This window comes from Astatotilapia calliptera, chromosome 17, assembly GCF_900246225.1.
Source record: "Astatotilapia calliptera chromosome 17, fAstCal1.2, whole genome shotgun sequence".
Taxonomy (NCBI): domain Eukaryota; kingdom Metazoa; phylum Chordata; class Actinopteri; order Cichliformes; family Cichlidae; genus Astatotilapia; species Astatotilapia calliptera.
This window is the reverse complement of record NC_039318.1, coordinates 17445670-17548295: the sequence shown is the minus strand read 5'-3', so window position 1 is coordinate 17548295 and position 102626 is coordinate 17445670. Positions and strand designations below refer to the sequence as shown.

The window sequence follows — 102626 nt, the reverse complement described above, 5'->3', positions numbered from 1 at the left end:
GAGATTGCTGGCAGGGTGGAGGTGCTAACTAGTAGTTATTAATTAAACCTTAACCCTCTGCTGTGATGTTGGTTTGGAGGCCAAGCTGAACATGTTCAGATATTCACTGGAAGCAAGTGGAGGACAGGGGGACAGCTTGGAGTCAGAGAGCCTGAGATGGTTTGCACATATGCAGACGAGGGAGAGAAGACATACTGGAGGAAGGATGATGAAGATAGAACTGCCGGGCAGAAGAAGGATGCTGGGATAGGAGGAGATGGAGGCAGATCATCCGCTGTAACAACGCCAGAAGAAGAAGAAGACTGGAAGTAGTTTGAACGCGAGTGCAAATAACTAAACTGAACACATCAAGTACAAGTATCAGGATTACTGTAAGGTGACAGTAATTTGAATGTTGTGTATTAAGCAAGACTGAATTTAAATGACAAACACAAACTCATGAAACTCCAGCATCTCCTTTTGATTCAGTAAAAAGACTAGATGTTACAATCCTTGATACTTTCAAAATGCCACAAAGGTCATAACCAACCAAATCCAGTGTGTGTGTGTGTTTGTCATGAGGCTATATTCTCCCTCTGTCTGCTGGCAAAGTGTTTACTTCTTCTTCTGCAGAACAAAGACGGTAGTGTGCGCGGTCAGCCCACCGCTGCTCTTTGCAGCTGCACACAGACACAGTGATGGTGAGGAAGATGGTGCTGATGGTGATAAAGGAGTACAGTACTGATCGGCTCACAAGGACCAGTAAACTAAAACTGCAAGCAGTGACAGCTGTAACCCAACAAGAGAAAGGGCATAATTTTTATGATTTAGTCTTTATAAACATTCACTTTTTTGTGGTGTTTTGGAGTCTATTCAGAGTTGAGGATGCTGAAAACACAAAATTTAGAATTTTTTTAAGACAGAATCAAACAGCAGATTAAGATGAATTTGAATCTTTACCAAACCTCTTTGAGTGAAAAGGATTGACTCTGAAACAACACTGCAAGAACAACAACCTTCATGTTGTGTGTGTGTGTGTGTGTGTGTGTGTGTGTGTGTGTGTGTGTGTGTGTGTGTGTGTGTGTGTGTGGTCCTCCGTTAACATTTTCATCCCGTTACAAAACTTCCCTTCAAACCGCCTTTGCGCTTGAAACGGTCATCCCGAGGAAGATGAGGAGGACAAGGAGGATGAAGGAGACAATGCCACATTTTCAGCATTTTTCATGCTTCACACAGACGCAATCTGTCAGCAGCAGCACAAAGATTTATTCTTCACTGAACCGTGTTAGAGAGACAGGAAGAAACTGTGATAATCTGCAGTCTGCCGTCTCTTAGTGGTAAGAGTCAGAAAGTGCAACAACATCGAAATTAAAAGAAAAAATATTTTATTATCATTCAAAAGGTTTAACGCAGACTGTATGTTTTTATAATGCTATTAAATTACAACAATCTAATTTATAGGCTAATATCCATCACAAGAAATTCATAAAACTGCAACCTGTAATCTATTTTAAGCAAATAAAATATGAGAAATTAACAAATATTCCCCCAAAATATTATGAATAAACAGAATCATTTAATTAATAACTAATGTTAAATATAAAATGAGGTTTAATTCCATATCAAACCATTATTTGTATAAAACATGTAAAAAGAGGTACAGTGAGCAGGTTCGAGCCCCAGTAAGTTTCCATCCCTTCACTGGGAGCGACACGCTTCATGTGCATCATTATTTATTCACTCAGACGGCTCAGTAAAACATATATATATATATATATATATATACTTATTTATTTAATCATGACATATATTATTTAAGTACAGTAATTACTACATAATTATTGCGTTTGGCCAATCAGCAATGTTCCGCTCCTCTTCGCTGACCAATCAGAGAGCAGACGCACTGACGGCTCGAGTCATTGGCGCTTTACCTACAGCTCACTGTCCAGAACCGGGACAGAACCAGCGGCGTGTGTTCATCTTAACTCGACTTTTCAAACGTACCGGATGGAGCTGGACCTGTGAGCACCTGCCTCGCGACAAAGCGGCGGTTGAAATCTCAGAGGCGTTACCGGCGGCTCCACGGAGCGGTCCCGTCATGGCCCACAGCGGCTCCGGGTCGCTGCTGTGCCGGCGGAACGCGCGGCTGGACTCGTTCCTGCAGCGGAAGCTGGAGCGGAGGGTGTACGAACGGATCCGGGCTTACGAGCCGTGCGTGGTGCTGTCCGAGTCCATCAACAAGGTGTACATGCACGTGGTGCTCAGCGACGAGTGCGTGTACCTCACCGAGTACTCGCCACGCACTCTCACGGCAGCCGTTAGCTTCAGGCGCGTGCGTTACATCGAGCTGGTGAGTTTGAACAGAAAAAGTGATTTAAAAAAGTATTTATTTTTGTTTCTACTGCATTAATCCCGCCCTAATTAACCGACACAAAATCCAAAAGCTGATTTTATTAAACGAAAAAACAAACAAAAAATCTGAACATGACCTGTTATAACCTGATTTTAATAAAGTAAGATACGATATTTTGAAAAAAAATTAGTATTTTGCCGATAGATATTTGTTATTATTGGAGAAAATAAGTGTAAATACTGTGAAGACCTAAGACGTCGGGTTTTTTCAATAAATGATAAAAAAATATATGTATTTTTAATATTGATATAAAATCAACAGAAAAACCTTCTACCATATTTATTGGATTTTCTATTAAATTGGCGTTTAAGGTAAGTTATTTTTAAGGTAAATAAAAGTAAACTTTTAAAAGAAACAGTACAGAGTTAAAGCACTCATTTCCAGTATTTTTATCTTAAATGATGACGTGACTGTTTTAATGTCTGTCATGGATATTGTTGTGCAGACCAAATATTTATCAATGAATCGAGAAAATAGGCATACTGTGAAGTGTTCATGTCTCGTTTGTTCAGTAAAGGCTCGAAAACTTTAATAGTTAAATCCTAACATTGCATTTGGAAGCTGTGTTGTAATGAGTCTACAGGATGTGTTCAGAAGGGATTTGTGTCAAAACTGCAACGTGTATCACATCAGGTGAAAGAGGACAAGACAAGGCCTACATTTTGAAGTGGCTGTAGAAGAAAATATCTGTATTTCTTTTACAAATATTCACCAGATCTCCAATGGTTGATTCTGCTCATCCAAGTGATTTCTTCAGTCGACTGAAGAAGTCACTTGGATGAGTGACGAAACGTTTCTCCCACTGAAAACGCTACATCCAGATGAACAGAATCAACCTTTGGAGATTAATTTACCTGGATGATTGAGAATGCATCAAGACGAAATAATCTCCAGACTGACATCACAGAGTGGATGTTGAGTCAAGGAAAATCTCAGTTATCTTTGAAACCTAAACTGTGAACAAACCAGAGAAGACAGCAAAACAAAGCCCAAAGGGTTGTGACCTGTTTGCACTTTGGTTGATATTCCTGCAGTGAAGTTCGGCTGAGAGCTAGGGCTGAAGAAGCATCACACACATTTAAATGGCTCTGGCCTTTCGTCTAGCTTTTTTCTGACCAGAGCCGTAAAGATGAGAATTTACAGTCAGACTTTAAATCTAAACTTGATATTGACGTTTAACTCTTCACGCTTAGGTTTAAAACCAAGCTCCAGATTTTTAAAGAACATTTAGAGATAAATATGGATGAAGTTTGCAGTTTATAATTAGGACCCCATAGATTTCTATTATTTTTGACTTGTGACATCTTTAAAGCTGAACCCAATGAGGTAATTAGTGGATCTTTAGAGCTAGTTCTATTAGCAGAATATGTTAAAGCTCAATTTTTTCTGTCTAATTTGACAGTAAACTGAATAAGTTTAGGTTTTTGGAGACTTAACTGACATAACCTTGAGTGACAGCCAAACCACGACTAAAGCACGTTAGATTACATGCATGTCACATGATGCGTTCACTGACTAACCGGCTTCTGCTGATTAATCCCTGTTAAACTCTTCAGATTACACACGAGTTAGTTCGATTTATAGGTTTCACTTCTCACTTTTACTGCTGATGGCGAGAACAAGAGCGTAACACCTGCTCTGGTTTGCATATTTCATGTCTGCTCATACTGAGCTGCACTGAGCCTCAGAGCACCTGAGTTGCAGGAAGCCTGGAAACCAATCACGGAGCAGGACTCAGGTATGATTAACAGCTGTCAGTAATGTTGGTATGTACTTATTGTTAGGGCTGCCCATGTGACCGTTTCAAGTACTTCATGTATATCAACCTGCCAAAGAGCAGCACAGACAAACCGTTAATGAGGAAGCTGTTATCCTCAGATTTTAATTAAACTTTAAAAGCTTAAAATAGTTCCAATGCCACATAATACAGAGCTGCAATACATGCAGCAAAAGTCACGCCGAGCCTCTAACTTCATCTCGTTATGTCAGAGGTTTAACTCGGCCCTAACAGAGTTAATCCCATCTGCATTAACTCTAAGATTACCACCTGATGACCTGTGCTGGCCTCTCCATGGCCTCAGCACCACCCTTTAGCCACTTTGTGGAGGATCTTCAGAGCACTGGGAGCTCATGGAAACTTACTGGGACTCGAACCTGCTCACTGTAACAAACAGAAATCAGGTCTTTTGTAACGCGATCTTTGGCAAACGCAAAATTAAAGCCGCTCAGAAGATGAGACGTGCTTTATTCAAGTTCCCGTGACAAAGCAGTCGCCAACATATTCAATGCAACATTGAAAAAGCAGTTAAATAAATTAGAGTCACTCAATAAGATAAAATCTGACAAAATACAATCCAGAAGTTTTTGATTTCTTTGTATTTTATAGATGTTTCTGCTGTTTTTTTAAGTGCTCTTTAGCAATACTTCTCCAGGCTTTCAAAGTAACTATGATCCAAGCATAAAAAAGGATCTTAACTCAGATGAACCAGTGTTGTCTCCACACATAACAGAATATTAGCAAAGAACCAGTTTACTATTTTATGACAACAGCAGTGTGTCATAAAAAACACAATCATTCTTTCTGTCATTAAGTTGCCAAAGATGACACAGTTTCACAGGCACAAAATAATATTTTTACAACAACAACATTATTCACAAAGATCTGTTAGCTGAAAACTTAGATTTAAAATCTATCTTTAGCAGATGATCAATATCCATGAAAAATATGAGAGGAGGACCTTCAGCTGATCAGCTGCTGATCACTGAAGCCTCATCAGAAAAGGTCTCAGTGGAAGAGCGGCTGTCAAGAAGCTGTTCTTAAGGAAGGGAAACAGAGAAAAGGTTGATTATTAAAATGACACAAGAACGACTGAAAATTGTTGAACCAGATCTGAGGGAGAGATGAGATGTTGTCAGGAGGGAAAAACACACAGTAGAGTGATATCAGTCATGGATCGGACCCCCCAGTGCCCGGACCTCAAGATTACTGAAGTAGTGTGGGATTATCCTACATCCTTTTATTACACACAGGATCAAAATCAGTCTACAGCAGATGATCAATATCCATGAAAGATGTGAGAATACCCACTATAAGTGCACAGTATATATGTTCAAAGGTTGTATATGGCACAAAATATAAACATTATCTTTATTTAATCTTGTTATTCTGTAAATATCCGATTTTATTTTAAGGGCTGAAACTCATGATAATGTATAGATTCATCTTTTTATTAATAGTTTGATTAATAGTTTCTACAAAACCAAAATTTGCTTGAAAAATAGTCAATCATTAGAATCGATGCGCTAATGTCAGTTTTCTGTCGACTCGTTTCTGCACCGCTTGGTTTTGTCTTATTTCTGATTCTGCTCCCTCATATTGTCACATTTTATAATCTTTACAGCATTGTCTTTTTTTACAGGTGAACGACATCCCAGATTTCCTCAGTGGGAAGCATCAGGAACGCTGCCAACACATACGGATCGTCTACGTCACCAAAAAACCTGCAGCGAAGCAACGCAATTGGTTAAAGAGAGCCAAGAAAGAGGGCCTTCCTCCTGCAGCCCCGTCCTCTCGCCGAAACAGCCACTGTCCTGAAATAACAAGCACATTACAAGGTAACTGAGACAGTTTATGTAATTTGATGATGCTACGCAATGATATCAGACTGAAGTTTATGCTTTTTGTAAGACGAGTCAGAGACATGTGGAATGGTCTCTTCAGAGATTTGATCCTTTGGAAAGACACCAGTGAGGTTTATGTGTCGTCTTGTTTCTTTATCTGTAACTCTAGCCATCCTGTGTTTCCATTTCCTCCACAGGATTTTCCACAGAGAGGTGAGTAAAACACAGACACACTTCAGAAGCATGTTTTATTTGAGGATACTCACACATAAAGGCTTTTAAGTCCTCCCTGCAAACACATTACGTAATGCCAGTGTTGAATTTGGTTATAATCATTTTAGAAGCTGCAGAGTGTGCAGGAGTGAGGCAGACAGTGAAAGTTTATGTGTGGGATACTTCAACACTGTAATGTGGTTGTCTGTTGTGAACTTGTTAACAGCTGAGCCACTTTACCTGAGTATGTAATGACCACCCCAGTGTCTCAGATAGCTCATGACTTATTTACTCCAGGGACTAGTTTACCTGCTGCTCATTAACATGCTCACAGAGTGACTCCAGTGTTGCTCCTCAATATCACACCTGCAGTGCTTCATCCACACACCAGGCAGCAGGTAACATCCACCTGGTACTGCTGGTCCATCATTTATCCTTTTTCAGCAGAATGTGCCCACTGATGATTGAAATGTAGAGATGTGTTTTCCAAACACGTTTTTATAAATTCCCACAGCAAGAGGACCTGCTGGTTCGCTGCTGGACAGTTTGCATTTTTACTTGGTTGCATGCGGGGCTCCGATCCTCCTTGAGTTCTTCTGTGAATGAGGCAGGAGATGGAGGGAGGAAGGAACAGATTTACTGTCATTGAACTGTTGCCTGGTAACGACGAAGCGCTGTAAAACAGACGCAAACAGCATAAAATGTAAAAGCTGTCTCACGCTAATGTTCCCTGCTGCTCAGCTGTGCTCACCCCCGGTAGGTCATTAAACGTACACACTTTTCTTTCACTGCCACTCCCAAACCTTAGACTGCTTGTAAAGTTGAACCTAAGGATGAGCTGACAGCGTGAAGTCTCAGGAGCACGACTATCATGACTGTGTGAATCTACCTGAGAGCTCTTTCTGTTTTTAAGCTGCAACATTTGTGCAGAAAAACAATAAAGAAGTTCTGAAAAGCAAAGCATATTTTAGAGGCTTATTTGGCTCTAGTGTGACGTTAATTTACTACATGAACCTTGTGTTGTGTTCAGGTAGACTTCAAACTAGCAACCGAGACCATTAGCTGATCAGGAAAGTGTTTTTAATTGTTTTGTGCAGCTGGAATACGACATGAAACTCACACAGTTGATGATGCAGACACTTCACAGAAACCTGATGTCTGCGCTGTTTCTTCTCTCCAGCAGCCAATGGAGGAAGGAGGAGCTCCCCCCAGTGTTAAAGCACACCCGCTCAGCCTCGTGCCCGAACCCAGAGACTCTCGGCCTCACGAGAGTCCCGCAGCCTCCCCCCTTTTACTCCCCCTTAGTCTTACCTGCCTCATCGCCATTGCTCTCAGAGAAAAGCCTGAAGACCCTCGAGAGTGGTCAGGTATAAACGTGCGGCTGTTCCGATGAAGATCTACTCAAATTCAATTTGAAGTAACTTAGACAAGGGTCACACGTCTCTGTAAATTTGGTCGAGCTCTGTTGTGTGTGCTGTTACAGTTACAAAGGAGGATCGGTTCGGTCCTGTCACGTCTGCTGAGACGAGGCTGCGTGGACAGCGAGGAGGAGTGGGAGGCGGAGCTCCACCTGTACGCCGTCTCAGAGAAGTCCAGACTTTACCTCCACCTGCAGAGCTTGTGGAACAGCTTCAGTATTGTGAGTGAAGACTGTCTATGAATAGTATTTAACACATTGACTGTTAGCTTTAGAAATGTTGTGGTTATTTATATGAAAGTGGAGCTTAAAGGTGCCCTGTGGATTTTTGGAGTAGATAAGTAAATGTCACAGTGTGCAGGTTATACAGAGCGTGTCCTGTGTAATGATATGGACTTTAAATGCAGTCACAGAAAACAGGGATTAACTTTTGTATGTAACAAAAGGCAAGCTGTTTGTTACATACACACAGACACAGAAAGGTAATGAGGGAAGTGGAGATAGCTGGGAGAACAAAACACAGCTCAGCTAAATCACAGAGGATGAGACAAAAGAAGCAAAACTGAAAGCAAACACAAGGAACAACTATCAAAATGAAGCAGGAAGTGAGGCACAACTGAAAGGGGGGCGAGAAAGATAAAAGGACAGAATGGGAGCACTAAAGGGAACTAATCACCCTAAAGTAGTCTGTAACTACACTGAGAACTAGTTTAGTTATAACGATAAAGAACTAATACCAAGAACCAGAAGATCAGAAAGGCTCATAAACACAAAGAAAATACAAAATAAGAAAAAACAGGAAGTATAAAATGAAAAAGTATAAAAGTATAAAACATGTGTCTGATGGTGTACTCGCTCAGATTTCTGAGGTGTGTGTGTGTGTGTGTGTTCAGAGGTCCACCCTTTTGTTAGATCCGCTCTACAGAAGGAGGAACTGCGTTTCATTGTCTGCTGCTGCCATCAGGTAATAAACTGTTCTGTGCAGACTGCAGACACACAACTTCCTGCTTGTCCAGTCAGAATAAAGGTCACAGGTCAGTTTGTTACTGTGGAAACAGAAATCATTCACTCATAGACTACACTGGACATAGCCACTGTGACGGCACCCACTGGTTTTGGACTCCACTCTACTGATTAGTGCTGTGGATACTCTCTGAGACTGAAGCCGAGGCGTCCTGGAGTAGCTGTAGATTACAGTATGGTAGCTCCCCACAAAGCTCCAGCTCAGTGACTGCAGTTAGCTGAGGTGAAGCCTATCAGACAGCTGGCAGCTACAGCCGCCTGCATCAGCCACGCATAATCATGCAGAAGTTCACATTCAGGAGAACTGCACCTCTTTTGCATCAGCTCCAGATGTTTCACTGCACATTTAATATTTGCAAACACGCACATTTGTTTAGTTTACATTTGAGTGGAGCTTAAATAATGAGACCATGAAATATTTTTAATGAACTGAAATATTATTTTATCTTGGCTGTGCTGAGCTGTAGCGCTCATATTCCAATATAAAGATTTATATAAAAACATTTCCAGAGATTTCGACCTGCTCTGAGAAACCTCATCTGAGCCCTGAAGGTTCATCACAGCGGACTGTGACGAGTTTAGGCTCATTTAAACTTGTTATTGCTAACAGGCTCAAACGTCGGTATTAATGTTGATGTTATATTTAAGCTGGGAGCGGACGGCTCACCTGTTTGGCCAGCTGAGCTCCGAGCTCCTGCAGGACGGGAGCAGCGTGGAGAGTATGTACCTGCTGCTGCAGGAGCTGAGGACCGCCGCGCACCGCAGCGTTACCCTGCGCCGGCTCTTCTGGAGGGTAAAGTTTATAAAACCTGCTCGGCACTGTGTGTTTGACGTACAGAACGTGCCTGTGAGTTGCAGTGAATGACTCATTTTCTGTTTTCCAGTCCAGTGAGGTGTGTACTTTCCTGCTCTGCACTCTGGAGGGATGTCTTCACGGCCGCCAGAGCCTCGGTGGACTCTACACAGCAGATCAGCTCCTGTAAGCCCCTTAGCAGGTGTTCATAGCTCCACAGAGGCGAGATTTCAGATTCATTAAGGTGTTTCTTTGACTGTATTCAGCGTGGCGATTACAGAGATGATGTGCATTATTTCACAGCTGTTTCCAGAAAGTGGGTTTTGTGAAAACTTCAGATTTTTGAAGCCTGAGATGAGGGAAACTGAGTTTTCTTTAAACAAGCTAACTTAAACTTAGTTTGCATTAACAGCATAACACACTGTGAACCTAACCTGCTCACTGGCAGGTTTCCTCTCTCTGCCTTCTCCTGTCGAGCCTGAAGCAGTTTCACCTCCTCATTCATAAAGTAGATAATAAAGAACATGTAAAGAGCTGAAGTTTACATTATAGTCCCATTAATGTTCGCACTTATCGGTACTGAGAACAGGTCCTGTTATTGTTGCGTGCGGTTATACCAACAACAGCAGTATTCACAGGATTCAGTTTGTTCAGGAACAAATCCAGAGTGAGTGGATGAAGACCGCAATATTACCTAAAACACTGAAAAAATCTGCGACTGTGATAATATTTATAGTAACAATATAATAACTAACTGCAGGTCATATCTTCCTTGCTATGTGTTGCTATGACGATGATGATGAGCATGTGACTGAAGCTCTGCTGTTTGTGTTTCAGACTGAGCTCTCTGATTGTTGACACGCTCGCCATCATGTTCAGAGAGACGGAGGTCGAAGCTGCCAGACTCAGCCTGCTCTCTGCCAAAAAGTAAACAGAACACAGTGTATGTTTGTTCCTTTCATTAAACAGTCCTCATTTCAGGTATGTTGAAATATCTGTTGGCAGCTCCTGTAAAGGCCTAAAAGGAGCTTAGATTGGAATAAAGAGATTTTCTATGTATCTACAAGTGAGGGATCCACATCTAAGGAAGTCAATACACTAACTGACACAGTGATGATACACAATGACACAGAGGACTACAGAACTACTCGAAGGGTTTAGGATCAAAATGAAATGAATACTGGACACATTAAGTTAAATGGGAAGAGAACACTGGCATATCACACGAGGCTGAAGTTCAGGGTTGAGTTCATAACATCCACTAAAGAAGTGGCGAGTAAACATCAGTTGTTTTTTTTAATCATATATCAGGAGTAAATCGTCCGAGTCATTGGAGGCAGTGCAGAAACCAAAGTACCTGAGGAAAAGTTAAAATGCCGAGATATGAGATTCCCCGTACTGCTGAAGTTTAGGATTTCTGCCTTTTTGAAGAGGATGTGGTTACAAAAGAAGACTGGTGTCTTTGTGAAATATTATAAAAGAAAAATTCTTGTAAAAACTGGTATAAATCTGAATCATACAGGCTTGAACGATAGATGGATAATGATGCCAGTGTGATGGCAAAAACTGAATTCAGTCTGAGCTCCAGAGGAGTCTTTACTTATTTTTTTTTCTGTATTAAAATGAGAGAAATGTACACAGATTCATGGCTTATAGACTGATGTGTCTCCAGTGTGTTTGTGAGGTTTATCTATTAACAATAGTAAATAAAAAGTGAGAAAATAATAAATGTGATTATTCTCAGGGAGATTTTCTATCATTTCTTTGGTTGCAGCTGGAGCTGCTTTCCTTTGTTGTAGTCTGGTGAAACCCAGAGAAGAGTTATAAAGCTCATTTCCAGATGTTAGCACACCTTCCCTTTTCTGCATTAACTGTTGTTTCCCTGCAGAGGTGCTCTGGCCTCCCGAATGCTGCTTGCCTTAATATGTGACCCTCAGCCACAAACTCACAGCGGAGGATTTCTGACGTACTCAGAGGTGAGCTGCTCTCTGCTCACATCAAGTGTCTTTCATGTGCCTTCGATGCATTAAACCTTGTGCCTCTTACAGCTTCAGGCCTTACTCCCTGAGTATCTGGACACCGCCGCCTCTCTGCTCTTTGAACTGCTGCTCGTAGGCCACGTGGTGAGTTTGATAAAGCGTACAACGGGGGCGCTTCTCAGCTGTGAGTAAAATGTGTTTATGCAACACCTCAGGCTCTCCTGGGAATTACAAAAACTAAACAACTGTAACACTGATGAAGCACTAATGAATTAATACACGTCAGGTATTAAGCAGAATATTATTAATCAGAAGATTAAAGAACGGCTACTGAAGCTGATGGTCAGTAATCAATAAATACACACAACACAGAACGCTATTGCAGGTACAATGTATTTAAACAAAACCAAGGAAAAATAACAAGGAAAGAAAAGGAAAAACTTAAATAATTACTCCTGGTGCAGTGGTGCCCGGTTTAAGGTGCACAAAGACAACTAAACAGTCTTGTACCTTAGATCAAGCAATACAGTTTCTAAAGTTCAATAATATTCCCCATAAATAACACACCACCAATTCAAAAACACTGGTCCACACTGATGAGAGAAAGTCCATGATTTTTATCTGGGTGTCCATGAGAAATGTCCAAGCGCTATTGTCCATAAACGGGGGAAATGATGTGTTAAGAATCCTGCTCCCTGCCCTTTGTTGGCTCGCCATCCTTTTTAAACCAGAAAAGGGTCACCTGGCCTGCATTAAATAAACAGGGCCAATAAGAAATCACAAGAATAATATGAAAGTGTCAGCCAGTTTAGCTTAATACATTAAGTTATTCTTATTCTTGTGTACACAGTAGACTTATCTAAAAAGTTCAACTGCTATATACAGATTGCATAGCTTTAAAACATTTGTTATTTGCTATGATATGGTCTAAGAAAGCTCTGAATATCCACATAACAAGAAACAAACACAGTTTTTGTTCAACTCTTCGTGTTTCAGACCAGCAGGTGTGTCTCTGCTGAAAACTTCCTGTCTGTCGGTTGGATCCTCAGAGTCCTGCAGCCTCATCCCCACCTGGTAAAGGTCTCATCAGATTTAACTGTGATTTCTGTCAGAATGATAAGAATTACTCAAACGCTGACCCTCTCCGTCCCCGCAGCTCTCCTTCATTGGTTACCAGGTCCAGCAGGTGGTGTTGGTTCTGACGGGCCTGCAAGTGTCGGTCCCCAGTCCCGTTCAGTCCGTCCTGCTGTTCCAGCGCCTCAACCTCCTGCTGGCCTGTCTGCAGTACAACAGCCAGCTGGCTCAGCACCTGCGCTCGCATTTCAGAGAGGAGTTCAGGTATGCTCAAGACAGCCACAACAGTCACTAAGTACATACGTGCTCACGTTAACTTCTTATTATAAAGAAGAAATGTGTAAATGCTCCAAAGTCTGACAGCTCAGATCTGTTTTGGTCCTGCAGATACTCTGTGATGCCGTCGGGCTCTGAAGTGAAGCTGCCACCTCACTATCCTATCAGCCGACCCACTCTGAGACTTGTCGAGCACATTCGAACTCTTATGCTGCTCAGGTGACTGAACACCAGCGTGCTCCTAGCCTTCACTTTACACAAAGGCATCCTCAGGGAAGGAAGCAGGATTTGGAGTCCTCGGGATGCTCGGCTTAAAGTTTCTGGATTATTATATATCACAGACATCTTACTGTTAGACAGAGAGATGGAGATATATGCTTGGCCTGTAAAGACTGTTCAAATGATGTGCACTCCTAATAACCTGAAGCGGTTCTCTGACAGTCCATCAAGTGGTGCGGCTTCGTAGCTTAGCAAAGTCGGACTGAAACATTAGACAGATTTTCGAGCGCCATGTACCACATAAAATTGTTTCGAGGTCAGTAAATACAACCAGAATTAATAAATAAGGCGCACAGGATTATAAGGGACACTGTCGATTTTCAGATTTTAAGTGTGCCGTATTTTCCAAAAAACACGGTAATAACGACGGCCCGCTAGCATGCTCTACCAAAAATAGTGCTTTGTTGTGCATCTGACAGACGAAAGCTAAACCAGTTCCACACCACTGAAGTTGCAGCATTTTTACAAACCAATTCTGGTTCATCCGTTTCATTCAACAATCCGCTTTCGCCCTCCTCATTTTCCGTTGCCGCCATGCTTTTCCCGCCATGTGCGTATGAAAACAAAGGCACTGCGCATGCGCGTTTACCCATATTCTATCGCGATATTTCATTTTCTTATCGTTGCCCAACATTATACCGGTGTTACCATGAACGGTATGATATGCATAGGATCTTTTCCTTCCATATGCATGACTGTAATAATTGCATCCAGCCATGATTTTGGCGTCTCTTGAGTTTAGTGTAGAGTTATATACTTTGCATAATATGGGGGGTTATTTATTGTTTTTAAATTTAGCATTGACTCTTTTATTTTATTTCAGCTTCTGTGATAGGTACTACTAATTTAGTTTATTCCATCATTGATATTTTAGCCAATTTAAGGGGTTTAAGGAACTCAATTTTTTTTGTTTCCGAGGTTTTTGTGCTTCCTCCTTTACAACTGTCTGTAATATTTTACATAAGTATTGAATATTTCTTTAGTTTGAGTTTCATTTCTTGATTTCTGATCTTAGGAACTGTGCTTTTCTGAGCTGAAAGGCCAATAACAGTTTTTATTAATATCTGAGACCCTCTTCTGCCTTGTATGGTAGTAGCTCATCTAATTGTTGTCTAGCTTCTTTTAGCTTTTTAAATGTATATTGTTGATGTTCTCTCTCTAGTCTTTTTACTTTGTCTTTAAATTGTCATTTGATCTTATATTCATTTTCATAACAACTGGGCTATGGTCAGAAACAATGATTGATTCAATTGTCATCTGTTTTATCCTATACATGTAGATTTTTGACATGAAAAGTCTATTGTTGGGAAATCAGTTTTACCCAGGTTCTTTTTCATTCTTCGAGCATCCAGAGATGCACTGGACTCAGTAGTTATTTCACAAAACCTTTATTCATCTTCATTTAAGCATGCATTCTTCTAGAAGGGAAGACTTGCCAGGCCGGTGTCCCTCTGCAAAATCTTTACTCCTTTGTTATTTACTGCCAGCTTTATAGAAGTGACCCCATCATAACACCCCCACGGTGTGCTGCAAACTCTTTGTCTGTGTGCACGAGCACGTGAGTGCCTGTGTGTGCGCGTACCCGTATGTCTATGTGAGTGCCCGTGAGTGAGTGTATGTGCGTACCTGTGTGTATGTGTGAGTGCACGTGAGTGTGCGTGTGGATGTGTGTGCGTAACAGTTAAAACACTATAAGATAAGATAAGATAAGATAAGATAAGCTTTATTAGTCCCACACGTGGGAAATTTGTTTTGTCACAGCAGGAAGTGGACAGTGTATGTGCGTATATCTCTATGTACGTGCCTTCCTGAGGGTCATAAAAGTCCATCTCCCTTCCAAATCAAAGTTATTTAGTTACAAACTTTGAGACTCCCACCCAGTCATGCCCTGAGGAATTTCCACTCAACATTAACCTCTCCTTATCTCACTTTCACAGTTCAAACTGGGGGAGGGTCTCCTAGAAATCTACTCCTAAGTTTATGACACACTCAGGCCTTTATTACATCGAGGGCAGTGTCAGTGTCTCTACAATAATTCTACATTCTAACACATTTCTAAACTCTAAAATAGGTACGCATATCTTCACTATCCTTGTGTATCTTCCATGTATTTGGGACACGAATGTAAAATTTCTGTTGTTAGGATGAAAATGACACCAGACATCCACCAGTTCCAGTTCAGTCATCATGCCTAGTAGGTCATTTTGGACTGAGGTTTTATTATTACCAGTAATATGTCTAGTTTAGTCTTCAGAGTACAAATTAAAATTTCCTCCCCTGAGTATAATTCCTCCTCCTTTATCTGCCACAAAAGGTGCAATCCCTTTTAAAAAGTGCAGTCTTCATTTTGGGCATACACATTTAAAAATCTTTTCTCTTGATTGGGTTAATGATTCTGCTTACATTATAATTTACAAAATGTAAATAAGTCATAATCTCTGTACAATAATATATGCTTCCCTTATTTAAACAATAAACATATTTAACTATCTAACAATGTGTTGACAGCTCCGTGCCCCTCTTTCTCTGCAGTGCATTTTGACTTCGAGCTCCTTCAGCAGCCTCTGTTAGTGTTGCAAAGGTCTTCTCTGTGGTATCCAATTTAATTTTCACTTCTGCCAGGTACAGACATTTCGCCTGCACTTTCTTTTTATTTTAGTTGTTTTATGATTTCGTGAACCTTAGCTCTTTTCTACATTGGGAGTGTAGTCTTGATTGAAGAAGATCCGTTTATCTTGGAAGAAGACCTGTCTCTGGCTCCATGCTTGCTCTATAATCTTATCTTTTATTGCTGCATTGAGGAACGTCACTATCATTCTTGAAGTAGCTGTTTCACAAACCTGACCGTATCCTTTCCTTCACTTCCTTTTGAGATCCATACATCTCAATCTGTTTTGGAGATCCTTGCACTTTGCTGAGAGATCCATATCGCGGTGAATCAAGTATTGCAAACCGCTTTCGTGTCACATGACTTTGAGCCATACTGACACTTTTCTTTTTATGTGTCTGGTTGGCTTGAGTTGCTAGCATTGGTGTTTAAGCTAGCTGGACTCTATGGTCTCTGTTTATCTTCTCTTCTTTTCCAGGTATCTTTAAGAGTTCTTTCTCTCACGGCTTTATGTATTTTGTTGTTTTCTTTATTTAACTGCCTATTACGTACAATAGCTACTTGTTTTCTCGTTGTCTGGCGGGCAACCATGGCTTCAACTGAGGTTAATTAGTCAAACAATTACATTAAGACAATAATACACTGTCTTAAATAGAATAAAATTACTGAAAATATCAGTGAAAGTATGTATGTAGTGTATATAATAATATTTCTTAGCATTGAAAGTACTGTGTATGGATGAAAGGTGTTTTTAGGGTCTTAAAGCAACAGTTTAGACTAATGATATGGGGGGAAAACACGTACTCACTATGAGCTTACATAATCAAGCAAGGTTCATAATAAGAAATATGGTTATAAAATTATTATGGCTTCATGCCTGCATTTAAACAACAACACACTTTGAGCTTTTTTGACACAGAATCCTAGTGTTAACAAATACCTGCGTACGTGTGGACATAGCCTGACTCATCTAAGTAAAGCAGTTGCAGAATGAAACCATGGTCAGTATATCACACCAGTGATTCGACATCATGTGACTCTCACAGTTTTGCTTTAACACTCGGGCTATGGTACAAGTGAAGCTGCAGAAAACTCAAGATCTTCCTCCAGGAGTCTTCCTGAGCATCTGAATGAGCTTTAGTGTGTCCTCCCCACAGTAATATCACTGAAAAACACACAGTTACAGAGCTAACTAATAAAGCACAAAGCAGAAGATTTTAGCAACCTGGTGTGTAAACATATTTTTAAGGGACCTCAAAATTCAAACCCTTGATTTTCAGGTGTACCTAATACAGGGAGTGCAGAACTATTAGGCAAATGAGTATTTTGTCCACATCATCCTCTTCATGCATGTTGTCTTACTCCAAGCTGTATAGGCTCGAAAGCCTACTACCAATTAAGCATATTAGGTGATGTGCATCTCTGTAATGAGAAGGGGTGTGGTCTAATGACATCAACACCCTATATCAGGTGTGCATAATTATTAGGCAACGTCCTTTCCTTTGGCAAAATGGGTCAAAAGAAGGACTTGACAGGCTCTGAAAAGTCAAAAATAGTGAGATATCTTGCAGAGGGATGCAGCAGTCTCAAAACTGCAAAGCTTCTGAAGCGTGATCATTGAACAATCAAGCGTTTCATTCAAAATAGTCAGCAGGGTCGCAAGAAGCGTGTGGAAAAACCAAGGCGCAAAATAACTGCCCATGAACTGAGAAAAGTCAAGCGTGCAGCTGCCAAGATGCCACTTGCCACCAGTTTGGCCATATTTCAGAGCTGCAACATCACTGGAGTGCCCAAAAGCACAAGGTGTGCAATACTCAGAGACATGGCCAAGGTAAGAAAGGCTGAAAGACGACCACCACTGAACAAGACACACAAGCTGAAACGTCAAGACTGGGCCAAGAAATATCTCAAGACTGGTTTTTCTAAGATTTTATGGACTGATGAAATGAGAGTGAGTCTTGATGGGCCAGATGGATGGGCCCGTGGCTGGATTGGTAAAGGGCAGAGAGCTCCAGTCCGACTCAGACGCCAGCAAGGTGGAGGTGGAGTACTGGTTTGGGCTGGTATCATCAAAGATGAGCTTGTGGGGCCTTTTCGGGTTGAGGATGGAGTCAAGCTCAACTCCCAGTCCTACTGCCAGTTTCTGGAAGACACCTTCTTCAAGCAGTGGTACAGGAAGAAGTCTGCATCCTTCAAGAAAAACATGATTTTCATGCAGGACAATGCTCCATCACACGTGTCCAAGTACTCCACAGCGTGGCTGGCAAGAAAGGGTATAAAAGAAGAAAAACTAATGACATGGCCACCTTGTTCACCTGATCTGAACCCCATTGAGAACCTGTGGTCCATCATCAAATGTGAGATTTACAAGGAGGGAAAACAGTACACCTCTCTGAACAGTGTCTGGGAGGCTGTGGTTGCTGCTGCACGCAATGTTGATGGTGAACAGATCAAAACACTGACAGAATCCATGGATGGCAGGCTTTTGAGTGTCCTTGCAAAGAAAGGTGGCTATATTGGTCACTGACTTGTTTTTGAATGTCAGAAATGTATATTTGTGAATGTGGAGATGTTATATTGGTTTCACTGGTAAAAATAAATAATTGAAATGGGTATATATTTGTTTTTTGTTAAGTTGCCTAATAATTATGCACAGTAATAGTCACCTGCACACACAGATATCCCCCTAAAATAGCTAAAACTAAAAACTACTTCCAAAAACATTCAGCTTTGATATTAATGAGTTTTTTGGGTTCATTGAGAACATGGTTGTTGTTCAATAATAAAATTATTCCTCAAAAATACAACTTGCCTAATAATTCTGCACTCCCTGTATAGTGGTTACAACCAGAAATTCTTCCTGGAAGTCAGGTTGAAGTGTGTGTGAGTATGTGAGAGAGAGAAAGAAACTGACCCTTCTTTTTACTGTTTAGTATGATAAACTTCGTAGCTCTAAAATGAGGAGAGAATGGCGGCTCAATCAGGTGTCCAGCACCCGGATACGCTAATCTGCTCAGCAGGTGTTCCTTTCCACCTTCACGCAACAACCTGGCCACCTGTGGGTCAGAGGTCAACTTTAATTTTATGCTGACATCATCATTTAACAAAGTTCATATTCTGAAATTTTTATTGTTTTTGGAGTGTGAATACATCTTTTAAACCAATGCTCTTAGAACAGGGGTCTCAAACTTAAATGAGCTGTGGTCCATTGCTGGCACTGTCATCTCATTGGAGGGCCACTTTGGTGTTCAAGTAGAAAACAAACTTAAAAAAAAAAAAAAAAAAACAAGAAACCACGCACAAATTCTGCTATAATTTTGTTTGTATTTAACAAAATAAAAATGCGGAAATAAGTGTACGCATTAGTTTTGGACTACTAGTGAAAATAGTTTTCTTTACAAATAACTCTCTCACTGAACTAACACAGCCAGTCCCTCAACATGTTTGGGCTCTCTGCTCATATTGCCTTTATATTAAATAATGTTTTGCTTTTTAAAGAACCTTTTTTAATATTGCTTTCAACAAAAAACAAATTCTCCCTAACAAAAAAAAAAAGTAACTTCAAAGGCCAAATTGCATTATATTTCTTCATGTCAATATACGGCCTGCAAGCAGGGATGACGTGGGCCATAAGTGGACACCAGGCCACGGGTTTGAGACCCGTGTCTTAGAGCATCACTAACCTCCTCCGCTGTCTCCACTGTAGGCCAGTTCTGATCGTCACAGCCATTAACCAGCAGCATCGGGCAGTTAATTCTCCCCACCTGTCAACAAAGCAGATTTAAAAATCCCACAGGAACTAAGAGGTCCAACTCAGGTTTGGAGAGGTCATTAGGTCTACTGGTAGTATAATGCAGTATAATACAGCACTCACTTCCACGTTGTTTGAGGGGTCAGCGATAAGATCCAGACCAAAACTTCTCCAGCTCATATAGTTGTTCTCATCGAAATGTGCCTTGTGAAAATGCCTATGATACATATTAGTAACAATAATTTGTATTATCATTAAATTTTCATGACAAACAGTCAACAGTACGTACTTGCTTAGTATTTTAAACCCGGCCTTCAGGGTGGTCCCAGGTGGGTGATAGTGATTGCTGCTGATGCAAACAATGCAGCGAGGCTGGAACACAATGATAAATCAAAACATTTGATGTTGCACATTGAATTAAAAGACCCAAAGACCAGCTTCCAACTTAGTTTTCAACAAAACATGGAATGTTTAAACCTCCTGGAATTGCCATTTTGACCATCTGCATTGAAGGTCTCTTTTATGTGCTTATTTTTGTCATACTGAAAAATGTAAATGTACATCTTTTTTTCTCAATTGCACAAAGTTGGCAGAACCCATATAGACACATTAATGGAAAATACTAAGCTGCACTTCAACCAAAAACCTTTCCACTCTTTTCCAACTGGGAACACAGCTGTGAACGGTCCCAGTGCAAGCTGGAGGTCATCAGGTGATGAAGCCAGAAGAACCACGTCACCTGCAAAAACCAGATGTGATCCTGACACCACTAAAAGGGAGTATGCCTGCCACTTGGTTCCACCTAGAATTTCTGTCCCATAAATTGAGACCAGAATTTGTGATAAAAGGCAGACCTGACTGACTTCAGGTCAAACTCTGAGTGAGTCCAACTTATTGTTGGAAAAAAAAAAACACCAAGCTCTCATTACAGTTGGGCAAGGACTGAACAGCCTGCAACAATCAGACAGAGATCCCAACCTCCTCAGGACATCCCAGGGCATATCCTCTCTAAGTCTACGAAACATGCAGACTGGTTGCGCAAACTCCCACAGACCCTCAAATGTCTTTAAGAGGATAAAGAGCTGGTCCACCCCAGGTTGACCTCTCCACGAGCTGTGAGCGAGTCGTCCCCCTCATTATCCGCCTCTGTTTTCTCTAAAGAAGGCGAGTAGGTGTGATTGAGATGACTGTTGAAATACTCCTTCGACTCCCGGACTGGGTCTCATGCATACTGTACACAGTGTGAGTACAGCATTGCTTCCCCTACTTGAGACACCTGATGGTTTTCTGGAACTGCTTCAAGACCAGTTGAAAGTTTTCCTCCATGGCTTCTAGGGCTGCACTCTGCTTGGCCTGCCAGCACTTGTCAGCTGCAGCAAGAGTTCTGGAAGATATCCAAGCTCGATAGCACTCTGTGGTGGTGCGTGGTCTGTGGTCCATGCGGATGGATGTAAAAATAAAGATGGCTCAAAACACGGATCTGTGGTCCTGTCGTGCCTTAACCCCACCACACTGGTGCCGAAACCCAGGATGCGGCATGACAGGCCCACAACAGAGCCAGGGAAGGGAGGAGCTGTCCCATATGATCGCTGGCACGGCGGCTATCCAGCGGGAGCAGGCGGTGGAGGTGTGTCACCAGCAGGAAGAGCTGTGGGAACAGACCGAGCGCCACCTGAAAAGATGCCCCTGGGCACCACCTTGCGCGGAGCGGTGGAGCAGTGGAGCAGCTGCTCCAGCCAGAGACGATGGAGGAGCTGCGCGGGGAGACGGAGGTCCCCGTGTTAGGGGGACCTGCACGACCTGGGGCCGAGAGCGAGACACGGGCTGATGCCGGTCCAGCCGGCAGTGAGCAGGTGCTCACGGCTGTGCCTGCACGGTCATGCCAGTTCGCCAGGTGGCCGACCGCCGGGCCAGCGTTGCCGCTATAAGTGTGGCCGGCCTCCGGACCAGCATTGCCATCACCGCAGGAGACTTGGGCGGCCTCAGCAAAAGACACTGCCCTGTCGTTGGGTTGAGGCCGGTGGGGCGGGGGAAGTAGGTAGGTTCAGCTGGATGGCTCCCTGGCCTCAGTTGAGCGATGGGGTGTGTGGTGGGGCGTGGTCTGTGGTGCCTTGTGGACGCACCTGCAGATCACGCCTGCGGTGTTAAATCACGGAGAAGCAGGATTGAGAGGGTTGTTGTGGTGGTGGGACAAATGTAAAAATAAACATGGCTCAAAACACGGATCTGTGGTCCCGTCATGCCTTAATTCCACCACATACTCGTTCTCCAGCTCAATGGATTCCTTCCTCTCTGGTGTAAATCTGGTTCTGAGGAAACCACTATGACTGGTGCCAATGATTTTATGGGCAAAACTCTGTACAAATATCTTGGCAGTGACAATAAATGGAACATGGTCCACTCAGACTCTCTCAGACTCTGTATCCCCAGCCTCCCTCTGGATGTTGTTTAAGTTCTATCAGAGGTAGAAATTCAAGATCTTGAAGACTAGGGCCTTAGCTACATGCTTGCAACACACATTCAATATACAGGGAGCGCAGAATTATTAGGCAAGTTGTATTTTTGAGGAATAATTTTATTATTGAACAACAACCATGTTCTCAATGAACCCAAAAAACTCATTAATATCAAAGCTGAATGTTTTTGGAAGTAGTTTTTAGTTTTAGTTATTTTAGGGGGATATCTGTGTGTGCAGGTGACTATTACTGTGCATAATTATTAGGCAACTCAACAAAAAACAAATATATACCCATTTCAATTATTTATTTTTACCAGTGAAACCAATATAACATCTCCACATTCACAAATATACATTTCTGACATTCAAAAACAAGTCAGCGACCAATATAGCCACCTTTCTTTGCAAGGACACTCAAAAGCCTGCCATCCATGGATTCTGTCAGTGTTTTGATCTGTTCACCATCAACATTGCGTGCAGCAGCAACCACAGCCTCCCAGACACTGTTCAGAGAGGTGTACTGTTTTCCCTCCTTGTAAATCTCACATTTGATGATGGACCACAGGTTCTCAATGGGGTTCAGATCAGGTGAACAAGGTGGCCATGTCATTAGTTTTTCTTCTTTTATACCCTTTCTTGCCAGCCACGCTGTGGAGTACTTGGACACGTGTGATGGAGCATTGTCCTGCATGAAAATCATGTTTTTCTTGAAGGATGCAGACTTCTTCCTGGACCACTGCTTGAAGAAGGTGTCTTCCAGAAACTGGCAGTAGGACTGGGAGTTGAGCTTGACTCCATCCTCAACCCGAAAAGGCCCCACAAGCTCATTTTTGATGATACCAGCCCAAACCAGTACTCCACCTCCACCTTGCTGGCGTCTGAGTCGGACTGGAGCTCTCTGCCCTTTACCAATCCAGCCACGGGCCCATCCATCTGGCCCATCAAGACTCACTCTCATTTCATCAGTCCATAAAACCTTAGAAAAACCAGTCTTGAGATATTTCTTGGCCCAGTCTTGACGTTTCAGCTTGTGTGTCTTGTTCAGTGGTGGTCGTCTTTCAGCCTTTCTTACCTTGGCCATGTCTCTGAGTATTGCACACCTTGTGCTTTTGGGCACTCCAGTGATGTTGCAGCTCTGAAATATGGCCAAACTGGTGGCAAGTGGCATCTTGGCAGCTGCACGCTTGACTTTTCTCAGTTCATGGGCAGTTATTTTGCGCCTTGGTTTTTCCACACGCTTCTTGCGACCCTGCTGACTATTTTGAACGAAACGCTTGATTGTTCGATGATCACGCTTCAGAAGCTTTGCAATTTTGAGACTGCTGCATCCCTCTGCAAGATATCTCACTATTTTTGACTTTTCAGAGCCTGTCAAGTCCTTCTTTTGACCCATTTTGCCAAAGGAAAGGACGTTGCCTAATAATTATGCACACCTGATATAGGGTGTTGATGTCATTAGACCACACCCCTTCTCATTACAGAGATGCACATCACTTAATATGCTTAATTGGTAGTAGGCTTTCGAGCCTATACAGCTTGGAGTAAGACAACATGCATGAAGAGGATGATGTGGACAAAATACTCATTTGCCTAATAATTCTGCACTCCCTGTATGTTTGGGCAGGCCAGGTCCATCAAGCATCGTCACTTTACACCTCATCTGCCCACATAAGTGCCAAATTCACCCAGTAGGACAATGGAGTGCCAAGATGGAGCACATTCCAGCACCTTATCCACCAGTCTAAGAAAAATTGTTATTAGGTGCAAACAGCAGTCAGGACCCACTAAACCGAGTAGAAAATAGTATACCCACACCTGCATGCTGCCTCTCACCAAGGGCAACTCCATAGTGAAAGAGTCGAGACCCTCTTCAGGATGCTAAAGACGGTCTCATTTCTGACTTTTCTGGTGGTTAAGAAGTTCAGGCTCCTTTCCTAACAGAGAAGCCACATCCTAAGTACCTACAGCCAGACTTTTCAAGTGGCGATCAGACCACCAGGGCCCTCACGCCTGACAGCCACCAAATCCACAGGACACCAAACTGTTACGAGAGACTGACAATCAGTTTCATCACTGTCAATCCACAATATCACTGCATCAAGAAGGAAGGAAATCTTACCCACCACGTTTACCTTAATAATGGTGCTGTAGGCTGTTAAGTTGAAGGCCACCGTGGAGCCCAGGGAAATACCAAGAATTCCAACTCTGTCTGGTATCACTTGAGGATGGTTCCTAATAATGTTAAATGCTGTCTAATAGGAGAGTGATACTGGAAATTAATGAGATATTAAAACAAGGTTTTAATATGTATAAATTTACATTGTTTTAAAAAGTGTTACATGTCTAAAACGATAACTCAATATGAAGAATATGAATGAAATTGGAGTTAATTGAAAAAGGATCCGTTATTTTTTGCCTCATTTTATTCTATTTACTTATCTTTTCTCCTTGTTACTATGTGAAGTGGTATATTGCAGATTGTAAATTTGTTGTTTGGTTTGCGTTAGAACCGGAGATAAATGTTAGTTTGTTCCTTGATTTTTGGTGCCCACTTGTAATATAAATTGGATTGCAGATAGGGGGCAGGGTTTAAAAAGAATATTTTCTTCTTCCTGCTCCTTTTCAGGCATAGTTGCAGTGCTATACGGAGAGAAAGTGTGGTTGGTTTGTCTGAAAGAACTCTGTGGAAACTGTTGAACCAAGTGTGAAATAAATGAAATGTGTTAGATATTACGGCATTGAAGAAAAATTAGATTGAAAGATTTTTTTTTTATTATTATTTTTAATGATTTCGCCCAGAGTTTAATTACTAATCATGTAAAACTGAAAGTGTAAGTAAAAAAAAAAAAAAAAAAAAAAAAAAAAAAAAAAAGGAAAAGTATTATTTGTCCAAAAAGACAAAACAAAAAACCCCATAAAACACATTAGTATGTAAATCGCACAAACCTCGAAGTACTTAAACTCTACATCTGCTGACAGGTGTTCAGACCTTAGGTAATCCAGCGAGAAAGAAACGTAACCACGAGATGCCAATAAGGCAGAGCGATACTCCAGCAGCCCTACACCGCCTCCCCACATGTCTAGCAGCGTAGGGAAGGGTCCAGGACCTGAGGGGAAAAAACAGAATCAAACACAGTATTTTAGTCAGTTTTTTCTACTCTTAGTTCTGTTTGTGTCACGGCTGGGGCAGCAGTCGTGTTGTGGAGTGAAAGGAGGACCCAAAATGCAGGCAGCCAACTGATGATATGAGTGAGGGTTTATTTACAGGTGACAGTGGCAGAAGAGACAACGAAGCATGAGAAAACAACTGAAGAAACCTAAACTGGGAGAACTAAATGACAAACCTGAGAGCATACAAAAGGGGTGTGGGGCAGAGAGCCGCAGAGACGGGAACGGAACACCATAGAACGCAGACGAGCCGACAATGAACACAGACCGACACCCACTAAATACACACACACACACACACACACACACACACACACACACACGGTAATTGGGTAATCACACACAGGAGGGAAGAACAGCTGAACCCAATACACATGAGGACCGGAGGAGACAAGCTGAACACAATGACAACAGACACAGACTTTCAGAACAAAACAGGAAATCTAGAACCCGAACCGGACACAAGGGGGGAGGATACAGAATAACTAGAACAGAGGAAAATAATCACTAAACACAAAACGCCCAGGACCATGACAGTTTGATGTCAGGAAAAGAGGATACTCCTCATGTAGTAATTTCGGGGTCAGAAGTGTCACCCATCCATCACACAAAATCCAGATTATTTAAAAAAAAAAAAAAAGAAGAAAAAAAGAAGTAGTAAATGTTTTATTTCCGGTGTACCTGGTGGTATAAACAGGGTCCCCTGCACTCCTTGCTTATTAATATCAATTCTCTTGACACCAGGAGCCATGTACCATCTCTCTGCGAGTGCTGATGCCAGAGGGGTCCGGTCCCTGAAGTCCTCGTGTCCACTGTGGACTGAGATGTTGACCAGCATTGGTGTGCACACATTTATCTTCCTTAACCTGACCAGTAATGATACGAGTTATTGAACAGAATAAACAAAGGGTAGTCCACACACACACACACACACACACACACACACACACACACACACACACACACACACACACACACACACAAGTCATGGTGTTAGTTAGTCATATGTCCTTCAATGCACAAAATTAAACAAATATCTATTACTCCTTTCTTTTCCCTGTACAGTGTTGCCAAGATGAGTATTGTAATTCCTTATTATGACATTACAGGCTGCTGTTTTTTTTTATGGAGACAGGATTTTTCTTAAACAAAGACTTTCACCGTTGGCTTTATGCAGCCTAATTATGTCTGTTGTTACCTCCCGAAAGGCGTACAAGTCAGTCCTTGTCATGCCGAAACTGGTATAATCGACATAAATATTGATGTGATAACTTAAGCTCCTTTACACGCCACGAGCTCGGCAAGATGACCACCGAATCCTTACCTGAGGCCTTCGCGGCTGCCTGGGACCGGCCGCATGCTCCACAGCAAGCCCATGGGCTCTTTTCCCGTATACGTGCCTCCAAAACTCAAATCCTCGGTAACTATAAGAAAATAAAAACCATTTTATTCCATTTGACTTGGTTTCATTTTTATTTCATATCTTTTTACATTACCAGTCCATCTGATTGTATCATAATTAACTCTTTCTAGTGTTTTCTTTTACTGTTTTTCATTTAGAGTTTTACTTACTTACTTTACTGATTAATACCACAGTAAAAAGTCTGTGAGCAGAGCTCACACTGACAATAATCAGTTACCATCTTAATTTCTTTCCCACCCTTTTTTAAATTAACAAAACAGGACAGCATATCTGTGCCAAGGACACAGAAGACTGACAAGAACAACACAACCTGGAAAACAATCACTGTAACAGGAGGATATCAACATATGGGATATAAGAATGAGTGTGCTGTGTGAGTGGGTTTAACTATATTCTGCCAGTGATCAAATGGGACAAACTAAAATCTCAGAATCGCTTCCAAACCATATCACAGAAATAGGATCCGGAAGATGGCCTTTACCAAAAATCAAAAATAGCCCCCATATCCTGAGAAAGACCCTGTTTATTAGGTGGCCATCGGTAAATTAATTTTCAGTGTTGTATATAATGTAAACGAAGTCAGTAGTTTGATCATCTGCCCATAGTCCTGCCCTTCCACCTCCTGGGATTCACGAATAGGACTTGATCAAGGTCACCCAGTGACACTTGTTAAGAGACTAGCAGGTGATACTCACCTTTAAGAGACACAGACACACACATACATCAATGTTGTGTGAAGGTACAATAAATGGATTTAAATATTCCCACAGCAATGAAAGCATCATAATTTCAGCAATTATTAATACAGCTACTACTACTACTACTACTACTAATAATAATAAACTTAGTATTTTAGTAGTACTCCCTAATTATGATACATGAGCATGATATTTTGAGTAATTGAAATCAAGCAATGTAACAAGTTAGTTTATTGATTATTAAGGTCCAGATGTGGTTCGGTTTTCAGTGGTTTTTATCTAAATCAAGGCAGACAGGGAAGGAATCTTCCAGGGTGAACAAGACTGTATTTGATGTTCTGTCACGGTGAATGTGCTGTGTGAAGGCAGGCAGGAAAGGACCCAAACGCATTACTCACAGACGCGGTAACTTGAACAAACAAACAAACCAAAAAAAACCCCCCACAGCTCTATTTGCTGGCAGGGGAAAAGCATACAAAACAAAACTATACTGGGAGATCGAAGTTCAGGAGGAAACACCAGGAGCGTAACACAGCAATGAGGGATGACACAACGCTGAACACTGGAGGATACTGTAGGAATGTTTAGCTGATTTAGAGTTTAGAAATGTGTTAAGATAGAATCTAGAATTATTGTAGAGACACTGACACTGCCCTCAATGTAATAAAGTCCTGACTGTGTCATGAACTTAGAAGTAGATTTCTAGGAGACCCTCCCCCACTTGAACTGTGAGACTAAGACAAAAAGGAGTTAATGTTGAGTGGAAATTCCTCAGGCCATGCCTGGGTGGGAGTCTCAAAGTTTGTAACTAAATATCTTTGGTTTGGGAGGGAGATGGACTTTTATGGCCCACAAGAAGGCACATACATAGAAATATACGCACATAGTGTTTTAACTGTCACGCACACACATCCACACGCACACTCACTCACGTGCACTCACACATACACACAAGTACGCGCATACACTCACTCACATGCACTCACATAGACATACGGGTACGCACACACACAGGCACTCACAGGCTTGTGCATACACACAGACACAGAGTTTGCAGCTTACCATGGGGTATGCAATTTATCATGGGGTCACTTCTACAAAACTGAGGGAAACGGACAAAGGGGTTGAGATCTGCAGAGGAGTTCCGGGGTCCTGTACATCTCCCTTCTAGAAGGTGTAATCAATAAGTGTAATCAATGAGTGTGGATTAATAAAAGTGTTGTAGATTGACTACTGAGTACTTTCTTTCTGGAGGCCTGAGGAATCTACGAACCGGGTAAAACTGTATTAAGGTAACAATACACACTATAAATACACAGACAAGAACATGAGGGAATGAGAAACAGGTGGGAACACAGCCGGGAGAAATAAGACCTAACGAGACAGAAGAAGCGAAACGAGTAGCATTGCCATAAGACATGGACCTTCAAAATAAAACAGAGAACAAGAAACAATTTACAAAGATGCAGACTAGACACTGAACCTTACCTGCACTAAACACGAGGGAACAATAACAAAACCTAAGAAGTAGGAATACAACCCGTAATGCTAAATCAAACCAAAACATAAGAACTCAAAATGCTGAGTCACAATGAGACAGAACTGTGACATGTTCTTTAAACAGCAGACAATTCAAAGAATCTAAGTCACCTATCTCCGGATTGATCATTAATGTAAACAGACAATGAGTTACACATAAATTCAGAAAGCACACTCCAAATTCAACAGTGCCTTTTTTGTATTAAAGAAAATCTAATAAAGCAGTTTTAGTGAAGTCATCAGCATCAACCAAGAAACACAAACTGCCAAAACCCCAAACTAAAACATCAGGTAAGCGTTTTAAAGCTTACTGAGGTAAAAAGAGTGAGAATCTCTTTAACCCTTGTATGGTGTTCGGGTCTGTGAGACCCGTGTTCAGTTTTTTTCAAAAGAAAAATTAAACAATTAATTATTTTTACACGTGTAAATGTGTTGTGTCTTTCCACTCACTCCACTTGATTATAACTGATTTATTTATAACATTTTATATAAAAGAAAAACGAGAAGCACATTAATTCATAAATGTGATCTAACAAAGGTAAAGGGAAAAAATTAACCATGTTTGCTGTTCATATGTCTTGTAATTGGGATGAAGTAAACATCTGTTGAGTAATTTAACATAAAATTGTTTGATAGTGTTAATTTGGAAAGCCAAAACTCTAGCGGGTCCACCAGACCCATGAACACTGGCTGAGTAACAAAAATACGAACACCACACAAGGGTTAAGCATGATGAGCAGGACAGGAAGTTGCTCACTAAGGGAGTCGAGTTCACATTCCAATAAAAACTGTCCAACACAAATATTTTTAGCTTGTTCACCCTCCAAAGACCAGCTCTGAGACAGCATCCTAAGTCAGTGGTGACCCACCTGATACGACGCCTCTGTGGTCGCTGACGTAGTGACCATATGCCTCCCAGTCGTCCTTGTCCTCAGAGTGGTGGAGGGAGTGGAGGGTTACCGGACATCCTGGAGGAAGATTCTCCACCAACACTTGAAATTTCTCATCAACCAAAGCCCGACTCGGGGTGATGGAGAGGATCGGAGGAACCGCCTGTGTCATGGCTGAGAGCAGTCTGTGGAGAGAAACCGTGACAGGTGAGTAACAGTGACAGGTCGGTCCGTCAGTGACGTTCAGGTCTAAGCTGAATTAAAAGCACAGATTTAGATGCAAACACACAGACAAAAAAGCCGTTTTATTTGGTTTTTAATCAGATGTTAATTTTATTTCTAGTTGTTTTGCATCAACTCACAATAAAGGCGTGTGTGTGTGTGTGTGTGTGTTATGAACAAAGTTAACTTTCTGGGATTTCTTAACATGGATAATAAGGCATGTATCGAGCCATTACACCTTGTTGTTTTGGATTATTTTAGCTTTCGTTTATAAATCATATGGCACACATTAGCAACCTTTGCTGTCATTTATACATGTATTTAAGTATTTGTGTATGTAGTAACTGTATCTCAAAAGAAGAAAGGACAACCCCTGCGTCTGTCCAGGAAAATGATTATGAATCTATAATGGTTAGTGCCATGTGAGGATGCAGCTGAAAGAAATATCTGGCTCAGGAGGCGGTCTACCACGTCAAATTGAGCTACCTGTAGCAGGCGAGTGTACACTCCTGTAGCAGTGGCCTGGTCACACTCCACATAATCCCTCTGATAAACCTCTCATTCGTATTATCTCAGTTCCTGGCAGGCAAAAATAAAAATGTCCAAACTTCAGCTGCAGCTGGTACTCAAGGTCAGCAGCCTGGCTCTGCCGCTGATGCAGTTACCCCCTTTAATAAACAGACATGAAACCACGCCTCCTTTCAGCAACTCTGATGATTTGTGATCTGGTGCTGTCTAAAAACCTCAGTGTCACTATCCTGCGTTTTTTTTGACCCAGCATTTTGAGTTTTAGTGTATTTTGATGTTTATGGTTTATGTTTAAGTCCATTAAGGTTTTCTAAGTCCATTTCTATTATGCCTAGGTTGCTGTTATAGTTCTTTGTTATTAGATTCCCCTTGTGTCTTCAACCCCTGTGTTAAGTCTTCCTCGCCCTTCATGTGTTTCATGTCTGCATGTCTTGTGTTGTCAAGTTCTTGTTGTCATGTCTGCGTCTCATTATGTTTCCTGTTTTATTTTGATGAGATCTTGTGTTTCTACGCTCAAATGTGTTTAGTTTTACTCTCCCCCTGTTCATTCATATCAGCTTTTTCCCCCATGTGTTTCCACTTCCGCTGATCACCTCATGTGTGCATTTAGTCTGTGTGTTTCCAGTCATTCGTCGTCAGGACGTCTGCCAAGTTCACGTCATGTTTCCAGTTTTTTTCCATGTATCCATGCCTGGTCCCATGTTCAAGGTTTCTTTGTTTTTCAGTCTTAGTTCACCCAGTTTAGGTTATTGTTTAGTTTGTCTTCTTTTTTAAATAAACGGCTCGTTTGCCACACTCAAGTTTTGTTTTGTCTCTTCGTGTGTTGCTGTTGGGTCCACCTCCTCAGTCCACACAGTCAGCTTTGCAGCTAGACTGTGACACAGAGGTCTCAGCCCCTCTGTGTACATGTATTCAGGATTCAGCTCATTTGCAGAATTTTGAATTTGTATTCATGTTTGTTTTTTATTAATTTGTAGCCAAAAAAGACACATTTTGTGGATATTTATGGGCTCAAATTGCGGTCATAAATATTTTGTACTTCAGATGCATAAACCAAACCAAAATATCTGAAAAAGTTATGTTTGTGCATTTATAGATGAGAATTTGTGTGTGTGTGTGTGTGTGTGTGTGTGTGTGTGTGTGTGTGTGTGTGTGTGTGTGTGTGTGTAGAAAGATTTGTTTGTAAAAAGTATTTATACAAGTTACAATTTTTTTTTTGTTAAGGTCTGGTTACAGATACAAAGCAAAAAACTGTGTAAAACTCTGTGCTCAGGTTTCCTGGTTGTGTGTGGATTTCAACTTATGAGTACGAATTTTGACCTAATTGTGTGGATGCCCTCAAAGGCATCCACACAACTAGAAGTTAAGACATGAGGCTTGTGCCAATATATCTTCAGACACTCCTGATGCTCACAGTTCAAGAATATATTTCTCACCTATTACCGTTCTGAGATGAGTTACACTTGTTTGAGGGTAGGAAATTTGTTCTTCGCTCAGATTTCATCAGATTTAAAACTCTGGAAATGAGGCACTTTTTTCTCTCATCATATCTTTTTGATGGATTTCCACAGAGCCCTGAAAATTTCCATGACTGTTTACCAAAGCCTGCTGTTTCTTACGGTGAAAGAATGATTTTGATGCTCCATAGAGATTTAGAGTTACAAAACATTGTTTGAGGGCATGTCAAGGCAGTTTTTGCTTCACCTCTACTTAGTTACAGTGTTTTACAAGTCATATATCTTTAACAATTTATATTTTATCTCTGAATTATGAAGACCTGAAGATTCCCCCCATCTCTTCTGAACAAAACAATGTCTAAATGTCCATTCTAGCCCCTACAGTTAGGAAATTATGGCCATTTGTTCGAGGGGAATCCTGAATGTCAGAAATACACTGAAGAAAACTCATACCTCTCTCTGTGTCTGTGTGTGTAAGGGCTGACTACAGCAGGTGCAGCTAATTCAACTGACCTACATATACCAAGCCCAGACTCTCAACAGCTCCTGTTCACTTTGCACTCTGTGTATGTGTGTCTGTGTATCAATATTTCTCCCATGTTAAAGTATTACTCATCCATAATAGTATTTCTGCTAAATCAAAGTACTTCTACTACATTTTAGTACTTCTGCTCAATCATAGTATTTTTGCTAAATCATAGTATTTCCAGAAGAATTCTGGTAGCAGATCTAAGTGCTCGGACAGGAGTGTGTAACTTGAGAAGCTCATTGAGGTAGCTCGGTGCCAAGTTATTAATGGTTTTGTAGGTGAAAAGTAACATTTTAAATTGAATGCGGTATTTAATTGGAAGTCAGTGCAAGCCAGCGAGAACAGGAGTGATGGAAGAAAACTTCCTGCTACCTGTCAAAAGGCGTGCCGCCGCATTCTGGACAGTCTGCAATCTAACGAGAAGGGTGGAGGAAAGGCCAATGTAAAGAGAGTTGCAGTAGTCCAACCTGGAAGTCACGAATGCGTGAATGAGTTTTTCCAAGTCAGTGTGCGGAATATAGCGCTTAGCCTTAGAAATGAGGCGCAGCTGATTAAAACTAGACCTCACAACAGCAGACACTTGCTTGTCAAATTTAAGCGAGCTATCCAGTAGTATGCCCAAATTACTGGCATAATCAGAAGGAGAGCTAGCAAAAGGCATCAGAGCAGCGCACAGTTGGTCGCAGGGGATTTTACTATCAAACACCACGATCTCCGTTTTCTTTTCGTTCAGGACAAGAGAATTACTCTTGAACCAACCTTTAACCTCACGCATGCATTCATGAAAATAGTGAAAAGACATAGCAAGATCGTCAGTAATCTCAAAATAAATCTGTATATCATCAGCATAGCAATGAAAGGCAATATTATACTTCTCAAAAATTGCTCCAAGAGGGAGCAGATATAGCGAAAAGAGAATAGGGCCTAATACAGATCCTTGAGGCACACCACAGCGTACAGGTACCGAGGAAGATGAGAAGTTGCCCAAATTAACCGAAAAAGACCTGTCAGCAAGATAGGATTTAAACCAGTTGAGGGCAGTGCCTCTTATACCCACAGTATGCTCAAGTCTTAGTAGAAGAATGTTATGATCAACCATATATAAAGCAGAGGAAAGGTCCAATAAAACCAGGACCACAGAGCGTCCAGAGTCAGTGCTTACAAATAGGTCATTGAGAACTCTAAGCAAGGCCGTTTCAGTGCTGTGCCGTGGCTTAAAGGCAGACTGAAATTTCTCTGCAATGTTGTTCGCGTCTAAGTATGCCTGAAGCTGAGAAAGAACTAGTCGCTCCAGGATCTTGGACAGAAACGGAAGCTTAGAGATTGGTCGATAGTTCAAAAGATCATAACAATCAAGATTCTTCTTTTTCAGAATAGGCTGGACTACAGCATGCTTAAAGGCCAGTGGGACAGATCCAGAGAGTAGAGAAAAATTCATTAAGAACAGAATGCTCGGTCCAATTACATCAAAGCAGCCCTTAACAATGCGTGATGGGAGAATATCAAACACAGCATTGGTGTTTTTTAGTTGATCAACCAGCTGCTTCAGAGTCGAAAGCGACACGGGCTCAAATTGATGAAAAGTTGAATTACACTCAGAGGAAAAGACAGGATAAGATGTAGACGAAGAGGAAAGCTTAAGGGATGAAACCTTATCTAAAAAAAAGAATTTGAAAATGCTCACAAAGAGCTTGTGAATACAGTAAAGGCATATCAGGACCGGGATTAACAACAGAATTAAAAATTTTAAATAGCATACGGGGGTTGTGACAATTAGCCAAAATGACTTTGGAAAGAAAAGATGCCTTAGCCATTCTAGCAGCAGTTTGAAACTGTGAGCAGCTGGTCCGTAACATATCATAAGAAACCTGAAGTTTATCTTTTTTCCACCTCCTCTCATCACGGCGACAGACACGTCGTAAGGCACGTGTAGTATCGTTTAGCCAGCAATGAGAGTAGGGTCTAGGGCGCTTCATTTTGATGGGAGCAACAGAATCAAGAATAAAAGAACAAACAGATAACAGGATATTAGCACAACCATCAACCGAACAGAGAGAACAGTTGTCAGGTACAGTCAAATCAGAGGTAGATGAAAATAATGATAGCAAAATATCAGCATAACCATCAGATGAGCGAACTGAGCAGCAGTCAGGAATTATAGGCGCCAAATCTAAAAAAGACACAGCAAACTTTGACAAAGCTTCAGAGCTGAGTACGCGTTTATTTACCTCTTTTCAGCACATAGTTTTACTTCTTCTGCTCTTTTCAGCAGATTCCACTACAAGGCATCCACAGCATTTTCGCAGGAAATGCAAATTTTTCTAGTTTTTATTCCTTTCAGCTGATTGACCAATGTCATGTCAATCACAAATTTAACCGTCCAATCAGAGAACAGATGGGTTTGACTGTCGGAGGGGTGATTTTTCTGTCACACTTCACAGATTGTGTTGATTGCTGCACATCAACAGCTAAGCTGTGTGTCTCTGTGTTAATTTTGTTTCTCTTTATGGTATGTATTTGGCACTTTACTTTTGTTGCACTCTGGTACTCTGGCCGCGGCGCGGCAGTAGCACGCAGCGGCCACTCCGGAGCCAAAGTGGTGCTGCATTGTTTATTGTTTACGTTTTTGTGTGTAGCGTGTTTATTTTACACTATGTATGGATATCGTCGCAATTGGTGTCGGTGTCCGTGCATACAACAGCCAGACACTTTTCAACCTAAATAACCCGGTTGACGACATCCAGGATGGGCTGCGGGAAACGCTGCGTGAACTCTGCTTGCTCCGCGAACCAGGCCTCGAAGCCTCGGCGTTGCCTGATGTCGGTGGCCGGAGGTGGGGACATCGGAAGCGTTGCGCGAGGAAGCGGAAGCGCGGCAAGCGGGCGGGAGTCTGTGATAGGCTAAAAACAAACCCTAGCCGGTGTTCCAGATCTACTGGCGTTTAGATCAACTGGCGTTGGTCGAACAGATGTGTGGCAGTCTTGCGTTTCAGGAGCTGCTACCGACAAACCAGCAAAAAAACGCCAAATGTGGCATCTGTGACACTTGTGAGGTTATGTCAAACACACTCCGTCAGTCTTGATGCTGTTGAACAACAAAATGTTTAAAAATGTTGCGAGTTTACCTGGTGATATCCTCATGCGCGACGCGATCGCGAAAACAGCAAACAATTAACACCACGCCGATGTTGTTCACAGGACAGCAAGAGTAAACGATCGGGAGACTCTTGTCGTCGTTATCGTTCCGCTCGCACGGTTTATTTCTCCGATTTCAGCGTTTTTGCTTCACAACTACAGCGAGCAGTTTACTTTGTGCACTAACATGGAGTCGAGTCAACCAGCGCCACCTCTGGCCAAGTGCCACAGCCTTCAGCCAGATCAACCTGTGACACACATCTGCACCACGTTTGAATTCGTGTCATGCACATTTGTACCTTTTAACCGTGTCTGTTTGTGCGTCATGCAAATAAACCTTTGAAAAGAATGAAATGACACTAATATTTCACTAGTGTTGTAACATCACATGTTGTTAGTGTAGTCTGCCTGTGTCTTTTCTCTGCGAACAAACATTGTAGAGTTGGTTGTTATATACAGTATGGTTACTCCTAATGATCATTTGTAAGGAGATGGCAGTTACTGTGACTGTACAGCGGGTGATTAGTAATAAACAGTCAGACAATGACTCTGAAAATCTCATTCAGTCTTGCAGATTTATTATTATTATTAACCTTTATTTAACCAGGAAAAGTCCCATTGAGATTAAAAACCTCTTTTGCAAGGGAGTCCTGGGCCCTTTTGATTTTGTCAGTAGGTAAACAATTAGTATTGAATGCACCTTCTGTGGAAAGTGGTACCACACAGTGTGTGTGGACTTCCCCTGTGCAGAAGGCGACTACAAATGTTGTGGGTGCTACATAAACAGAAACAAATGATCCCTGTTGTCTTTGCTTACTGATTGTTTTCAGTGTTGACAATCCACATTGCCGGGATTGTATCTGTCAACATGTTTGTGGGTAGATCTGGATGTACCAGGGGTTAGTGCAGCCACTCAGCCTCTACTCAATGTGATCATAGCAGCAGGTGCAGATGTGTCACAAATTAATCTAGTAGTAGGCTATGGTACTTGGCCACAGGTGGCAGCAGTGGACTCCATTGGAGACTGCTCCAGCTGCTGTGTGATAGTGGATCTGCTACAAATTGAAGATCATAAGCAAGTTTTGGAAATTAACCCTTGTATTAAGTTGAAGAACAAACAATTGACATTGATTTTGTTGCAGGTCATTTTGACCCGTACTGTGTAAATCCACTCAGAATTATCCAAAAACTGCAATAAAACAATAGCAACTTTATTTTCCATTAGATAAACATGTAGAACACAGACATACAACAGTTAGACTTTCCATAACTATTTTAGGAACAATTTGGTTTTTCGTTCTTACAAACACATTTCTTTTGAACTTGCCCAACGTTCTCAGTTTCTCAATGCTCAACATTTTCTATTTTGTCCACATGGTGGACAGAATGTAACTGTGTGCTTTCTGCAGATGTACTTCTTGCATTTCTCACAAAAAGTGCTTGTTTTCAAACAGGAACCTTCCTAACTAAGATTTAAAACAAAGGATTTCTACGTCTCCTCCAGTCTCACAAACAGATGACAAACCAAGCGACACACCTGAGTCACTGACTTTCTTAAATCCACTCACTCTCACTGGCTGTTTATTACTAATGACCTGCGGTAGCGCTCTTTCCTAAACTGTGGGTGTAAAAGTCTATTGCGGAATGAGCTGCTCAGTACTCATACAGTGTCATGCAGGGGGTGGATGGTGTTGTCCATGATGGATGTTAGCTTAGATAACATGCTCTCCTCCCCAACCCGCTCAATGGACTTCAGCGGACAGTCCAGGACAGACTTAGCCCTCTTGACCAGTTTATTAAGTTTCCCCCTGTCCCTCTCTGCCATTCCAACACTCCAGCAGACCACAGCAGAAAAAATAAGAGATGCCACCACAGTGTCGTGAAACGTCCTTAGAAGAGTCCTGGATCTCAGCCGCCGTAGCAGGTGGAGACAACTTAGACCCTTACATCAAGAACATCTCTTTAAACAATGAAGCTTTAGTACTGCCTATAGGACACAATGCTGTTTGTGTCTCTTACAACACATAAAAACTGTAAAATAACTGTCCTATAAAATAGTAATTGTTTTTACTACACTGTAAAATGTAATATTGTGTTTAATTAAAAATATTAAATAGGCTGAACTCAATTTTTATCAATTTGTTATTAGAACTCGATTTAAATAAGTTACCAGTACTTTTTATGCAAAAATGCTGATAAACTCAATTTATTTGAGTTGTCTTAACTTAGAAAAACTAAGTAAGCTGGAAGTTTACTTTTAAGATATTTTCAGGCAAGAATGTAGCTGTGTAAAGTTCAAATATCTCCTCGATTTATCAAGACATCACATATTTGCAAAAATGCTCCGACGTTTTCAGAGACGTCCATTTTTTTCATGCTTTGTGGCAGCTTTTGAACATCTGTGGCATCTATTAATGCCAAATCTAGCCTTTATTTAACAACATAAGCAAACTCTATGTTACAATAATTGCACAGCCATTAAGGATCAAATCGGTTTCTGAAAAATGTTCTGTTTTTTCTCCCTCTGCTTGCTTCTTACTGTCTTTGAGGCTCGGGACCAGCACTCCTGTTGTTGGACAGAAAGACATCAACTCAGTGGTAAGTATTTTTGTTTTCCAATATATTAGCAACTGTCAGTGACATTTATATTAATCAGGCTGGACTTTAATCATACTTTAGATCAGCCTGTTTTACTTATTGTTTTATTTGTGCTTTGGTTTGGGGAAGTTGTTTCTTTACTGATCTTTTCCTGTCTTCTGTTATTAGACTTGAGATATGACTGCACTAGGCTGTTGCTGGTGACTCCAGTTAATTCTACAAGACATGCTGTGTAAGTAAACAAACAACAACAGTTTGGTCTGCATTTCTTGAAAGATCACATCCCCCAAACTTAGTTTAGAGGGTCAATCATTTTGCACATCATTAGAATGAAAGTTATTGGCCATGTTTGCATAGCCCTTTTTAAAATGATGCTTTCATGACATTATTGTTTGTTGGGTGGTGGTCACGGCTATCCAGACTGACAATTGGGACATTGAATGTCACCTCGCCGGTGGGGAGGGAGCCTGAGATTGTGTAAATTGGAGTCTGTTTTATACCAAATGCAGAAAAAAATGTTTTAAGAAAGCAATTAAGTTCATGTTCCAAAAAATATGATGGCTTGCTTGCAGGACAACAGGAGAGATGAGACCTCCGTCACAGATGGTGTGATCACCATCTGTGACCTGTGCTGCAGGTTCAAGCTCATTGCATCTCCAACCCACATCCACTGCCACTGTACTTAAGGGAAGTTAAAGACTTTCTTCTGCACCTACATTTGGATCACCTCGATCCATGACAGTCATTCAGGCAGTAATGCCTGAACTGGAAACAAGCCATCCTTAAAATATTACAACATTCCAGCTCATGTGTTGGAATGAAAAACAAATGTGTTGTTTAAATCAGAGACTGCACTTGTGACAGAACAACAAATATTTTATTTTGATTATATAAGTAATGTAAGCACAAAACAAACTTGTGGTAGGCCTAAACTTATTTTCAGAATAATTACACCTGAGACTTTGTTCATTGTAAGATTATAACAGTGATGGCAATATAATTGTTTGTTGTTCAGCAGAACAGTGTCCAGTATGCTGGCTGTTATACTTTGTTGTGCTTGAAAATAAAAGTTGGGCTGATTTTAACATCATTACAAAAAGTTTTGTTAATTATTTTTAATCATATTCAGGTTACCACAAATTGTTTTTTCATTTAGTTGAACTTGAAATGTTTGTCAGTAGGTAAACAATTAGTATTGTACAGCCAGAAATATCAAGTTATTCTTAATACTGCAGACTTGCAATGTGTAAGTTGTTCTAACAGTCATCTTAAGTAAGCTTTACTTAGTTTTTTTGAGGCAACGAATTTCCTTAATTTTTTTGAGTTCTGGGAACTAACAAGGCTGTACAGTGTACTCAAAATGAGTAAGTTGCCCTAACTTGGTCATCTTACGTAACCTTGATCCAATTTTCTTGAGTTCTGGGAACAAATGAGCTTGTACAGAGTACTCAAATAAGTTGTCCTAATTTAGTCATTTTTAGCTAAGCTTTACTCAATTTTTTTGAGGCAACGAGTTTCCTCAATTTTTTTGAGTTCTGGGAACTAATTAGACACTCGAAAGAGTGACCTTTATCCTTAAGATGCAGATGGACTGCTGAGTCTTGTCCTGTGGAGGTGGCTCTTCTATGTTGTGCCATGCGCTTGTGAACCAGTTTTTGTCTGAGCGTGTTGCAGCGACGAATGCCCAGACCTCTACATTGGAGAGACCAAACAGCCACTTCACAAGCGCATGGCACAACACAGAAGAGCCACCTCCACAGGACAAGACTCAGCAGTCCATCTGCATCTTAAGGATAAAGGACACTCTTTCTAGGATGCCAATGTTCACATTTTGGACAGAGAGGACAGATGGTTTGAAAGAGGAGTGAAAGAAGCCATCTATGTCCACTGTGAGCGACCATCTTTGAACAGAGGCGGTGGTTTACGACACCAACTCTCTTCCATCTATAATCCAGTTTTGAGATCCCTTCCCAGACGCCTTAACTCACATCCTGGGCCATCTGATCTCAGGAATTCGCATGATAAGTGGGGCCAGGTTTCACAATGAACTCACCCGAAACTCTGGCTGATTGGGACCCACACCCAGTTTCACACCTTGACTCAGGCGATTAGAGGATCATCAGGGGGTCCTTTTGTCCCTCTGTGGGGGGAAACTTCCACTAGGTTTATATCTGGAACTCTCCACCATTTGACCTTAGAACTGAAGAAGCTTCTCAGATGAGAGGTGAAACGTCTTCAAGTAACTTAAAGAAGTCCAGACGCTTTTCTTTGCAAGCTCCTTTGACTACGATGACCTGGATGACTGAGAACCTTCACAGACATATACAATAGGATAAAAATAGAATACAAATGCTATATACAACTGAGTAAAAATACAACTTTGTCAAAAAAGAGTATTGCACTTAGTCTTATTGCACATGTGTGGGTTTGTGTGTGTTTGATCAGCAGCAAAAGTCTTTGTTGTGGAGTCTGACAGCAGTGGGGAGGAAAGACCTGCAAAATCTCTCCGTCCCACACCGTGGGTGCAGCAGCCTGCCACTGAAGGAGCTCCTCAGTACTGTCAGAGTCTCCAGCATGGGGTGGGAGAGGTTGTCCAACAGGAATGACAGCTTAGCCGCCATTCTCCTGTCACTCACCACCTCCACTGGGTCCAGAGCGCATCCTAGAACAGAGCTGGCCCTGCAGATCAGCCAGTTCAGTCTCTTCCTATCCCAGCAGAGATGTTGCCACCCCAGCAGACCACACCATAAAAGATGGCTGAGGCCACCACAGAGTCATAGAAGGTCTTCAGGAGTGGGCTCTTCACTCCAAAAGACCTGAGTCTCCACAGCAGGTACAGCCTGCTCTGCCCTTACCTGTAGAGGGCGTCTGAATTATGAGTCCAGTCCAGTTTGTTGTTCAGATGAACACCAAGGTACCTGTAGCTGTCCACAGCCTCAATGTCCATACCTTAAAAGCCTAGATAAAAGCCTCTTATTCCCGTCATAGGGGGACACAAATATAACCCTGTCCTGATTAAAGAATGGTCATTGCGCATGGAGAGTGCCCGCATGAGATATAAATTGAACATTAACTGCAGTTCTCAATCATTTCACAGGGTGACATTACAACATAAAGAAACAGTGATAAGCAGACACTTTGCAAGGGTTGACAGCCAACTAAGCTGCCTCTGCACTGTATACATGGTTGTAAATGCTGTTCTGTAAATGTCCTAAGCAGACATGATCTGTAGTTTAATTCTGGCTGCAGAATATCCGTGAATAAAAAGATGAAATAAAATACAGATTGAGTAGGTGCGTGACTGTGAAACAGAAGGGGTGGAGGACTCTCTGTGTGTACAAGGACAGAACAGTTCAAATACACTAATGATCCAGAGGGACACACAGGGGTGATGCTGGACTCTACATCATGTCTGACAGTGGAGTTGTTCACAGAGCAGTTCACTCTGCAGCACTGAAAATCATCTGCACATCGTCCCATTCATCTGTCAGACACTGAAGAATGAGTCCTTCCACTATAACAGAATTGATATGTGAATCAAGTGTTTCCATAGGGACTCTTCATCAGCCGTCAGTCAGTAAGACAGCGCATCCAGTGCAGAAAGCAGGAGAGGAGTCGGGGAGGAGCTGTGTAGTGTAGCCAGCTTCCTTTTCAGCTCTGAATGTTAAAAGGAAGTTCAGTCATGTTGGACTGAACTTAGTAAGCTAAATGCTCACACTTGCAGAGATTTTTAGCATCAAATCTGCAGATGTCATTCAAGTCCACAGTGGAAATAAATCACGAGACTCCTGAAACACTTTAGTGATGGATTATCTATGTTCACCTGAAAGAAACAGCTTCTGTGAGGTGATGACTCCTCTGTCAGTCACTTCTGGATGAAGCTCTGCTCTCCACTCAACCTCCCAGTAACATGGCCCAGTCAGAGCAATGCTACTTCAACATCATCAAGACACAGCTTATCCTCTCTTGGCACACACGCTGTCTTGTTTACCAAAATGACTTCACTCTGCAGAAAAAAACAACATATTTTCTAACTGATTGTTTACAGATATTGACAGTCATCACCATCTCCTGTCTGTCAGTAATGCAGAATGTCCAATATGAAGCAGGGACCTGATTAATGTTCAGAGCAAGAGTGGACCATTTCCTGTTGTTCCACTAAAACAGAGTCTTCATGTGTTCATAATAGGGCTGTCAACATTAATGCGGATTAATCCGTCATCACGATTAACGTGATTAAAATATTTAACACAATTAACCCATCTGGAATAACTCAAAATCCCTGAAATGTCTCTGTCAATGCATTTCGGGCAGTTTCTCCAAAGTTTGTCCATTCTGCACTCCAGATAGGTTAAACATGTTAAAATTTTAAGCTCATTAACCGTGATGATGCGTTAACGTTGACAGCCCTAGTTTATAAACATATCTGATTCTGAAATATCAGCTGACTAATAAACATGGATGCTGTTACTGAACTGAAAGCACTGACAAGACAGATGTATAAATATGTTTCCTGGAACTTGGCAGAACTTGTGCTCTCTATGAGTATTAAATGGTTACTAAATGCAATTTTGGTTCTCTGAAATAAGAGCCACTGATTTGCAGGCTTTAGTCAGAGTGATTCCAGAACTGTGACAGAGATGAAACTGACAAGTTGTATAGTGTTGAAAAAACAAGCAATGGCTTGGACATGTGCAGAGGATAGTGGATATATTGGAGGCTTCAGGTTTGCAGGAAACACTGGGTCTTTGCTTTCATAAAACTCTGTTTAGGAAAATATTACTGGAGCACCACTCCAACCTTCTACTGACCTCAGATCCTAAGATCCAGTCTACACTGTGGACTCTTCAGAAGCCCCAACAGCTGCTGCACATCTAAATTCTGCAACTTGTTGTAGCTCAGGTCAAGATGTTTCATATGAGAGGGGTTGGACTTGAGAGCAGAGACCAGAGCAGCACAGCTGATCACTGACAAACCGCAACGATACAATCTGAATAAAAAGTAAAACATATAAATAAAATCATTTATAATCTAATCAGATCTCCTGAGTCAACCTATAACCTGTATGCCCAGTTGTAAGTGGCTATTGTATAAGAATCCTCCCAAAACTCTGTAATTATTAAATTACCAAATGTATGGTGCATAGATGTGAAAACACTCTAAGTATGTTATCACTGCTGACGAAAAATTGAAGAGGGTGAGCAGAAGTCACATGCTTCTAATCAAATACGTTTGATTAACTGATTATCAGTTTGTGGTGTCATGAAGTACTGTGCTTCAAATTTTGGACCCAGTATATAGGACACAGGGGACACGGTTCAAATACATAGGCAGCTGTATTGCTGGAACTCAAAGGAACAAAATACCAAAATACAAAACTGGGGCAAGGCAAGAGCCGAGGAAATTCGAACACACAAGGCACACAGCATGAAGGAGGACACGACAATAAACTGAGGGAGACACGAGATAATGAGGGAGGATGAAATAGGTGGCAGGACAATTGGGATCAATCAGAAGACACTGGAAGTAAAACTGAATTTTAAAAAAGGGACAAAAAAAACTGTCAAAATAAAACAGGAAATAACTAACATGGAGACACAGACACAACCCTACAAACTTGACACAAGAACAGAAAGGTAAACAAGCATGGACCAGACCAGACCGACTTTACAAATGAGATACTAAGGACAAAACACAGAGACAAGACTAAGACAGAAAAGACACGTAAGGGAACAAACACCATAAAGCTAGCAAAAAAAATAAAAAAATAAAAATAAAAATGGTCAACTCAGCTTTTACAGGTCAGTGTGTGTGTGTGTGTGTGTGTGTGTGTGTGTGTGTGTGTGTGTGTGTGTGTGTGCTGATCAATCAGTGTTAATGGGGGATGTGTTTTAAGATGGCGCCTGTGTGTTTGGCATGCCGTCAACCGCTCCTTTTTATTTGTTTGATTGTATTGTTTTTAGCTAATGTTGTGCAACATGTCAGTTCAACACTGTCGTATGATCGCCAGACTTTATTGGAAAGCGGCTTATCCACCAAAGTTTCAGTTTGGTTTGGTAAAGATAGCCAGGGTTTTCTGCCTCCCTACCTGGAAGCAGTACCATTGCGCTGGCATCCCCTACCACTGCCACCAGATATGCGGAAATGACGCAGGAGACGGGGTACCCGTGGAGGTCGCCTCGTTAAGCTGAGAATCCAGATTTCTTAGCTTCCTCACGATCTACGCTCTGTTCGTCAATCTTTTCCACGACTCTTGGTACCATCGCGTACACTGGATCCTGTGGATTCCTGGTTGGTCTCCATTGTCGGCTCTATCGGGAGCAGCCCTGTTAAATCATTCCCTCTTCGGCATCTGTGTTGGAGGGGAATGGACCGATCAAACCTTTGATTGGTGGATCTGGTTGTCACTGCCGCGGAGGTCTCCGAACCAGCTCCCCTCAGGTTGGGTTTAATAAATGCCAGATCGGTGGCGAATAAGACCTTCATCCTGAAGGATTTCTTTTCTTCCCATGCATTGGATTTCCTCTGTTTGACTGAAACCTGGAGTTCACCTGGTGAGTTAAGCATTTTTTCTGAACTGCTGCCCGCCAGCTGTGCTTATTTTAGCGCTCCGAGAGCTTCTGGTCATGGCGGGGGGTTAGCTGTTGTTTTTAAATCACACTTTGAGTTTAAGCAACTATCCTCATGGACACGCCACACCAGCTTTGAACTTTGCCTGTGTGAACTTGGCCACTCGCCTTCATTGCTGTGTGCAATAGTTTATCGGCCTCCTAAACATAACAAGGAGTTTTTATCTGAGTTTTCAGAGTTTCTCGCTGACTGTGCATCTCGGTATGACCAGGTCCTGCTACTCTGTGATTTTAATATACACGTCTGTTGCCCAGGGAAGCCCCTGGCTAAGGAATTCATGGACCTGGTGAATTCTTTTAATCTTGTTCAATCTGTTAAAGGTGCCACTCAAGAACGTGGTCACACATTGGATTTGGTGTTATCATATGGGTTATCTGTCTGTAACTTACATGTGGAGGATGCTGTATTCTCTGACCATATGCCCATTTTATTTGACGTTGTTCCTCTTAGTCCTGTTGTTAAACGGGTTGCACCTATGCAATGCTATCGTACCTTCGGCTCAGATACTGCTGAGGATTTTTCAACACTATTTGAACAACTTGTGTCCAGTCCCTCTGAGTCGTCCTCCGTAGATGGATTACTCTCTCATCTGGGCTCTGTTTGTAAATCTGCCCTTGATGTTGTTGCACCTCTAAGACTCAGGCAGTGTAAACCCAAGGCCAGCCCTTGGCTAACCGATTTTACTCGAGCCATTAGAAGAGAATGTAGGAGATGTGAAAGACGATGGAAAAAGGACAGGCTGTGCGTTTCTCTGGAAGCTCTTAAGACGAGTTGGAAAGCTTATCAGAGGGCAGTAAAGACCGCCAAAAACTCCTATTTTTCACAACTTATTGCTGTTAATTCACATAACCCTTGTGTTCTGTATAATACCATTAATTCTGTACTGAATGCAGAGGATCATGTTCTTTTGCAATCTTCAGAGGTTACGTGTAATAGGTTTCTTAATTTCTTTGTGGATAAGGTTGCCAGTTTGAGACCCTCCACTTTATCTTCTGTTGGCCCGGCTGTGCATGTTCCCTGTTTAAATTTGCTTATTGCTTTCCAACCGATTGTTCTACCTGAACTAGAGAAGCTTGTGTTAAGTGCTAAACCATGTGGTTCTCCGAATGATGTCGTTCCACCGCGTTTTCTGAAAGAGGTGTTTCCTACTGTTGGACCACATATTTTAAACATAATCAATACCAGCCTCTTGTCAGGTCAAGTACCAAGTGAGTTTAAGCATGCAGTTATTCATCCCTTACTTAAGAAGCCAGGCTCAGATATTTCAGTAATGTCAAATTTTAAACCCATCTCTAAACTTCCTTTTCTGAGTAAGATCTTGGAAAAGGTTGTTCACACTCAGCTGATGGATTATCCAAACAACTCTCATATGTTTGAAGTTTTTCAGTCCGGCTTTAGGACGTTTCATAGCACAGAGACAGCTCTCATAAAGGTTATGAACGATATTCTGGTAGCGACGGACTGTGGTAAACACGTAGTGCTTATACTACTAGATATGACTGCTGCATTTGACACAGTGGATCACGACCTGCTGATCTCTCGTTTACAGCATTGTGTGGGCATTTCTGGCTTTGCACTCCTGTGGATAAAATCATATCTCTCAAACAGGAGCTTCTGTGTTAAGTTGGGCTCGTCATCATCCTCTGTGGCCCCTCTGCCATGGGGTGTACCACAGGGATCTATTCTTGGGCCATTACTGTTTTCATTGTATCTCCTGCCACTGGGTGCGATCTTTCGTAAACACAAAGTTTCATTTCATCTATATGCTGATGATTGACAGCTTTATTTTCCTTTCAGTCATTCTGATAGCTCCCAAATTAGACTCCTGCTTGATTGCCTTAGTGATGTTAAGTCATGGATGGCTCAAAACTTTTTAAATTTTAACGAACGTAAAACGGAAGTAATTCTGTTTGGCCCGAATCGTTCCTCTGATATCCCTGATGTTGACCTTGCTGCTCTGACCCCTCACCTGAAGAGCTCAATTACCAATCTTGGGTTAAAAATCGACTCTGCACTTACCCTTGATGGCCACATGAATGGGGTGGTAAAATCGTCATTCTATCAACTCAGGCGTCTGTCGAAGGTTAAACCTTTTCTTTCAAGGCGTGACTTGGAGACTGTTATCCACGCTTTTATAACCTCATGCTTGGATTATTGTAACTCCCTTTTAATAGGGGTTGGACCGGGCACTCTGACATGCCTGCAACTAGTACAGAATGCTGCGGCACGGTTTTTATCTGGTAAAAGGAAATTTGAGCACATTACTCCGGTTCTGGCCTCCCTGCACTGGCTTCCAATTGAATTTAGGATTCATTTTAAAGTTCTTTTATTGGTTTTTAAATCTTTAAATGGTCTGGCAATCTGTCTGATTTGCTGAAGCCCTATGTCCCCACTCGTTCGCTCCGGTCAGCTGAGCAGCTGTTGCTCTCAGTCCCCAAACCACGGTTGAAACTGAGAGGAGACCGAGCGTTCTCTATTGTGGCTCCTAAGCTTTGGAATAATCTTCCTCTTCACATTAGGCAATCGACATCAGTGATGGCTTTTAAATCCAGATTGAAAACACATTTTCATTCACTGGCTTTTGATTCAGTGGTTGACTGACTTGTATCTTATTGTTTTTGCTATGTTTAATATTTTATCGTATTTATTATTCTTATGGTATCTATTATGTTTCTGTTGTTCAGCACTTTGGTCAGCCTTGTGTGTTTTAAAAGTGCTATATAAATAAACGATGATGATGATGATGATGATGATGATGAAATTATCAGACACTACTGTGATGTTGCACTGAATTAAATAAAATAAATGCTAGCATTTCACCGGACATCCTCAAAATATATTAGAATACATTGTGAAAAGAAAATTTTTTCAGATCATATATTGGGAGCGAAAGGGTGAGTGAGAGAGAGGTAAGTAAACTGACCTCAGAGTCTCCAATCTGCAGTGTGGACTCTGAAGAAAATCACATAAGTGTTTCACTCCTGAATCTTGCAGCTTGTTGAGACTCAAGTCCAAATATTTCAGATGGGAGTGGTTGGACTTGAGAGCGGACACCAAAGCAGCACAGCTGACGTCTGACAAACTGCAATCCCATAAACTGAATAAAGAATTATTTATAATCCAATCAGATGTGTTTAAGTGTTAAATGTGCATCTCAACATTAGTACGTGCTGATGAACAAACCTATCTCTAAAACGAGTAGTGACTTGGTCTGTGTTGTTAGTTCTATCATTGTGTATAATTATCGTCATGTCAGACTTCTACACACATCATCTAAATGTCAGTATAGTATTCAATAACCTGTTCATATCAACACAGTTACTATGCCTCCACTGCAGCTCAGAAGCAAAACGCTGTGTAAACACTAGGGATGGGTACCGGTGTCCGGTGCCATGATGGCACCGGTTCTGACATAAACGGTAGCAACCAGACCGAAAAGCAGCGCACATTTTGGTGCTTTATTTCGGTGCTTTTTTTTCCTGAGCTGTGATACACTTCTAGCCAATCATTTTACGTTTCCGAGGATAGTAGGCGGGCCCAGGTACGTACGTTCTTTTAGAGCAGAGCTACAGATTAAAAATGTCCAAGGCGAAGCGGTCAAAAGTCTGGCTGTACTTCACAGCAAAATATGCAAACTCAGCAGCCTGCAACAAGTGCTTTAAGCTGATACTGTGATACTGTCAAAGGAGGTAACACCTCAAATCCGATGAAACACCTGGCGACGCATAGCGTTTTTTTTAAAAGCCCAGAAATGCGCCGTATTTGATAGCTTGCTGCGAGACCTCACACTGAGCACATCTACTGTGGGTGGGTTGCCTGTTATGCAACATCCCCCAAAAACACGAAGAGGAGAGTCCTGGCCCCTAGCCCTGCCAGTGTAGCAGAAATGATGACGGATGATGATGGCAGCAGCCGTTCTTCTCTGCATGAGTAGCTTAATGTTGTTCGTGTGTAATTTACGTTGAGTAGGCTAACCACGTTATTACATTAATGCATGTAAGGTGAACTAGCAAACATCATCATAGCTACATGCGGCTGTCCTCTTGTTTGATGGCAGATACTCCCTTCACCCTGGCCAAAAAGGCTAAAATGACCAAAGAAAAAGTGGAAAACAGTTAAACATGAGAGGTTTAGGACAAAGTTTGTGTTTTTTCCATTGTTTAAGCACTGCTTCCAGCCAAGAGCGATACCATATATGCCCTATAGCTGCAGAAAAAGCTAACATTGTTATCTTTTTACAAAAAACAGCTGAAAATGAGAGGTTTATGGACCAATTTTGTGTTCTCCATTCTTTAAGCACCGGTTTGAGCACCGGCACCGTTTCAAAAGTACCGATTTGGCACCGGTATCGGATAAAACCTAAACGATACCCATCCCTAGTAAACACCAAGAAAAAAAACACACATGATGAGCCAATTTTGAAGGTATTTCACATCTGCTACAGGAACAAGTGGTCTTCAGCTGTCTCTTGTCATTTTTTGTGTGTGTATGTGTGTGTGTGTCCTGGAATTGCAAAACTCAATTCAATTATGCACCTATGCACCTACATCCACTAAAATTCAAGTCCTGGACACCCAAACCTCAAGGCTCATATAATTGGCATTAATTATGGAGCTCCTCCTGGTTCTGTGATGGGACCAAATGTATTTGCATTATGCATTCTTCCCTTAGGCAGTATTATTAGAAGGCATAGAATACATTTGCATTGCTATGTTGGGGTGATATTCAACTTTATCTGTCTATCTGTCAACAAAAACAGACAAACACACCAATTAATTAAACTGAAGAAATGTAAAGGTATAAGGACCTGGATCACCTCCAATTTACTGCTTCTAAATTAAGATAAAACTGTGGTTATTGTATGTGGGCCTAAAAATCATAGGAACATGTTTTCAAGTTTTTCATTCAGTGGGAATGAAACACATATTGTGATGACTCTATGGGTCTTCATATTTTAATGTAAAGCAGCTTGAGTTCACTATTGTTGTGATCTGGCACTATGTGAATAAAACAGAATTGAAATTAAATTGAATATTGACATTCAAATTATTACAATATGTTCAAAATAAAAAACAGTCTTGATGAACTGACCTTAGAGTCTCCAGCCTACAGTTTGCACTCTCTAGGCCAGTAAACAGCTGCTTCAAAGCTGAATCAGGGAGTTTGGCTCCACTCAGGTCCAGCCCTGTTAGATGGGAGGGACTGGACTTCAGAGCTGATGCGACAATTTCACAGTGACTTTCTGAGAGTTCACAGCTAGAAAGCCTGTGATGGAAAATATATCACCACACATGTTATAAAGTGGACAAATGAGTTTTCCTCCATTTGATGAGAAACACTTGAAAAATTTCCAGCTTCATCTACATAAGTGGAACATTTAGAGTCTGTTGTCCAAACAGTATAGAAATTAAACTAAAATTAAACTAACTGAACATCATCAGATTCAATATTAGCACAATTTAAAATTGCTGTAACTGAACCATTACTTAAAATCAGTTACTTATTCCGCTTGTGGTAGCTAACTATAATTTGAATTTGAAAGACAGAGATCCTCTCTACTTTTAAGACTAGCCTTTAAAATTTACTTTTTGTATTGCAAGGGCTGGATGAGGTGGCCCTGAACCATCACTTTGTTATTCTTCTATCATCTCATGCTGGGAATTTTCCATAATGAACTCTTTTGCAAGCGCCTGGGTATGAGATAGGCCACCATGAACTACTCAAAGATGCAAGTAGGTCAGACAATGTAAGACTGACAGTGGCAATGTGGCTATTCTAGCAGGCAGGAAATCAGACAGAATGACCATGAGAAGCTAGAAAAGTACTGTCAAAAGATCTTGTCAATTTCTGCAGGATGAGTCTTTCTCTCATGTAATCGGTACTTTAGAACATAGATTTGAGCACAAATTATTTTTTGATGATAACTATATCTGGTCTTACCGTGCCTTTCTGCAGTTTCTTATAGCTGGAATAAGTCTTCGTTGTCCCTCCTTTGATGTATTATACTTATTCAGGTCCAGGTCATCCAGAACCTCCTCTGACATCTGGAGCATGTAGGCCAGAGCTGAGCAATGGATGTCAGATAGTTCCTTCTCTGATCTGTTTTCTGATTTCAGGAACTCTTGGATCTCCTGATGTACTGAGAAGTCATTCATCTCCATCAAACAATGAAAGATGTTGATACTTCTATCAGGAGAGATTTTATCACTCTTCATCTTCTTCAGATTATTGATGACTCTCTGGATAATTTCTGGACTGTACTCCATCTTATTGAGCAGACCTCCTAAGAGTCTCTGGTTGTAGTCTAGTGACAGGCCATGAAGAAAGCGGACAAATAGATCCAGTTGGCCATTCTTACTTTGGAGAGATTTCTGCATGACAGTGGAAAGAAAGTCCTCTTGAAAATAGATGGGCATACCATCATCAAAATCATCAGTAAATAAATCTGGAAAATCATTCCTCAGAAACTTCTCCAGCACCTCTTCCTTCCTGTTGCTGTAACAGTGGAACATGTAGACAGCAGCCAGAAACTCCTGAATGCTCAGATGAACAAAGCAGTAGACTGGTTTCTTGAAGATCGCACACTCTCTTTTTAAGATCTCTGTACAAATGCCTGAGTACACTGAGGCCTCTGTGACATTCAGACCACACTGCTCCAGGTCTTCTTGGTAAAATAGGATGTTTCCTTTCTCCAGATGTTCAAAGGCCAGCCGCCCCAGCTTCAGGAGAACATCCCTGTCAGCCTGCATCAGCTCCTGTGGACTCGTCTCATGTCCCTCGTGGTATTTGTGCTTCTTTCTCTTTGTCTGAACGAGCAGGAAGTGTGAGTACATGTCAGTCAGGGTCTTGGGCAGCTCTCCTCTCTCCTCTGTAGTCAACATGTGCTCCAGAACCGTAGCAGTGATCCAGCAGAACACAGGGATTCTACACATGATGTGGAGGCTCCTGGATGTCTTCATGTGGGAGATGATTCTGCTGGACAGCTCTTCATCACTGAATCTGCTCGTGAAGTACTCCTCCTTCTGGGCGTCAGTGAAACCTCGTACTTCTGTTACCCTGTCAACACATATAGTAGGGATCTGACTGGATGCTGCAGGTCGGGAAGTTATCCAGACGAGAGCCAAGGGAAGCAGATTCCCCTCGATGAGGTTTGTCAGCAGCTCGCTGACTGATGACTTCTGTGTGACATTAGACACAAGCTTCCTGTTGGTGAAATCCAATGAAAGTCTGGTTTCATCCAGGCCGTCAAATATGAACAAAAGTTTACAGACAGCGAGCTTCTCTGCTGTGACCTTCTGTAATGCTGGATGGAAAACATGGAGCAGCTCTAGAAGACTGTACTGCTCATCTGTGATCACGTTCAGCTCCCTGAATGAAAGCAGAATCACCACACTGATGTCTTGGTTCTCCAAACCTTCTCCCCAGTCCAGAGTGAACTTCTGTACTGAGAAGGTTTTTCCAATGCCGGCAATGCCATTTGTTAGAACAACTCTAATGGGTCTCTGTTGGTCAGCCAAAGCTTTAAAGATGTCCTGGCACCTGATTGGAGTGTCATTGATGGTCTTGGAAGCTGTCTCCAGCTGCCTCACCTCATGTTGGGTATGAACTTCTTCACTCTGTCCCTCTGTGATGTAAAGTTCAGTGTAGATCCTGTTGAGCAGAGTCCCACTTCCTGTTTCATCACTTCCTTCAGTCACATGTTCACATCTCCTCCTTAGACTGATTTTATGTTCATCTAATACCTCCTGCAGACCAACATCTGCTAAAAGAAAGAAAAACAATGATGCTAAATAGATAGAAAACTCTTTAATACCCATCACAATAAGAAGTCCAGGCTTTAGATGTTCAGTCGTACTTTGAGCACAACCTCTCTGACTGGCGGTCTGCAGTCTGGACCTGCATCCAAACTGTGGACACAAGGAGTCTCTCCCTTGTCTGCAGAACCAGTGTCTACAATTGGTAGAGACTGGATCCTTCAGGATGTCCTGACACAAAGCACAGTAGGACAGCTGCTCCTCCACACTAACATGACTCTTCTCTCTGTGGACATGAAGGAAAAAATATTCTGACCAGAAAAATACACAGTAAAGTCAGAAATATAAATATAATTAAAATATAAATATAATTATATAAATATAATTACTCAGTTCAGCAGAAACAGTCTCTTACTTTTTGTCTAAGGTTGCGGGTTCATCACTGAAGTCTGGATTATGCTCTTTGGACCAATCACTCTTTGCAGACACACAGCTAGATTCTGCAGATGATGTGATGTGTATGTGGTGTTGATCTCTGGAAACACAAACAAAGCATAAACAAACTAACCCCCCCCACCCAAAACCCTTGTCATTCATGGACATAAAATGTTTTTTGTTGTTTGTTTTTTTTCATGGCAGCTTTTGAGACAGTTTTGGGTTTTGCCATGAAACTAGGCTGAGCAGTCAGGCCACTGTGATTAAGAGAGGATTTAAGAAGTGCTCACTTGTAACTTCCTGATTGCATCACATTCAAAAGCACAGACTATTGACTCAAACATGGGCTGCAGGTAGTCCAACTTTTCCAAAATGGCACATTATTACATCCCATTGCCATAAGGGTTGCTTAGTCTCCCAGCACAGTCTCAAGTGTATGAAGGTCCAGCAGACAGGCAATTAATCTAGGAGTAAGTTAAACAGAGCCGTAGAATGTCCTTACCAAACAATTGTCTCTAACCAAAAAATTAGAAACAGACTTTATGAGGGTGACCTGACGGCCTGACATCCTCTAGTGGGATCTGTGCTTCTTGCCCAGCACCATGAATGATGCTGGTGCAATGGCTGCTGGGTTCCTCCTGGTCTACAACAATGTCCAACCGCATGTGCCCAGGGTATGCAGCTATTACTGGAGGAACTGGCTGACCCCCACGGTTGCCTGACCTGAATCTAATAAAATATCTCCTGGACATTGTCAGGGTTCCTGGGTCGGTGACCCAGTGTTTTCAGTTTTGTTCATGTTCAGTTTATTTTGCCACTTCCATGTGCTCACTTCCTGCTTTTCCTGCTCGTCTTGTGTCATTAGCCAGATTATGTTCAGCTGTGTACTCACCGGTCTCTCATTATCATCCTCATCAGTCTGTGTATTTAAGCCCTCTGTTTCTACTCGTTCACTGTCGTGTCATTGATGTTATGTTGTCCTTCCCGTGTGTTCCCTCAGTTCAGTCCGCCATTCAGTTGTCCAGCCAGTCAGTGTCCGTTCACCCACTCCTTATAATAAACCTCACCTACCTGCCAGTCCTGCGTTTGGGTTCTTTCTTCCTCGCCTCCACACAACGCCTGACAGAATGACACGACCCGTGCCACGAAGACACAATTGGAACCCAGCGGACTCGGACCTCTACGAGCGGCAGGAGGTAGCGCTCTCCTTGTGGGCGGAAAAGCTCAAGGAGAGACAGCGGCTTTTCGTGGAGCGAGAGCACGTCTTCGAGGGTACTCGCTTGGCTCTGGGCGGGCCTTGGAGACACCGCGTTCACCCACCCACCTGCTACCTCCCATGCACCGGAGCATCTGCCGCGGAGTGTGGGCGTTTCACGCCGTGCTTCGGCCGCTCCCTCTCTCGCCACTTCGCTCCTCGCTCACACACCCGCCGCCTCATTCGCCGGACCTCCACCATCGCCACGGCACAGCGGCTACGCCTCACACCTCGGCTCAACGGAGGCTACCGCACCAGAGGCTCTGCTGTTTACCCCGGCCGCTTCCTCTTCCCGGAGAAAGCGGCGCACACGCCGCCATAAAACGGACTACTTTCAGCCACTCCCGATGGTGAGCTCCAGTGACTGTTTTTCGCACTCGCCATCTGATTATTCACTTAAAACGCACAATAGACTCACTTCTGATTCATGGGGAGTCTCCCTCCTAGACGAGGACGTGGACTGGGAAGAGTTTTTCTGCTCTGCTCCAAAGACTGTAAATAGTGGTGGCAGAAAAACCAGAACAATCCCCAATTAACCTGCCAGTAACACACACACCGTCACTATTTCCACACCCGTTACTCAGCCATTTCCCACCAGCACGGCGGCCCAGATTCGGCCTTCCCCTTCAGCCGTTTCACCTCCTCTGATGGCTAGGGCCCAGTCTACACCCACACCAGTGCCAGCTCCCAGGAGGAGGGCAGCTGCGACCCAGTCTACCTCCACACCCGCTTCTGTTTCTCAGGTGGGGGTGACTGGTGTCCAGCCACCTCCCGTGCCTGTCCCAGCACCCAGGCTGAGGGCAGCCCGAATCCAACCTGACCATCCCAGAGGCCTAGCTGAGGCTCTCCAGCCAGTGCCCTCATGCTCCAGAGGCTCGGAAGAGCTAGCCTGCTTACTCATCAGCCCACCACTTCATCCACCACCTGATCCAGCCTTTCACGCACTAGCTTTATCCCTGGTTAGGCTGGCTGAAGTGTCCCCTGCTCAGGCACCAGCTTTACTAGCCCAGGCTGTAGCTTTATCTCCCTCATTTGTCATGGTCCTGGGCCATGTTGGCCCAGTGTTCTTAGTTTTCTTGTATGTTTGTATTTTGTTCCTTATTTAGGCCATGTTTTCTGAGTTGCCCTGTTGTGTTGTTCCCTAAGTGTTTTCCCTTCATGGCTTTTACCCCCTGTGTGCCCCTCTGTGTATCTGTGAGCCCTCGTCTCTCCTTATGTTTTATTCCATGTTTCCCCTGCCCATTATGTCTAAGTTCTCCCCGTGCTCTCTCTCCCCCCCTGTGTGCCCTCTGTGTATTTATGAGCCCTCGTCTCCCTTTGTGGTTGTTTCATGTTTCCCCAGCCCGTTATGTCTGTGTTTTCCCCGTGCTCTCTCTCCTCCTGTCTGAACCTCTGTGCACTTCCTGTTTACTTTGTGACTCTCACGCCTGTACATGTCATGTTCAGTTCACCCCGCCCTGTCTCGTTATGATTATCAGTGTCACCTGTGTTCCCCATGTGTTCCCACTTTCCTCGTTAACCCTCTGTGTATTTCTGTCTGCGTCTCCCTCTGTTCGGCGTCGCGTTCTCCCTCATGTTGTGTGTTATTCTCCCCGTGGTTCGGTTCCTTGTACATCTCATGCTTTAGTTTTCCCAGTTTTAGTTTATTTTGTATTGCTTCTCGTGGCCAGCAATAAAGCTGTGTTTTTTGAGTTTATCCCCGTGTCTGTGAATCTGCATCTTGGGTCCTTCTCCTGCCTGCCACACAACGAACCATGACAGAAGAACGCGACCGCGACATGGACCCAGCAGTTCACAACCCCTCCGCGGACCTCCAGGACGACTTGGTCTACACGGTGGAATACCACTGTGAGGAATGGGCGACGCTACCTAGAGGCGAATACCGGGAGACCGTAGCCGTCCGTCTTCAGCGGATGGTGTCCGGGCTCCCGTGGCTATTCGGCGCGCTGCGCCCCCACATCCGGGACTTTCTTGTGTCCGCCGTGGGCATCCGTCCGGGGCAGCTGTCCCAGAAAGAACTGGAAACGGTCAAGATCGGGACCATGGGGCTCACCACCGTTACGCCGCCTGTTCGCTTCTCATCGGCTTCTACATCTTCGCCACCGCCTGTCTACACTACGTGGCGCACGGAGATGCCGGAGGCCAGCGACTTTGGTGAAGAGGAGCGGCAGCAGGTGTTACGGGCGTATCGGGAGGACGAGCTCTGTTGGAAGCCCTGGCTTATCACCGAGGAGGATTCGCGGCCCGGCTCAGCTCCTCCCCCATCCCGGAGAAAACGGCGTTCACGCCGCCGACACCCACCGCCACAGCCAGACACCGAGACTTCTGAGTTGCCAGCTGTGGTGAGTGGAAGGGACAAACAGGAGTTTCCTGACTCTGGGACTGTTTATTCCGGAGCTGTGTTTTTTCGCTTAGCTGCCCAGCCAGAAGCGCTAGCTCTGTCTCCTGTATCCTCGCTAGCACAGTCGTTGACTCCACCACAAGCTCCGTTTTCACCCCTACCACCACTTCAGTCTCCTTCAGTTCAGTCTGCCACTCAGCTACCTCCTCAGTTAGCCTTAGCTCGGTTTTCCCCAGCGCAGCCTCCCTTAGCACAGTCATCCACTCAATCACCAGTTCCACTTTCCCCCCAACTATCGCAGCTACTCCCAGCTCAGTCAGCTCCCTCGCAGCCCTTCACAGCTCAGTCAGCTCCCTCGCAGCCCTTCACAGCTCAGTCAGCTCCCTCGCAGCCCTTCACAGCTCAGTTAGCTCCCTCGCAGCCCCGTTTCCCGTGTCCCCCTCAGTTCAGTGTCCCGTGTCCCCCTCAGTTCAGTGTCCAGTGTCCCCCTCAGTTCAGTGTCCAGTGTCCCCCTCAGTTCAGTGTCCAGTATCCCCAGTGCCACTTTCAGTTCAGGCCCCCGTAGCTCCAGAGTCACCTTCAGCGCAGGCCCCAGTAGCTCCAGTGCCGCCTGTAGCGCAGGCCCCAGTCACCCCAGCCATAAACTGTTCAGACTGCTTCCATCAGGAAGGAGGTTCTGCAGAATCCGGTCCCGTACCAGCAGACTGAGAGACAGCTTTTTCCATCAGGCCATCAGACTGCTGAACACGTCATAGACACCTCAGCTTCACTACTGGAACTTCAACATTATGCACTCCACACTGTATATAAATGCCACTTGTTTTGCACATATTCAACTCTGTATATTTTATATATTTTATTATTATTATTATTATTATTATTATTTTATTTTTTTACTATTTAATTTGTAAAAATGTGTATACACACACACACACACACACACACACACACACACACACACACACGTAGGAAAATATTTAGTATACACATCCAGAAATGCATACACTATTATATATTGTACATATATTTATTAGTTTCAGGTTGGCCATTCTTGTATTTTGCTCGTTTGTGTTGTTGTGTTTGCACATCTCTGTTGCTTGTGGGGCTCGCACACAAGAATTTCACTCGCATGTGCTGTGCCAGTGTGCCTGCACATGTGATGTGACAATAAAAAGTGATTTGATTTGATTTGATTTGATTTAGCGCAGGCGCCAGTAGCTCCAGTGCCGCCTGTAGCGCAGGCGCCAGTAGCTCCAGTAGCCCAGTCCCCGATAGCAGCACGGTCCGCTGGTCAGCTTAACATTCAGCCAGGGGTCCCAAATCTCCCTGGCTCTGCATCAGCTCCTGCTGGGAGCTCGGATGAGCTCATCCAGGACTCCGCGGCTCCCACGCCGCCATCTACCTCATCAGCTGGGGGGCCCGAGGAGCCCGTTCAGCCTCCCGTCTCCGCTGGAGGGTCCGAGGGGCCCGTTCAGCCTCCCGTCTCCGCTGGAGGGTCCGAGGGGCCCATTCAGCCTCCCGTCTCCGCTGGAGGGCCCGAGGAGCCCGTCCAGCAACCTTCCACGTCGGCTGGGGGTTCAGGAGAACCGCACCAGCCTCATGCCACGTCTGCTGGGGGGCCCGAGCCGCCCGTCCAGCACCATGCCACATCAGCTGGAGGGCCCGAGGAGCCCATCCAGCCACCTTCTGCTTCTGCTCCTCCTGGTCCAGCTCCAGCCCGTGCTTCGTCAGCTGCAGCTCCAGCCCGTGCTTCGTCAGCTGCAGCTCCAGCCCGTGCTTCGTCTGCTGCAGCTCCAGCCCGTGCTTCGTCTGCTGCAGCTCCAGCCCGTGCTTCGTCAGCTGCAGCTCCAGCCCGTGCTTCGTCTGCTGCAGCTCCAGCCCGTGCTTCGTCTGCTGCAGCTCCAGCCCCCGAGTCTTCGTCTGGCGCAGCTCCAGCCCCCGAGTCTTCGTCTGGCGCAGCTCCAGCCCCCGAGTCTTCGTCTGGCGCAGCTCCAGCCCCCGAGTCTTCGTCTGGCGCTGCTCCAGCCCCCGAGTCTTCGTCTGGCGCAGCTCCAGCCTCCGAGTCTTCGTCTGGCGCAGCTCCAGCCTCCGAGTCTTCGTCTGGCGCAGCTCCAGCCTCCGAGTCTTCGTCTGGCGCAGCTCCAGCCTCCGAGTCTTCGTCTGGTCCGGCCCCCGCATCGCCACCGTCTGGTCCTGCCTCGTCTGGTCCTGCCTCGACTGGTCCTGCCTCGACTGGTCCTGTGCCCACCAGGCCATGGCCAGCACGCCTGAGACTGGAGAGCCGCCGCCGCTGCCTTCCGTGCGGTCGGCCCCCTGAACTGCTCCGTCGTCTCCTTCGCCGCCGCCGCTGCCTTCCGCGCGGTCGGCCCCCTGAACTGCTCCGTCGTCGTCTCCTTCGCCGTCGCCGCTGCCTTCCGCACGGCCGGCCTCCGGACCAGCTCTGTCACCTGTGCCACCCACCTGGTCGGCCCCCCGACCGTGTGACCCGTGAACTCTTGTGCCTGTGGGCTCTGGGTCGGCCCCCTGAACTTTATTTGGACTGTGGTCATGTGCTCCTGTGTCTTCTGTTGTTTGTTTTTGTTTCCCGTTCTGGTCCCTCCGTCCTGGTCCCCCGCCTCCCGCCCTGGGTGGGTTGTTTTCTGTTTTTGTTTTGTTTCTCGGGTTTGGGCTGTCGGGGGCCAGCCCTTGAGGGGGGGGGGGGGGGGGTACTGTCATGGTCCTGGGCCATGTTGGCCCAGTGTTCGTAGTTTTCTTGTATGTTTGTATTTTGTTCCTTATTTAGGCCATGTTTTCTGAGTTGCCCTGTTGTGTTGTTCCCTAAGTGTTTTCCCTTCATGGCTTTTACCCCCTGTGTGCCCCTCTGTGTATCTGTGAGCCCTCGTCTCTCCTTATGTTTTATTCCATGTTTCCCCTGCCCATTATGTCTAAGTTCTCCCCGTGCTCTCTCTCCCCCCCTGTGTGCCCTCTGTGTATTTATGAGCCCTCGTCTCCCTTTGTGGTTTCATGTTTCCCCAGCCCGTTATGTCTGTGTTTTCCCCGTGCTCTCTCTCCTCCTGTCTGAACCTCTGTGCACTTCCTGTTTACTTTGTGACTCTCACGCCTGTACATGTCATGTTCAGTTCACCCCGCCCTGTCTCGTTATGATTATCAGTGTCACCTGTGTTCCCCATGTGTTCCCACTTTCCTCGTTAACCCTCTGTGTATTTCTGTCTGCGTCTCCCTCTGTTCGGCGTCGCGTTCTCCCTCATGTTGTGTGTTATTCTCCCCGTGGTTCGGTTCCTTGTACATCTCATGCTTTAGTTTTCCCAGTTTTAGTTTATTTTGTATTGCTTCTCGTGGCCAGCAATAAAGCTGTGTTTTTTGAGTTTATCCCCGTGTCTGTGAATCTGCATCTTGGGTCCTTCTCCTGCCTGCCACACAATGAACCATGACATCATTAGCTCAGTCTATAGCTCAGCCATCAGCTGTACCAACCTCAGCTCAGCCATTAGCCTCACCGACCTCTGTTTATCCGTTAGTCTCCTCAGTCCAGGCAGTTCACTCACCTGCCCTCCAGTCCCCTGTGGTTCAGTCTCCTCCTGCCCTCCAGTCTGCTCCTGTCCAGTCAGTCCAGTCTGTAGTCCAGTCAGTCCAGTCTGCTCCTGTCCAGTCTGTAGTCCAGTCTGCTCCTGTCCAGTCTGTAGTCCGTTCTGCTCCTGTCCAGTCTGTAGTCCAGTCTGCTCCTGTCCAGTCTGTAGTCCGTTCTGCTCCTGTCCAGTTTGTAGTCCATTCTGCCCCTGTCCAGTCTGTAGTCCAGTCAGTCCAGTCTGCTCCTGTTCAGTCTGTAGTCCAGTCGCCTCCTGTCTCCCAGTCGCCCGTCCACCATCCCGTTCAGTTCCCGGACCTGCAGCCACAGCACCCAGAGCCAGCTGTGAGCTCTCCTGCTCCTCAGCCAGGGGTTTCCGCACCCGCTGGCCCGGCCGCTCTTCAGCCAGAGGTTTCCGCACCCGCTGGCCCGGCCGCTCCTCAGCCAGGGGTTTCCGCACCCGCTGGCCCGGCCGCTCTTCAGCCAGGGGTTTCCGCACCCGCTGGCCCGGCCGCTCTTCAGCCAGGGGTTTCCGCACCCGCTGGCCCGGCCGCTCTTCAGCCAGGGGTTTCCGCACCCGCTGGCCCGGCCGCTCTTCAGCCAGGGGTTCCTGCACCCGCTGGCCCGGCCGCTCCTCAGCCAGAGGCTTCCGCGCCTACTGGCCCTGCCTGTCTCCAGCCAGAGGCTTCCGCGCCGCCTGGTCCGGCATCAGACTCAGCCGCTGCCTCGCCTGGTCCGGCATCAGACTCAGCCACTGCTTCGCCTGGTCCGGCATCAGACTCAGCCGCTGCCTCGCCTGGTCCAGCCTCAGCCTCAGCCTCTGCTTCGCCTGGTCCAGCCTTAACCTCAGCTTCAGCTTCGCCTGGTCCGGCCTCGGCTTCTGCTTCGCCTGGTCCGGCCTCAGCTTCGCCTGGTCCGGCCTCGGCTTCTGCTTCGCCTGGTCCAGCCTCAGCTTCGCCTTTTCCTGTGTCAGCTCGTCTTGTGTCATTAGCCAGATTATGTTCAGCTGTGTACTCACCGGTCTCTCATTATCATCCTCATCAGTCTGTGTATTTAAGCCCTCTGTTTCTACTCGTTCACTGTCATGTCATTGATGTTATGTTGTCCTTCCCGTGTGTTCCCTCAGTTCAGTCCGCCATTCAGTTGTCCAGCCAGTCAGTGCCCCTTCACCCACTCCTTATAATAAACCTCACCTACCTGCCAGTCCTGCGTTTGGGTTCTTTCTTCCTCGCCTCCATACAACGCCTGACAGACATTATGTTTTGGTTCATCTTGGATCACCAGGTTGCACCTCAGACTGTCCAGGAGCTTAGTGATGCCCCAGTCTAAATCTGGGACCAGATTCTCAATGACAACATACATCATCTCATTAGGAGCATGCCCTTACGTTGGTATTTGGCCTGCATGAAGCACATGGGAGCCACATAAACTATTTAGTACCAGTTTTAGTTGCAGCAATGACATTTTGGTGAAATAAACAAGCCTGCCACAAAACATTTCACTTTAAATTTCAGGGTGTCTTTGAATTCAGCCCTCTGTATGTTGATCATTTCCATTTCCATCAAACAATGTTTCATTCCTAACATATTACCCAGTCCATAACAGTATACTGTAGATATCCAGCATCATTCTTTCCCTATTGAGATCTAATGTGTTTTCCAAGTGTTACTTTTATTGAGCAGTGAGCAGTGTGTACTTCTAACATCAGCATCTGTTTATCTAAAGTTCAGCTTTTGCCATTATATTGTGACCAGTTCTTTTCAGGGAGATGACTTCATGGTCTTTGGTGGGTAAACACATTAGAAAGCAGTTGGATATAGTAAAGAGCATCAGTAGGTTTGAATGACTTTGTTTGTTCAATAGAAAAAGGTTAAAAATCAGAAAGTGGGTTAATCTGACACAATTAAACAGCATTTAGTTTTGTCTTCCTATGAAATGAATTATCTTCAGTTTGATCTACAGACAGAAAGTATCTCTTACTTAGTGTCTGAGGGTCTAGGTTCAGTGTTGAACACTGGAGGCTGAGCTTTGGACCAGTCACTCTTTATAGATAGACAGCTGGATCCTGGATACTCTGCTCTGTAATCCTCTTGATGCAGATCCCTCATTTTCAGTGCATCTGAGAGAACCCGGCAACACTGAAAGACAAAAACTTCACACCTAGAACAGGAAGTAACACACACATACACACTGCAGACAGGAGTCTAGAGTGTAATAAACCAAGCTGACAATTCTCATAAATGAGCAGATCCTTATTTTCTCTTGCAGTCCACGGAGAAACAGCAGACTCCACGTTTATTTTCCTCCACCATGCTCCTGTGTATGTTATGTCACAAGCGTGTGTACCAAATGTGCTACAGGTACAAAGATGTTCAGAATTGAGGCACATCTTTTCATTCAAAAACAATTGTTTATGATTATTCTTACACCATATAAATGCACAATAACAATTACCTTCTTTCCCTCCTTGAGCTCCATTTCTGTAAAATGAAGTTTGAACTCTAAATACTTTCACTATTGAGCAGAAAACCACTTCCTGCCATCTCAATTTTCAGGAAATCACATGCATGCATTACTGTACACGAGAACTGTTTATTACCGAACAAAGCCACGCAGTTACAGCAAGTCTGCCACACAGAAAATGGATGAATATTTTTCTTGGTTTTATGGAAACTCAGAACCTGTAGAGTTACTTGGAGATCCTGTGATACACCACCTAAATGGTTTTCTCACTTATCATTTGGAGATTTTCTTTGATCCCTCACTGACACTGAATCTTTTGTAAAAACAAACAAACAAACAAACAAACAAACAAACAAACAAACAAACAAAAAAAGCAATAATTGAAAAAAATAGGAGTAGAAATGACATACACTATAGGTAAAATGTCAGCTATTCTGGTGGTTAACATGGAATAAGGTCAGTAAAGTGAAAACTGTTGCAGTTTTTAGCGCTACAGTCGTGGATGTTTATGCTGCTAGCAGTGTTGGGAAGGTTACTTTTAAAATGTATTCCATTACAGAATACAGAATACAGAATACATGCCCCAAAATGTATTCTGTAACGTATTCCGTTACGTTACTCAATGACAGTAACGTATTCTGAATACTTTGGATTACTTAATATATTATCATGCTTTTTACAACAACGTGAATGTGCTATTGCTGTGTGATTTATTACTATTACTGAAGGTCCGCGACTCCGAACTGTAGTAAAGGGACCTCTGACTAATAAGGCGGGGTCCCTGTCGGCTCGTAGCCGAAAAATAGCTTTACTTTGTTGGGGGGGTCAACTTTTCTTGCGAGAGACAGAGAGAGGCGTTGAAAGGCTGCTCCAACGGAACTTATTGTTTTCGGAGGAAAACACGAACACGGTGTACAGTCGAGTCTTAATAGCTTACTTACAACTGGGCTCGTGAGACACTCTTCTTGGCTGAAGTGGTTATTATTATATTTACATGCTTCCAGCTCCCATTTTTCCTCGATGACAACTCCAACCTTTCCACTCCCCTTTTTCTTTCTCCCTCCTCGCGCTCACAGACCCATAACGTGTATGGCAGTGTTGTGCCAAAAAGTGATTGCCTGCCAAAAAGTGATTTCCAATGTTTCCGTGTATTTTTTATGTGTAATATCTTTACGTATGTTGGTAAATAGACTTCGGTGAACAGCGTTTACAAAGGGGTTATATATAGAATTAAAAGATTATCTGTTTTTTCAAGTATCTTTATAACTCTGTGTTATTGTACTCACATTATAACCAATCCGGTCCTTTTTCCCCACTTACAATATTTTTACAGAACTATTGTAATATTTGCTGCCATTTCTGCTGTCTTACTCTTACAAAATACATTTTTAATGTTAATGAGATTTTTTTTTAACTGCATAAATAAAGGTTCTATAAAAGTCGCTGCCAAAAACTGATTGCGGCTTCTACCTTGTTACACGAATGTTGTTTGTGGCTCAATATGACTTTGTGTCATCCATGAGGGATGCATTTGACATATGTTTCACATATTATAGGCCAACAAGTTACTTATAGCAGTTTAAATACGAGCAATCAGTTTTTGGCAAATACCGGAAATCAGTTTTTGGCAGACAATCACTTTTTGGCACAACACCAGTCCATTCTCCCTGCAACACGGACTACACTGCCCATGATGCTACATTCTTTAGAGCTATGCTTGTAGCATTCTGCCTGTTAGCTTAGCACAACAACAACAACAACAACGAAAAGGCGCTCTCTCACCCAGGAAACACACAGTCGCAGAGAGAGAGAGAGCGAGCGTCGCCCTGTAACCATGGCAACCGTAGCGCTGCCGCCTGGAACAACAGAACATAGCTGTCAAACAAAATCCAAATGGTCCTGACCCGCGACAAAATGGAACATGAAAGTACCGCAGTGTAATCCATTTATTTCAACAAAGTAACTATATTCTGAATACCACCTTTTTAAACGGTAACTGTAACGGAATACAGTTATTCATATTTTGTATTTTAAATACGTAACGGCGGTACATGTATTCCGTTACTCCCCAACACTGGCTGCTAGCCTGCTAGCCTAAAGTTCACATGAAGACTACACCTTTGAGTTGAGGGATAGTGGTGGGGCACCAATGTTAGCAATACCTGAGTGCGCTTAGAAGAAAGTTACCTGCTCTCTGTGAATCTGATGTGACTAAAAATTTACCTGTTTGGGGATTACATTCAACAATTTCCTAACATGTACAGTTCAGAGACTTGTTCAGAGAATGATACTTTTTTATAAATGTTGTTATAAGTTTACAGTCCTAAACAGCCTGTCACTTATGGAATCTGAGCTGTCTGGGTTAGACGTTAACAACTTGATCAGTGATTGTTCTCCTGTCATGGTGATCTGTCCTCTAAGGCTGAAATGGTTCTGATTCTGGACTGAACTAAAAGCCTTTGAGGTCTTCCAGTGGCTTCGGGAAGTTGTGGTTCCTCTTCCCTTTTCTGCATCTGTGGCCACAGCAGCTGAGGGTTGAAGGTTTCCCGGAGAGTTTGAAATCTGCCCTGACAAGCTGGAAATTTATTCCCCTTCGGCGTTTTTGCAGTAAGGCTGAAGCAGCTGAAGGAGCATGTGAGACAGTATACATTCTCTCTGTATGGTGGCTAGATCATTCGGATCTCGTATTGTCTGAATATTTTTGTCATTTTCTTGTTCTGGCTCGACTGCATCAACTGTCCTATCTTGCGGACTGAGATAGGTCTAAATAAGGCTTAAGGAGACAGCTTGACCTATCACAGTCCCCCGCTCAGGGAGTGCTCCTTTCCCTCTGAAAGAGCAGGAAATTTCAGGCCAGGGCTTGGAGCTCTGAGCAGTTTGACATGCACACTTCCCTCTTCTCGTAAGAGTCAGCTGGGCACTTGTTAAACAGTGCTCTCTGGTGGCCAACTGCCTGCAGTACAAAGATATTCAATGAGAGTGGTTAAGAAAGGACAGACATTTAAAGCTTATTTCCTTTTTGTTCCTCAGGCTGTGTAAAGAGTGACTGTTAACCCTCAAAATGTTAGACCTAAAAAATTTATCAATTTGATGAAGTCATGGCTCAGACATCATAACAGGCCTCTGGATACTTACATGGAAATCTATCTACACATGAGCTTAAGCAGCCAGAAAGAAATAGAAATGACTGTGAACTCTACTTCTGTTTGTAGCTCGTCTTCTGTCTCGATATTTGCATGTTTCTGTCACTGAATGACAGACAATTAATCACAAAAACTGTCATCTCAAGGCACTTTATATTCTAAGCTGGAGACCTTACAATAATACAGAGAAAGCCCCAACAATCAGATGACCTCCTATGAACAAGCACTCGGTGACAGTGGGAAGTAAAAACCTTTAACCTTTTAACAGGAAGAAACCTCGGGCAGAAGCAGGCTCAGGGAGGGGCAACCATCTGAACAACCGGTTGGGCTTTAAGACAAGCAGAGACAGGACAAAAACACACTTTGGGAGAAAGAGCCAGCGATGATTAATTATTATTTATGATTAATAATTAAATGCAGTAATGGTGTGGAAAGAGCTGAGTGTCTGTGAAAACCAGGGGTGTCTGTGGTGCTCTTTTATTTTTGAAAGTCATTGATGTTTACATCAGAAAAATCAAACATGACAAAAACAAGAGACCCACAAGAAAATGTAGAATAAAAAAAATTCTCTTTCTAAATATTTAAAATGCTGTTTTATTTATTTGTGTGTGTGTGTGTGTGTGTGTGTGTGTGTGTGTGTGTGTGTGTGTGTGTGTGTGTGTGTGTGTGTACAAAAACACTGAGTGGAGTAAGATAAATGAGTCCACATTGTTTAAAAAAAAAAAAAATTGCTTTACGAAAAAAACCAAAATGATTGCTGCAGCTTTTTTCAAGGCGACTTCAGGCTAAAATGAGTTGTTGGCATGTGTGAGTTTTCTTTTGAGTCCATGCTTGAATGCCACTGACTGCATAACCCTCATTTCTTTTCTTAAAAATGGGAGGAGCTTTTTTTCCTTAAAACATTTTTATAAAAGTTCTAAAAGTTTAGCGGGACTTTTAAAAATAAAAATAAGATAAAAGTGTTGGAAATATATATAGAAAACACATTTAAAACTCAAAATGTAAACTTTGAATTCAAATAATTAAACTTTTAATTTTTAGTAGTCCTGGCTGCACCAGTTCTCTTTTGGAGAGATTTGAGCTTCACTTTCACATCCCTTATCTTTTGTATGTAATGAACATGAACTTCTGCATTCTTAACATGTGACAAAAATAATGATTTCTGATAAAAGTTGATTCTAAATGAAAGCCACAAGTCAAATCTTGGAAAACTGAAAACATTTCTTAACTTCAAAGCAAGAACAACTAAGATAAATAAACAGTAGCATAAGAACAATGTTTATGTATCAGAAAAGCTGTGGCATTTTTCGGGTTTTCACTGATCTTAAAGGAACAAGTCAGAACTCCTTACAGAGCTGTAAGGCACTTTGGACACAAACCTCAAACTCACGTTAAAATTCAAGAAAAACAAAACTAACAGGACTCCTGGAACTTCCACGCAAAGCCAGCAATAAAGGAACAGTGCATCTTTCTGTGTCTAATATGGTGGAGGGTTGTACAGCTCCTCGTATTTTGGTGGCGATGTGGAGAGGACAGTGGGAACTGTGAGCAGGATGGGGGGTCTGTTGGGGTAACGCATCTGGTGGATCATTGCCGAGGACAGAATTGTGCCGAGCAGCTGCAGGGGACACAGAAAGGAGAGTTAAAAATCAGCTGCTCTGCAGGCTTAAAAATCTTAAATTGATAACATGGAAATTCAACTCAGTTTTCTTTATATAGCACCAAATCACAACAACAGTCTCCTCAGGGTGTTTCATGTTGTCAGCTAAAGGCCCAACAATAATACAAAAAAATCAGATCATTCTGTACGAGCAAGAACTTCGAGACTGTAGAAAGGAAAAGGTCTCGAATTTAAAGAGAAATGAGAACTGAACTCAGAGTCAAGATTTTCAGCTAAAATAGATTCTGGCTCTGAGAAATATCAGATTTAGATTTATGGCGCTGGCACGGCTGGCAGCCTTAACCCAATTTCCCTCGGGATGAATAAAGTATTATCAATCAATCAATCAACACGTGCGCGCGCACACACAATGAAACAATTCTATTTTTATATCAAAATAATCATATTTATCTTTTTCTGGGACTTGGTGAAAGTTCATTCTCCAACTAACACAAACATTTCCTTCTGGTTTCTCGTTGCTTTTATTTGATTGGCTCCCCACCCACTCGTTCTTCAAACAGAAGCTTTGATGAACAACTTGGTTTGGCTTCTCTGCCTGAGATAATGATACAATATTTTATGTTATTATTTTATTGTTTCCTGCAAAGACCTGGATTGGTACACATGATTATAGGCTACTTGTGGCTTAGTCATGGGTCCTACAGTGTTTTATTGTTTCGCGTATCTTTCAGGTGACTCCATAATATGACTCGCATTCCAGAAAGTACAGAGTACTTACTGTGTACTTGCCTCATTGTTTCCTGCAAAACCTGACTTGTTGCCTGCAAATTGCATGCAAGTACAGGGTACTTGAGCCGTATTTGCAGGTTGTGTTATAAAGTGCTACCAAAAACTGAACAACTAGATGTATTATACACGCAATGACCTCATTATTTGAAACTTTTCCATGTTTACTATGAGCGGCCACCTCAGGAACAGGAATTCCAGGTGTATTTGGTTAGAATGAAACCGAACTGAGAACATTTTACTGAACTCACTTAAACTAAAAAATAGTTTTGACTGAAATTTCATCACAGAAATGTTTCTTTTTATTGTCACAGATCAAATGCTGATCTTCTGGAGCATGTGGCATTTTCAAGTATTTGAAACATGATTTTAGGACTTCATGATCATTTTTAAAGAGAAACAGTTTCGGTTATTATTTTGTAAATCAAAAATAACAGTGACTGATGTAAACGTGACACTCCCCATCAAGACAAAAGCTAAATGACTGGCCATTTGTTTTTTCAGTTTTAAAGGATCATTACAGATCACATGGTAAATAATAATGGATTGGATTTATATAGCGCTTTTCAAGGCACCCAAAGCACTTTACAATACCACTATTCATTCACTCTAACATTCACACACTGGTGGAGGCAGCTACAGTTGTAGCCACAGCTGCCCTCGGGCAGACTGACAGAAGCGAGGCTGCCATATTGCGCCATCGGCCCCTCTGGCCAACACCAGTAGACAAGTAGGGTAAAGTGTCTTGCCCAAGGACACAACGACCAGGACAGAGAGCCCAGGGATCGAACCGGCGACCTTCCGGTTACAGATGCGATTCCCAACCCCCTGAGACACGGTCGCCCTATATAATGCATCATAAGTCTTACCTAAAGATCAAACCACTTTAGACAAACCACATCCTGCAATTTCACCATATTTAAAATCTAAAAAAATCCCCATCCACTACTCTGAATACTTTACTGCTATATTAAACTACTTTCTTAAAAAATGATATTGAATCAGATTTTTTTTTTTGAGTGCTGCCATTAGTAACTGAAACAGGACATTTACTCTGAGGAAACCTTGTCTTTAAATAGCTAACAATACTCACTGCCAGAATAGCCAGAGTGAAGAAGACTCCGAGTACGATGTCAAAACCCAGCAGGAAGTAGTGCATTATTATGGGGAAGCAGGTCTAAACACAGACAAAAAATAAAGTTAGGGTTATAGTTTCTGTAAATCAGCTGATGAAATCAAGAAACATTTTTCAAAATAAAGCCGAGTCACTCACTTGGGTGTAGATGGATGTTGATCTCTCCATTAAAGACTGGAAAGATAGAAAAATTAAAAGATATGACTAACCGAGTTACATTTAATAGAAGTGAAGCTGTGTGTGTTGATACTCACTCTGTAGCCAACAGTCTGACACTTGCCCTCTTCCTCCTCCTCCATGTTGCATTTACAGGATTCAGGAATGTTGTTCCAGTCTTTGTAGCTGAACAGACCACAGCAGTGAAACTAAAATAAACCAGAAGAAACAGGAGGGTTATAGTTGACTGGCACAGATGAGATGGAGAACGATTCTTTTAAAAGTGTGAGAGAGTGTTAAAAGACACTGTCCAGGACATTTCCATCTCCTGCTGTTATGATTAACTGTAATCTATACAACCCATATAATCCAGTCTATGTAATCTGGTCTGTTGGACAGCTCTGGAAAAAGTGAAGGGGGCAGAAATTCTGGACTTTTAATTGTCTCCTCCGTGGTCGTTCATATTTTTCAGCATCTACAGAAATCTCAGTTAAAACAGAAAATATATAAATCTATAACCAGTCGAGATGCGTTCATGAAACCGCACATCTTACAGTGAGACAGAGATGAAATGTGTCATTAAACTTCTTTACACTGACAGAAAGGATAGTTTCTTCAGACCAAAGCTTGCTGTATGTTGACCTCAATGCAAAAATATGTTTGGCACCTCTGATTTACATTGTGCCGCAAGAGAGGAAGTTGAAACTTCTGCTTTTTACCGAGATTCAAAGTAGAGCTATGGTTTTGATTCTAAAGGGAAGTCAGATACACATATCATTGTCACGGTCCTGGGTCTGTGACCCAGTGTTTTCTGTTTTGTATGGTTAATCTTTGATTTCATGATGTACAGTGGGGCAAAAAAGTATTTAGTCAGCCACCAATTTGTGCAAGTTCCCCCACTTAAAATGATGACAGAGGTCAGTAATTTGCACCAGAGGTACACTTCAACTGTGAGAGACAGAATGTGGAGAAAAAAAAAAAAAAAAAAAAAAAAAAAAAAAAAAAAATCCATGAATCCACATGGTAGGATTTGTAAAGAATTTATTCGTAAATCAGGGTGGAAAATAAGTATTTGGTCAATAATAAAAATACAACTCAATACTTTGTAACATAACCTTTGTTGGCAATAACAGAGGTCAAACGTTTACTATAGGTCTTTACCAGGTTTGCACACACAGTAGCTGGTATTTTGGCCCATTCCTCCATGCAGATCTTCTCGAGAGCAGTGATGTTTTGGGGCTGTCGCCGAGCAAAACGGACTTTCTATGGGGTTGAGGTCTGGGGACTGGCTAGGCCACTCCAGGACTTTCAAATGCTTCTTACGGAGCCACTCCTTTGTTGCCCGGGCGGTGTGTTTTGGATCATTGTCATGTTGGAAGACCCAGCCTTGTTTCATCTTCAAAGTTCTCACTGATGGAAGGAGGTTTTGGCTCAAAATCTCACGATACATGGCCCCATTCATTCTGTCCTTAACACGGATCAGTCGTCCTGTCCCCTTGGCAGAAAAACAGCCCCATAGCATGATGTTTCCACCCCCATGCTTCACAGTAGGTATGGTGTTCTTGGGATGCAACTCAGTATTCTTCTTCCTCCAAACACGACGAGTTGAGTTTATACCAAAAAGTTCTACTTTGGTTTCATCTGACCACATGACATTCTCCCAATCCTCTGCTGTATCATCCATGTGCTCTCTGGCAAACTTCAGACGGGCCTGGACATGCACTGGCTTCAGCAGCGGAACACGTCTGGCACTGCGGGATTTGATTCCCTGCCGTTGTAGTGTGTTACTGATGGTGACCTTTGTTACTTTGGTCCCAGCTCTCTGCAGGTCATTCACCAGGTCCCCCCGTGTGGTTCTGGGATCTTTGCTCACCGTTCTCATGATCATTTTGACCCCACGGGATGAGATCTTGCGTGGAGCCCCAGATCGAGGGAGATTATCAGTGGTCTTGTATGTCTTCCATTTTCTGATGATTGCTCCCATAGTTGATTTTTTCACACCAAGCTGCTTGCCTATTGTAGATTCACTCTTCCCAGTCTGGTGCAGGTCTACAATACTTTTCCTGGTGTCCTTCAAAAGCTCTTTGGTCTTGGCCATGGCGGAGTTTGGAGTCTGACTGTTTGAGGCTGTGGACAGGTGTCTTTTATACAGATGATGAGTTCAAACAGGTGCCATTCATACAGGTAACGAGTGGGGGACAGAAAAGCTTCTTACAGAGGACGTTACAGGTCTGTGAGAGCCAGAGATTTTCCTTGTTTGAGGTGACCAAATACTTATTTTCCACCCTAATTTACGAATAAATTCTTTACAAATCCTACCATGTGAATTCATGGATTTTTTTTTTTGTTCCACATTCTGTCTCTCACAGTTGAAGTGTACCTCTGGTGCAAATTACTGACCTCTGTCATCATTTTAAGTGGGGGAACTTGCACAATCGGTGGCTGACTAAATACTTTTTTGCCCCACTGTATCTTTGTTTATTCCTACGTTTTGGTTCTGTGTTATATTATACCTCTAAGTTCAGTCTATGTATTTCCTGTTTTGTTGTGAAGGTCCGTGTCTCATGTCAGTGTGTTTAGTTTTGTTTCCTCTGTCTAGTCATGTCCGATTACTCCCAGCTGTGTCCTCCTTCTGTGTCTCATTCTCTTGTTATCCTTGTGTCTGCCTCTGTTAGTTGCTGGTTCGTCTGTGTAACAGCCATCCGTCATTCTGTGTATTTCCCTGCGTTGCTGTTTCTGTTAGTTTTTACCAGTTTAGGTTATTCTTAGGTTTTGTTTCATGCCTGTTACATTCCTGTCTGTTTTACCTACCATGTCAATAAAGCTCGCTCACATCAGAAGCTGCCTGCATCTGGGGTCCTACTTTCAACCTCACCTCACTGCAGACGTGACAATCATAGTCCTACTAGTGTAAAAAGTTTAAAGATTCAGTTACACCATTTCATGTGTTGCTTGCTTTTTTTTTTTTTTTTTTTTTTAAATATAAAAACAGGACAGTAAAATAAAGGAACACAGTTTACTGTCTTGGTAAAAGCATTTCCTGGCTCTTCACTTTGCATATCTTGATTTGCACTTCTCTTTGAGAATGCATCTGACAGCCAATAAGCAGCCTAAACTCAACCGGATGCCCTGTGTGGAATTACGGGAATGGAAAAACAGGTCTGACAACAAATGTTTGTGAGCTGGAAAGTCAACGGCTGCAATCTGAATGTAGCGAGCAAGAGGAAGCTCTTTTGTCAAAGCAACCAACCATGACTTTTCATACTTGGCAGTTAGTGCGTGGCTGCACGGTGTCTTCATGAGTAACACTGTCACGTAAAAAGAATTTCAGGCTCGATACTGATACTCAAGAAAATACACAACATGAGGACAAAATGACAGAATGAAAGGACACAGTTCTTATTTTATGTTTTAAATAAATGTTCAAACACTTCTGACTCTTTGACTCCTTATCAAACAGAGCTGGTATGTTAGGCTGTCACAGTTTCTGGTTGCTGGTACTTACTTTACTTCCTTTTGCTTCAATATAGGAAAAAAACTTTATAATTATGCTTTGCTATTAAATTAACACTATTTATCTATCAAAACTGAACAGACCACAGGAGTGAAACTAAAAAACCCCAGAAGAAACAGGAGGGTTATTGTTGACTGGCACAGATGAGATGGAGAACAGGATTGGCAGTCCTGACTGATGACAATGCCCCACAGTCAAACGATAACCTTTTATTATTTGCCATCACTTCTACACACTACCTTAACGATAACCTAATAGATAGCTAATGCGGCTAACTGCTAATAGCTAAAGTAGTTAAAGCTAATGCTAATGTTTAATAGCCGCTACAACGAGTCTTCAACCTCAGTCTGCGACTGGGGAGAGTGCCCGCCCTATGGAAGACATCCTGCATCGTCCCGGTCCCCAAAAAGAACCGGCCCAATGAGCTGAATGACTTCCGACCGGTGGCACTGACGTCACATCTTATGAAGACTCTAGAGCGGCTCTTCCTCAACCTCCTCCGACCACAGGTACAACATGCCCAGGACCCACTACAGTTTGCATACAAGGCGGGTGTCGGAGTGGAGGATGCCATCCTGTACCTCCTACACAGAGCCCACTCACACCTGGATGGGGGAAAAGGCATGGTCAGGATCCTGTTTCTTGACTTTTCCAGTGCCTTTAATACCATCCGGCCCTGTATGCTTCAAGAAAAACTGAACAGGATGGAGGTGGACCCCTGCCTGGTGGCTTGGATCTCCGACTACCTCACCGACAGACCACAGTACGTCAGGCTGAAGGACATCACGTCTGACACAGTGGTCAGCAGCACAGGAGCACCACAGGGAACTGTGCTGTCCCCTCTTCTCTTCACCCTGTACACCTCTGACTTCTGCTACAACTCTGAATTATGCCATATTCAGAAGTTTGCAGACGACACAGCCATCATGGGGTGTATCTGGGATGATCAGGAAGAGGAGTACAGAAGTCTGGTGAGGAACTTTGTCGCATGGAGTCACACAAACCACCTGCAACTCAACACCTCAAAGACTAAGGAACTGGTTGTGGACTTCGGGAGGTCCAGAGAAGGTCCACTGCCGGTTCAGATAGAGGGGGAGGAGGTGGAGGTGGTCAACAAGTACAAGTACCTCGGGCTGTGGGTGGACAATAAACTGGACTGGTCATGCAACACAGAGCACCTGTATAAAAAAGCCCAAAGCCGACTGTACTTCCTCAGGAGGCTGAGGTCTTTTAACATCTGCAGGAAGCTCCTGAGGATGTTTTACCAGTCGGTGGTTGCTGGAGTACTTTTCTATGCTGTGGTGTGCTGGGGGAGCAGCACAGCAAAGAAGGACTCATCCAGGCTGGAGAAACTGATCAGGAGGGCTAGCTCTGTGGTCGGCATGAAGCTGGACACTCTGGTGACAGTGGCAGAGAAAAGGACACTAAAGAAACTGATGGACATTATGGACAATGCCGGGCATCCTCTGCACACGGCCATTAACAACCAGAAGAGTCTGTTCAGTGACAGGTTGCTTCTCCCAAAGACAAGAACTAACAGACTTAAAAACTCCTTTGTCCCACACGCCATCAGACTGTTTAACTCCTCTCTGGAGGGGAGAGGGAGGGGAGACAGGAGGACAAAGGAGGGGGGAACAACTAAGCTGTAGTGCCTCTTCACCTCACTGTGCAATACCTTTGTAAATAGTCAACGGTGCAATAGACTCAATACTTGAAATGTGCAATTCACTTGTATTTTTATTTTTATTCCTATTTATTCTATTTATCCCCTTCGTATATTTTATTTATATTGTCTCTGTATTTATATATATGTGTGTGTGTGTATAACTCTGTAACTTCTGTCGGTGCTGTGCTTTTTTGGAAATCGAATTTCCCAGAGGAACCCACCCGAGGGATTAATAAAGTTCTATCTAATCTAATACTTCAGCTTAAAAATGCTGACCTGACAAAATTCCTCAGAAACACCGGGTTGTCAGCTTCACCAAGTTGGTTGTGTTGCTGTTATTTTTTAAATTTTAGTACCATTTAGTATTCACGATTTGGATTGTTTTCCCTTCTCAACAACCGTACTAGCATTTTCACAATTTTGGCATTGAAGGGTACCATTAAGTTTTAGTTTCATGGAAATCCCAACCCAGCCTTTAATGGCACTCAGCTGGTTTGGATGTAAGAATAAAACATTAAATTGAACAAAAGAGAAATCCACAAAGTACATGAAGTATAAAACACAAGGCAGAGCTGAATATCTCACAATTTTCTGGATGTTGTCAGCCATGTTCTTCATATCCCTTGAGTTTTCATCCAAAGGCAGAAACATCCGAAACTTGTTCTCCATTATACCTTCAATCTGCAAACAAAATCGTCATCCATATTAGATATCACTTTTTGAAAATAACGTTGTTCTACCATTTTTTTTAGCCAGTGATTATTTATCTTGGTGATTATTTTGATACATAAAGTGACTAAAAGGGTTTCCAGCAGAGATATTTGTGCAAAAAGAATTGAAGTAATAACTGAAATATTTTAATATTACAGTTTAGACCTTATTAAATTCTTTAAGGAACAGTTTAAATAAGATGAAAACCCTCCAAAGCTTGAGAGGATTAAACTGATGAAACTCAGCTTTACGTCACTTTTAGGCCTCATTTATAGTAATTTCACTAAAAACTATGTTGACATTTGGATTATTAAACGATGTTATTTGTCACTGCTGTTGTAACGCTGTAGTTTGCAAGTACTTTTCCTTGAAAAACAAAGCTAAACACTCTGTAGAGCTGATGTGGCAACCAGACACTCATGCGGTTGCAGGCTGTGAAAATGTGGTTATTTCAACTTTTTCAGAGGAAGCTGAAATTCCACTATGTCTTTAGCCACAGTGAACTCTTACACTTTCAACTGATGAAGTTGTTAGTTAGGTTATCATCTACAGTATTTTACTGAAGTTAAACACTGTCATTAAATATATGTTTATTTTAACAACCTTCCACCTTAGCTACATATACCAGGTACAATAAAACCATGTACAATAAAAATGAAAACCGAATACCTGATTAAACTTCTCTGCTGCTGTCAGCTCATGTAAACCTCTTTACATGTACCAGACACTGGTGAATCTCTTTAGGGCTGGGGGCAAGCTTAGTGTTCAGTTCTATCAACCCCTTTGCATCAAATTTTTATCTATTTGGCACAACATATGGGGAATTTTTGCATGGAAAGCACTCTGAAAATGCTCTACTTTCTGAAACTACGCAACACAACAACTGCCAATAAATGAATTATTGGAAATTTGATGGCTTTTAATTGTGTTTACTGGTGAATTTAGCTTCATCATGTTCACAGCATAAATAAAGGAGTGCCTGTATTTACATTTCCTATCATTAGACTCCAAAGCAGTGACAGGTGGGCCTTTACCTGTGGACGCATGATGGCAACCGGGACTGCATATTTGAACATCACCAGACATCCAAGGACCATACACACCAGGAACTGTGGGGAAGAACATGAAAACACTTAATCTGATGTATTTGGGGATTACTGACATTTCTCAACCCTGACCAGTTTCACTGTGAGGAAGAAGAAAAAAGATCATTTGACTCTCCAGGTTAAATCATAGAATATTTCTAAGATGGTTAATTTTGTAACATGTAAAAAGGAAGTAATTTTTATTCTTTCACAACTGTGCATGTGATCTACTTCAAGCTTTTCAACTGTTCTCATTTTACCTAAAAGCAGTTTTGCACTTTAACAGCAGTGCCTCCAGAACATGCTTTCAGCTCCAGTGTGCTCTGCACAGCAAGTCTATACTCACAGGGGGACACTTTCTGAAACAGTGATCTGTGTGTGTGTTAGTTACTCCTTGGGGTCATATTGGGTACAAACAGCAGTCTTTGGGGCTTAAAAATTAAGGGCTGAAGTATCAAAAGTTACAGTACTTCCGATGCCCACCTAAGGCTCCAGCAGTAAGTCGACATTTGGAGTTTTTATTTTGAAGTTAGAGTATCCCAGAAGATCAGGTAATCTTTGTACTCACCACAATCAGGGCAACTCTGCTCTCTTTGTGGGCTCCATAGGCTCCCAGGATAGCCAGCACCATGATGATGGCGCCCATGATATAGAGGCTGAACAGACCACTGTCCCGACCCTCCAGCTACGGCCAAAAGCAGTAAATAAAAGTCAGATATGGCTTCAGAGTCACACCCATGAGTTAAACCTGTGTTTCAACAGCTTTGTTCTCACATTTCCTCCTTCTTGAATGCTGGTGGAGAACTGAGCCAGCAGAGCGAGGCTGATGATGACGCCGCCAACAATCTAAATACAAAATAAAACTGATTGGTTAGAACTTTATGGACCACGACAACCGAAACAGCTGTGAACCAAAACTTTAGACAATAAAACTGCAGTTAGAACAGCAGTTCAGCAGTTTAGCTTTTCAAAAGTCTAAGTACAGCATTAAATTATTGATTATTTGATGAATAAAAAGACACCGATTCATTATTTTTGATTTATTTATGAATCACTGTTGTGCTGAGGTTCAGGTTCAGCCTCGGGCTTGGGTTCATTCTTTGTGCAGGTATGAACAGGTATGTACAATCTGTTTGGATCAAGTCATCCAGTGCATTCCACAGATGTGTTGTAATACAGCGACATGAACAAAAAGATAAAAACCAAAGAATTCACAAAGCTTAATTAAAAACCTCCCAGAAAAACAGGAAACTAGGTCATAGCTTAGAATTACTCGAATATGAGCAGCTATTTTGAAATACAGGTAACCACAGCCTAGCTAACGATCAGCTGGCCTACTTCCAAACAAATAAAGACTAAAGTAACAGAACTAAACAGAACTGAAACCAGTAAAACAAAGTCCACCAACCACCAACCCCAAGTGAAACAGTGACGCCTTCGAAGCTTATGTTGTGAGATGTGACGGTGTTGTGCCAAAAAGTGATTGTCTGCCAAAAACTGATTTCTGGCATTTGCCAAAAACTGATTGGTTGTATTTAAACTGCTATAAATAACTTGTTGATCTGCAATATGTGAAACATATGTCAAATATATCCCTCATGAATTATATCAAGTCATCTTGACCAACAAACAACATTCCTGTAACAAGGTAGAAGCACAATCACTTTTTGGCAGTGACTTTTATGTATCCTTTATTTATGCAGTTAAAAAAAAAATCTTGTTTGCTTTAAAAATGTCTCTTTTAAGAGTATTCTGGCCAAGAGGACAGCTGAAATCGCAACAAATACAAAAATAGTTCTGTAAACATATTTTAAGTGGACAAAAGGAAGCTGATTGATTATAATTAAGTACAATAACACAGCTACAAAGATAATTGAGAAACAGGTAATTTTTTTAAATTGTGTATTTAACCCCTTTGCAATACCTGTTCACCGAAGTCTATTTAGCAACATACGTAACGATATTACACATAAAAAACACACGGAAACGTTTTTGGCACAACAACCCGGCACTGCGCACTTTAAATTACTGCTGGGACCAAACACGTTTTAGCTGCTGTTTGAAAATGAAGCTCAACTCACCGCGAAGAAGATGTTGAAGATGATGAAGGTGCGTTTAAGGCAGGTGTTGATCTGAGCCATATTTGCAGCTTGAGAGGGAAGAACACTTTTGAAGAAAACAGTTCTGTTTGTGGAGTCCACAGGAGCACCGACTGCTGCGGAGGAAGTGAGAGGAGATGGGCGGGTTGAGTTGCTTTTAAACTACCCCAGACGAAAGCGGGCGGGAGTTCCAGTAAACCACGGAGCAGCAAGATGATACTTAACAGGAAGAGTCCGGGGCATTCCGGTGTTTGCCAAGACGGATCGGATTTAAACTGCTGTAAAGATTTGATAAGAATCGAAGAACAAATATATCCCTCATAAATGATAGCAAGTTATATTGGGCCACAGAGCCAGCAGAGCTGTGTTGATCTGGGACTGTAGACATTAAAAAAGTCCCCATAGGAGAGATGGTAGCTCATGAGATGATACTAAAATGCAAAGATTGGTGACAGCGCTTGGAACCGTAAGGCAACAGGTTAAAAAGAACTGCGAGAAATAAACTAGGCTCTGCCTGGGAATCAGCATTTTGCCTCTCTTCCTTCTTCCATCTCCTCATCTCATCTATCACTCTCCACTTGCTGTTCACCTGAGAGCAAGGCACAATTTGCTATTGCATTAATCTATTATTTAATTATCCACACTTAACAACTCTTGCACCTAATCCTTAATAAAGTAATGATAGAAAATGGGGGACACTAGCATAGGGCTCCAAATCTGGGACTCTCCACCATTTGCTCTTGGAACTGAAGAAGCTTCTCGGATGAGAGTCGAAACGTCTTCAAGAAAACTAACGAAGTCCAGATGCTTTCTAAGCTCATTAGACGATAGAAAATGTTAGAATGAAAAGATTGCATTTCTTAAATAAAAATTTGCCTCAAGAAAAGGGCACTTGGGGCACCCATCAGGAAAGGGGCAGGCGCTCAAGCCCCTTCCGCCCCCCACCAGCACGTGGCTGATGTGGAACACAGGTTATGTACGACCGCAACCATCCCCTCGTGATTATAACTTGCGCACCTACAAGGTTTTTTACGGTTCAATATGCGTTCGCAGTTCGTCATGGTGCCTTTAGGTGAACCTCTTAAATTCTGTAATCCAAACTGCAAGATCGCTTACAAGGCTTTTCTGGGGGGTTTATTTCCCTTTGCTGGGATAAACATATCTATAACCATTTTGGTGTTCCTGTTGATAAAGTTTATTATAATTTAATGCTAAAATCAATAAGGTAGCTTCTAAATATTTCATTTTTACCACCAAATTTCATTTTTTTTATTTAACACATCAACAGGACTGTTTGTAATAACCTTCATTTTTTACAAAAAATAAAATGAAAATGCAAAGTACACACTAATATACAGACATAGTTACACACTTCAAAGGATCTAACAACCAAGCGGTTATCAGCCGCCATTAATTATTAACCTCATATTCTTGTTCAGTTTGTCACAGCAGGCAAGCTGACAGTGATCATTTACGGATTTTTACAACTGCAACATTTTGAAATGATTACATCCTAGAAATCACTGAGCATGAGCACAAATTCAAAGAAAAAATTTAAAACTTGTTTTCTGCAAACACCACCACACTGTTATTAAAAATGTTTTTGGATACACGTGTGGTTGTTTTCAAGTTATATGGCTGCAGTATTCCTGAATTTACGAGGTGCCCTTAAAGGCACCATGATGAATTGCGCTGGTATATTGAACCGTATAGGTGCGCAAATTATTCTGGTGTGACTGCGTGACCGGTCAATAAGAGAGAGTCATAAAGATATTTAATATTTCTATTTCTTTATGTTATACTCTTATCTTAAATCCTGTTCACTACAAACTATTTATCAATACAAGCAAATATATTAGGCATAACACACACACACACACACACACACACACACACACACACACACACACACACACACACACACACACACACACACACACACACACAAACGCAATGTTTTGGCACCAGGAGCAGCAGTGGAAAATTTCTGCTGCTGAGCCGGAGAGAAAAGCTGTATGGACGTTGTTGGGCTCACGTGCACGCAGTTTAAACATCCAGCTGTGACTCATTTTGCTTCCAGGAGTTTTACTTTCGTTGGAAGAGAGAGAGAATTTATAAAAGCTTTCCCAGACCTTAAACATCAACAGCCGTATAGACTGTTTTTTTTTTTTTGAGTGTGTAAAAACAGTGCAGAAAAAAATCCACTGAGTCTGTGGTCATTGTTACACAATATGCAGCTTTGAGGAAAACAGACCAGTAATGAGAAAGGGAAATGATAAGTATTCTTGTCATTTTTATATTCTTTTGCTCTCCTTTTTCAAAATAACTGTTTTACTAATTGGCTACTTTTTCATGTACAGTAGCCTAAACACTTTTATTAATACACCATACTTGGGAATAACACGAGTTGACACAAAGTGCTTTTGTGGTTGCTGGCAGTTCATCAGACTATGTCTCGCTGTAGCAAATGAACTGTTAATAGTAAGAAAATATGGGAAAGAGAGGGAAAACCTGGAACTAAATACCAGAGCTGTCCTGTGAAATGGAATGTGTGGGAGGACTCAACAGAGAAACTGACAAACACACACACTGAAACTAAGTCATGTGAACCTGACGCTGGGACTGGGGATAAAGAGATAACTAACACAACAAAACAAAAAATCAAGAACTATAAATAACAAACTAAGAAACTAGAACATTAATTATGTTAACCTTTCAAAGAAATAAATACCAAGTCCAGAACAAAATTCAAAATGCTGAGTCAAAGACTCAGAACCATGACAGCTCTCCCTTAACTCCAGCTCGCCCTCAAAGCGGTGAGGGGGCGGGAGATACGAAGCTCAGCACAGAGGAAAGATTACAAACAGATTGAATCTGCTTATCTGATATTTAATCATATATATATATTTTCTGTCACCAAACAACATCTGAAGGTTCCTTTTTTATTTATTTTTTTATTCCACAGATATGATATTACTGATATATGATATATTACCCTTCTATCCCCAGTGTATATGTAGCCTGTGTCCATTCCCTCTGTCTTTATCAGGTCATGTCCCATTAGATTAATTGATTGATTTAGTATAGGTGGTTTAGACTAACACCAGCTCTATAACTGAAAGTTGTGAGGAGGGTTTGAGGCTGAAGGCGTCTTCTCTGGCGTGTCGTCCAGCAGCTCGTAGGCAGGTGGCTGGTCCATCCACTGGCAGTTCAACCTGATGCTCGTGTTATACATCTGATAGATCAGCAGTGATGACAGCACCATGCCGAAGAGCTACACACAAACAACAGTTAATAAAGACTGACATGATGATGTTTGTCACTCATGCACTCTGTGTCACGATCCTGGGTCTTAGGACCCAGTGTTTTGAGTTCTAGTTCATTTTGATGTTTATAGTATGTTTAGCTCATTAGGCCTCCTATGTTCATTTGCTTATTAGTTCCCCCTTGTGTTTCAACCCATGTTAAGTCTCCCCTGCCCTTCATGTCTCTCTGTGCCCCCTCTGTTCTGTTTATGGTGTGTCTTTGCATGTTTGAGTTTCTTGTTTTGTCACCCTGCATTGTGCATTATGTTCTCATGGTTGGTCTTTTGTTACTCCCTCTAGTCTAGTCTCTTGTGTTCAAAGCTGAGTATTTCCCTCTGTGTATTTTGGTTCTTAGACCTCTGCCTTATGGTTTGTCTCTGTTTCTTAGTTGCTGTCTCCACTGTGTCTAGTTCGCGTCTCTGTGTGATACTTCCTGTTTTACTTTGAAGGTCCATGCCTCATGTGAGTGTTTCTAGTTTTGCGTCTCTGTCTCGTCCAGTCCTGATTTCTCCCAGCTGTGCTCCCCTTCTGCGTCTCATTCCCTCCTTATCCCTCTGTGTATTTAAGCTCTGTGTTTCTCTTTGTCAGTGTCGTAGTCTCCCTCATAGCTGTGTGAGTTTCCCCTGTGGCTCCTCGTGCTTTAGTCTCCCCAGTTTAAGTTTAGTACTGTTTTTTGTGTTTCACTTTATGCCAGCATTAAAGCTGTGTTTTTGAGTTTAGGTTTTGTCTCCGTGAGTTTGCGTTTGGGTCCTCTCCTGCCTGCCACACAGCTGAACCATGACACTCTGTGGTGAAGATGAGTTTACCCAAGCTAAAGGATCATAGCAGGAAAAAGTTTACTATTCCAGTGCTGAAAAGTTGGTGTATTTCCAAAGTTCTGAATCAGCTCTTTCTTTTAAAAAAAACATTCTCTGTAAATATTTCTAAGTATTTGTTAAGAGCACACATCATTCAGCATTACCTGGGCTGTCAGAGATGTGGACATAAATCATTTCAAAATGCTTTTTTACGGTTTTGGAGGAGATTTAAATACAAGGCAAGAAAACATTAAAAAAGCAGAGCTATGGTGACATAACACATTTTACTTTAATGAATAACTCACTGTTAGAACAAAGAGACCAAAGATCACGCCCAGGGTGATGTTGGCATTTCTTACAACCCTGCTGCTGATGATGGGAAAGCAGGGCTGAAGACAGAGAGACAAACACATATAAACTCTGACTGCAGTGACAGGAAAAGGAATTTTTTTCAGGGGATCAGGAAACAGATAACACTTACCTCCATTATTTCATAATCACATATCTGTTAAAACTTCTTTAAAATTGTCAGAGAGAGCATTGGCCTTGATGTGAACGTTGAAGGTATACACTTTTTATATGTTCACACCTGTGTATCAAGTGATAACTTTAATTTTAGCATTTAGCAGCTCTCACCTGTGTGAAGACAGACTTCTTCTGCCAGAAAAGGTTCAACAGGAAGTTCTAAAAACACAGGAAACAAACTCAGGAGTCATTTTGTTTGTCTTTCAGTTGGAACCATTTCAGAAAGCGTCAACACCTCACATGAAACTGAGTTAATACAATAACTCTGCAAGTTATTAGTGTCTCAGCTTCTTTTACTCACTGTGTAGCTGACTGTCTGACATTCCTCTACATCCTGTTTGCACAGGCAGGAATCAGGGATGCTGTTCTCCCAGTCTTTGTAGCCAAACAGACCACAGCAGTGCAACTAAACACGGACGGGAAGAAGAGCTACAAGCTGCAGTGTTATTTACACCACACAGTGCAGAACAAACCACACAGAACTCGGTGCTGGTGACTGCTGCCACATCAAAAATAATACTGAATAATACAGAGCATATCTTGTGGAAGTCAGAAATCTTAAAGCTCTGGCTTTCCTTTTGCTCCTGGACTCAAAGTATTGTGCTATACTGCCTGACAGTGTGATAGGTGCTTACTGATGTCTGTAGTCTTTCAACCTGATCCCTGATGTCACCTGAAGCCTGATCCAGTGGCAAAAGCAAACGAAACCTTTCCTCCATCACATGCCCCAACTGAAAAATCACACAGGAGTGTGTTTATTAGTTCATAATAATCTATAAAACATCAAACAACCTGCATTTGATGACATTTTACTCAAATTAAAATTGTGCATGTCTGCTCAAAACTAGTGGAAACAAAAGCAATCAATACTAGGGTAGACAAAGAAAAGAAATCAATGCTAAAATTACTATTGGTCTGGATACTCATTTGGATCAGTATCAGTGCCGCAGACAGACAGTTCATCCTGACCTCACCACCAGCTGAAGCTGACTTTCATAACAGCGAATAACTCTTTATGATGAATTTTAAGAGGTCAGTAAAGCTCCCATCTCAACAGCACTCAACAGTTATCAGTAACCAATGTTCCCTCTAAGCTGCGCGCATGCGCAATTGCGCACTGCTGGCACGGTCTCTGTGCACAGAAAATCTGCGTTGCGCACAAAAAAAAAACTATCCTGAACTGAAATTAAAATAAATACGTTAACAATTCATTCTGTTCTGCAGTGTTAGTCAGTAAGTGACTGGCTGCTCCAGTATGGGATTAGAATGATGCCACCTTATCCCATAGTCTAGCCAATGCATTCACATACGCAGCTAATCAACGTTGACAGGCTATGACAGCGTCCTTATGTTCCCACACCGGTGTTTTAGCTAGCAAAGCGGCGTGGCTGATGTGGAGTGAAGCCACGTTAATGACAACGTGTACAACCATTTTAGATGTGAGCAGGACAGACGGAACAATTGACGGAAAAAGTGTGGACTTTATACCAGTTTTTAAATTGTGTTGATAGGCCACGTAAAACCATAGTTATGATAAAAATATCTGCAATGTTTGTTTTTTTTCTTGAATACTTTCGTTGTTTATATTTACTGCGGGAAGAAACGGTAAAAACAGTGTTTTATAAGGAAAGCGCTCGAAAGCCCTCTCCGCCTGTGAGCAAAAACAAAACCACCCCCTTGCGCCCCTCGCTTTTCCTATTGGTAGAAAAATGTACCATGTCGACTAATCAAAAAATGATATGGCAACATGGCATTTAGATGTTTAGGAAGGGGGAAGTTTTAGGAGTGACGGCGGTGTTTTGAGATGTGAGAGATTTGTGATGTTTAGCGCAAATCTTGTGTAGTTAGTGTGTAGTGTAGTCAATAGTTCTGTTGTGTGTGTCAGAACAATGAGGCGACTGCTGAATGTTACAGGTGTTACAGGAGTGATACATGGTCTGCCTGCATTTGGTAAATGGCCTGCATTTGTATAGCGCTTTTCTAGTCCATAGGACCCCAAAGCGCTTTACACTACATTCAGTCATTCACCCATTCACACACACATTCACACACTGGCGATGGCAAGCTACATTGTAGCCACAGCTGCCCTGGGGCGCACTGACAGAGGTGAGGCTGCCGGACACAGGCGCCACTGGGCCCTCTGACCACCACCAGTAGGCAAACATGGGGTTAGTATCTTGCCCAAGGATATTTGGCATGCAGCCAGGATGCAGCCTGGGATCGAACCACCAACCTTCTGATTACATCTCCTGTTGTCAGGCCTGCAGGTATCAGGCTGCAGAGCATCCTGACCAACTGTATAACAGTCTGGTATGGGAACTGCTCTGCCTCGGACCGAAAGGCGTTGCAGAGGGTCGTGAAAACTGCCCAGCGCATCGCACCACTTCCTGCCATAAAAGACATCTACAGGAAGCGGTGTCTGAAAAGGGCTGGGAAAATCATCAAAGACCCCAGTCACCCATCACATGGACTCTTCACCCTCCTGCCCTCTGGGAGGCGCCACAGGAGCCTCCGGACTAAGACCACCAGGTACCGGAACAGCTTCTTCCCCACAGCTGTCAGACTCCTGAACTCTGCCTCCTGACATCTGACCAGTGTTGGTCAAGTTACTTGAAAAAAGTAATCAGTAATTAATTACTGATTACTCCCCCCAAAAAGTAATCCCGTTACTTTACTGATTACTTATTTTCAAAAGTAATTAATTACTTAGTTACTTAGTTACTTTTTAAAAACACGATTTACAACCTGAAGAGGTGATAAAGTGATAGATCTTTCAGCCCAATTCTACTTTTTCTACATAATCCATCATACAAAATGTAATCAAATGGAAAAGTCTCTTTTTTTAACTTGTTTTATCAGTTTTAATCTTTTAACTTTATGCATCAAGCAAAACATTTAATTATATGCAACATTCTCTGACTTGAATAAATTAGTTTAACATTTAAACCTATTTTCTACACATTCCAGCACATAAAATAAAATATTTTTTGTGTTTTCACTCACTCTTTCAAACAGATGCAAGTAAAACACAACAGAAAATAAATAAAGTCAAAGACTCAGCGGTCCTTTTGCTCTATTTTCACCTGTAAAGCAGGAGCAGGGTAGGCGGAGGGTTACCCTGGTGTAGGTGTGCTGCGGTCAGTTGAAGAATCCGCGCGAGTGTCTCTGTGAGTTTCCCATCACGTCGTAGCTACTTGGTGCTTGCTCGGAAGTTTAGGGGTTTTTTTCGCTGTAAAAAGAAGTTTTCTTCCCACGCACGATGGACGCTAATGTTTTTGTCACTTTTTATGGAATCAAACTCAAAGTAAGGTCAGTACTTCCACACTTTAAACGCTGCACGCTCATACTCTCTCCCGCACTCGATATATTATCCATTGTTGATCTGCACACAGCTGCTGTCACCAACGTCGCACTTGCTTACGTCACTGTCATGAGACATTCTCGCAAAAAAAATCACGGTTTTAGTAACGCAGTAACGCAGCGTTCCTACGGGAAAGTAACGGTAATCTAATTACCGATTTTGCAATAGTAATCCCTTACTTTACTCGTTACTTGAAAAAAGTAATCAGATTACAGTAACGCGTTACAAGTAACGCGTTACTGCCCATCTCTGCATCTGACCCACGTTAAACTCATGGACTGAACATACACACACCCACAATGGACAACTGTACCCTCAAACACACAATAATAACATGGACTGAACCACCACTCACAACCACTAGCACTTTAGCCTCTGTAGAAACTATCCACATATCTCACTTATCTTAACTGCACTACTGTATAGCTCTGTGTAAATAATCATTCTGTACATTCGATAATCTTTAATCCTACAACTGTTTACAACTTGCACAGTTCCCATTTCTGTATAGCTGTATATCTCAGATTCTGTAAAGTTATTTATTTCATATTCTGTATAGTTTTTCATATTTATATCCTGTTCATAGCCTGTACATAGCTTGTACTCACTACAGCCTGTACATACTTATAGTTATAGAATATTCACAACATACTTCATACCGTGTACATTATAACATACCATAATAGACCCATTTCTGTAATATACTCACATATCTATATTATTGCTAATATATGTTGTAATATATCTATATCACTAAAGCACTTCTGGATGGATGCAAACTGCATTTTGTTGCCCTGTGCATGTGCAATGACAATAAAGTTGAATTCTATTCTATTCTATTCTATTCTATTCTGTTGTTCTCCTTTATCTTATAGTGGAGAGAAATTATGTTTTGGAGTGGCACAAATAATTTGTGTGGCATCAAATTTGATACAGAACACCTGATTGTTCTGTAAATAGTTTGACATTAAATAAATAGCTGCAAAACACTTTGTTTTTTGCAAAACTCACTGTTTTGAAGAAGTAATTATATAATTAATTGCCCAACATTGGTCTTTAAATAATGTATTTTGCAGACAGAGAGTTACAGGACTCTCTCCCAGACCACAGACTCATAATACAAGTCAGAGCTTCATAAAAACAAAACAAAACAAAGTTGTACAACTTTGTTTTGTTTTTGTTTTTCTGTGGAAAACACGTGTTTTCAAAATTGGAGTTTAAGTTATTTTTACTTCCAATAGTGTTAACATACTACACAGGTCATGAACAAGATTTTTTTTAAATTTTCAATGTAAGTGGGCTAAAGCAGTTAATTAAAAGTAGTCTAACATAAATGTAAACGCTGTAATTTGATTATTTTAATAAACCATGTAACTTGGATGGATTCGATGCTGGCGTGACCACAGTGCACACGTCTGCTGTTGCTCACAGTGCTTCAAGGGATCACTCAGGGAGTTTGTGTGTTCGCTCAGACACATGGAAAATTAGAGGGAACATTGTCAGTAACATTTGCCGTTTAGCCATTAGCAGTTACCCAACAGCCACATTAGCCATCTGCTACATTGGATTAAGCTACCGGCTAATAATAAAACGTTCAGTGTTGGAGCTAGAGAGCAAATGTCATCAGCTGTGCCTGTCTGAAACATTAATACTATTAATTTACAGGATAAACAATTATTTGCGTTTAATTTTTCTTGAGAAAAAAGGGAAACATCTGCTATACCTCTAAAAAATAAACTTTATAGGTCCTGTAACTTTTTCTTCCACTTTGTACTCAAACTCAGGTCCCCCCACACACTTTCCTAATTAACTTTGAGATAACCCAACAGAACCCAAGTGGTGTGCTGTTAGCACTCTTCATACTTTTTGGTAAATTACTGTTGTGGTTAAAATGCATTTCTTCTTTCAGGATGTCAACTCTGACAAGGTCCATGTAGCACAATGAAAAACCTCCATGTTTCTGATGTTCCTGCATGAACCTGGGATCTGTTTGTGTTTTGTTGGGAATGCTGAGTTTGAGGGAGAAGCTTCGTTGCTGAATGTTGAATACAGAACCAACACAGTAAAAAGAAACCGGGTCCTTACGTTTGGTCGGGCTGCAGCAGTGATAGCTCCAGCTCTGAGCATCAGCAGACTTCCAATGAACGTGCACAGCAGGAACTGCAGAGAAGGAACCAAAGAGATGCTGCCTCAGCTTCTATATGTAAATACCTTTGTTGCATTTTGTTTTATTTTGGTTGTAGTTTTCTATTTTGTATCTAACCACATCAACATGGGGCTTTTAAGGAGCAGGAGAGACGTGGGAGAAAGATAACTCTGTTCATCTGATTTTCAGAAATAAGAATGATGTGGGGTGCATTATCTCAAATTCTTTTCTAAAGTACAGCTTTCATGAACTATAATAATATGTCATGCTGTTTTATTTTGGATAAAGAGAAAGAAACTTAGCAGTAAATAAGTAACTTATATCAATAAGTAATAAATACATGAATCAATAAATATGATCCAATGTGATTATGTGTTCTGCACAATGAGCACTTTCACTGTCTTCACATGAAATATATTTTAAGGTAAAACTTTTGTACTTTTTAATTAAGTAAAAAGTAGAATTTGTTTCACTACTTTACAAAATCTCCATGCTGCTCTTATTTCCGATTAAATAGTCTCATTAAAAAGCAGTATGCTGAAGCATTTTTTAAAAATATGAATCTGGATTCAAGTGACAGAAATTCTTCAGTTTTCAGTGTTTTATTATCAAAATCAATCAAAATTTCCATTAAACAAAAAAAAAGGTGGATGCTGGTAGTTTTAGTTTGGTTAACAATGGGAGAATTTACAAAAAGAAAAGAAAAATGCAAATGGAAACAGTCGAGAAAATGATAATTGGTGTATATTTGTTATTGATTATTTATGATTATATTATTTCCAATATGTATTTCTCTTCTTAGCTGACATTAATAACTTGCCTCAGGCTATGCTGGCTGGTGACAGAAGGACCAAATTATCACCACCTTCCTGTCTGTGGCTTGGAAGCAAAGAAAAGACCTTTGGGATGACCCAAGATCAGGGAACGACCCAGCTTTGGTTCCACTATAGCGCCAAAATGTAACCTACTTACTCCCCAGATGTTTTATATTACTTTACTTTGGGGTTCATGGCAAACATTAAGTGAATAAAAAGTTCAAATCTTTAAAACTGTATAGGTGACATTGGGTGCTTTTGACAAGGTTGTAAAAAAGTGGAATGAGGTAGATATTACAACAAATATACACCTCGGATCTGCATGAACCCTAGTGATTAGGATGGGGGTTAAGGCCTTCCCTTTAAGTCAGCTTTATTATAAGTGTTATTAGGGATATCCCCTCTGTGACATCATACAGCTCCAAGAGCTGGAAAAACAGACTCCATGTAAGCTAAAAGTTAACAGGGATGTTCAAGTAATGTACATGTGACAGAAAATAACAGATGGCAGAAGTGAGAACAAAACTCTTTCATGCTTCAGTTTACCTGAAAAATTACTAATATTTGTCAGTCAGCAGCCATTGAGTTTTTGCTCACCACAGTTAGGCTCATCAGATTTGCCGTGTGGGCTCCGTGAGCCCCCAAGATGCTGATCACCACGGTAACGGAGGCAAAGATGTAAAGGTGGGTTGTCTGAACAACCTGAATGAAGAATAGTTTTATGCTTGATTAGTGCTTCATAACAAACAGCTGTGTGTGTGTGTGTGTGTGTGTGTGTGTGTGTGTGTGTGTGTGTGTGTGTGTGTGTGTGTGTGTGTGTGTGTGTGCTACTTACATTGTCATGATAACATTTAAACAGCAGAGCCGGAGTTGTAATGAGTCCCACTATGAGCTGAAACACAGCAGAGCAGCATATCATCCAAGGAAGTTTCAACAAAAGGGGAATCCTGTGTTTTCTGGGCTGTGTACAAGTGTAAACCAACACCATTTAATTTTCTACGTTTATGTCTGAGATGGAACCTTATTATGGAGTCGTGGTCCTCGAGTCTCTCGTGCTGGCTCGCCTTTCCTGTGTGTTTTTCTATAGTTGTTTTCTCCCTTTGTCTGTATACCATGTTTACATATCTTTGTGGGGACCAAAAATTGGAACGTGACTATACTTGTGGGGACTGACAGTCCCTTATGGGGACAAAATGTCCGTCGTGACGAGTTTGAAGGTATTTTTAAGACTCAAAATGTGGTTTAAGTGTCAGGGTTACATTTAGGTTATGGGTAGGGTTAGGCATTCATTTTTGATGGTTAGGGTAAGCGGCTAGGGAAAGCATTATGTCAATTAGATGTCCCCACTAAGAAATGAAAACAACTCTGTGTGTGCTCCCCCATGTCTCCACCTTCCTGCTGGAACGCTGAGCAGCTGTGGGGGTTAGGGCTAAGACTACTCACCTGCTGAGTGAGCAGTTATCAGGCTTCCTGCTTAAGGCGCGTTGTGTTGGCCCAGGTCCGCTCACGGCCTCCATCTTGTTGTGGAGTCTGTTTTTATGCTTTGGATAACTGGTCTGTCTGTGGCCATGAATACTGACCCCTGTGAGATCTGCTCTTTGTGCCCTTGAAACCGGCAATACCTGTTGCCGCTGTTGGAACTCAAATGCCTCACCACCATAGCTGGACTGGCCATTGGGCATTTGCCCGGTGGGCCGCTGATGATTTTTTGTTTTTATGGGCCGATGGATTTTTTTTATTTATTTTTTTTTAGGAAGGGTATATATAATGAAAGGTGTTGGATTGGCCAGTTGGTCATGATCGACTCTGGGCTGGACCAATTACAGCCGAGGAGGCCGAATGCACCCGCCCCCTTGTTTAGCAATCACGTGATTTTTCGCGCATTGCATGCCGGGAACAATCCAAGTACCGCATCAAATGCAAGCATTTGCAGCACCACAAACGTTCAATGCCGGTCCGTACAAAGACAGACTCGACGAAAAGACAAAGAAAAGATACGAGGAAAAAATCAAAGGAGTGAAAGGGTCAGACCCGTACGAGCACACAGAGTGGACAAAGGACGTTAGCGTGCTGCCCAACTTTCACCACACTCATATTTATAATTATACGGTTCTTGGAGTGAGTGCATACACTCGTGAAGTTTAGTAACTTCAGGTCACTGCAACAAGCCCAGGTACAGTTTACCGACGGATGGGTACAGGAACTTGAAATGCACCGTGTAGAACGAAAGACCATCGTACGAACAAAGGTAAGTTTACCAGTCTCACAAATCGTCGTCATAAATACACATTCGTTAACCGTTTATTAATATAACCTTTGAGCTCAACGGTAATTAATTAGTAGTGGAAATAATTTCTGGTTCATCACAGAAATGTAGCAGTGACAATAATATTGTATGCTGTAATCGCACTGGACAATTAGTGATACAAAACAACTGTTTTATCCTGTGAATAAAAGCATATGTTTTTGTCAATGTACCATAATAACAGAAGCGAAACGCAATATTGTGTCAGGACAATTCACTATTTATGCACAATAAATAAAGGAGCATAGCGCGACAATTTCTGTTCAGCGCCAGACTTGCTTGTAACCTATATCACCAATTATGTTAAGAAAAATGACGTATTAACTACTACAAAACTCTGACCTTTGTGGAAATGCTTGGAGCAGACTAACCTGTGAGCTGGAGTGTTCTGGGACGTTATATTTGGTATATCCAGACCATCCGTCGGCTCTTACTTCGGAAACATGGCTTAAAATATTTCTCTTCAACGACGTAATCCGATAAAAAAAAACAAACGATCGGCTTCCCGTGGCTGTCATGTGACCGGCTATTGCAGTTAATAATACAACAGCTTCTTGCCATTTTTTGTGTTTCTTTTTATCGCTGTGTAACTGAGTTCAATTGAAAGCCTGCGTGCGCTAGTACCTCTTGCCACAAGTTCCCAGAATCCTTTGCGGTTTTACCCCTGAATGACGTCACATTTTCAATCTTTATCCTGGTGGGCCGGTCTCTAGTCAAAATGCCCGGGCCGATTTTTTGTCCCAGTCCAGCCTTGCTCACCACCAACTTTGATTACTGCCTTTTCTTTCCTGGGTGATCATTCTGTTAGTTTCTAACACATGGTTTAAAAATCTAACTAGCCAACAAACAAGCTAAACCAAAGCTATTTGTCTTCCCTGCATGTCCTGATCTTCTTAAAGTTTTTGTACCTTTTTTCTGATTGCTTTGTGTTTTTCTGGACTCTTCAGCTATCGTGTGCTTTGCTGCAAACTCTAGCCATCATTGTTTTTAAGATTTTGATGGAGCTTACCTCTCAGCCCCTTTGCATTTTCATTTGCAGAGGAAACGATAAAATCATTCAAATGTTTTGATCAGTAGAACACCAGGCTGTCTGAAGTAGAACAGAATATCTGAAACTCCCCTTTAAAACAAATAGCAGCTTAATGTGACTGTAGAACGTGAAATTATATCCCTGTGCCTCTGAACAGATCATGTTCTAGCTTCAGACTGTCATAAAATTTACATGTTCAGATTGTTTGTATTGATTTATTTACTAGCTCTGTAGAGATGTGAATGTCAATAACTCAAAAATCCCGACTCATTGTGTGTCTTTACTGTTCTCTCTCTCATACCTTTCATCTTCTTAGAAAGAAAACAGAACCATTTCCCCCTTTTAAAATCCAGTTACTCACCAAAAAGAAGACGTTGAAGCCGAAGAAGAAATGTCTGAGAGAAGAGCTGACCTGACTCATGCTGCTGTATGATGAAGCATAAATGCATCAACACGTACTGTGATTCTGCATCCAGCGGTGGTTGGAAAAAGTGATAGTGCAAATGAATCTTGGAAAGCAAGAGAGAAGGGCAGGGCTTCCTGTAGAAGCTTCCTGTAGATTAGAAAGCTAATGAATTATTTGTCATGATGTGCTGTGCAGGCAGACAGGATTGGACCCAAACGCAGGACTAATAGAGGCAAAATGTGAACTCAAAAGTAGCTTTATTGCTGACCATGGCAAACCAAACAGAAACCCAATCTGGGAAGCTAGAACGAAAACACACAAGTAAACACCAGGAGAGACACAGCGGGGGACTAATGTTAACAACATGACAAAGGGAATTGGAGACAGGAGGAAGAAATTAGAGCTGACGAAACAAGGACAAGTAAAACTAGACTCACTGCACATAGGACTGGGACTATCAAAATAAAACAGGAAACAAGAGATAATTTACAAAGACGCAGACTTGATACTATTTTTTTTTTTTTTTGCCTGTCCCGTTTGGCTCTTTTGCCATCAGAATTGTTGTCTAAAGGCAAAGAAAGATGCCCAACGGATTTACTTTACCAGATTGACCATCCCAGCCTTGCCGTAATGGTCCATTTGATTCACCTTTTATTGTTTATTTTATTTTCACTTACTGAATACGGGACAGACTTGACTGGGGGAAAGAAAGGGAGAAAGAAAGAGGGAAAGAGAAACAGCTGAGAAGAGGGACGGGGGAGAAGGGCAAAAGACAAAAACCAACAGAACGGGCAGAGAAAGAAAAATGCATATATCAATCACCTGGATCACCTGCTGAGAAAGAAAAAAGAAAACAAGCAGAAGAGAACAAGAGTAATAGAATAAACAACATCACAATGATATATGGGAATATGACAGTAAATACTAAATATTAAACATTATTGTGCAGCACATAAGATCAACAGAACACAGTGTGCTTTGAGGTAGGAGCCAAAAAGGGTGTAGTTTGTGGGTGTGATCACCCGTGTGTACACCTGTGAGCATGGACGCGCTTGTTTTTTTAAAAGGTTCCTTCATGTAATGATCTGCTAGAGGGTGTGGGGGGGCCACAGCCCCGTCCTCCAGGGCATGAAGCAGGTATGGAGGAGATCAAAACTCCAGACATCCAGAGGCCCCCAGAACACAAGAGACCAAGGAAGACCAACAGAGGGGCAGCCGCGCCACTGTCCCAGTAAGAGCTGAGGAGAGTCCCAGATGAGGGCTCACTCAGCAGCCGCAGAGCAGAAGCCAGGGGGAGTTGCAGTGACGCGCCCGTGAGCTCCGCCGGCAGCCAGCCGTGCCTGAGTGACCGAGCCCCAGGCCGAGAGGCCGGGGGCACCCCACCTCCGAAGTGGCCCGAGCGAGCCCCAGGCTCCAGGCCCCGATAAGCGGCCGCCAAGGAGTGAGCCGGTGTGTACCTGGACGCCCACCCCCGGACACAAAGAACCACCAACGCACCGACACCTGAGGGAGTCCGCCACTGGCAGGGGAAGTGGTGGTAGGGGGAGATAGGCCTCCAAACCTTGGAGGGCCTGAGATGTCCCCAGAGAGGTGGCGCCTGACACCCAACCTGACATATAGACACAGAAATACAGGCACACACATATACAAACATCCATTCCCACCCTCATGCTCTCATATGCACTTACTCCACACTCAACCAACGTGGAGACAGACATAAAGAGACGCTGTACACACGATCACACTCCCCAAGCGTACTCTACAAACCGGGTCTAGGTACCCTTACCCCTGGAGCAGACTTGATACTAAACTAAAAGGGACACATGGACAAAACCTACGAACTAGAAATCACCAAACAAAGAACTAGAGTGCTAGAACGACAGAGAAAGAAACCTAAACACTAATAGTGATAACAATGATAAAAATCAAAACATCAAATCAGAAAACAAGTCATTTACAGCAAAGAAACCATAGAACAACAATAATAACAAACAAAACACTGGGTCACCGACCCAGGACCGTGACACTATTAAATATTAATAAAGAGACATCAGCACGGTCGAACAAAAACAAGAACAAAATTCATTGTGTTTTCTTAACATTCGTTTTTTTGAACAGGGTTTTTGTGATTGTGGTTTCTGAAATACTGAGTTTTCTTAAAATTTGGTGCATGAGCATAAATTTGATTTTCGAAAATGTTTTTTTTAAATGTACTTTACTTTTTTTTTTTTTTTTTTTTTTTGCCTGTCCCGTTTGGCTCTTTTGCCATCAGAATTGTTGTCTAAAGGCAAAGAAAGATGCCCAACGGATTTACTTTACCAAATTGACCATCCCAGCCTTGCCATAATGGTCCATTTGATTCACCTTTTATTGTTTATTTTATTTTCACTTACTGAATATGGGACAGACATGACTGGGGAAAAGAAGGGGAGAAAGAAAGAGGGAAAGAGAAACAGCTGAGAAGAGGGACGGGGGAGAAGGGCAAAAACCAAAAACCAACAGAATGAGCAGAAAAAGAAAAAAAAGAAGAAAAAAACTGCACCCACCCCACCATCCACTCTTCTTCCAGACTACATAAGACAATAAACACCCAGGCTGAGATCTTCCTCCACCTCTCTTGTATCTCCCCCTCCTGTAGAGAGAGCCCCTGAGGAGAGGAAAGCTCCTGCAAGATGTGACAATCTCCCCCACCAGTTGAAGAGCCCCCCAGGTGGCTCGATGCACCGGCGGCACCCCGCTCCAGGGCTGGGCCCCCATGCACCCACCCGCCCACAACCCCGGCAACACACCAACCAGGACCCAAGCCCCCGAGGCCCGGCCTGGGCCCCAGCCCAGAGACGGAGCGCCCCCAGAACCTCACGCCCATCCCGGACCCACCCAGGGGCAGCCAGGCTACCAGGTCAGTAACCCACGTCCGTCAGCACAGACCCTCCCCTAGTCCCGCTGCACGCAGCTGCGAGGAAACAGTCACCTGAGAGCCAACAGAGCCCCTAACCGGACATGACCGCTACCCCGGGTTGAGCCCCCCAAGGAAAATGCCTCCGGGGAACCCCCCGACGCCCTAAGCCTGTCCCTACCCCCACACCAATCACAACAGTGAAGGTGGGACCAAACTATGACCCCCCACCCCCACTAGGTGATGGAGCTGATCAAAGGAGCCCAGAGCAATTGATCTGATGTGGTGGCAGAGGCTGTATCAAGACTAATGTAATCTAATAGATAATTTCTATATTGGTTAGAATTAAGATTATTTTTATTTTTCCAGTTCATGAGGACTGTTTTCTTGGCTATGCATAGGGCAGTGAAGATCATATGGGCTATATTCTTTTCTGAAGTGACATTATCTAAGCTGCCCAACAAACACACTAAGGGGGAAGTTGGAATCTTACATTTCAGACACTTTGATAAGTCTTCACATATCTCGCGCCAAAACTTCTGAACTGGTGGACAGAACCAAAGAGCGTGGATATAATTGTCCGGTGAATTGGTTTGGCAGTGTGAGCAGTTGTTGGTAGACGTAAAGCCCATCTTGAACATCCGATGACCTGTATAGTGCACTCTATGTAATATTTTGTATTGAATTAATTGAAGACTGGGATTTCTAATTAGATGAAAGGTTTTTAAGCAAATCTGAGACCAGAAGTTTAGGGCTAAGTTAACTGATAAATCCGCTTCCCATTTTGCAATAGGAAGTGACATTGATTCATCTCTTTTATTGATTCATCTGTTTACTTTTTTTTATTGTTTTATGTGGTGGAAATGCGGTTTTCTAATAATACATGTAAAATTAGAATTCCTGCTTCGTCTGCTGTCAGTTATCGTTTTGTAAATGATGACCACAGAAAGTAAAAAAATCTAGTTTTATCTTGCCTGTGCTGATGATGGAGTGGACAAAAGGATCTGCACAAATACATAGAAAATCAACATGAGGACTTTGGAATCATTTGTCTTTCACTCTGGCTGCTTTAGTTCTCTGTAGAGATGTTTACAGCATCCAGATGGCTGTTATGGCTGTCTGACTGATCCATGACTTCACCTGAGTTTTTCAGCCTTGACCCTTTTCTACACCTTGATTATTGCATGTCAGTTTGTCCAGGAGAGAGCACCCCAGCAAACAGGTTTCCTATTTTCTTCCTGGGTTACTGAAAATAATGGACCATCTGCACAAAAGAGCATCAAGTCAGTTCAAAGCAAAAAAGCAGCACATGAGTGCTAAACTCCTCCACCACAGGAGGTACAATGATCTGGCAGCAACTAAGGCCAACCTTCAGCCTAAATAGTCCATCCATCCATCCATCCATCCATCCATCCATCCATCTTCATCCGCTTTATCCGAGGCCGGGTCACGGGGGCAGCAGCCTAAGCAAAGAGGCCCAGACCTCCTTCTCCCCAGCCACCTCCTCCAGCTTATCCGGGGGAACACCAAGGCATTCCCAGGCCAGCCGAGAGATATAATCTCTCCAGCGTGTCCTGGGTCTGCCCCGGGGCCTCCTCCCGGTGGGACATGCCTGGAACACCTCACCCAGGAGGCGCCCAGGGGGCATCCTTCTCAGATGCCCGAACCACCTCAACTGGCTCCTTTCGATGTGGAGCAGCAGCTGCTCTACTCTGAGCCCCTCCCGGATGGCCGAACTTCTCACCCTATCTCTAAGGGAGAGGCCAGCCACCTTTCGGAGGAAGCTCATTTCTGCCGCTTGTATCCGCGATCTCGTTCTTTCGGTCACTACCCACAGCTCGTGGCCATAGGTGAGGGTAGGGACGTAGATCAACCGGTAAATTGAGAGCTTCGCTTTTACACTCAGCTCCCTCTTCACCACGATGGACCGGTGCAGCGTCTGCATTACTGCAGCTGCAGCCCCAATCCGTCTGTCGATCTCCGGCTCCCTTCTCCCATCACTCGCGAACAAGACCCCGAGATACTTGAACTCCTCCACTTGGGGCAGGAACTCATCCCCGACCCGGAGTGGGCACTCCACCCTTTTCCGGCTGAGAACCATGGCCTCAGATTTGGAGGTGCTGATCCTCATTCCCACTACTTCACACTCGGCTGCGAACCGTTCCAGTGTGAGCTGGAGGCCCTCACCCGATGAAGCCAACAGAACCACATCATCCGCAAAAATCAGAGATGAGATTCTGAGGCCACCAAAGCGAAAGCCCTCCGCCACTTGGCTGCGCCTAGAAATCCTGTCCATAAAAATTATGAACAGAACCGGAGACAAAGGGCAGCCCTGGCGGAGCCCATCACCCACCGGGAACAAGCCCGACTTACTTGCAATGGTTGTATAGGGATCGAATGGCCCGTAGCAATGGGCCAGACACCCCATACTCCCGCAACACCTCCCACAGGACACCCCGAGGGACACGGTCGAATGCCTTCTCCAAGTCCACAAAACACATGTAGACTGGTTGGGCAAACTCCCATGCACCCTCAAGTATAAAGAGCTGGTCCAGTGTTCCATGACCAGGACGAAAACCGCATCGTTCCTCCTGTATCCGAGGTTCGACTAGCGGACGAACTCTCCTTTCCAGCACCCTGGCATAGACTTTCCCAGGGAGGCTGAGGAGTGTGATCCCCCTGTAGTTGGAACACACCCTCCGGTCCCCCTTCTTAAAGATGGGGACCACCACCCCGGTCTGCCAGTCCACAGGTACTGCCCCTGATCTCCACGCAACATTGCAGAGGCGTGTCAACCAATTTTCTCAGTCGACGTCAGCAGCGCTCCGCCAGCACTATACACAGTGCAGGTAGAGCACCGCTTTCCCCTCCTGAGACGCCTGACGGTTTGCCAGAATCTCTTCGAGGCAGTCCAAAAGTCTTTTTCCATGGCCTCTCCGAACTCCTCCCACACCTGAGTTTTTGCTTCAGCCACTGCCTAAATAGTAGCTAAGGTAATTATCACATTGCATACAGGTGAATGATTCTCCATCTGCTTCCAGGTATAAAGGAAAGAAATGTAGATGAGCCACGAGAAGGTTGCTAGAGACATGTCGACCCCACAGACAGAGGAGAGAAAGAGAGTAACAAATGTTAAACTTGGAAAAAACGAACTCAACTGAAATCTCTTTACTTTAATCTGAATTTGATCAAATTTTCCAACACAGCCAGACTTTGACGAGGAGGCTTTGATGCAGGGTTTCCACTCACCTGACAAACACTCTGTCCCACAGCAAGGCAGCTCAACTCACTAGGCAATATTTACTTTTAAGGGAATAGTATTATATTTGAAATTCATTTTGTTTTCTGTGTTCTTTTTAAATGTACTATAAGAAGTTTGTAGTGCAGTAAAAACATCATGGTCCTGGGTTTTGGGTTTTGGACTGAGGATGCCTTCTGATTTCTTATTTATTATTTGATGTTCTATTTTGTTCTTGCTTTGTTTCTTAGTTCATTGTTTCATATATCCCTATTTCAGTTAATATCCTGCTTAGGATTATTTGGCTTATTATGTTTGTTATTTAAACAAAGAGAGGCAGGCACTCCTATCTCTTTAAGAAGCTGATCCATTGCTTGCAGACAGGAAAGCTGCCATGTGATATCTGGGAAATTGCTCGGGGGAGTGTTACTGTGCGTTTATGTGGTGTGTCGACTGACCACTGTGTAACTGGCGCCATAACTCTGTGTGTAATCTAGGCAATCCAGCTGACTATCTAAGAAGAGGGACTGGTACTAAAAAAGTCCTCCAGTCTTCAGCAGTGAGGTGGACCCTCACACACAAAGTAAGTTCCTGTTTCTGCTGTAAAGTGAGATGAAACTGAGTCATGCACTAGGATGAAAAATACCATCTGTTAGATATGCTTCTCTGAACCGTTTCATTTGCAGTAACACATCTAAAAAACTGCAGTCCTCACCTGCCTTAGTTAACGTCAAAACTCACGAATCAACAATAATGTCAAATAGAAAACCTTATTGTCCAAAAAGAACACATGGTTTCAAAGAAAGACAACCATTCGGCATCACAATGGGTCCAAGGGTTTCATCACCTAATGGTAGTGTTGGTGCCAGTGCCTAGCCTGGAGGGGTCTGCTTGTCCCTGAGTGGATATGCCTCTCCAGACTGACCCAAGACCAAACTGGTCATGAACGATGTAACAGGCAGCATAACATTCTCCAAAGCTTCTCCAGACCAGTCAGTTACATGTGCTCATGGTGAACATTCTCTCACCTCTGAAAAGCACAGGGCGCAAGTGGTAGACCTGGTGCTCTATTCTGGTCTTCTGTCAAAAATGCCAATCGATCTCCATGGTGCTGGGCAGTGAGCACAGGGGCCACTAGAGGACATCAGGCCCTCAGGTCACCCTCCTGACATCCTTTCCTGATTTTCTGGTGAGAGACAGTGACATAAGCGGCCTGTTGGAGGTGATTTTGCAGGGCCCTGTTACTACAATGCTAATCCTGTTATACCAATCATGCTGATGGGTTAAGGACCTTCTACGGCCCGTCCAGCTCTTCCAGTGTAACTTCCTATCTTCTGGACTCTCTTCCATGCTCTTGAGGCTGTGCCAGGAGACACAGTAAACCTTAAACAGTGCCATGTATTGATGTGGTATCTTGGCAGAGGTGGACTACCTGTGCAACTTCTGTATGGTCCAGATATAACCTCATGTTACCAGTAATGGGCCAACTGGGTCTTTACCTCACAATATAAAGCAGCTTGAGGCCAGTGTTGTTGTGATTTGGTGCTATATAAATAACCCAGCCCAAATGTCAAACTATTGGAAAAACAGTCAGAAAAGATGAGGAGGGAAAAATGTCATGTTGCCTCCACCTGTTTTGGGGATTGACTCATTGTTGCTCCTCTAATGCACTTGTTAATTTCATAAACACCAAAGTAGCTGAAACTGATTAACAAGCTCCTCTGCTATCTAACTGACCACATCAATATCCCAGAAGTTTAACTTACTTGAAGCTGTACTCGGAGTAAAAAATATTCCTGTATTTCTTTTTCAGTAATTATATATCTGACCTGATATTTCAGGAGACAGATCACTCAAGGGAAGGAGGAGCTGTGTCTACTGTTGTGTCAGCACTTGACTCCACCCATTTGTCTTGAAGCTCATACACAACCGTGAACATGATTTAGAATTCAAATATCAAATGTGATGATGTTCAGGGCCTCAGCCTCATAAACATGACACTGACAGAGCATCATCTCAGTGCCCAACAACAGGAATATACACAAGAACAATGGGGATTTATTCTGTGTTTGTGTTTCCAGACATCAGCAGCACAACCACAGAGCAGAGTCTCCAGGATGTCTATGTAGAGTTAAAATCCAGGTTTTAATATTGAACCTGAACCCTCAAACCCAATGTGAAAGACTGTTTGTCCTTAATCAATCTGATGCTCAGCTAGCAATAGGAAAAATATGTTTTCATAAAAAACAAACTTATTAGTGCACCAATATTTCACGGCAGGAAAGAATTTAGGAATCATTTAGAACCTGTCAGGTTAAATTGTGAATTATAGTCCCAACAGAGAAAACAGTGGTTGGAATTTTGATCTTGTTATCTTTATATGTAGGATATGTCTGCAATGACCTCTTATAATTATTGATTTCATCAATAATTATGTTTCATCCTGCATTGTGATTCTGACACTTACTAGCCCATGACCTCCGATTAGCATATAGTCTTAGGGTGCACAACGTGGAGTGAAACCAGGAGCTGGTGTTTTTCTTCTGTGGTGTTTGTGGGCTCCACTTATATATTGAGGGAGCTTTCCTTAATGAGCTGATGCAGGTTATTAGTCGGGGGCTGGATGGGACCAGTCCCTTCGGATTCTTGATGCTTGGAGATCAAGACTATCTGGCCTTCATTTAGCAGTTCTGGGTTCATCTCACCCATTAGTGAGCTCATTTATCTGTGCTGCCAGACGCTCATGGAGTGTCATCATGTCCCAGCATCTTCACTGATTTATCCATTAACTTTTTACAGTGTAACACCATCACCATTTTTAATTTTGTGATGAATTTTCAGTCAATGTACATCAATCAAATTGCATGGCACAATTCGGAGTGCATTGTTTTGTTATTTATTTTTTTTGGATGTCAATTTGTCATGTTTTAACAATGTGATCTTTTATGGTAACATGTTTTCATGTCATATTCAGCATCAACATTTTTCTTTGTTGTCTGTCTGGAGTATAATGTGTAATATTGTCAATGCCCCTGGGATGTTCATGGCCAGTCGCCTAGCTTGAGACCTCAGAATTAGGGAGATATTCAAAAGGGCTGTTGGGGGGTGGGGGGTATACATATACATATATATACAAAAAACTTTTGTTTACAATGTTTATTTATTTGAAAAAAATGAGTTAAATGTCACCGTTATTATTGTCCAGCCAGAACCAGCGGGGGTGTACAAATTCAGAGGCTTCGTCCACCTGAGGACCTTGCCTTCGCGGTCTAATTGGGACGGATTTTCGGGATTGGGACTGAAATTCGGGATTCTCCCCGAAAAATCGGGAGGGTTGGCATGTACGCTTGGGGGTCACTCTACCAAGTGCTCC

At 42.7% G+C, this 102626-nt stretch overlaps 5 protein-coding genes and 1 long non-coding RNA gene across 13 annotated transcripts; 2 read left to right on the top strand and 4 right to left on the bottom strand.

The window, feature by feature from the left end:
• The first annotated feature begins 1801 nt into the window (after nucleotides 1-1801).
• On the top strand, nucleotides 1802-13290 carry c17h12orf56 (chromosome 17 C12orf56 homolog). Its single transcript, XM_026147612.1, is given in 14 exon segments — nucleotides 1802-2329; nucleotides 5812-6007; nucleotides 6211-6226; nucleotides 7407-7593; nucleotides 7710-7865; nucleotides 8537-8607; nucleotides 9315-9459; nucleotides 9551-9645; nucleotides 10297-10386; nucleotides 11348-11435; nucleotides 11508-11582; nucleotides 12435-12584; nucleotides 12586-12776; nucleotides 12900-13290. Coding segments are annotated over 14 exon segments (2061 nt in total). The 5' UTR covers nucleotides 1802-1840; the 3' UTR covers nucleotides 13012-13290.
• Nucleotides 13291-15238: 1948 nt separating this feature from the next.
• Nucleotides 15239-35488, bottom strand: LOC113008636 (acyl-coenzyme A thioesterase 4-like). 6 transcript variants are annotated; one of them, XM_026146192.1, is made up of 11 exons: nucleotides 30311-31067; nucleotides 29582-29787; nucleotides 26377-26476; nucleotides 25734-25918; nucleotides 24831-24991; nucleotides 24008-24136; nucleotides 19716-19798; nucleotides 19550-19643; nucleotides 19359-19439; nucleotides 18590-18731; nucleotides 15239-16840 (listed from the first exon to the last, which is right to left on the bottom strand). In XM_026146192.1, exons 1-11 carry the CDS (start codon nucleotides 30361-30363, stop codon nucleotides 16716-16718), a joined length of 1359 nt encoding a protein of 452 aa, XP_026001977.1. In that variant the 5' UTR covers nucleotides 30364-31067; the 3' UTR covers nucleotides 15239-16715. The 6 variants fall into 6 exon arrangements, with proteins under 6 accessions (XP_026001977.1, XP_026001978.1, XP_026001976.1 ...); XM_026146193.1 differs by having other exon boundaries at nucleotides 24017-24136; nucleotides 30311-31066; XM_026146191.1 differs by lacking the exon at nucleotides 30311-31067 and adding an exon at nucleotides 35463-35488 and having other exon boundaries at nucleotides 19550-19798.
• LOC113008637 (uncharacterized) lies at nucleotides 34727-39121 on the top strand. Of its 3 annotated transcripts, none has more exons than XR_003270056.1 (4): nucleotides 34727-34847; nucleotides 38022-38070; nucleotides 38239-38302; nucleotides 38643-39121. It is a non-coding gene; the product is annotated as an uncharacterized LOC113008637 (long non-coding RNA). The 3 variants fall into 3 exon arrangements; XR_003270055.1 differs by lacking the exon at nucleotides 34727-34847 and adding an exon at nucleotides 36906-37396; XR_003270054.1 differs by lacking the exon at nucleotides 34727-34847 and having other exon boundaries at nucleotides 37806-38070.
• Nucleotides 39122-40972: 1851 nt separating this feature from the next.
• Nucleotides 40973-62511, bottom strand: LOC113008635 (protein NLRC3-like). Its single transcript, XM_026146187.1, has 7 exons — nucleotides 62031-62511; nucleotides 52870-52989; nucleotides 52556-52740; nucleotides 50641-52459; nucleotides 49792-49965; nucleotides 47624-47797; nucleotides 40973-43060 (listed from the first exon to the last, which is right to left on the bottom strand). Exons 1-7 carry the CDS (start codon nucleotides 62156-62158, stop codon nucleotides 42883-42885), a joined length of 2778 nt encoding a protein of 925 aa, XP_026001972.1. The 5' UTR covers nucleotides 62159-62511; the 3' UTR covers nucleotides 40973-42882.
• Nucleotides 62512-66658: 4147 nt separating this feature from the next.
• LOC113009583 (tetraspanin-8-like) lies at nucleotides 66659-78573 on the bottom strand. Its single transcript, XM_026147987.1, has 9 exons — nucleotides 78412-78573; nucleotides 77105-77176; nucleotides 76899-77015; nucleotides 76280-76354; nucleotides 75120-75215; nucleotides 69453-69563; nucleotides 69337-69372; nucleotides 69157-69240; nucleotides 66659-67274 (listed from the first exon to the last, which is right to left on the bottom strand). Exons 1-9 carry the CDS (start codon nucleotides 78469-78471, stop codon nucleotides 67134-67136), a joined length of 792 nt encoding a protein of 263 aa, XP_026003772.1. The 5' UTR covers nucleotides 78472-78573; the 3' UTR covers nucleotides 66659-67133.
• A 2776-nt stretch (nucleotides 78574-81349) lies between these two features.
• On the bottom strand, nucleotides 81350-93134 carry LOC113008583 (tetraspanin-8-like). Its single transcript, XM_026146054.1, has 9 exons — nucleotides 93075-93134; nucleotides 90214-90270; nucleotides 89976-90080; nucleotides 88503-88577; nucleotides 83692-83787; nucleotides 83358-83462; nucleotides 83168-83215; nucleotides 82837-82920; nucleotides 81350-81703 (listed from the first exon to the last, which is right to left on the bottom strand). The coding sequence occupies exons 1-9, from the start codon at nucleotides 93132-93134 to the stop codon at nucleotides 81539-81541; spliced, it is 795 nt and encodes a 264-aa protein (XP_026001839.1). The 3' UTR covers nucleotides 81350-81538.
• Between the last annotated feature and the right edge of the window lie 9492 nt (nucleotides 93135-102626).

Excerpts from the sequence above, each read along its gene's own strand:
- LOC113008636 (XM_026146188.1), bottom strand. The coding sequence starts at position 30,363 with ATGTGGAGTGTGACCAGGCCACTGCTACAGGAGTGTACACTCGCCTGC. Across the intron at positions 24,992-25,733 it reads GACCCTGTTTATACCACCAG|GTCCTGGACCCTTCCCTACG; the intron begins GTACACCGGAAA and ends TTTTCCCCTCAG. Across the intron at positions 18,732-19,358 it reads CAGTGGAGACAGCGGAGGAG|GTGGCCAGGTTGTTGCGTGA; the intron begins GTTAGTGATGCT and ends TCTGACCCACAG.
- LOC113008635 (XM_026146187.1), bottom strand. The coding sequence starts at position 62,158 with ATGAGGGATCTGCATCAAGAGGATTACAGAGCAGAGTATCCAGGATCC. Across the intron at positions 52,460-52,555 it reads TCAGAGAGGTTGTGCTCAAA|ATGTTGGTCTGCAGGAGGTA; the intron begins GTACGACTGAAC and ends TTCTTTTAGCAG. Across the intron at positions 49,966-50,640 it reads AGAAACTGCAGAAAGGCACG|GCTTTCTAGCTGTGAACTCT; the intron begins GTAAGACCAGAT and ends TTTCCATCACAG.
- LOC113009583 (XM_026147987.1), bottom strand. The coding sequence starts at position 78,471 with ATGGCTCAGATCAACACCTGCCTTAAACGCACCTTCATCATCTTCAAC. Across the intron at positions 76,355-76,898 it reads GCAGAGTTGCCCTGATTGTG|TTCCTGGTGTGTATGGTCCT; the intron begins GTGAGTACAAAG and ends TCTTCCCCACAG. Across the intron at positions 69,564-75,119 it reads CTGACAACATCCAGAAAATT|TTTCACTGCTGTGGTCTGTT; the intron begins GTGAGATATTCA and ends GGTTTATTTTAG.
- LOC113008583 (XM_026146054.1), bottom strand. The coding sequence starts at position 93,134 with ATGAGTCAGGTCAGCTCTTCTCTCAGACATTTCTTCTTCGGCTTCAAC. Across the intron at positions 90,271-93,074 it reads GCTTCAACGTCTTCTTTTTG|CTCATAGTGGGACTCATTAC; the intron begins GTGAGTAACTGG and ends GCTGTGTTTCAG. Across the intron at positions 81,704-82,836 it reads TTGGTCTCTTTGTTCTAACA|CTCTTCGGCATGGTGCTGTC; the intron begins GTGAGTTATTCA and ends GTTTGTGTGTAG.